This window comes from Rhinopithecus roxellana, chromosome 12 (genome assembly GCF_007565055.1).
Source record: "Rhinopithecus roxellana isolate Shanxi Qingling chromosome 12, ASM756505v1, whole genome shotgun sequence".
Classification (NCBI taxonomy): Eukaryota; Metazoa; Chordata; class Mammalia; order Primates; family Cercopithecidae; genus Rhinopithecus; species Rhinopithecus roxellana.
The window spans coordinates 66458048-66602226 of record NC_044560.1 but is presented as its reverse complement, the minus strand read 5'-3'; the positions used below and the strand labels follow the sequence as shown (position 1 = coordinate 66602226).

The 144179-nt window shown below is 38.2% G+C and overlaps 4 protein-coding genes across 5 annotated transcripts; 2 read left to right on the top strand and 2 right to left on the bottom strand.

The window, feature by feature from the left end:
- Positions 1 to 41943: 41943 nt before the first annotated feature.
- On the top strand, positions 41944 to 86874 carry CTBS (chitobiase). 2 transcript variants are annotated; one of them, XM_010382540.2, is made up of 7 exons: positions 41944 to 42171; positions 45625 to 45763; positions 46184 to 46392; positions 50596 to 50767; positions 52787 to 52884; positions 53206 to 53367; positions 86593 to 86874. In XM_010382540.2, exons 1-7 carry the CDS (start codon positions 41995 to 41997, stop codon positions 86629 to 86631), a joined length of 996 nt encoding a protein of 331 aa, XP_010380842.1. In that variant the 5' UTR covers positions 41944 to 41994; the 3' UTR covers positions 86632 to 86874. The 2 variants fall into 2 exon arrangements, with proteins under 2 accessions (XP_010380842.1, XP_010380841.1); XM_010382539.2 differs by lacking the exon at positions 86593 to 86874 and adding an exon at positions 60568 to 62132.
- On the bottom strand, positions 62597 to 109706 carry SPATA1 (spermatogenesis associated 1). Its single transcript, XM_010382541.1, has 13 exons — positions 109685 to 109706; positions 99861 to 100034; positions 95420 to 95526; positions 93553 to 93670; positions 90286 to 90339; positions 89959 to 90190; positions 82444 to 82558; positions 81654 to 81711; positions 71463 to 71565; positions 70042 to 70167; positions 66753 to 66931; positions 65178 to 65276; positions 62597 to 62686 (listed from the first exon to the last, which is right to left on the bottom strand). Exons 2-13 carry the CDS (start codon positions 99960 to 99962, stop codon positions 62597 to 62599), a joined length of 1383 nt encoding a protein of 460 aa, XP_010380843.1. The 5' UTR covers positions 99963 to 100034; positions 109685 to 109706.
- GNG5 (G protein subunit gamma 5) lies at positions 109529 to 117937 on the top strand. The gene is made up of 3 exons (XM_030942375.1): positions 109529 to 110091; positions 114176 to 114320; positions 117712 to 117937. Exons 1-2 carry the CDS (start codon positions 110011 to 110013, stop codon positions 114299 to 114301), a joined length of 207 nt encoding a protein of 68 aa, XP_030798235.1. The 5' UTR covers positions 109529 to 110010; the 3' UTR covers positions 114302 to 114320; positions 117712 to 117937.
- Positions 117921 to 137492, bottom strand: RPF1 (ribosome production factor 1 homolog). The gene is made up of 9 exons (XM_010382537.2): positions 137240 to 137492; positions 135724 to 135780; positions 133082 to 133162; positions 126472 to 126567; positions 125732 to 125885; positions 120795 to 120877; positions 120205 to 120386; positions 119898 to 120024; positions 117921 to 118829 (listed from the first exon to the last, which is right to left on the bottom strand). Exons 1-9 carry the CDS (start codon positions 137465 to 137467, stop codon positions 118788 to 118790), a joined length of 1050 nt encoding a protein of 349 aa, XP_010380839.1. The 5' UTR covers positions 137468 to 137492; the 3' UTR covers positions 117921 to 118787.
- Between the last annotated feature and the right edge of the window lie 6687 nt (positions 137493 to 144179).

The following is a 144179-nucleotide window of genomic DNA, read 5'->3' as shown; positions in this document are numbered from 1 at the left end:
TTACAGAGTAGAAATAACAACCTCAACCTTAAATATGACTTTCTTTCCAAACTTGAAATTAGTTGGTGTTAAAGTATTTCAACCAGGGAAAGAAAAACCCTTTAGCAGTTTTATATTGTCTTGAAATGGAAATCTTTGATCCAAGTCCTGGATGTCTGGGAACAGCATGCATTTGCAGCCTCAGATTTCTTGAACTGCGATTCTCAAAGAAGCTTCCATCAGGAAAGGACTTTGCAGAAGACTCACGCAACATTGGTGCTTCCATAGGCTTCATCCTTGACTTTGTTCCCTCATTCTTTTCTAGGTCAGGCCATCTCAGACTTGTGGCTGCAGCTGTCACTTAGAGCCGCACACCTCCTAAATTGGTACCTCCAGCTCTGACTTCTCTTCAATGCTCCAGACACGTGTATTTTTCTGCTTGCCAAACATCTTCCACACAACAGGCACTTTAAACTCAACATATTCCAAATCAAACTAATCACGTTCTGCTCGCTATCGGCAGCCTTCTTCACTCTCTTATTCCTTTATTTTGGTTAGTAGCAGTGTCATTTACCAAACTGCTCAAGCCAAAAGCGCTGGTGTCAGCCTAAACTCCACACTTTTCTTTTACCTCCATTGTCTAATGGTCACCAAAGTCTGTCCCCTCCTACCGTAGCATATCTCACCCTTCCATTCTCTTGCTTCCATCCCATTGTCACTGCCCTATTTCAGGCTCTCATCACTTCTCATCTGGACTGGGGCAACTGCCTTTTTTTTCCCATTAAAAAATTTTATTTATAATTGATAATAAGTATACATGTCTGTGGGGTACAATGTAATGTTTCAATACATATATATATATATATATGTAATGTAATGATCAAATCAGAATAGTTGTCCATCACCTCAAACCTTTATCATTTTTTGTGATAACTTTCAAGGTCTTCTTTCCTAGTTATCTTGAAATGTACAATACATTGTGTTTTTTTTTTTGTTTTTTTGTTTTTTTGTTTTTTTTTTTTTGAGACGGAGTCTTGCTCTGTCACCCAGGCTGGAGTGCAGTGGCCGGATCTCAGCTCACTGCAAGCTCGGCCTCCCGGGTTTACACCATTCTCCTGCCTCAGCCTCCCGAGTAGCTGGGACTACAGGCACCCGCCACCACGCCCGGCTGGTTTTTTTGGTATTTTTTTAGTAGAGACGGGGTTTCACCGTGTTAGCCAGGATGGTCTCGATCTCCTGACCTCGTGATCCGCCTGTCTCGGCCTCCCAAAGTGCTAGGATTACAGGCTTGAGCCACTGTGCCTGGCTTACAATACATTGTTAATTAGCTATAGTCACACTACTATGTAGTGGAACTCCACAAATTAGTTTTCCTATCTAACTGTAACTTCGTACCCATTAACCCTGCCCTCCGATTCCCATCCCCTCCGGAACCTTTGGTCACTGTTGTTCTACCCTCTGCTTCAATGAGATCAGCTTTTATAGATTCCACATGTGAGTGAGATCATTTGTCTTTCTGTGCTTGGCTTATTTTACTTAACATGATGTCCTCCAGATTCATCTACGCTGTTGCAAATGACAGGATTTTGTCACTTTTTATGACTGAATAGTATTGCATCTATCTATCTATCTATCTATCTATCTATCTATCTATCTATCTATAGATATATATCTCACATTTTCTTTATCCATTCATGCACTGATACTTAGCTGGATTTCATCTCTTGGTTATTGTGCTAAGCCCTTACTATAGTGCTGCAGTGAACATGGGAGTACCGATACCTCTTTTGACTTACTGATTTCAATTCCTTTGGATATATATCCAGTAGTGGAATTGCTGAATCATATGGCAGTCCTATTTTTCACTTTTTAAGGAACTTCCATATTATTTTCCATAGTGGCTATTTTAATTTACATTTCTACCAATAGCATATGAGTTCTCCTTTCTTCACATCCTCAACAGTAATTGTTATTTTTTCTTTTTTTCTTTTTTTTTTTTTGCCATTCTAACTGGGGTGCAGTGATATCTCATTGTGGTTTTCCTTTGCATTTCCCTGATGATTACTGATGTTGAGTATTTTTTCATATATATATATATATATATATTTCTATGTCTTCTTTTGAGAAATGTCTATTCAGGTCTTACTCCCATTTTTGATTGGATTATATGGGCTTTTTTTTTTTTTTTTTTTTTTTTGCTATTGAGTTGTTTGAATTTCTTACATATTCTGTTTCTTTCTTTTTCTTTTTCTTTTTTTTTTTTTGAGATGGAGTCTTGCTCTTGTCACCCAGGCTGGAGTGCAGTGGTGTGATCTTGACTCAATGCAACCTCCGTCTCCTGGGTTCAAGCAATTCTCCTACCTCAGCCTCCAGAATAGCTGGGATTACAGGTGCCTGCCACCACACCCAGCTAATTTTTGCATTTTTGGTAGAGAGGGGGTTTCACCACGTTGGCCAGGCTAGTCTCGAACTCCTGATCTCATGATCTGCCTGCCTCGGCCTCCCGAAGTGCTGGGATTGAATTTCTTACATATTCTGAATATTAACCCACTAAACCAGTGCATAGTTTGCAGACATTTTTTTCCAGTTCTGTAGGTTGCCTCTTTGTTGACAGTTTCCTTTCCTGTGCAGAAGCTTTACAGTTTAATGTAATCCCATTTGTCTATTTTTGCTTTTGTTGCCTGTGCTTTAGAGGTTCTATCCAAAAAATTCTTGCCCAGATCAATGTCATGAAGCATGTTCCCTATGTTTTACTCTGGTAGTTTTATAGTTTTAGGTCTTCCATTTACATCTTCAATCCATTTTGAGTTGATTTTTGTACATGGTGAGAAATAGGGGTCTAGTTTCATTCTTCTGCGTGTAGATATCCAGCTTCCCCGGCACCATTTATTGAAGAAACAGTCATTTTGGGGTAACTGCTTTCTAACAGGTCTCTGGGGCTTGGTATTACTCCACCAGAACCCTTTCATATAGCTGTCAGAGAGATGGCAGTAAAACAGCTCAGTTTATATCTCTGCTGTTTAAACTTATCTGATGATTCTTCATTGCCAGCAGGATAAAGTCCAAACACCTTGGCTTGTCATATCAAGTCCTTCCCCATCTGGTGCCCATCATCCCAGCTACCTCCTCTGACACTCTCTACCATGCATCCTATGATTGCCCCCCAATTTTACATTCTCTTCATCTTCCTGATTAAAATAATAACAATTGTTGATTACATGTCCTACTCTCTTTTGCCGTTAGATGTGGCCAGGTGACAAAGTTCTGGACAGTGGAATGTAAACAGAAGTATCATGTGAGAGTTTCCAAGAACTTTTTCAGGAGGGAGCAGACACATGTCCTTTGCCTTCCCTTTTTGTTTGCTCCCTTATCCATCCTATAGCCTGGAATACAGACATGATGGCTACCATTGTGGACTATGAACATGAGGATCACACCCAAGGGAAGGAGAAGCAGCAAGCTGGAAGGTGCTATGGAGCAGAACTGCCACAGCCTGACTACCTACCTCTGGAACTTTCTGTGAGAAATGAAATGGGCCCAACAGTCCCATAAACAGTTGTTTTTGGATAAACATAGAAATGGCCCCTTCTGCTGTTAAAGCTTGAAATTTGCATTTGTTTTATCTGAGTTCCCTCCTCAGGAAAGGACCTTCAGGCCTCTCAAAAAGGTATCAGAGAACTGATGCTCACCAGATGCCTCCTTGTCCCTTCCTAGTTCCTGTTTTCTTAAACATTGTTACATGTCTTCCCCGCTATGTAAGCCTCTAGGTTTAGTCAGTCAGGGAGATGGATTTGAGACTGAGCTCTCATACCTTGGCTGCAGCATGTGATTAAAGCCTTCTTCCTTGGCAATACTTACTGTCTCAGTGATTGGCTTTCTGTGCGGCAGGACCTAGACTCAACCCCTGGTGTTTCCATAACAGAAAAAGATCTCTAACTTGGTCAGGCCACTGTTATTCTGAGTATCTGTCCCTTGCTGCTGTGCCTAATCCTAATTGACAAAGAATTTGGTACCAGATCTGGGATGCTACAGGTCACTCCATGCTTACCTTTTCCTTTCTTTATGTTCATAAGAATTCAAGAAGCTAGCCAACCCCACAATCTTTGAATTCTTCACTCTTGCCATGAAGATTTATTACCATAGCCACTTGGCCTTCCAACGTTTTGATTTCCATGGATACTTTTTCTCCCAGGTGACTACAAGTGATAATTTATTTATTTTCGAGATGGAGTTTCACTCTTCTTGCCCAGGCTGGAGTGCAATGGTGCGATCTCGGCTCACTGCAACTTCTGCCTCCTGGGTTCAAGTGATTCTCCTGCCTCAGCCTGCTGAATATCTGGGATTACAGGCACCTGCCACCACTCCTGGCTAATTTTTGTATTTTTAGTAGAGACGGGGTTTCAGTATGTTGGCCAGGCTGGTCTCAAACTCCTGACATCAGGTGATCCACCCTCCTTGGCCTCCCAAAGTGCTGGGATTACAGGCACGAGTTACCATGCCTGGCCTGCAAGTGATAATTTAAATAACTGTTCTGTCACTGCATACCACAGACAGGTAGGCCTTGCAAAGTATATCTGTTTGGCAGAATCACATCCAGAACCATAGCTTCAAGGAATTCTGGAAATGTAGCTTTATTTCTAGATCTGCAGAACAGGCAAAACACTGGGAACAGATGTTGAGTGAGTCGATCCAGAGTGTCTGGCAAATATCCCTCAATCCAGACTCATGAGACAAGTCATTCTTTGCCAGACTTGCTAAGATGGTAAGGCTTCCTTTAAGTCATTTCTGCATTTCCTACTGCCCTGAATCTTATCTTCCTCCCTCCCTCCTTTCTCTGCTTTGTGAGCGTATGCTACTCTTTCAATATCCAAATCCAACATCATCCCTAGCAAAGTAAATCCACCCTAGTTGCTGCTGGCTCTGAGCAGCACTTTGAACAATCTTTGGTTAACATTCTTAGAGGAATCATATTTATTGATTACAGATCTCTCTTTCCTGATAAAATGTACCCTCCTTGAGAGGAGGAATATAAGCAGCTGTCATTGCATCTGACCCTTTCTGCATTTTTATTTGTATTCTCAGTCTGGCAAGGTGGAGTTGCTGAGGCAATTTTGTCGAACTCATGAATATTGATAATGGCTCCAAAGCTGCCTCCTTTCTTAGACCAAAGGGTTAAGAGTATATAGACTCTGGCCATGTCGTGGCTCATGCGTCTAATCTCACTGAAGGAGCCTTGTTGTCTGGGGTAAATACCAAGGTTCTTGGTCTCACAGTCAAGGAAATCAAGGTCATAGACACACACACAGAGTGAGATTGGAGCAGGAGTTTCATAGGCAAAAGGAAAGAACAGCTCTCTGTCACAGAGAGGGGTCCAAGAGTGGGTTGCCAAGTTGTAGTAAAAATATCAGGGCTGGCTGGGCACAGTGGCTCACACCTGTAATCTTAGCACTTTGGGAGGCTGAGGCGGGCGGATCATGAGGTCAAGAGATTGAGACCATCCTGGCCAACATGGTGAAACCCTGTCTCTACTAAAAATACAAAAATTAGCTGGGTATGGTGGCATGTGCCTGTGTCCCAGCTACTAGGAAGGTGGAGGCAGGAGAACTGCTTGAACCTGGGAGGCGGAGGTTGCAGTGAGTCGAGATCGCACCACTGTACTCCAGCCTGGTGACAGAGTAAGACTCTGTCTAAAAAAAAAAAAAAAAAAAAAAAAAGTTACGGTTTTTATAAATGGGCTAGTGAGGAGGGGGTGTCTTATCTTACTGAGGCCCGAAGATTTAGTTGGGACCAGGTGTGCTATGTGCATAGAGCAGAGTTTTCTATCAGCTCTCACCTCATTCCTTGATCACACAGGCAGAGTCAGTCTGTGCTACTTTGTGCTGCTTTGTTTTGCTTATCTGGGAGGGAGAGTTTCTGTGTCTGTTCCCAGACATCTTCCTGCAGCTGCAGGCATCTCCCCACAATCTGCTTTTAGTTTCCCTATCTTAGTGTGCCTAAAGGGGAAGGAATGTGCTTATTAAGGCCCACTGTTTTTACTGGGGTCCATTGTAGGAGTGTGAAGTTTGGTGATTACCCAGGGACTCCCCCTCTTCTACTGTGCCCAAGTTGTTTATCTGTTTTTACAGCCTGATCTTTGTTAGAAGAGAAGTGATTTCTTTGAACTGCATGAGGTCAGAAAGGGAGCTATTTCGGAGCTGCTTTTTGTTAGAAGAAAAGTTTCTGCTGGGGACTCGCTTTACCCTAACTGTCTACCTAAATAAATTCTATCTGTCTCATATAACATATTTCCCCCTCAGGAATGGAATCCCTAACTGCTGTTAGGGGGAATTGGGCAACAGCTTCTTCTGGCTACTTCCCGCTGGAGAGGGACGTGGTCTGGGAACAGCAGCTAGGGCTCCTCCTGGGGTTGATCTAACGGTCCATGGTAGAAGGGTAGTTTCATTTTTGGCTCCATTTGCAGCACCATCTGAAGCTTGATGGTTTCTAGGTGAGAAGAGAAACTTTACAAGGAGGTTTAGAATATAGGGTCCAAATACATGTAAGACTACCATTATTAGTGAGGCACTATAGGCCATAACCATGACAACAGAGTTTGTTTGATACCTGTGAGCCATTTAGATGAGTTGTGCTGTTTTAAGTGGGTGTCTGGGGCTTGCCTTTGTTTAGCTTCTTTGGTCTTACTCCCCCCGCCCCCCGCAAAAGGAAACCTCAGGGTTATAGGTTATCTTGCAGGATTTGTAGGATAAGTGCCCAGAACTAGAACACTGTTGTAGATTTTTATATTACCCATTCCTTTCTGTCTCCTTTAGCCACAGCTGGAGATTGATGGTTGGTTTACAGGAATAAGCATGATTAGTTTAAAATGTTGGCAAGAACTTAAAAACAACTAATGAGAATAGAAGTCAATGACAGATTGTATTAGTCCATTTTCATGCTGCCGATAAAGACATACCTGAGACTGGGCAATTTACAAAAGAAGGAGGTTTAATGGACTTACAGTTCCATGTGGCTAGGAAGGCCTCAAAATCATGGTGGAAGGCAAAAGGCACGTCTTACATGTTGGTGGCAAGAGAGAAATGAGAGCCAAGCAAAACAGGTTTCCGTTTATCAAACCATCAGATCTCATGAGACTTATTTACTACCATGAGAACAGTATGGGAGAAACTGTCCCCATGATTCAGTTATCTTCCACTGGGTCCTTCCCACAATTCTGGGAGTACAATTCAAGATGAGATTTGGGTGGGGACACAAAGCCAAACCATATCACAGATGTACAATAAGTTTGGGACATAATTTCTCTCTCTGCAGTTCTCATTTTTATTAAAAACAACTTATGATAGGACTGAGATGGTTGCAAAATAAACTTTAGTTTTATACTTGGCCTGATTATTTGCAAAAAGTGCAGCGAGAATAATTACCTCTATGTAGGCCTTTTTGATTGGCTTTGATAGAACTCTGTTCCACAAGGAATCTTGGATAGGACCTTTTGAAGCCCAGCCCGGCCATGGGTTTGTACGCTCAAATACCTGTGAGTTGGATAAACTTCTTTCTTCTTGAGGTTCCAGAAGCATGGGGTTTCCAGGCCTGTTAGAAAGTGACATTCTTTACTCACCACAGGTCAGGAATCCTGTACAGAGACTGTGTAGACAAGGTATGAAGCCAGTTTTCCCAAGAGGCTTTGATTGGCTCTGCAAGTCAAAGCTATGCAGCCAAAGCCTTGGTAAAACAACCGGTTTTTCCAATTGTGTTTTGTTGCAAAAGAAAATGGATTCTTGTTGCACTGATGCAAATAACTATATCGTTGTAATTCAAGAATACTTATAACTAGTTTCCAAATTCTAGAGGAACTAGGCAGAGAGAAACAAACATGCTCCAAACCTTGTTTACAGGAGTATAGTTTACTTAGTTCTTAAAGGCTTTTAAGAAAGTTTCTTTGACTCTGAAAAACAAAATAAGGATCACCAGTGTTACAAGCATAAATCAAGAATATTGCTTTAGTTTTCTATTAGTTCGGTCCATCCCATTAACTCTTGGTCTGCTTGTTATTCATAAACATTTCAGCTTTGTATGAGTCCTGTACATTTTCTTTTATCAAAAACCTGCATTTAAGAGCACCTATTAAAGTTCCATAGCCGATTACAAACTATTTTTTTTTAAGAAGATTCAAACAAGACAACAATTGTTTGTAAATGACAAAATGTCCAGGGTGGTTACAGTCAAGAACATGATTGACAAATTTGGTTATTTCTGTGGCTTACAATAACCTAACATAACAACCTTAATTGTGATTAACAGCATGTATTATTCAGACACTAGAACCTTAGACATCCCATAGAGTTTTGGAACATATGTTAATATTATTTCCTAAAATATAACCTGAAGAGTATTAGACATCATTTTGGCAATTCGATGAACCTAAACAAGTTAACTAACCCTGTTTACCCTCTCTTCCGGATGTTCCAGGGGCCCCTGTGCAGAACCAGAACCTAGGGGTTAGGAAAGACAACCTTGAAACTAAAGTTTGATTTTTGGGAAGGCCTGTTAAATATGTTCAACATTTAAAACACTTGATATTATGAAATAGAATTTTTGATTACCATAAGTTTTTTGTTTTGCCAAAATGAGCCAAAAATTTGAAAAAGCAAAAACCATTCATCAGCCCTTTCTTTTTTTTTTTTTTTTTTTTTTTTTTTTGAGACGGAGTCTTGCTCTGCCGCCCAGGCTGGAGTGCAGTGGCCGGATCTCAGCTCACTGCAAGCTCCGCCTCCTGGGTTCACGCCATTCTCCTGTCTCAGCCTCCCCAGTAGCTGGGACTACAGGCGCCCGCCTCGTCGCCCGGCTAGTTTTTTGTATTTTTTAGTAGAGACGGGGTTTCACCATATTAGCCAGGATGGTCTCGATCTCCTGACCTCGTGATCCGCCCGTCTCGGCCTCCCAAAGTGCTGGGATTACAGGCTTGAGCCACCGCGCCCGGCCCCATCAGCCCTTTCTATTACATGAAAATCCTATCCAAGAGAGAATGTTAAATTTCACCCTTGCATTCGTTTGCTATTAATGTTAACCCTGATTTTAAATGAAACTTTATAGACAATCCTATTCAATCTTAATCAGTTTGACCATGAGGTGAGATTTACACAAACCTTTTATGACCCTCTACAAATTTTGCTAAAGATTAGCATTTTAAGAAAAAAACCTTGTGCTTGTATTTTAATCCTTAATTTATAAAACTATATAGTACCCCTTTGAAATTAGTTAGTATGTTCATACAGAGTTTCCTTTGCAAGATTAATTTTCACAATCTTTTTACAATTTGCTTAAACCTTCTGCTTTATTTTATTTAAGATAATCCTTTATTTCTAGGCAAAATGTATATTTCCATGCTTTCCTATCTTTAATTAAAAACAGCTTTTACTATTTTTTCACACGCTTTGCATGCAAATCCATGTTCAGTAGTCTCAATTACATGTCATAATGGTAACTCTTAGCAACTTTTAACTTTGATGTAAAACCTGGTAGGTTGTTTTAATTATGTGCTAGATGTAGATAAAGTTTGACTGCTTTCAGCATAGTTAGGGGCATGGTTACTGTCATATGTTCCCAGGCCTTACCAGTTGTGAAGCAGGCAAGTTGACAATTTTTAAAAGCTAAAAAGGCATTTACAACCTTAAAACATTTATCAAACCTAGTATCTGACCTGCATAATTTAGATCACAGTTTTACACCCTGAAGACATTTGTATTTTACCAACAGTTTCTAAGACTGTTTTTATTTTTGATGATTAAAATTGTGTGAACTGAAAGGTACCACAGCTTTTACTTTTTCTTTAAAAATATTTTATTTAAGTGATTATTTTTCTTAGGCCAATTAATTATAGCTCTTTTCAAATAGACATTACACACATAACACACATATAACCACACAAACAGAAAAAGATCCAGTGGTTATAAAATTTTTCATTTGCTAATTTCCCAATGGATTGTTGGCCTCCTGGTGAGACCCTTTAAGAACAGAGGTAGGAATACAGTTTCCAGGGCCTAATAAACAAGCAAAGCTGGAAGACAAAGATAGATTTTGAGAACTACTTATTCACCTTGAATTCTAGGAGTTCCATGAGGAAAACAGATTTTTCCCAAAATGGGATTTGTGGCACCTTTTCTGTTTTCCCAAGGAGTACCAGGCCACCAGAAGTCATTCTAGGGTCTTTCATGCATGCACCAAGAGTGGTAAGACACAGTGAAAAAAGGAACTCAGTTGACTGAGAAAAAATTCCCTTTTCCAGGAAAACAAGATCTATAAAGAGAAAAACATGAAGACCTTTTAAATATACCCATAGGTTTGATATCTACTTTCGATTAAGCTGAGTGCTCTTTAGGAAAATCCTTTATCATAAACAAAACTTTATAGAGAAGATAAACAGTGATTCTTACCATTTTTCCCCCAGTTTGCACCACTACTTTTTCACAATCATGTTTAGGTTCTCCAGTTTTCTCTGGGTGAAAGTGGCTGGGCTCAGGCAGGGGCAGGTTTTCAACTGGACTGCAGGATCTCTTTAGCAGCAAAGCTTGATATTTGAGGAGGCAATTGTCTGTTAGCCAGAGACTTTCCTTAGAGTACAGTAGTCCTGTTATATTGTGTGGAGTTAAACAGTTAAGTTATTCCCCATTGTTAACCCATTGGCTGTAGAGTTGAACCTCCAGTCTTAGTCAAAACTCCCAGGGCTCCTCCCAAACTTGCTCTTCTGACTTAGGGGAACTACTCTCCACAGACCTGTCTGATATGATTGCTAAGAGGGCTGACTCAGTTGTGCAATGCTTGCAAAAGTCTGGGTTGTCTTGCAAGGCAAAGGAAGCCTGCACATGGAGAACCTTGGACCATTTGCCCTTCCGTCTACAGAAGAGATCTAATTGCTGGATAAAATTAAAGTGAAGGTTCCCTTCAGCTGGCCAGGTCTGTTCATTCCTGAGAGGGTAAAAAGGCCACACCCTTGTGCAAAAGAAAATGAGTCGCTTTTTCTTCAGAGTTTGGGTGTCAAAGGAGTTCAAAATGTACTCCAGCAGAGTGCAAGCCAAAATGGCTTGCTACCCATCCTAGAAAAGAGACAAGAGGAGAGGCATCCCTCAGTCTCCTTGTTCTTTTTGGTGTGACCCAGGGTGGAGGGGACAACAGTGGAAGTGTCTCCCTGACTGTTCCCTTTGGTCCCTGGGTCCCAGCACAGTGTGTGCCTCCTCATGGTTGCCGGCGTGACCCTCAAACCATGGTCCCAGAGTAGCTAAGTTATGGGGATAGTCACACGTACCTATGTGACCTTAGTCCTCTGCCTGATAGTTGCCCTTTGACCTCTCAGACTTGTGTGATCTGTGTGGCTCCTTGACGGATGGGTATCGGGAGAGATTATGTAACAGCTGCATTTAAGCAAGGCCCCTTAATGGAGGGAATGTACTGTACTGAGCTTTATACTCTGCTGTTATGGAACGGACTAGAGAATTTATTTTTAGGTGGTGGTTCCAGTTAGGTTCCAAACAGAAAATCCCCTTTCTATTTAGATGAAATGCTTGTTGCAAGCAGAATAGGTGTCTCAAGAGGATATAAGGGTCAAATGGCAGCCGTCCTGCTAATGGAGAGAGTATTGAGACCAAAATTTGGTTTTGGAGGACATTTTTCTCCTCACTGCTGAAAGCAGAGTTCTCCCGCTCTCAGAGGGACATACGGTTTGATCTCTATTAGAGGGATGTAAAACGGAGAAAAAGTGGAAAGCTAGAGGCTTTTGGCAAAGGGCAGACTAGGTTGCCAATGGAGAGGATTCCTGTTCCACTAGGTGGCGCTGCAAGCTTTGACATACCCGGCAGTAACTTGGCCTCCATATGGACGGAGAGGGAAGTCTGACATGTGGCAGGTTATCCCTATGGCATGCCTCCTAGCAGGAGAAAGTTAATTCGCCTCATAGAGGGACTATCCAGTCTGGCTGGGTAGTGCTGGCTCCTCACATGGGAGAAGAAACAGCCTAGGTGGAGAGAGGGATGTTCATTGGTGGGGAGATAACCTTCTACCCAACCGCAGGAAATGCTACCATTAGGAGTTAGTTTTTCAGATCTGGATCATGAAATCCCCCCGTCAGTAGAAAGTCACAAAAACAGCAATCCCTTGACCTGCATTCCTGGTTGCTAAGGTGGTTGCTAAGCCTGCCTAACTAAATTATTTCTCTGGGCTGTAAAATTCCCGCAGCATTGCATACAGAGAGGGGATGGGAGACATGGTGACCTCGAAAGGAAAGGAGGAAAATGAGATTTGCAATAGGAAAGCTTGGCAATCTTGTGGCCGACACTCAGTCGGGCAGTCGGAGGCTGGTGTTCATCCAGGAGCCTTTGGGCAACACCAGGGTGTAGCCCTGGCCAGAAATCCTCCGTTGCCCCAGGACCTATTCCAGCCCCATGTGATGGCAAAGTTCTCCGTGAAAGGAAACTGGTTTGGACAGAGCCAACATTCCCAGTACCCTGAGGGCACTGGGGCATTGACTAAGTCCTCCCCAGCAAGCTTCACATCTGAGTCTTTAACACTGGCAGCTAGCCCTTGTGACTCATTAATTAGCCAACAGATGCCTGATTTTTTTTTTTTTTTTTTTTTTTTTTTGAGAAGGAGTCTCACTCTGTCACCCAGGCTGGAGTGCAGTGGCCAGATCTCAGCTCACTGCAAACTCCGCCTCCCGGGTTTACGCCATTCTCCTGCCTCAGCCTCCCGAGTAGCTGGGACTACAGGCGCCCGCCACCTCGCCCGGCTAGTTTTTTGTATTTTTTTAGTAGAGACGGGGTTTCACCGTGTTAGCCAGGATGGTCTCGATCTCCTGACCTCGTGATCCGCCCGCCTCGGCCTCCCAAAGTGCTGGGATTACAGGCTTGAGCCACCGCGCCCGGCCGCCTGATTTTTTTTATAGTTCTTTGAGAGAATAACAACTGGGGACGAGAAGCCTTGGAAATGAAAGGAGAGAGTCCACTCCTTTACTCACCGTTCCAATGAATTCACCTTCAAATCCCGGATGGGCCCCCAAAATGAAGCAGCCTGATTGTCTGGGGTAAATACCAAGGTTCTTGGTCTCACGGCCAAGGAAATTGAAGTCGCGGACACACACACACAGAGTGGGATTGGAGCAGGAGTTTAATAGGCAAAAGGAAAGAACAGCTCTTTCACAAAGAGGAATCCTGAGCGGGTTGCCAAGTTGCAGTAAAAATGTCAGGGTTTTTATAAATGGACTAGTGAGGAGGGGTGTCTTATCTTACTGAGGCCCGAAGATTTGGTTGGAACCAGGTGTGCTATGTGCATAGAGTTTTCTATCAGCTCTCACCTTACTCCTCGATCACGTAGGCAGACTCTTAGTCTGTGCTGCTTTGTGCTGCTTTGTTTTGCTTATCTGGGAGGGAGAATTTCTGTGTCTGTTCCCAGACATCTTCCTGCAGCTGCAGGCATCTTCCCCAAGTCCACTTTTAGCTTCCCTATCTTAGTGTGCCTAAAAGGAAAGGAATGTGCTTATTAAGGCCCACTGTTTTTACTGGGGTCCATTTTATAAGTGTGAAGTTTGGTGATTACCTAGGAGACTCCCCACCTCGTTCTGTGCCTGAGTTGTTTATCTGTGTTTATACAGCCTGATCTTTCAAGCTGTTCTTTGTTAGAAGAGAAGTGATTTCTTTGAACTGCATGAGATTAGAAAGGGAGCTATTTCTGAGCTGCTTTTTGTTAGAAGGAAAGTTTTCTGCTGGGACTCACTTTACCCTAACTGTCTACCTAAATAATTTCTTTCTATCTCATACAACACCGCCACTTTGGGAGACAGGGGCAGAGGATCGCTTGAGGCCAGGAGTTTGAGATCAGCCTGAGAAACAAAGTGATACCCCATCTCTGCAAATAATTTGAAGATTAGCCAGGCGTGGTGGCACCTGTGGTCCTACCTGCTTGGGAAACTGAGGCAAGAGGATCACTTGAGCTCAGGAGGTCAAGGCTGCAGTGAACCATGATCATGCCAATGCGCTGTAGCCTGGGCTACAGAGTGAGACCCTGCCTCAAAAAACAAAAAAACAAACAAACAAAAATATAGACCCTGGAGGAAAAAACTGTGTGTGTGAATCTTGGCTGTACTATGTACACCCAGGGGCAACTTGGGTACATTCTGTAACTTCTCGATGCCTTAATTTCCATCTCTTGTTAATTGAGGATAATCAAACCTACAGAATTGTTGGGAAGATTAAATGACACAGTCCCTGAGAAGCATTAGCACAGAACCCAGCACACAGATAGAACTCAATCAGTGACAACTTTTCTAATTGTGGTAGTTGTTGATCATTTGCACACTCTTCACTTTCCCTTTTCTTCCTTCCCCTCTCTGCACTTTGCTTTTTAGTAACATGTCAACTCAGTGAACATTTTCCGAGTCCCAGCACTGTGCCAGGACAAATATGGTCACTACCTTGGGGAGCTTGCTGTCTTTTGAGGAGGCAGACACATAAACCATGAGGACAACAAAGCATGGCACATGAATGACAGACATTTTCACTGGTTTCCATGGATGCAAGGGTGACAGTGGCAGTCACCATAATCAGGAAAGAAAGAGCTGAACAGGAAATGATGTATAGAGGGAATAATCCTTGATTTAACTTTTAAAAAAAGGAGTGGAAGGGAGAAAAGACTTTTATTCAGAGAGAACAGCATGCACAAAGGCAGGGAGATGTCATACACTGGGGCGGAGGGAAGAGTCAGTGGTTCAGCAGAACCTGCCCAGTGGTTCTCAAACTTGAGCCTGCACCTGAAGGCACTGAAAGCCTTGTTAAGAAGCAGATTGCTGTATCCCTCCTCCAGAGTGTCTGATTCATTAAATCTAAGGTAGGGCCTGAAACTTTGCATTTTAAACAAGTTCTCAGGTGATACTCATGTTGCTGGTCCAGGGACCACACTCTGAAACCACTGGAAGGTCAGAGCATAGTGATTGGAATTGGTTAGAGGAAAGTGGTGAGAAGCAGAACTGGGCTTCACACGCTAGCTCACAGGTTTAGAATTTATAATTTAAAAACAATGAGCTGGGCACTGTGGCTCACGCCTATAATCCCAGCACTTTGGGAGGCCAAGGCGGGTGGATCATGAGGTCAGTAGATCGAGACCATCCTGGCCAACATGGTGAAACCCCGTCTCTACTAAAAATACAAAAATTAGCTGGATGTGGGGACATGTGCCTCTAGTCCCAGTTACTTGGGAGGCTGAGGCAGGAGAATTGCTTGAACCTGGGAGGTGGAGGCTGCAGTGAGCTGAGATTGTGCCACTGCACTCCAGCCTGGTGACAGAGTGAGATTCCATCTCAAACAAACAAACAAACAAACAAAAAACAGCAACGAAGTATTTAAGGAGAAAAGCATATGATCAGATCTATGTGGCATAAATTGACTTTTTTTGAGATAGGGTCTTGCTCTGTCACCCAGGCTGAAGTGCAGTGGCATGATCATGGCTCACTGCTGCCTCAACTGCCCCAGACTCAGGTGATCCTCCCACCTCAGCCTCCTGAGTGGCTGGGACTACATGCCAGCACACCTGGCTAATTTTTAGTAGTTTTTGTAGAGGTGGGGTTTCGCCATGTTGCCAAGGCTGGTCTTGAACTCCAGGGCTCAAGCAGTCTACCCGTCTCTGCCTACCAAAGTGTTAGGATTATAGGTGTGAGCTGCCATACCTGGTCCAAACTGAATTCTAAGGGCATAGAGCTTCAGAAGGGAAGACACTTGAGTTGAGTCCAAGTGAGTTTTGGGTGGTCTGTTGGGCACAGAGTGCAGGCTTGTGCTGAGTTCTCAGCCTCTGAGACCAAGCCTTTCCCCCTAAGCTGCTCCTTTTTCCTGATCACAGGATTAAAGCTTCCACCCATGCCCTGCATCTCATGACTTCATTTCCTTGGGACTCACCCTCTTCCAGACATCTTCAGCCTTCAGCGTTTCCCCACAACGCCTCTGCCTCCCACCCCCAAACCCTGCCTCAGCCCCATGCTCTTTCTGTTAGAAATAGTGTTTTTTTAAATTTTTTTTTAGACAGAGTCTCACTCTGTCACCTGGGCTGGAGTGCAGTGGCGCTGTCTCCATTCACTGCAAGCTCTGCTTCCCAGGTTCACGTCATTCTCCTGCCTCAGCCTCCTGAATAGCTGGGACTATAGGCACCCACCACCACACCTGGCTAATTTTTTGTATTTTTTTAGTAGAGATGGGGTTTCACCGTGTTAGCCAGGATGGTCTCGATCTCCTGACCTCGTGATCTGCCCGTCTCAGCCTCCCAAGGGCATAGTTTTAAAGTCAAACCTTCAACACACACAGAGTTCCACGAGTCACACTACCCAGCTACTCCATTTGTGTGCTATTATTGGTATTTTTTTAACCAAAATCTTCTCAATGAGTGGTCAATTGCCTGCCCCATTTCCTCACCGTTGGTTCCTACCCCTTCAGTCTCATTCTGTCCCCAACCCTATAATGAAATAGCAACTTAATTTCACCACCCCTACTACCACCAAAATGTCTTAAGAAAACTCCATATGAAGGGCTCCGGTAAAAATAGTTAATAAATGTTGAAAATACCAGAACAGAATTGAATGATTAGGCCTCCAAGCTTTTATTAACCTTCTATTTCAAAACAGCTTACAGAAGACTCACATGTGATGAGAATATATTATTGTTCCTAACTTTAACTAACATAATCTAATTTGTCTAAAATGAGGCTTAAGTAAAGTATAATTCCTAGAGCTGTATGTTTTAACTTTCCTGGTCTGTTTGTCTGCTCCTTAGAAACAGGATTTATCTACCTTCATATCATGTACTATAATGGAGCATACTATAATGAATTGTCCATTGTTTGTGTCTACATTTAAAAGTTTTTGAGAGACCTGAGATAAAAATGGGGCTTGTCAAGCCCTGGGAGCATAAACAAATCTTATTCTTAAAGAATTCCTCACTCAACCAATCATTCTAAACAAATATAGAACATCCATTGACTATAGTTCAAGCTCTTGGATATATAACAGGAATTGGCCTAATTCTCGAATAGGCCATTTTCCGAGTATTGGTAATAACCAGAGGGCCCACACTTCTGTTTTGTACTTTCACCCTTCTTCTGGACCATTTCTTTCTTTCTTTTTTTCTATTTCTTTTACTTTTTTTTTTTTTTTTTTTTTTTTGAGACAGGGTCTTACTCTGTTACCCAGTGGCACAATCATGGCTCACTGCAGCCTTGACCTCCCGGGCTGAAGTGAATTTCTCACCTCAGACTCTTGAGCAGCTGAGACTACAGGTGTGTGCTACCATGCCTGGCTAATTTTTCTTTTTTGGGGTGTGTGTTTGTAGAGACGAGGTTTTGCTGTGTTGCCCAGGCTGGTCTTGAACTCCTGGCCTCAAGTGATCCACCTTGGTCTCCCAAAGTGCTCGTATAATGGGTACACCTGGCCTCGACCATTTCTAATGCTGCTATAAGTCTTTAGTCGTATACAGTTTTTTCACAAGTGCCTTTCAACAGTAAGGGAGCAGCTGTAATATCTCCAAAATAAATTTCTGACTCAGGCAGGGTGCTTTTTATAACATCTATGAGTCAGAAGAACTAAGTTACAGAAACCAGACAGGGGCCCATTTCTTATCAATAATTTTGCTTGTTTAAATGTTTTGCCTCCACTTTCTCCCTGCTGTGACTGCAAAATCCATAGCTTTCTCAATTGTTTAAATTCTTCCCTAGAAGCAAAACTAATGATTTTCCATGTCTAATCAGTGAGAACAGCGCAAATTCTTCTTCTATCATGATCAGAATCTTCTAGGGTTATGGACTTCTATTTAAAGTGAGTAAATCCTCTTTTAAACACAGATCTGAGTCAAAGATCAGAAAGCCTATGGTCTTAAACGCTCATGCTCTCCTCCTGAATTTTTCAGAGTTAACACGGGGGAAACTCACCCCCAAGTTTGCAGGGAGAGCTAAGCCTATAGAGCATTCCTAAAGGGAGCCCAGAGAGGTCTGGTAAGGTGGAACTTGGGGGAGGGCAGGGAAAGGAGAGGAAGAGGCTGTGTCTCTGCTCACACTCCTCCACACAACTCCATCAATCATCCCAAATCAAAAGAGAAAATTAGCCACATTATTTTATACTTGAGTCAATTCCGTGCAATCCAAGTGTTTATTTTACCAGTTTAGTTGCTCTCTCAAATGCAAAATACTTTGGAAGTCATTTAAAAACTGCCAGAATAGTTCTTCCTGCACACTGGTTTCTGCCAACTCAATTTGAAATTGGCTCTCTCAGTTCTCTTTTTATCATACGCAAGGAACTAGCCAGATCTCTACCTGCAGACGGTAAAATGCTACCCCACGCAACACCAGATTTGCTTTTAAACCAGGTCAGGAGGCTGAGATGAAAACAATGAGGACCACTGGAGCCACTGGGGAGTCTCCAAAAGGGTAATTAGGCTTCTGCCCAGGTCTGGTGGATTTCCCAAAGGCTTGTATTTTTTTCAGAAATGGAGTGGAGGGGAATTGGGGAGAAATTACAGTAAGTTAAGGCCTTAAATGGTCTGGAAAATCTTCAGGTTGGTGTGACATCATGGAAACCTCATCCAGCTCTTTGAAAGTGATCCCAAGGTTTAGCACATTACAGGACTTAACACAAGGCAGATACTTGCTACATATTTATAGGATGAAAGAATAAACGGACTGCTAGAGTAAACTAAAAAAAACAGTTCTTAAACACTAAGGATGTTTTCTTTCAAACGCTTTTGTTTGAAAAATGTCAGCATTTCCCATAATCTTGCTTCTAGTTTTGATCTCCTCAAATGGATGAATATAAATGTTTCTGGCCCCCAAACCGCTATGGTGGCGCCCACCTCTCTGACCCTGTGAAATTGAAATGTACCACAGAAGGCTGGAAACTTTATGCTTCTGAAAAGATGTTGAAAACCATCATCAACATATTCTGTAGTATCCTCCACATGCTGCATGTGACCATCAAGAAAACATAACTAGTCTGTGAACCGCAGGAGGTGCTCCAGGTTTGCTGACACTCCCGTCAGCTACAGGGTAGGATGGTCAGATGACAGAGGGATTGTTCTCTCTCCTTGTTTGCAGTTGGCAATTTTGGAGTTTGCCCACCAGATATGCCATCCAAGAAGACCAAAGGTACAGCAGGATGATTGTGAACAAGACCAGGGACCTCAGCTCTTGAAAAAAAAAAAGGTTGAAACTATGTACATTCTAGGCTATCCTCAGTGGGTTCCCAGTCTAGGGCTCCCAGCTTCTTCCCTGGATCAACACCCAGTGGGCATGGCACTCAATGCCTACTCTTTAATCAGTGGTGTACTGATTTGATCAGTAGTTTTCAAACTATGTCCTGCGTTGTCTGAGATGTTCTACTCAGGAGCCCTGGTGAGGGATGATGTGTGAGAAAAATTCAAGTATCTCCTCTTCTAAATTGAGAAGTCCTAGTCTTTGTCTTAAAATTGATTTTGTATGTTAGGCTTTCCCTTTTTTATTAGATGGTAAATGCTCCATTCTTCAAACAACAATGATAGCTTATGAGGCCAAGAATATGTGTTTTGATTTGTTCCTGAAAATCACTGCATCTAACATGAGGCTCTGCTTCCATAGGCACTTAACACATACTTATGAGACTGCTTTCTCTCAACTTCATTTCCACATGGAAACATTTGGAACTGAGTTTCCATTCCTGTGACTTTCATTGTGGGGAAACAGAAAAGAACTCAGCCCAGATTTTTCATTAAGCATGTTTAACACAATAATAGTGACATGAAACTGAGTGTGAGAGGTTTCTAAACCTGTGACTTTGAGCTCTTTTGTGTAGGAGAAACAAAGTTCGGTTTTGCTTGGCATCATGGGGGAACTGTGATTGCCTGTTTGATATTGTGTGGATAAGCTAAGCTTGCATAAACTATTGAGATGATTCCCTGGCATGGGACATAAAGGAGTCATTTAATTTCATTCCTAAGTGATAGGAAAGCAATAGCCATGCCTCTGATTGGTTTGTACTTACACAGAGAGAAGTCTACAAAAGGGAGAGCTTCACTTATATACGAATGAACTCTGAAGAGCCACTGAAGTGCCCTGATCACTGAAGGTGTAACCTAGCAAGTGACCCAGCCTTCAATGAGCTGCATGAGGTTGCCATTTCCCAATTAAAGTAGGACCCAGGACGGTAGAACATCAAGGATCAGGAGATTTTCATTTTCAGCTCTACCGCTATTAGCTGTGTGACTATGAACAACTCATTTTGCCTCTTTAGGCCTCAGTTGTATCGTTTGTAAAATGGGAGTCATAATAACTCCATCAAAAGGTTATTGCAAGAAATAAATATACCAAAAAGTCTACCTGACATCACAAATGATCAATTTAAGGTCATCAGTCATTTCATTGGAAAAACGTGGTCAAATTGGTTGATTTGTGTCTGTGGCCCAAAGAAATTGTTGCTGAAGTATTCGTTGTTCCTCATGATTATGACTGGAAATTGTCCTCTCCAAGATTCATGTTGAAACTTAATTTCCAATGCAATCCTATTAAGAGGTGGGGCCTTTAGGAGGTGATCCAGTCGTGAGGACTCCTCCCTCATGGATGGGATTAAAGCCCTTAAAGAAGAGCCTTCACACATGGTTTGAACCCTCTTTACCCTTCAGTCTTCTGCCATGTGAGGATGTGGCACGAAGGTGCCATTTGGGAGCAGAAACTGGACCCTCACCAGACACCAGACCTGCCAGAGTTCAAGAGCATTAGAGGCCATGGTAAGGACTTTGTATTTAATTTGGAATGTGATGGAAAGTGGTAAGATTTTTTTTTCTTTTGTTTTGTTTTTGTTATTTGTTTCAGTTTTTTGAGATGAGGTCTCTCTATGTTGCCCAGGCTGGACTGGAACTCCAAGGTTCAAATGATTCTCCTGCCTCAGACTCCTCAGTAGCTGAGACTACAGGGGTGCACACTTGGAAAGTGGTAAGATTTGATTTATGCTTTTGAAAGAAACTTCTGGCTGCTTTGAGGGAATAAGAGGTTCAAACAGGGGGCTATTACAGCCAGCCCAAAGAGAGGTGAGAGTTATTTGGAGTAAAGTAGTACAGGAAGGAGGACCTTGCATGGTTTTTCATCATAAAGTTCAATGCTGTAATCAGGGGCTGTTAATATGAAACCATTTTTCTCATGCTCAACCAGAACATGGGGCTCTATAATGAAAAGGAAAAATTCAAGTAGAAAAATTGGATTCTAATATTCCCTATCATGTCTCTAATTAAATATAATTTTATATGGAAAATTATGTTTCACATAACACAAGTTCGTGGCCGTGGAGGCTGCTATTGTGGCTGCTGCTGCTGTGTCAGAGCTCGAGGTGTCACTGACCTACTGCTGCTTTTGCTGTTGTCTTTGCTTTTGAAACCTTTCATTTTTTGAATCCTAAGAAACCAAAATAATTTTCAAGAATATAATAGGACACAAAATCTTTTCACAGAATTTACAGAAGTGCCACTAACAGTCTGGAAATGTTTCTCTGACAGTTTGTGTATATGAGTGTGGGTGTTTTATTTTTAAAGCTTTGAGAGTATAATCTCTTATTTTGAAGGAAGACACACTCCTCAAAAATAATTGGGTTTTACTTGATATAAGATCAAATCTTCGGGAAAGTTTTTTTTTTTCTTTTTAATTTTAAATTCAGGGGTACATGTGCAGGTTTGTTACATAGGTCAATGTGTGCCATGGTGGTTTGCTGCACAGATCATCCCATCACCTAGGTATCAAGTCGAGCATTCACTAACTATTCTTTCTGATATTCTCCCTTTTATCTTCTCCACCCTCCGACAGGCCCCAGTGTGTGTTTCCCACAATGTGTCCATGTGTTCTCATCATTCAGCTCTTACTTATAAGTGAGAACAGGTGGTATTTGGCTTTCTGTCCCTGCATTAGTTTGCTGAGGATAATGGCTTCCAGCTCTATCCATGTCCCTGCAAAGGACATAATCTCATTTTTTATGGCTACATAGTACTCCATTGTGTATATGTACCATATTTTCTTTATCTAGTCTATCATTGATAGGCATTCAGGTTGATTCCATGTCTTTGCTGTTGTGAATAGTGCTGCAATGAACATATGCATGCATGTGTCTTTATAATAGAATGATTGATATTCCTTTGGGTATATAACCCAGTAATGGGATTGCTGGGTCAAATGGTATTTCTGCCTCTAGGTCTTTGAGGAATTGCCACACTGTCTCCCACAATGGTTGAACTAATTTACACTTCCACCAACAGTGTAAAAGCTTCTTTTTTTCCCACAACCTCACCAGCATCTGTTGTTTTTTCACTTTTTGATAATAGCCATTCTGACTGGTATGAGATGGTATCTCATTGTGGTTTGGATTTGCATTTCTCCATTGATCAGTGATGTTGAGCTTCTTTTCATATGTTTGTTGGGCACATGTATGTCTTCTTTTGAGAAGCATCTGTTCATGTCCCTTGCCCACTTTTTAATGTTTTTTTTTTTTTGTTGTTGTTGTTAATTTATTTAAGTTCCTTGTATACCTTTGTCAGATGGATAGATTGCAAAAATTTTCTCCCATTCTGTAGGCTGTCTGTTCACTTTGATGATAGTTTCTTTTGCTGTGCAGAAGCTCTTTAGTTTAATTGGATCCCATTTGTCAATTTTTGCTTTTGTTGCAATCACTTGTGGAGTCTTCATGATGAAATCTTTGCCCTTGCCTATGCCCTGAATGGTATTGCCTAGATTTTGTTCTAGGGTTGTTCTAAGGTTTTTATAGTTTAGAGTTTTACATTTAAGTCTTTAATCCATCTTGAGTTGATTTTTGTGTATGGTGTAAAGAAGAGGTCTAGTTTCAATTTTCTGCATATGGCTACCCAGTTCTTTCAGCACCATTTATTAAATGGGGAATCCTTTCCCCATTGCTTGTTTTTGTCAAGTTTGTTGAAAATCAGATGGTTATAGGTGTGTGATCTTATTTCTGAATTCTTTATTCTGTTCCACTGGCCTATGTGTCTGTTTTTCTACCAGTGCCATGCTGTTTTGGCTACTGTAGCCTTTGTAGTGTAGTTTGAAGTTGGGTAGTATGATGCCTCCAGCTTTGTTCTTGTCTTGGCTATTCGGGCTCTTTTTTGGTTCCATATACATTTTAAAACAGTTGTTTCTAATTCTGTGAAGAATGTTTAATGGGAATTAAACTACCATTAGCATTGAATATATAAATTGCTTTGGGCAGTATATGGGCATTTTCACAATATTGATTTTTCCTATCCATGAGCATGGAATGTTTTTCCATTGGTTTGTATTACCTCTGATTTCTTTGAGCAGTGGTTTGTATTTCTCCTTGAGGGGGTCCTTTACTTCCCTTGTTAGCTGTATTCCTAGGTATTTTATTCTTTTTGTGGCAATTGTGAATGGGAGTTCATTCATGATTTGGTTCTCCACTTGCCTGCTGTTTGCATATAGAAATGCTAGCAATTTTTGCACATTGATTTTGCATCCTGAGACTTTGCTGAAGTTGCTTATCAGCTTAAGAAGTTTTGGGGCTCAGAAAATGGGGATTTCTAGATATAGGATCATGTCATTTGTAAACAAAGATAGTTTGGCTTCCTCTCTCCTTATTTGAACGGTCTTTCTTTCTTTCTCTTGCCTGATTGTCCTGGCCAGAACTTCCAATACTATGTTGAATAAGAGTGGTGAGAGAGGTCATCCTTGTCTTGTGTCAGTTTTCACGGAGAATACTTCCAGCTTTTGCCCATTCAGTATGATATTGGTTGTAGGTTTCTCATATATAGCTCTTATTATTTTGAGGTATGTTTTTTCAATACTGAGTTTACTGAGAGCTTTTAACACGAAGGGATGTTGAATTTTATCAAAGGCCTTTTCTGCATCTATTGAGATAATCATGTGGGTTTTGTCTTTAGGTCTGTTGATAAATCACATTTATTGATTTGCATATGTTGAACCAACCTTGCATCCTGAGGATGAAAGCTCCTTGATTGTGGTGGCTAAGTTTTTTTTTTTTTTTTTTTAAGACAGGGTCTCACTCTATCACCCAGGCTGGAGTGCAGTGGCGCAATCTTGGCTCACTGTAACCTCTGCCTCCTGGGTTCAAATGATTATCCTGTCTCAACCTCCTGAGTAGCTGGGATTACAGGAGTGTGCCACCACTGAGACAGAGTCTCACTCTACCCCCCAGGCTGGAGTGCAGTGGCACAATCTAGGCTCACTGCTACCTCTGCCTTCCAGGAGCAAGTGATTCTCATGCCTCACCCTCTGATTAGCTGGGACTACAGGCACATGCCATCACACCCAACTTTTTTTTTTTTTTTTGTATTTTTAGTAGAGACAGGGTTTTGTTGTGTTGGCCAGGCTGGTCTCTAACTCCTGGTCTCAAATGATCCACCTGATTCGGCTTCCCAAAGTGCTGGGATTACAGGTATGAGCCACCACACCCAGCCGGCTTAAGCTTTTTGATGTGCTGCTGGATTTGGTTTGTCAGTATTTTATTGAGGACTATTGCATCGATATTCATCAAGGTTACTGACCTAAAGTCTTCTTTTTTTGTTGTATCTCTGCCAGATTTTGGTATCAGGATGATGCTGGCCTCATAGAATGAGTTAGGGAGGAGTCCCTTCTTTTCTATTTTTTTTGGAATAGTTTCAGTAGAAATGGCAACAGCTCTTCTTTGTACCTCTGGTAGAATTCAGGTTTAAATCCATCTGGTCCTGGGCTTTTTTGGGGGCTGATAGGCTACTTATTACTTCTTCTATTTCAGAACTCATTATTGGTCTATCCAGGGATTTGGTTTCTTCATGATTCAGTCTTGGGAGGGTGTATGTCTCCAGCAATTTATTCATTTCTTCTAGATGTTCTAGTTTATGTGCATAGAGGATTTATACAAACAACTCTGATGGCTGTATATTTGTGGGGTCAGTGATGATATCTCCTTTATCATTTCTGATTGTGTTTATTTGAATCTTCTGTTTTTTCTTATTTACTAGTCTAGCTATGTATTTCATTAATTTTTTTTCAAAAATTAATGGATTCATGGATGTTTTGGAAGGGTTTTTCATGTCTTTATCTCCTTCAGTTCACCTCTCATCTTTGTTATTTCTTGTCTTCTGTTAAGCTTTGGGGTTTGTTTGCTTTTGGTCTTTTAGTTGTGATGTTAGGTTGTTAACTTAAAATCTGTCCAGCTTTTTTTTGAGATAGAGTCTTGCTCTGTTGCCCAGGCTGGAGTGCAGTGGCACAATCTCGGCTCACTCAACCTCCACCTCCTGGGTTCAAGCGATTCTCCTGCCTCAGCCTCCCGAGCAGCTGGGACTACAGGCACCTGACACCATGCCTGGCTAATTTTTGTATTTTTAGTAGAGATGGGGTTTTGCCATAATGGCCAGGCTGGTCTCGAACTCCTGACCTTGTGATCTGTCCGCCTCAGCCTCCCAAAGTGCTGGGATTACAGGTGTGAGCCACCGAGCCCAACTGAAATCTGTCTAGTTTTTTTGATATGGGCATTTAGTACAATAAATTTCCCTCTTTACCCTGTTTTAGCTGCATCCCAGAGATTCTGCTATGTTGTATCTTTGTTCTCATTAGTTTCAAAGAATGTCTTGATTTCTGCCTTAATTTCATTATTTACCCGAGTCATTCAGAAGCAGGTTGTTCAGTTTCCATGTAGTTGTGTGGTTTTGAGTGAATTTCTTAATCTTGAGTTCTCATTTTACTGTGAGAACTCAGTCTCTCAGACCAGAGAGACTGTTATGATTTCAGTTCTTTTGCATTTGCTGAGGAGTGTTTTACTTCTGATTATGTGATCAATTTTAGAGTAAGTGCTGTGTGGCAATGAGAATAATGTATATTCTGTTGTTTTTGGGTGGAGAGTGCTATAGATATATACCAGGTCCACTTGATCCAGAGCTGGGTTTAAGTCCTGAATGTCTTTGTTAATTTTCTGTCTCAATGGTCTAATATTGTCAATGGGGTGTTAAAGTTTTCCACTATTATTGTGTGGGAATCCAAGTCTCTTTGAAGGTCTCCAAGAACCTGCTTTATGAATCTGAATGGTCCTGTATTGGGAGCATATATATTTAGGATAATTAGCTCATTTTGTTGCATTGAACTCTTTGCCATTATGTGATGCTCTTCTTTGTCTTTTTTGATCTTTGTTGGTTTAAAATCTCTCTGTCAGAAACTAGGATTGCAACCCCTGCTTCTTCTGATTTCCATTTGCATGGTAAATCTCCCTTCAACTCTTTATTTTGAGCCCATATGTGTCTTTGCATGTGAGATAGGTCTTGAGGACAGCATACCAATGGGTCTTGGTTCTTTATCCAACTTGCCACTCTGTCTTTTAATTGGGGGCATTTAGCCCATTTACACTTAAGATCAGTATTGCTGTGTGTGGATTTGATTCTGTCATCATGATGCTAGCTATTCTGCAGACTTGTTTATGTAGTTGCTTCATAGTGTCACTACTCTGTGTATTTCAGTGTGTTTTTGTGGTGGTTGTAATGGTTTTTCCTTTCCATATTTACTGCTTTCTTCAGGAGCTCTTGCAAGGCGGGTCTGGTGGTAACAAATTCTCTCAGCATTCTCCTTTGCTTATGAAGCTTAGTTTGATCAGATATGAAATTCTGGGTTGGAAATTCTTCTCTTTAAAAATGTTGAATATTGGTTCCCTATCTCTTCTGGCTTGCAGAGTTTGTTAGTCTGATGGGGCTCCGTTTGTAGGTGACCTAGTCTTTCTCTCTGGCTACTCTTAAACATATTTTTCTTTCATTTTGACCTTGGAGAATCCAGTAATTATGTGTCTTGGGGATGATCTTCTTGTGGAATATCTTACTGGGGTTCTCTGAATTTCCTGAACTTGAATGTTGGCCTGTCTTGGTAGGTTGAGGAAGTTCTCCTGGATAATATCCTTAAGTGTTCCAACTTGGTTATTCTTCCCATCTCTTTCAGGTACCCCCATCGATCATAAATTCAGTCTCTTTACATAATATCATATTTCTCAAAGGTTTTCTTCATTCCTTTTCATTCTTTTTTCTCTATTCTTGTCTGCCTGATTTCAGAAAGATAAGCTTCAAGGTCTGAGATTCTTTCACATGCTTGGTCTATTCTGCTATTAATACATTAGATTGCATTGTGAAGTTAGAGTCTTTTTCAGCTCTAACAGTTCAGTTATGTTCCTCTCTAAACTGGCTATTTTGGCTCTCAACTCATGTATTATCATGATTCTTACTTTCTTTACATTGGGTTACATGGCTTTTTAGCTCAGTGAAGTTTGTTATTACCTACCTTCTGAAGCTTACTTCTGTCATTTCCTCCATCTCAGCCTCAGCCCAATTCTGAGCCCTTGCTGGAGAGGTGTTGTGGTCATTTGGAGGAAAGGGGGCACTCTGGCTTTTTGAGATTTCAGTATTTTTCCATTGATTCTTTCTCAACTTTGTGGGCTTATCTACCTTTGATCTTTGAGACTGGTGACCTTTGGATGAGGTTTTTGTGGGGTTTTGTTTTTGTTGTTTTCTGTTTGTTTATCTTTTAACAGTCTGGCCACTTCTGTAGGGCTGCTGTGGTTTGCTGAGGGTCCACTCCAGACCCCAGCTGCCTGGGTTTTTCCAGTATAATAATCACATGAAGAACTCTGAAGGCAGGTAGACTCCTTTTGGAAAGCAAAGGAACTGAGCAAAACCCAGTATTGGAACCATATACAGCATGATTTGCATCATTTGGCCCAGGTTTATTTGATAAAGTCCAGTTGTTCATCCTTGCAAGGTAAGTACCTTACCATACGGTGGTTATTCACAGATTTAAGAGGAAATAGGGCCCATTTAAATTATATATCTAATTAATGAGAACCAAATAACAAAAAATCTCTTTGGTATGGATGGAAAAAATGACATTTTTAATTATTAATAATACTGTTTGTGATCATTATTATACCATTAATAGCAACAGATATGAAGGGCAATGTGACTCTTGTTCCTTGAGTTGCCAATATCTCAAATGCCTACTTTTATGCTAAGAGAGCAAATTAACTTTCCTCAGCAACATTCTTTTGGTGAATATAGCAGGGTCCTTCACCAGTTTATCACTGAATTTATAAAACACATTTCATGTGCTGACAAGATTTCTCCTGAATAGTTCAGGGAAGAATGTGTGCCACTAGTTTACAGGAAACAGATACATCTGTGGACTCCCTGTAATGAAATGGGTGTATAAGTTGTCTTAGATTTTGCAATCTATAAAAATCCCACTTGAGACTTAGGTGCAATGTCAGGTAGGGTCTTAGTGGGTAAGACAGCAATGACTACTGCCCTGGACCTGACCTTGCATCACCTTGACTTCCTCAGTTACCCCAAGTTGTGAGCCTTGGAAGGACTGACTTATGCAAACTGAATCCAGAAATGAATGCATAATCTAGAACACCAATTTCTTTCTATCTTTCTCTTTTCAATAACCAATGAGGTAAGGTAATTTTCCTAGGGCCATATAGCTGTTAAAGACTTAGACCTGGAGTATAATTCGAGTATTTTGATTCTATCCAAAATTAAAGGTACTGAAAGTGCAGTACCAATACCAATGGAATTGTAGGATGATAAAGAGCAATACACTAAGAACCAGAAATGTTATTTGCAGACATGTTAGCTCTCTGTAAAATTAAGTCTGATTAATTGACCTAACCCCTGCCTTATAGGGATGTACGTTTCTGGCTGTGGAAACATGTGGAGCACATTGAAGCCTGGCAGTTCTTTTAGGCCACCATTATACTATTTTGTGCACAGTACTGAAATGCAGTTCTTAATTGCTACTACCATGACTGTCCTCACCACAGTTAGCATCACCATCAACTTCACTATCATCATAGTCTATATGGCAATTAAAGCACAATTCTAATATTTTAAAATGACAGAATACAGGACAGTCCTATTCCTGACTCCCCAGCATCTTGAGCCCTATGGAAGAAAAACTGACATTCCAAGGTGGCTGGTGCATGGATACTCTTATGGGTTGAATTATGTGTCCCCCTGTCCCCCTCCAAATTCATATCTTGAAGTCCTAACCCCCAGTACCTGAGAATGTCACCTTATTTGGAGATATGGTATTTTTTTTTCTTTTTTTTTTTTTGAGATAGAGTCTTGCTCTTGTTGCCCAGGCTGGAGTGCAATGGCGCAATCTTGGCTCACTGCAACCTCCACTTCCCAGGTTTAAGCAATTCTCCTGAATCAGCCTCCCGAGTGGCTGGGATTATAGACACGCACCACCATGCCCAGCTAATTTTTGTATTTTTAGTAGAGACAGAATTTCACCATGTTGGCCAGGCTGGTCTCAAACTCTTGACCTTGTGATCCGCCTGCCTTGACCTCCCAAAGTGGTGGGATTATAGGCGTGAGCCACTGCGCCCAGCTAGAGATATAGATATGGTCTTTATCAAATTAAAATGAAGTCATTAGGGTGGGCTCTATTCCAATGTGACTGGTATCCTTATAGAAGGAAAATTTGGAGACAGACACATATACAGGGAGGATACCAACTGAACATGAAGATGACCGCCTACAAGCCAAAGAGAAGAGGCGTGAAATGGATCCCTCTCTCATAGCCCTCAGAAGAAACTAACTCTGCCAACACCTTGAGTTTGGATTTCTGGCCTCTAAAACTGTGAGGCAATACATTTCTGTTTTATAAGACACCCAGTTTGTAGTACTTTGTTGTGGGAATCCTAGTAAACTAATATAGACACCAAATGAAATATTGTGATTGTCCTCCCAGTGTGTGACCTGTGGCAAAAAGTCATAAAGATGAGCTACATATAGCCTATCAAGAGGCTTCCAGTGGCTTCTCACTTCAGCCAATCCTGGTGTATCAACAAGAAGGCCTGGCCGCCAGGGCAGTCTCAGTCTGTGTTAGTTTCCATTATTTGGCAGCTGCTAAGTGGACACATTTTCAGTGGTCATCCATGCCAACAAAAGCCATTTTGAAGTGTTATGTTTACAGGTTGTCAGCTTGTTTTCTAAACTTCTCTAATGGGAGTACACAAAGACACATGAGTCTTTGCATTCAGGATGGACTGGTTCAAATAAGACATAAGTTCAAGGGATGGATGTACAGTCATTTCTTAAACAAGTTTACTGTATGGGTAAAAGATTAATCTGGTTGAACAATACTTCTTGTCAACTAGACATAGCAAGGGGCTTCATTGATCATGAATTTATAATGAGCCAACAGGAGTATGGCTGCCCAGAAAGCTAAGAAATCATTAATGCACAGAAAGCATTAAAGCATGTCAGCTAATAGGAGGCAGCAATTCTGCTGTATGCTGCATTGACCAGATCATGCCTGACCTGCACTGTACAGATTATCTTTGCACCAGATCCTTAGAACTCATCTAAAAAGGATGTGGGTGAGATGGTTGAGGATGGGATGGTGAAAAGGAAAGTATGATATACCAGGAACAACAGATGGAAATTGATTTATGTAGCCTAGGAAAGGAAAGATTTGGGAAGCAAAGGAGGAGGCAATATTGGCTGTTCATCATCAAATACAGAAAGAGTACCATGTGGAAAGAAGATCATAGTTGTTCTCGGGGTCCCCAAGAGGTTGAGTCAAGACCAATTTGAGTTACTGTAGACAATTTCCAGCTCCAGTTAAAAAAGCTGTTTGTGTAATTATTAGTTCCCTTGAAATAGGCTTGGCTGCTTAGTGGCATGGTGAGCTTATTTTACTGGAAGACCCAAGCAAAAGCTGAAAAGCACTTCTTATAGGGAGGGAAAGGTGGATATAAAGTGAGACTTTGAGAGCTGCTATTCAAAGGTGTGGTGAGGACAGCCCATGGAGATTCTGGAAGCCATCCTGCTCATGCTGCTGACAGAGTGTTAGGCTGTGTCAGAGTGGTGACGTTAATGCACAGAAAGCATTAAGGCATGTCAGCTCAGAGGAAGCAGTAATTACCAGAGTCACCCTAATGGTAACTGTTTTCTCCATCTTAGTAAAACAGACTGTAGGCATAGGCATGTTATCTAACTTAAATTACCATTGATAGATGCAGGAGGCAGCTAAGGAAGGGTACCTGGAGAATCTTCAACCCATACCACAAGTGTTTATATCAGATGCTTTTGTGCAGATGAGGGAATCTGCCCAGGGCCTTGTCTGGGCATGCCCACAATGGACTGGGGGCCCACCTGCACACTGGGAGAGTGGGGTGGAGCTCCCAGGAATGTGTACCTTGTGCAGTGGAGAGGAGTCTGGACTCTTCAGCTCATGTGTGGTGGTCTGGTGTTCAATCTATGAGGTGGGAGCCTGTTTGCAGGACTCCCTCATTTTTGTTGAGAGCTTTCTTTCCTTTTTTTTGTTTTTGAGATGGGAGTCTCACTCTGTCGCTCAGGCTGGAGTGCAGTGGCACAATCTCGGCTCACTGCAACCTCTGCCTCCTGGGTTCAAGTGATTCTACTGCCTCAGCCTCCTGAGTAGCTGGGATTACAGGCGTGCACCACCATGACCGACTAATTTTTGTATTTTTAGTACAGACGGAGTTTCAACATGTTGGTCAGGCTAGTTTCAAACTCCTGACCTCAAGTGATCTGCCCACCTCGGCTTTCCAAAGTGCTGGGATTATAGGCGTAAGCCACCACACCTGGCCGCTGCGAGCTTTCTTTTAATAAATTCCACTCTCTCACCTTTTAATGTGGCCACATGCCTAATTTTTCCTGGTCATGGGACAAGAACCCAGGTTTTAGCTGCATCACCATCTACCAAAAGAGAGCTACTGTATTTACTGAAAATGGCCCTGGGATGCTGTGCACCTCCATGTAAGCTGACAGGTTACTTGCTCAAAAGCAGGGAGGACTGGGGCTCCCAGGCACCTCAGCAGCTTAAGCCTTGCTCTTGCAGCTAGCAAATTGGGACTGTATGGCACAGCTGTTAAGATCCTGGACTTTGGCTGGGCGCGATGATGGCTCACTCCTGTAATCCCAGCACTGTGGGAGGCCAAGGTGGGTGGATCACTTGAGGTCAGGAGTTCAAGACCAGCCTGGCCAACATAGTGAAACCCTATCTCTACTAAAAATACAAAAATTAGCCGGGTGTGGTGGAGGGTGCCTGTAATCCCAGCTACTCAGGAGGCTGAGGCAGGAGAATCACTTGAACTGGGGATGCGGAGGTTGCAGTGAGCCGAGATCGTGCCATTGCACTCCAGCCTGGGTGACAAAAGTGAAACTCCGTCTCAAAACAAAAAACAAAAACAAATTCATGGACTTTGGCACTACATTGCCGCAGTTCAAATCCTAGCTCTAACCTTACTACCCTTATGAAATCTTCTTTTATTTAAGCTCTGGTGCCTGTTCGTTTATAAACTAGAAATGATAATAATGGAAACTGCCTCATGGGTTGTTTTGAGAATAAAATCAGTAAAAGGATGTTATATACTTGGAACAGAGTCCACTGCTCCACATTTTACACTGTACTTTTAATCTCTCTGCCCCCAGCTGACACCTGCATTAGAATACTTATACCACCCAGCCTCTAAAACCATTTCAATATGTGAGAATTCCACCTAGATTCAAATCTGAGGTGTCATCCCAGCAGTCTATAATCAATCCTTGAAACAGAAATCAGATTTTGGATGGAAAACCACTGAAATATTCTGTTCTAACTAAGCTGAGGCAAGTTTCATGCTAAGTTCTACAGCAGGGGTTCTCAAAGGGTGGTCCCTAGATTAGCGGCATCAGCATTGCCTGGAAACCTTTTAGAAATGCAAATTTTTGTGGCCTCACTCTGGTCCTACTATATCAGAGACTGTAAGGGTGGGCCCAGTCATCTGGGTTTGGCAAGCCCTTCAGGAGATTCTAATGCATGCTCAGGTTTGAGAGTATTCTTCATTCAGAACCTGTGGTTCATTGTTTTGCACCAAGAAAATTTAGGATGGGACACACATGAGGAGTTTAGGAGTGGAAGTTTAATATGCAAAAGAAAAAGAAAGGAGAAAGGAAAACAGCTCTCTCTAGTGAGAGAGAGGGGACTTCCCAGAGGAAAGACTGGCTGATAGTGGACGTGCAGGATTTTGCAGTCAGGCTTGAGAAGGCATTGTCTGATTTACATAGGGCTCACAGATTGGTTCAATCAGGTATGATGTTTACATGGTGCACGGGAAGGCTGGTGGGGCCCACCCTAATCTTATTATGCAAATGAACTTTCCCCTTGGCCCCTGCCATCTTGTCTGTTCCTTACTGTCCATATGGCTGGCAGAGAAGGGAGAAGGGAGCGACCATTCTGAACATGACTGGCACAACTGCCGGCATCTATGTCTGCAGCTTGATTTTACAGACTGCTCTTTGTTAGAAAGGAAAATGATTTGGGGCTGCTTTTCATTAAAAGGAAAACCTTACCGAGGACTTCCATACCCTCACTATCTGCCTAAGTAATTTCTTCTTAACTCCTCTATCAAAAGAGACTGGAAAAAAGGCTGCTGTCAGGAAAGCTTGGCAAAGGCAGCAAGCAGGATGCGGCTATAAGAGCCTGTGCAGGCCTTGAAGCCAGTCAGACGGCAGGGTGGAGGCCCCGCTTCACCATTGTGGTCACTTGCTTCTTAAGTAGTCATCCTATGTGCTTAGCTTGATTATCTGCAAAATAGGGTTGATAATCATCCCTGCCTTACATGGCCGTTACTACCAACTAAGAAGGATTTGAGTTAGCATCATAGCAGGTAATGGAGAGGAAAAAGTTAAACAAAACAAAACAAAACAAAACAAAAGCCAAAATCCTCTCTAGGCATTGGGCTTAAGCATATGAAAGAATAGTGATACCAAGAACCACAAAGAAGACTTCAGGATGAGGAAAATAAATCTGGTTTTCTCTCAGAAACTGTATTTCAAACTACACTTTTCAAATATACCAAAAATAGAAATATATTAATTCATTCTTGTTTCTAGTTAACTTAAGTATTATCTTCTCCTAAGAGAGCTAAAGGGAAATCTTTGTTCTGATAATTGGTTCTGGGAAGATAATTTACATCTTTTAGATTTTTATTGGTGTTTAGAGGGATTAAAATAAATGTAAACTCATATTGTAATTAGTACTTTAATTGTTATTTTATGGGGTCTGTGGTGTTTAATTTCCTTAATAGTCACGAAGAGAAAGTTTATTCCTACTGATGTTTAAAGAAGAGCATCTTCAAAGACACAAAGTCACTTTCAAAATGTTCTTTTCTTCTAGGATCCAATGGTGTTGATGGATGGAGTAATCCACAAGCCAGAGGATCTGGTGGAAACATCAGTGCTCACACATTACGTTCCGGAAGGAAAACGCAGTGCTCCACATGAATTTGTAATCCATGCGTTTGGACCTCTGAGCTGTCTTTATTGAAATTTATTTGGTCTTTAAATTTATTTTATTTTTTACTGGAAAATCACAAAACATATTTAACTGGATATTTGATAATGTGAAAATAATGTCATCCCATCAATTTTATGGTTTTCTAACATCCCATTTTGAGATCTGGAAAAGAATGACCTTAAATGTACAAAACCCAATAAATTTTGAATTTCAAAAATCTTTAAATTTTACAAAAAGTAAAAACTTATTAAGCACTTATTGTGTGCCAAGCACTGTACTGAGTCTGGGAGATACTAAGCAAGTGGTTACAAATCACTGTCAGGGTTCTTGCAGGCTCCTGGGATGAGGAGACAGCTGATAGGTGAAAAGATCACCTGGCTTTCCTCACTCCCTGGGCCTCTACCCTAGCAGCTAGGCTTCCTTAACTCTCATGTGTTATGCTCAGTTCTATCCTAGGCAGTGGAACCAATCTTCCCTAGGCAACGTGCATAAGGTCTTGATGTGAACACTTAGGCATAGGATTCAGCCAGTGTTGCTACTCCATTATCAGGTCAGTATTGCCACAGTTTTCACTCTGACCCGCTTTGTTAGCATTCCTGGTACTATTTTCCGTTCCTTAAGCCATTATTTCTGAAATTAATTTTCTGAATTGTTCCTCAGGAGTTGGGATTCCTGACCCCTGTAACCCACTGTCCCAGGGGACTGAATCTCTCACAGCTCCTGTCTGAGGTCCCAGTGCTTTTCATCCTTAAACTTCTCCTTGGTCAAATGCCACTAATTGGCCAGTTGCAGTGGCTCACAATCCAGTGCTTTGGGAGGATGAGGGTGGAGGATTGCTTGAGGCCAGGAGGAATTTGAGACCAGCCTGCGAAACATAGAGACCTCCACCTCTACAAAACAAAACAAAAATTCCACTAACTTTCTACCCCACTGCTACTGGGATGGTCATCTGAGATCTTGGTACTATTTAGACTATATACAAAGGGCTTGATTCTTGCTTGTTTTTTCTTATAGAGCTCATTCTTAGACCACACTGACACCTCTACACTCTGCACTCACGTCCCCATGTAGCAATTTCATTCAGCAGAAATGTTCTTACCCTCTTAGTGGCAGGTAGAGGGATAGGTGCTGGGGATAAAACTGCGTGGAGATCATCTCTGCTCTCAAGCAGTGCACAGGCTAGTGGAGAAGACAGACAACATCATTGTTGCCCTTGATTATTCTTTCCTCCAACCCCCACATCTACCATATCAGCGAATCTTCCCAGCTGTTCCTACAGAAGATATCCTTTATCAGTCAACATATCCAGATGACAACTGCTGCCAGCCTTGTTTGAGCCACCTTGAAATCTCATGGGAACACTGAGAAATAATCAAAATATTTAACAACTGCTAATGGCACAGCATGATGCCAACCAACTGCATCCAGTCAGCAAATGCTGGCCATAAAGAATCCAGGCAACAGTACCAGTATTTGCCAGCTAAATATTAGCCCTGCACCTGCACTCCAATAGCTTATCTGGTTTCTTCCACAAGCTCCTCTATAATCATCTTTCATACACCAGTCAGAGTGATCTTTTAAAAACGTAAATCAGATTAAGCTACTTCCCTGCTTAAAACCTTCCAAAGGTTTTCTTCCCATTTCTCTCAGAAAGGAAAGTGATTAAAAAAATTAAATAAATGTTTAAAAATATATGTAGGTCTTCTTTAATGTCTTTCAGTAAGTTTTAAGATTTTCTCCATAAACATTTGCATGGATAGACATGTCATATTTGTCCCTAAGTTCCATATATATATTTAGCTATTATAAATGGTATCTTTTTAATATTAATTTTATTTCTGTTTGTAGTGCAATTGATTTAAGTTGACTTAATATACAGCGACCTTGCTAAACTCTTATGTCTAGTAATTTATTAAGGATTCTTTTATCTTTTAGGTTTTCTATATAATTATTTTAATCTCTGGTGAATAATAACTGTTTCTTTCTTTTCAATGCTTATGCCTCTTATTTCTTTCACTTGTGTTCACTGGTAAGTACAATACTGATTAGAAGTGGTGATGCTGAGCACCTTGTTCTTGATTTTAAGGGAAATGCTACTATGACATCCCCATTGAGTATGATGTTTACAAAATGATTTGGGTTCTTTTTCTGTTGTTCCTTCTATTCCCAATTTACTAAGAATGTTTTTGGTGAACGAATACTGAATTTTATCTAATGCTTTTTCTGCATTTAAGGGATACCATGTTTCTATGTGTAGCACATACATTCATTCATTTCCATGAAGCAGAGCTGCTGGTTCATAGAGGATGTGTATCTTAAAGTTCAGTAAATAATGCCAAACTATTTTTCAAAATGATTATATTATTTTATACTCTACCATCAGCCATGTATAAAGTTTCTGTTGTTTCACATCCTTGTCAATAGCTGGTACTACCAGTCTTTTTAATTTTAGCCATTCCAGTGAGTATGTAGTGGTATCTAATTGTGGTTTTAGTTCACAGTTCCCAGGTTACCGAGATTAAGCAGCTTTTCATATGTTTATTGAACATACAGATATCCTCTTTTGTAAAGTGTCTGTTCTGATTTCCTAGCCATTTTCCTCTAGATTGTTTACCTTTTTCTTTGAATTTATATGAGTTCTTTATATATTCTTCACCTCAGTCCATTGTTGGTTATATATTTTACAAATAATACCTTGTTCCATACTGTGGCTTTTTACTCTCGTGTTTTTTGATAAATAGTTCTTAAATATTGAGTAGCCAGATGCATTGATTTTTTCCCTTTGTAGTTAATAGTTTTGGGGCTTCATTTAAGGTTTTATTCTCTAGAGATCATGAAAATATTCTCTATATTACTTTCTAATAACTTTGTTGCTTTGCCTTTTACATTTAGGTCTAGAAATCACCTAGAGTTGTTTGTATATGGTGTGAGGGAGAGGTCAAGTTTCAGGTTTTTTCCATATTAATATCCAATTGTCATATTATCTTTTTTCTGCTGCTCTGTGGTGATTCCTTTGTCACTAATCAAGTGTATACACATGGATCTATTGTGAATTCTCTACTCTGTGCCATTGGTTCATTTGTTTATCCTTGCACCAATAGTGAGTGGAATTTATTACTTAATCTTTTTAAGTCTTGAGAACATGTAGAAGACTTCTCACCTTGTTCTTGAGCACTGTCACAATTATTTTTATATTTTCTTATAAATTTTAGAATCAGCTTGTCGAATTCCACCAAAACTAAACAGCAAAAAGAAAAGCAAAACAAAACAACAGCCCTCCTCCCCCAACAAATATTTCATGTTTTATTTGCTTTTATCTGCTAACATTTCAATAATGTTTTATACTTTATAAAACATATACTTTTCTATGTACAGGTCTTGCATTCTTGCACATATTTATTCCTAAATTTTTTATATTTTATGTAGCTATTACAAATTTGTTATTTGCTCTACGGCATGCTACCATGACTCAATGGATCAACTAGATGGACATACAGTGTTAGAATTGTGAATTTTTTTTTTTTTTTTTTTTTTTGAGATGGAGTCTTGCTTTGTCACCCAGGCTGGAGTGCAGTGGCACGATCTCGGCTCACAGCAACCTCCACCTCCCGGTTCAAGCAATTCTCCTGCATCAGCCTCCTGAGCAGCTGGGATTACAGGCGCGCACCACCACACCCAGCTAATTTTTGTATTTTTAGTAGAGACAGGGTTTTGCCGTATTGGCCAGGCTGGTCACGAACTCCTGACCTTGTGATCCACCCACCTCTGCCTCCCAAAGTGCTGGGATTACAGGCGTGAGCCACCGCGTCCAGCCCACGTGAATGGTTTTAATAAAATATTTAATTAGATATGGTCAAGTCGTCAAAAGCAAACATTTCTGCTTTGCTTAAAAATGTTATAACACAGGGTTGGGCACAGTGGCTCATGCCTGTAATTTCAGCACTTTGGGAGGCCAAGAGAGAAGGGCTCCTTGAGCACAGGAGTTCCAGACCAGCCTGAGCAACATAGCAAAACTGCGCCTCTACTAAAATAAATAAATAAATAAATAAATAAATAAATAAATAAATAAAGCCAGGCATGGTGGCATGTGCCTGTAGTCCTAGCTACTCAGGAGGCTGAAGTGTGAGGATTGCTGGATCCCAGGAGATGGAGGCTGCTGTGAACTTGAACAAATCACTGCATTCTAGCCTGGGTGACAGAGACCCTGCCTGGAGAAAAAAAAGTGGTAACACAAAACTTGCACATGAATGTTTATAGCAGCTTTATTCATAATTATCAAAACTTGAAAGCAATCAAGATGTCCTTCAGTAGGGGAATGGATATTGACATCAGGGATTTTCTGGACAAATCATACACCCAGATCACCCTGCAGTGAAATTCAAAGTTAAAAGCACCAGCTATCCACTTGGAGCTTCCTCTCTTTGTACTTTTTAATTTTTACTTTTAATCATGGACAGCAACCAAGAAAATTCAATAATGTAGAAGGAAGGGACCCAGACAACAGACAAAGGAATATGGAGGAAGCAGATGCTTCAGGAATGGATTAACTGCAGTATGCCCAAACAATAAAGTATTACTCAGTGCTAAAAAGAAATGAGCAATCAAGCCTGAAGGGACATGGAGGAACCATGAATGCATATTACTAAGTGAAGGAAGCCAATCTGAAAAGCTATATACTGTAAGATTCCAACTATGTGACATTCTGGAAAAGGCAAAACTATGGAGACAGTGTAAAAATCTTGGATGCCAGTGGTTAGCAAGGAGAGAGGAATGAATAGGAAGAGCACAGATAATTTTGAGGGCAGTGAAACTATTCTGTATGATACTATAATGCTGGATACACATCACTATACATTTGTCACATCCATAGAATGTACAGCACCAATATAGAATTCAATACAAATATGTAGGCATTCCTCATTTGGGTAGTATGCAGAAAAGAATTCCTGTAACAGGCCTAACACTGCTATCTTTAGAAAGGCCTGCTTCCTAAAGGTTGGCCTGTAGGTGGATTTGGGAGCGTTCCTGCTGTTCCCTGAGTCTCTAATGAGCTTCCATGGCAGACAACCCTTCACAAATGTTGTTGCAACGTGATGCTTGTGCTTGGCTTCTTCCTGTCTTTTTCCTGTGCACCTTTTCCCTTTGCTGCTTTTGCTTCATATTCTTCTGCTGTAATAAATCTTAACTGTGAGTACAACTGAGTCCTATGAGTTCTTTTAGTGTATCACTGAACCAGGGGGTGATCTTAGGGATCCCCAACACAGGTAGATATGTGTTTTCTTCTGCGTCACAGAATACAGTCTGATTCTATGAGGGAGAAAGAAGGCTGTTTTCCTTGAAAACTTGATTCAGTGCAACCACTCATATTAAAAACATACAGTTATATTTCAGTATCATAAGGGATTGGATCCAGGACTCCCAGATACCAAAATCCATGGATGCTCAAGTTCCTTATATACAATGGCATAATCTATGCACATCCTCCTGTACTTTAAATAATCTCTAGATTAATTATAATAATACGATGTAATGCTATGTTGACAGTACTCTTACTGTATTTTTATTTGTATTTTTAAAAAATTGTATTATTTGTTATTTTTAAATATTGTTATCTGACATTGGTTAAAACCATAGATGTGGAACCTCTGGTTATGGAGGTTCAATTGTACCCTTTTTTTTTTTTTGAAACAGGATCTTGTTTTGTCACCCAGGCTGGAGTGCAGTGGCATGATCATAGTTCTCTTCAGCCTCAATCTCCTGGCTTCAAGCAATCCTCTCATCTCAGTCTTGCAAACAGCTGGGACTACAAGCTTTTACACCACACTGGCACACAGGGCTAATTTTTTGCTTTTTATTTTTTGTAGAGATAGGGTCTATGTTCCCCATGCTCAAACTCCTGCCCTTAAGTGATCCTCCTGCCTTGGCCTGCCAAAGTTATGCGATTGCAGGTGTGAGCCACAGTGCCTGGCCCAGCTTTTCATTCTGAAAACGCGTGTTCTTCAGTCCTGGAGCCTTGATAATTACTTATTTCTTTTATTTTCTTTTTTTATTTTTTGAGACAGTCTCACTCTGTTGCTAAAGCTAAAATGCAGTGGTGTGATCTCTGCAATCTCCACCTCTCAGGTTCAAGCGATTCTACTGCCTCAGCCTCCCAAGTAGCTGGGATTACAGGTGCCTGCCACCGTGCCCAGATAATTTTTGTATTTTTAGTAGAGACGCGGTTTCACAATGTGGGCCAGGCTGGTCTCGAACTCCTGACCTCAAGTGATCCTCCCACCTCAGCCTCCAAAGTGCTGGGATTACAAGCATGAACCACTGCACCCAGCCCAAATTACTTATTTCTTCTTATTTGTACTACGCTGCTTCTCAAGCACCCTTAAGAATTATTTATTTTATCCCCTCTGTACTGCGTTTTCCAATTTTCTTATCTTTCAGAGATTTGCTCTACGTTCTTCAATGTTATCTTCTACTAATAGTTTTTTCACTTTTTTATTTCCAATAACTTAAAAAAAATCCCCTACCCCTTTTATCGCACCCTGTTGTGGCTTCATCTTATTTTTCTGGGGCTATTATGGGAATTTTTAAAAGTGTTCTCCCTTCAGCATCTGCTTTCTCCATATTCCTTTGTCTGTTGTTTGGGTCCCTTCCTTCTACATTATTGAATTTTCTTGGTTGCTGTCCATGATTAAAAGTAAAAATTAAAAAGTACAAAGAGAGGAAGTTCCAAGTAGATAGCTGGTGCTTTTAACTTTGAATTTCACTGTAGGGTGATCTGGGTGTATGATTTGTCCAGAAAATCCCTGATGTCAATCTTTGCTCAGCCTCTTAGGTTAATCAGATTCTGATCAGCCTAGCGAGGGGTTTCAGTTTTCAGTAGGCAAAAAGCCACTTATTCTCTGTTTTAGGTGGATTACCCAGTCAGCAGAGAATTTATCCCCTCCAGGGAATTCAGCCGGGGTGGGAGCCCGTGGGTGGGAAAGAGGGGCAGCTGCCCAGAGGCATGAAGCCGGAAAAGGGATCTAGCGATCAGAGTCCTTGAGCAGCCTTCGACTAATCGCCCCCTTTTCCGATTTACCTCTCATACTCATACTTGCGCTCTCTAGCTTCCAACATTTTGTTGCTGTTATCTCTTTGTCTTTGTGTGTTTAGGTTGTTACTTGATTTTTAACAGTAGTAGACAAAATTAGATGCTTGAATTCAAACTACGATCTTAAGACCTGATATCCGTAAGTAAAAATTTTTGGTATTCCAGCTTTTGAGTAGCAAAATAAAAACTAAAAGTCTTTTGGCCACTCCAACCATGTTACTCAGTAGGCCCTTCCAAAGACACCCACTTCTCCATTTTGGGGATCCCCTTGTACCTTCAGACTCCACAAGGAGTACTCGACCAACACGACAAAACGAGATGCAGACTATTGGGGGGACTATAAACGGTAGGGCTGATACCCATTTGAGTCCACGAACGGCCCTCTCGGCGCCGCAGACACTGGTTGTCCCCGGAGACGCTCCAGCAGCCACCTAACTTCACCCACCCGCAGCGCCCCGAGACGCTCGACGCCCGACCTCCCCGCCCGCCCCGGAGCCCCGCCCCTCCTCATCCTTCCCCGCCCCTCCCTGCCCTGAGGCGCAGCAGGCCCCGCCCACCCAGGCGGTAGGAACACACTGCGGCCCCATCGACCTGCTGCCATGTCCCGACTGCAGCTTCGACGCTGGCGCCTCCTCTCTAGCCCGCCGCGCGGCATCCGGGGTCTAGCGCTGCTGGCGCTGCTGGCGCTGCTGGCGCTGTCGCTCGCGGCCGGGACCGACTGCCCATGCCCGGAGCCCGAGCTCTGCCGTCCGATTCTCCACCATCCAGATTTCGAGGTCAGCGCCTTCTTCTGCTCCTCTAGGTCTGGGCCTCAGGGCACGAAGAAAAGTTAGAGTAGAACCGAACCCTAAGGAGAGGTGCCGTGGGCGCCGAAACCAACTTTGACCACTCAATGAGGGCCTTCCTGTTTACGGATCCTTCAATTTATAGATGAGGAAGCTCGGGCTCAGAGAAGTTGAGTAACTCCTCACAGGCCTCACAGCCTGTAAGTGCCTGCGTAGGCAGGCGAGTGTTCAAACCAGATTTGCCTCCTAAGGCAAGCTCCTTTCATTCCCCTGCTGTGCCTCTGCCGAGGTACTCTGCGTGTAAAAAGCAAACAAGGTAGAATAATCCATTTCTCAGTTTCCAAGAGAATGAGGATTTCGTTTGAAAGAATCTCAGCACTCCAACAGTACATTAGAATGCAGAGTATTTTACTTACCTTTAGTTTTCTATACCTGCTAGCCCTTTCCTTTAAAGTACCTCAAAACCACCCAAGAAGAGTGGTAAAAAATAGTTTTCAGTACATTTTCCTTTTATCCGCATAACAATTTATAACGCTTCTGGCAACTTTAATCAAACACCTTCTGGTGCAATATTAAAACCACCTGACTGCCCACTTCGATGACTGAAAGCAGGAATTGGATGACATCAGGAAGGTCCAAAGGTTTAATCCAAAGAACGATTCTTTTGTAGAAGTAGCATGATTCCTAGTTCTTAATCTAGTCCATTAGCCTGAGGCAGGGACACTTAGATGCCAGTAAAAAAAGTGACATGACTTAGGAGAAGAAATAAAAATGGTGAAAGTGTTTACGAAGAACCTGCCTAGTGTGGAAACCTAACATCTTATTAAAAGAAAGATTTCAGACAAAGTAGGATACCCTTGTTTATTTGAGCGAAGAACAACTTATGAATCGGCAGTACTTAAACCAGAAGGGATTCAGAGAGGTCTGCTTTAGTAGCATGGGTTTTTATAGGCTGAACAGGGAAGCAAAGGAAAATAATTACTTGGTTGGCTATGACTGTTTGCCTTATTTAGCTATGACTTGGTGGAGAATTCCTAGTTAGAGGTTAGTTGGCAGTTTCTGATAGGTTAAGCTTAAGTTTCCTTTCATTATTGACATTGGGCTGGAGTTTGCTTAAGCAGGAAATCCAAGGCAGTTGGAGCTGTTTCAGCATAATGGCCTCCCAATTAAAATGTTTTAAACAATCTGAGGCCCAGCGCGGTGGCAGAGGCAGTGAGGACAGTAGCTGTAAAAGTTAAACCAGACTTTTTCTTAATTTTCTCAATCTCTTTTTGAGATTGAGAAGCACTTTATGAGGCCAAGGTGGGTGGATCACTTGAGGTCAGGAATTTGAGAACAGTCTGGCCAACATGGTGAAACCCCGTCTCTACCAAAAATACAAAAATTAGCTGGGCATGGTGGTGGGCACATGTAATCCAAGCTACTCAGGAGGCTGAGGCAGGAGAATCCGTTTGAACCTGGGAGGCAGAGCGGGAGGTGGAAGGTTGCAGTGAGCCAAGATCACGCCACTGCACTCCAGCCTGGGCGACAGCAAGATTATGTCTCAAAAAAAAAAAAAAAAAAAAAAAAAAAAAAAAACTGAAAGATTTATTGTAGTACCCAGTACTTAGTGGGTTAGGCACTTTGAAAACCAACTATTCAAAGAAGCAAAATTATGCTTATTTGTATGTTCATGGTAAATGGTCTTTACTGGCGTTTTCTGTGTTTTTCAAACACAAAAACTAGACTACATGGCATTTTCCCCTTATATTTTCAATTAGTTCACCCAGCTTTTTTTTTTTTAAGGATATCTATTATATCACAGGCTCTTAGTATTTTTTAAACAAATAGAATCTTAGTTATCAGAACTAAAATAGAAGTTTTGATAGAAATGTGATTCTGAAAACAATGGGCCACTTAATTTCACATTATGAAGTTTTATTATTTCAGTGGGAAATTGCTTAGCAGAAAAGATGAGTTATGTGTAGTTAATTCTGAAAAGTTAAAAAAAAAAAAGAGGTTGAGAAAATTAAGAAATGCCTGGTTTAACTTTTACAGCTACTGTCCCCACTGCCTCTGCCTCATTCTTTCCCCTCACAAGGACCCAGTGATCTCTTTTGTAATACAAATCCCCTGAATTAAAACTCTAATTGATTCCCACTGATCCCAAGATAAAATACAACCTCTTCAATGGTCTTGGAAGCCCTACTTAATCTTTCTGTACCGACCTTAAGGGTTTTATCCAGTTCCACATACTTGCAGGATTTCTGTGCTCTACCTACATTGACCTTTTTCAGTTCCAGAATCTCAGAATTCTCCTGAGGTGTGGCGACCTTTGGGCTTTCTCTTTCCTCAGTTGAGAATGCAATCTTTTGTCCATAGGTACATCTCTTCCATCATTCTGCTGATTTCAGCCCTCTACGAAAGCATGTAGTCCTCAGAAAAGTTTTCCTGCTCCATCTGGCTAGCAGGTCCCCTTTATATGCTGGCATGGCCCCCTGCAACCTCTACAGTCCTTAATACCGTTGTAATTAATTAACTCCTTACTGGACCTGGTCTCTCTCATTAATCTTTATGTCCTTAGAGCCTAGCAAAATACTCACCTTGTACCTTATTGGAAATTCAATAAATACTTGTCAAATCAATGAATTCATACCTTGGAATAAAATAAAAATAATCAGTGAGGCTTTCATGCTTCTTAAATTAATTGTAGGAAGAAAATATCAGAGAAACACAACATGAGCTGCCTTAGAATTTGACCTAAGTACTATTCTAAGAAGCTAGCTTCACCAAACAAACAAACAGTAAATGTAGTATTTATGGCTCCATCCGCAGTAACCAGAAACTTGAGTATTATCAAATTTCTCTCCTTTGATCACTCATTCGATTAGTCACAAAGTCCTGTCAATTTTGCCTCCTTAGGATCTTCCAGATCTGTTTACTTAACTCCACTGCTCCACAATTTTAGTTGGGGTCTCCATCATCTCTTACTTGGATTCCTCCAACAGCTTCCACATTCTGCCTCCACTTTTGGTCTCTCTTTAATCCATTTTCCACTGCAGCTGAAAATGCAGGATAAACAAGGTAGTACTAACTTCTCAATAGAGCCTTATGAAGCCTTTCATGATTTAACCCGTGCCTATCACTCTGGTCCTTCACTAATGCTCTCTCCCCAAATTCTAGACGTCGACCATACTAAATATTTAGTTACGCAACCACCACGCTGTCTCTGCCTCCAGGCCTTGGCACTTGCCATTATTCCTTCCTGGCCCATCCTTCCCCTCTTTCCCAGCCTGGCTAATTACCCCTGCCACCAATTATATTGGGACTCCTGTGTCTTATTTACTATTGTACTCTCACTGCCACCATAGTGTTTGGTGTATGGTGGTGTTTGATGAATGGTATTTTGGATGGTCAGCATAATAGTCTTGGTTTAAATGATGGTGCTTATCCTTTTTCTGGCAGGTCTTTGTGTTTGATGTTGGACAGAAAATTTGGAAATCCTATGACTGGTCACAGATTACAACTGTGGCAACATTTGGAAAATATGACTCAGAACTTATGTGCTACGCTCATTCAAAAGGAGCCAGAGTAGTACTTAAAGGTACGCTGTTACCAGATCTATGTGTCCAGCAATTGGGAAATTTATCTGTATCACTTGCTATAGTCCCGGCTTTCCAAAAAACTCCTTTTATGTTTATCTGTTTTTGTTAGAATCCTATAATCTTAGATACTGTGTAATTCATTTCACAAATACAGACCTTTTTAAACGAATTAAACCACTGTATGGTTTTGAGCAAAATGTAATTGGCAAATTAGCATGATGACCACAATTTCTGCTTTTAACTTGAGAACAATTTTACTAATGATTTATAATGGTTATTTTGGAGATTGGTGAGTAATGGCTTTCTGTTACTTTGGTAAATTCTTTCTCTATTTGGAAAACTTCAATTAGGGGCTTAGTCTTCCAAAATAATGAAATGTTTTTGCATACATGTTCAAAAGATATATACTTCTTCCACAGGAGATGTATCCTTAAAGGATATCATTGATCCTGCTTTCAGAGCATCCTGGATAGCTCAAAAAGTTAATTTGGCCAAAACACAATATATGGATGGAATTAATATCGATATAGAGCAAGAAGTTAATTGTTTATCACCTGAATATGATGCATTAACTGCTTTAGTCAAAGAAACTACAGACACTTTCCATCGTGAAATTGAGGGATCACAGGTAAAAATTCATTTATTCTTTGGAAACCTCATATTTTCCATATCAGAATATACTCATGAAGGTAAAACTAATATAATCTTAGTTTTATAGTAATGCAATGGGAGTTTCAGCACTTATTTCTTAAAAATTTTTCTGGAGCCTTTGATGTTCTTATTTAAGGAATTTAAAAGCACTATTCTCTATTTACATCAAAATACAACACTGGGATTACCCTACTACTTGCCTTATAGCACAGTTAGAAGTGTTAGACAATGGGAGAACAAAAATCAAGGGGGGGCCTAACCAGCTTTTACCAATGCAGGACAGAAACAACCCAGGAGTAGAGGTAATTCTGGAGAAGTGTATCACTTGCTGCACAGTCTCTGAATTACTTGCACCCAAGGCCCAGTAAAGCTTAAAGGACTAACTACACAGAAGTGTGACAGCTATGACAATAGGCAGTGTGCTTCCCCACTGCCATAATGAACATGATTAAAGCAGAAGGTAACAACACAAGAAATCTTGCCAGACAACAGATGGGTAACAGAGGATAATGTGAACCCACATTAGTGATCCTCAAACCTAGCCACATATCAAGATAACCATAGATCTTAAGAAAAAGTAAACGTGTGTTTACTTTTACACACACATGCGCACTTTGAACTTACTCCCAGAAATGATTTTTCAAAAGGTTTTGGGTAATCCCAGAGTCCACAATTTTAAAAAAGTTTCATTGGTGATTATAGTTAAGAAGTAATAGGCTAGACAGTGAGTTTTTTTGAAGACAGGGTGCAGCTCCTTGATATCTAACAGAATGCTTAAAAATTTATTCAGTATAGAGCATTATGAGTATTATAAACCAGTGATTCCTGTCTCAGAATTACCTGAGAGTGCTTGTTTAAAATATCCTAAGTGTATTAGTTTGTTCTCACATTGCTATAAAGAAATACCTGAGGTCGGGCACGGTGGCTCACGCCTTTAATCCCAGCACTTTGGGAGGCCGAGGTGGGCGGATTACGAGGTCAGGAGATCGAGACCATGGTGAAACCCTGTCTCTACTAAAAAAAATACAAAAAATTAGCCGGGCGTGGCGGCGGGCACCTGTAGTCCCAGCTACTCGGGAGACTGAGGCAAGAGAATGGAGTGAATCCGGGAGGCGGAGTTTGCAGTGAGCCAAGATCGCGCCACTGCACTCCAGCCTGGGTGACAGAGCGAGACTCCGTCTCAAAAAAAAAAAAAAAAAAGAAATACCTGAGACTGGGTAATTTATAAAGACAGTAGCTTTAATTGGCTCACGGTTCTGCAGGCTATACAGGAAGCATGATGCTGACATCTGCTTGGCTTCTCGGAGGCCTCAGGAAAACTTACAGTCACGGTGGAAGGCAAAGTGGGATCAGCGCTTCAAATGGCCAGAGAAGGAGCAAGAGAGAGAGTGGGGAGGTGCCACATACTTTTAAACAATCAGATCTTGTGAGAACTCTATCACGTGAACAGCACTGGAGGGGGAAATCTGCCCCTGTAATCCAGTCACCTCCTATCAGGCCCTACTCCAACACTGGGGATTACAATTCAACATGAGATTTGGGCAGGGACACAGATCCAAACCATATCACTGAGATTGACTCAGTAGGTCTGGGATAGAGCTTAGAGAACTGTATTTTTGCAAAGTGTTCTAGGTGATTCTGGTAGAGTTGATCATCATGAATTTGAGAATTACAGGTAAAATAATTTGAGAATTACTGGTAAAATAATAAGCAATATGAGGACTGACATTTCTATGGTTTTATGCAAATAGGGAAGATTTGTCAGTATGGAATTCAACTTGTCAGGAGAGTACAATGTAGATTAAGAATAGCAGATGCCTGGCATATAGGCCACCATACCCCTTCTCCTCCTCACACATTTTGGCTTCAGAAACATTTCCTTCATTCTCTAGATAGTCATTACTAATAGGTTAGAATTGATGTGTGGAATATATGGAAAACAACCTATTTGACAATCCTGGTTAAGCTGTAGTGAAAGAGCAGAGAGGAAGAGATTGAGCAAAATCCTTGCAGTAGGAATATCTCTTTCCATCTCTTGAGAGGTGAGGAGAACAATTTGGGCTACATGTCAAGTTCATGTTAGGTGACTTAGTGGGAGGGACAGTTGCAAAGGTAGGCCAGATTGTGGAAGATCCAGAATGTCAGGTTGAGGACTGTGCATTTTATTCTGTGTGTAATGGGTTATGTGTGTAAAATAGTGTTTGGGGAAATTATTCTGTAGGAGTATGTAAAACTAGAAGAAGAAGGAAGACCAGTAAGGACTACTAACAGAACAATACAGTATCAAGGGATTTAGTTTGATTTGGATGATGACATAATCCTAAATCAGCAAGTGTACAATAAACACATATTAAATAAATTAATTAATGGAAAGGAAGGGGCAGAACAACTGTGAAAGGCCACCCAAAGGAAGACGTGAGGTTAGATTTTGGAAGTAAGGGAAGAAAGAATCAGACAGTGGCCCCAGAGTTTTTAAACTGGTAACCAACAAAAAATGACTAGAGAATCTAGAGGTGGAATTAGTTTTGGGGATAATATAATAACTTTAGTTTACAGAATTGTGGTCGCAGAATTAAAGAGCTAGAAATAAATGCCTTGAAGAGTTCTTTCTATACCCTCATTTTTATAGGCGGGAAAAATGCAGATGCTTTAAGTGACTTAGCAATGATATAGACCTAATTATAACAGAGCTGACAGTAGCACCCAAGTCTTTTGCTTTCTTGTCTAATATAATAATAGTACCTTCTCAAAAATATGAGATTAACTGTGAGAGAAAATGCTGGTGAAAATACTCTTACAAAATGGATTTGAAATTTACTTGCTTAGATGTAGTCATTTATTTTTCTCTATTACTATAATATACCTTTCATTTGGTAATAGGAGGCAGTGATAAAATAGGATCCAATATGTAAAAATTTTACTTCATAACTTATTTTGCTGGAAAACTATTGCGCAAAGCTTATAATTGTAAAGTGCTAATACTCAGGGAATTATAAAGATAACTTTGAGGAAGTCCTAAAAAGAGTTTTGCTAGAATAAATTGTTCAAAGTATAAAAATGTTACCTAAAGTATCTCAGTTTTAAAAATAATCAGTGTTTACTGAGTGCCTAATTAAGGGGGGAAAACAACTTTTAATGAAGTTTTAGAACATTTGTACATATATAAAATAAGGCTAATTAATCCTTCATTAAGGCAATAAACATAAAGAGACATATTCTTGTTGAAGGCTGGCTCACTATTCAAAATGAAAGATAAAGCTGGGTGCGGTGGCTCACGCCTGTAAGCACTTTGGGAGGCTGAGGCTGGCAGATCAGCTGAGGTTAGGAGTTTGAGACCAGCCTGGGCAACATGGCAAAACCCTGTCTCTACTAAAAATACAAAAAAATTAGCTGGGCGTGGTGGCACATGCCTGTAATCCCAGCTATTTGGGAGGCTGAGGCAGGAGAATCACTTGAACCCAGGAGGCACAGGTTGCAGTGAGCCGAGATCGCACCACTGCACTCCACCCTGGGCAACACAGCGAGACTCCATTTCAAAAAAGAAAAGAAAAAAAAATGAAAGATAATATATTACTCAACATTTATTTGAATATTTCTATAAAATAAGATCATTTAAATGATTTGTTCAACATTTTGACTTGATTAATCTATACCTGTGGCCATAAGACACCATTATTGTCTAACTAATATTGGGCCAAACCTACCATATAAGGTGATTATGAATCACGGGCTGAAACTTGCAACCCAGTCAGGTTGTGCCAAGAGGTGACATATTTAACCTGTACAATATTTTAAAAACTTTTGTATTTGAATTCTTTTAGTGTGCCTTTACTCTCTAATTGCTCAGGGGCATCACCATATCCTGTTGTCATTATACCTGCTTCTTTTAATCAGCTGAGGTACCAGCCTAGCATTTGAAGACATTTTGAGTTTGAAGGCCATCTTCTATATAGTGTCCTGCTCCTGTATGTCCAAATATATGTCTGACTCAGTCAAGTGTAAGCAAAAAATATTTCTTAGAATGGTTCAAGTTCTATGTGTGTCAAACCCTACATTCATATACTGTAAGCAGTTCTTTTTCCTTGTGTAGTATAAGGTAAAAATATATATAAGTTTAAAAATCTGACATAATATGCATATTTGATCATGTTACATAAAATAGTAAGATTTTTTTACACAGGTAACCTTTGATGTAGCTTGGTCTCCAAAGAACATAGACAGAAGATGCTATAATTATACTGGAATCGCAGATGCTTGTGACTTCCTCTTTGTGATGTCTTATGATGAACAAAGTCAGATCTGGTCAGAATGTATTGCAGCAGCCAATGCTCCCTATAATCAGACATTAACTGGTAAGCCTCTAAACATGATTATTTATTAATAATATTAGTAATATTCTAGAAATTAAAATATTAAGTTGTTTTCAGTATTTCTAAGTCATTTGTATATGTTTTTCAATTGTAAAGCTTGCTTCAAACATTTAAAAATCACTTAATTGAAAACTTTAAAGTTTACAAAAAGTTTTAACGTTTTGATTTTCACTTAATTCTGCTAACAATCTTGTGGTATAGTATATTTCTAGATGAGATAAAAAGAATTAACTGCTCATGATTGCATAACTATTAAGTATTATATAGTTGGGGCTTAATCAGGTATTCTCATTTCTGGTCCAGTATTCTTGTCATGAAATCACATGTTTATCTAGAATTTGACAGGATATTTTTGTTGAAATAACCAGTGTTATATAACAGCAAAGATAGTTATGGTTGGGTACCTTCATTGCATGATTAAATAGGATAGGCATTAACTTCTTTTAGTATCTGTAATAAATTAAAAATTATATTCCTATTATAATTGGAGTACTTTTGACCTGTCATTCATATGATGTAGTCTTTGCATTATCCTCTTCAAAGTTTGGATTGGTTTGTATTCCATCAGTCAACTAAATAAAAGATTGCTTGCTCTTTTGTTAATTTTAATTTTAATTTTTTTGATGCAGGGTCTCACTCCATCACCCAAGCTGGAGTGCAGTGGCACGATCAGGGCTCACTGCAGCCTCAACCTCCCGAGCTCAGCCTTAGCCTCCTGAGTAGCTGGGACTATGGGTGCATGCCACTATGCCCAGCTAATATTTTCATTTTTCTCTTTTTTGAGACAGAGTCTTACTTTGTTGCCCATGCTGGAGTGCAGTGGCACTATGATGGCCCACTGTAACCTGGACCTCTTGGGCTCAAGTGACCTCCCCAAGCTCAGCCCCCTGAGTAGCCTCACCATACAGGCATGCACCACCATGCCCAGCTAATTTAAAAAAGATTTTTTTTAAGGAGATGGGGTCATACTCTGTTGCCCAGGCTGGCCTCAAGTAATCCTCCCACCTTAGCCTCCCAAAGTGCTTCAATTACAGGCATGAACCATTGTGCCTAGACACATACTTATTTAAAGTTGAAAAATAAGTTATTCTGTTAAAATTATGAAGTAATTATTAATTGAGGGTTCCCAAACTGTGTTTCAGGAAAGATATGATAATTATCTTCTATCAATAAAACGTTCAAGCCTTGGGAGGCTGAGGTGGGAAGATCACATGAGGCCAGGAGTTCAGACCAGCCTGAGCAACATAGTGATACTTTGTATCATAAATAAATCAATGAACAAACTAAATAAACCAATATGTTTGTGAACTGATGCATACCCCCCCCCGTTTTTGGTTATTTAATAGTACATAATAACATTAAAGGCTCTAAAATGTAATACAGTTATTTACCTCAACATTCTAGATAATCTGTGAATATGTCTTGGTGGAAAAACATGTTTTGCAGCATTGGGCAACAAAAGGACTGATAGTTCTAGGGATTTGTTCATTTTTCTCTTTGTTTCTTCCAACTATAGATGACACATTTCTTATCCCCAGCTATCATTCATGCTTATAGAATATTTGCAAAACATGGAACACTTGTACTTTCTAAGAAACTCTGAGACCATCACTGCTAGAAAGTTAAGATTTATAAAACTTTGTTGAAACTTTAGAATCTAGAGTATCAAGTACATCATGTCTTAGCAATTAATAGATACAATTAGCATACTTTCCTGAAATGTGTCATTATTCTTAGAATAAGATTTTGTGAATATTTTATTTTAATATGATCTTAATGGTTTTGAATGTTTTCTCTTATTCAAAGAGAAATGGTTTAGAAAGCAAGATATAGAATTTATGGTTGTTAAGGGATGTTTTATAACATCATATTAAACATTATTAGTGCTTTTTATAAATGTGCTTGTTTTTACAAACAGATTCTGAATGGTTGCATAGCTTGTATGAACACATTGACATATGAAGAGAAACAAATACGCTTTTTCTCTCCCTGCTTGACTAGGATATAATGACTACATCAAGATGAACATTAATCCTAAGAAACTTGTAATGGGTGTTCCCTGGTATGGTTATGATTATACCTGCCTGAATCTGTCTGAGGTAGGAACAGGTCATTTGTTACATAATTTTTGTTCTCTATTATATTTTTTAGAGTCTCTCTGTTTTCATTAGAAATATATAAACTTTAGAATTTCTGAAATATAGTTTGAGATAAAAAGTATTTATTTTTACTTCTATGAAAGCTTATGATTATCATACATTTTCATTTAATAATGAAATTTATTTTAACCTTTATTCTGTATAGTCAGGTTGTCTATTTATGGTATATGTTTTATTTCTGAATAATTTATATATTTTTGATTTGGCTTTTAAGAATTCCATACTTGATAATCTGTAACATGAGTACTTTTGCATTTCTAGGATCATGTTTGTACCATTGCAAAAGTCCCTTTCCGGGGGGCTCCTTGTAGTGATGCTGCAGGACGTCAGGTGCCCTACAAAATGATCATGAAGCAAATAAATAGTTCTATTTCTGGAAACCAATGGGATAAAGATCAGCAGGCTCCTTATTATAACTATAAAGTAAGATTTTTCATAAATTATGAGCATTTATTCTATTAGTTTTTATAATTATTTTCATAATTAGATGTTTGATATCAAGAATTTCTGTCAGTTTTCTTTTAGGGTATAACATGCAGACTGCTGTTTACATGAGTAAACTTGTCTTTGAATTTGTAATCAGGAACTTTAGTTCCCTGGTGAGCAATTGGAGTTTTGCTAATAGTGAATCTACTCTGCTTGGGCCACTTGTCATTTAGATGATGCCATGAAAATGTGCATATCACAAACAGGATTTCTGTAATAGTTGACAATTATGTTAGGATGACTGCTGATTTTGAAAGGGTTTTGGGCCAAAATAGGTTACTATCTCTGAAAGCCTCCATTTCAAAGTGGCCTACAGATTCTGATGAGACTCTTAACATAGGAGGGAATGAGGGTGAAAACAGAAGAGGTGTCATAATCGACTTTACAATGGAAAAACTATCATTTTCAATTTATTTTATAATTAAATTATAAGCAATGTCAAAAATTACAAAAATATTACATAAAGGAAATCGGAAGAAATACACCAAATAATTAGCAATTCTGTCAAGTAGTGTTTAATAGGAATTGCTATACCAAAGTGTCAAAGAAAAGTTACAGTTTTCATAATGTATCATTAGCATTATAAAGCTTCTTCCACGGCTCAAAAATCTAAGTACAAATCCTCTTTGAATTTATTTCGGATTATGTTACTTTAAAAGGAGTACTAAAATGATAGAAGTGAATTTCAGCAAGGATTTATATTCTTAACTAATGGTCTGGTACCCATTTATAAAAAATGACTGCAAACACACTACATGTCATAAATTATAATTGACATACATGTGTATTCCTGTATATCAACTATACAGAGAGCTTTAGTGTAGAGCTTTCTAAAGTTTGGAGCTGAAGGTATATACCTATTAGTGAAACTACAGTGTATTGTAATCTTACTTTTCCTAAATGGTATTTATATTAGTCTGTTCTGGGAACTGTTAATATTACACACACAGATGCACCTGTGTGCAAAATATACACACGTGTGCCATGGCCAAATATATTTAGAAAAACACTATATACTGTAAGCCCCTCTTGGAGATTTATAACAATCATTATATTAATGGATTTGAGAAGTGCTGTAATATATAAGGCAGTTTAATTGTTTGACATAGAATCTTGTTTCACAGCATTCTTAGAAACATGCAGTTCTTAGAAACAGTGTTTCATGGATATATAGTTTGTTAAAAGTTAAGGTAACAAATTACATATACAGGCATACCTTAGAGATATTGCAGGGTCAGTTCTAGACCACCACAATAAAGTAAATATAGCAATAAAGCAAGTGACATGAATGTTTAGTTTCCCCATGCATGTAAAAGTTATGTTTACACTATACTGTAGTCTGTTAAGTGTGTAATAGCATTATGTCTAAAAAACGTATATACCTTAATTTAAAAATACTTTATTGCTAAAAAATGATAATGATCATCTGAGCCTTTAGCAAGTTATAACCTGCTTGCTGGAGGAGTGTCTTGCCTTGACATTGATGGCTGCTGACTGATCAGGGTGGTGCTTGCTGAAGGCTGGGGTGGCTGTGGCAATTTCTTAAAATAAGACAACAGTGAAGTTTGCCATATCAATTGACTCTTCCTTTCACGAAAGATTTCTCTGTAGAACGTGATGCTATTTGATTGCATTTTACCCACAGTAGAACTTCTTTCAAAATTGGAGTGAACCCTATCAAACCCTGCTGCTGCTTTATTAATAAGTTTATGGAATATTCTAAATCCTCTGCTGTTATTTGAACAATGTTCACAGCATTCTACTAGGAATAGATTCCATTCTCAAGAAACCACTTTCTTTGCATATTCATAAGAAGTAGCTCCTCATCTATTCCAATTTTATCATGAGGTTGTAGCAATTTAGTCACATATTTAGGATTCACCTGCAATTCTAGCTCTCTTGCTGTTTCCATTACCTCTGCAGTTACTTCCTTCACTGAAGCCATGAACCCCTCAATGTCAGCCATGAGGGTTATAACCCACTTCTTCCAAACTCCTGTTAATATGGATATTTTGACCTCCTCCCATACATGAATCATGAATGTTCTTAATGGCATCTAGAATGGTGAATCCTTTCCAGAAAGCTTTCAGTTTACTTTGGCCAGATCCATGAAAGGAGTTACTGTCTGGCAGCTACAGCCTTACAAAATCTATTTCTTAATTAATAAAAGTTGAATTACTCCTTGTTCCATGGGCTGCAGAATGGATGTTGTGTTAGCACGCATGAAAATAACATTCATCTTGTATTCTCCATCAGAGCTCTTGGGTGACCAAGTGCATTGTCAATGAGCAGTAATATTTTGAAAGATATCTCTTTTTTTCTGAGTAGTACATCTCAACAGCAGACTTGCATATTCAGTAAACAGATGTGCTGTGAGCCAGGCTGTGTTATTTCATTTATAGATCACAGGCAGAGTCAATTTAGCATAATTCTTAAATGCCCTAGGTTTTTGGAATGGTAAATGAACACTGGCTTCAACTTAAAGTTACCACCCTCATTAGTCCCTAACAAGACAGTCAGCCTGTACTTGGAGCTTTCAAGCCAGGTATTGACTTCTCCTGTCTAGCTAGGAAAGTCTTAAATGGCATCATCTTCCAATATAAGATTTATTTGAAGAAAGAGATCTCTGCCTTTTAAAATGTGTTTGATCATAATTTTACACGACATGAGAGTCTTCAGAATGAAAACCCAAAGATGCAGGAAAAACTGTCCATTTTTGTGCATAGGTTCAACGAAGTATGGACAGGTGTGTAGAATTGTGATCAGAATAAAGGGCATGAGCTAATGCAAACGGACTGAGTGGGAAAACTCAGCAAGGTCTGTCTGTTCAGATTTTTCTTGGCCTCTCTCTGCGAAGGATTTCTTCTCATGGGTATAGGGTAGGACCGCTCTGGAATGAGGGTCTTAATTTCTTTATGGCCAGCTATTACACAGAAAGGTGGTGGTGGGAAAGGTTAGAGTAACAGTTTTAGACTTTATGGCTGGCTTTGGGGAAAAGAGACTCTGGTTTCTTTGACTCATTTTAGGGAAGAGGGATTCTAGTTTCTTTTTTTCTTTCTTTGTTTTTGGTTTTTTTTTTTTTTTTTTTTTGAGACAGAGTCTTGCTTTGTCACCCAGGCTGGAGTGCAGTGGCACCATCTGGGTTCACTGCACCCTCTGCCTCCTGGGTTCAAGCAACTCTACTCCTCAGCTTCCCACATAGCTGGGATTACAGGTACTCGCCACCATGCCAGGCTAATTTTTATATTTTTAGTAGAGACGGGTTTCACTATGTAGGCCAGGCTGGTCTCAAACTCCTGACCTCAAGTGATCCGCCTGCTTTGACCTCTCAAAGGCATGGGATTACACATATGGGCTACCACACCGGCTAACACATTGTTTAAGGTCTTAGAATTCAGGAAACATTTTGGTGAGCCTTGAAGGCCATTTAATGTCACTTTAGAAAACGATCTAGTTATAACTGTTTTCTTCCTCTTCTTTATTCCTTGCAAAATTCCCATTGTAAGGTTATTAGTCTAATTTCAATATTGTTATTAAGTCTCTTTTTTTTTTTCTTTTTTTGAGATGGAGTATCGCTCCGTCACCCAGGCTGGAGTGCAGTGGCGCGATCTCAGCTCACTGCAACCTCCACTCACTGCAACCTCTGCTTCCCGGGTTTAAGCGATTCTCGTGCCTCAGCCTCCCAAGTAGCTGGGATTACAGGGATGCCCTACCAAGCCCGGCTAATTTTTTGTATTTTTAGTAGAGACAGGGTTTCACCATGTTGGCCAGGCTGGTCTCAAACTCCTGACTTCAAGTGTTCCTCCCACGTTGGCCTTCCAAAGTGTTGGCATTACAGGTGTGAGCTATCATGCCCAGCCAAATATTGTTATTAAGTCTTATATGGGCAGTTCATGGTGCCCACAAACAATCACAATAGTAGCATCAAAGACCACTGATTGCAGATCACCATAACAGATATAATAATAAAAAGTTTGGAATATTTTAAGAATTGCCAAAATGTGACACAGAGACACAAAATGAGCACTTGCTGTTGGAAAAATGGCACCGACAGACTTGTTCAACAGAGTTGCCATAAGCTTTCAATTTGCAAAAAATTTAGTATCTGCAAAGCACAACAAAACAAAGTACAATAAAATGAAGTATGCCTGTAATTTAAAAATATTTAACATAAAATCTTAGGACAGTATATATTACCATATACTGTTTCTTTGTAATCCTGATCTTAGTAATCTGTGGCTTGTTTTTTCCTTAATGAATGTGCAAATGCAGGAACACATTCTTTTTTTTTTTTTTTTTTTTTTCAGATGAGGTTTTGCTCTGTCACCCAGGATGGAGTGCAGTGGCACAATCATGGCTCACTGCAGCCTTGACCTCCCAGGCTCAAGCAATCCTTCTGCCTCAGCCTACCAAATAGCTAGGACCGTAGGCATGTGCCATCATGCCTGGCTGATTTTTTTACTTTTTGTAGAGACGGGGTCTTTCTGTATTGCCCAGGCTGGTCTTGAACTCCTGGCCTCAAGTGATTCTCCTGACTTGGCCTCCCAAAATGCTGGGATTACAGGTGTGAGCCACTACACTTGGCCTCTTTTTTTTTTTTTTTTTAATTAAAAAAAAGTTTAATGGCAGGTAAAAATTATCTATATTTATGGCATACAAAATGATGTTTTGCTATATCTATAGATTGTGAAATGGCTAAATCAAGTTATTTAACGTTTGTATTACCTCACATACCTTTTAAATGGTAAGAAACACTTAAAATCCATTCTCTTAGGAATTTTCAACATAATACATTGTTATTAACTATAGTCACCATGGGATACAGTAGATCTCTTATATTTATTGTTCTTGTCTAATTGAAAATTTGTGTCCTTTGAAACATCTATTCTTCCCAACCCCAGCCTCTGGTACCACCTTTTTACCCTGTTTCCATGAAGAAATACATTCTTTAAGGTCTTAGAATTCAGGAAACATTTTGGTGAGCATTGAAGGCCATTTAATGCTACTTTAGAAAAAAAATCTAGTTATAACTGTTTCCTTCCTCTTTTTTTTTTTTTTTTTGCGATGGAGTCTTGCTGTTTTGCCCAGACTGGAGTGCTGTAGCTTGATCTCAGCTCACTGCAAGCTCCGCCTCCCAGGTTCACGACATTCTCCTGCCTCAGCCTCCCAAGTAGCTGGGACTACAGGTGCCCGTCACCACACCCGACTAATTTTTTTGTATTTTTTTTTTAATAGAGATGGGGTTTCACAGTGTTAGCCAGGATGGAGGATGGTCACGATCTCCTGACCTCGTGATCTGCCCGCCTCGGCCTCCCAAAGGGCTGGGATTACAGGTGTGAGCTACTGCGCCCGGCCCTTCTTTTTTATTAATTGCAAAATTCTATAGCAACATTAATCAAGTTTCTGTTTTGTTTGAAGAGAATCATTCTATTGGGCTGTTTCAGCAATAGTAGCTCATCTTGGACTCAATATTCTGGAAAGCAAATATGCCTTAACCATGCATAAATTAGTCTTACATGTGCTTAGTTTTTGCCCTTTGATCCTTCACAATTTTGAGACATTTGAATTTCTTAATAATATCAAAAAGGCTCAAAGTACTAGCTAGAATGATGGCAAAATTCAAAGGTGTATGTCTTTGTGTTTGCCCCTGAATCTTCAACAATCTGTCATATTTAAGTACAAGTTCTACAAGTTGCTTTTAAATAATGAATCACAGCTATTAGTAGAGCATGCATGGCTTTGTCTAGTTCTAAAAATGTTAAAGAATGGAATATAAGATATAGACTGAGATATGCTTGATTACAGTTAGTCTACTATATTTAAATATACTGCAGTGTATTCATTTACCAGGTGAATTATTTTCCTTCAAAGTGGTTTCTTTTTTTTTTGCTCTGTCTCCAGGCTGGAGTTCAGTGGCGCGTTCTCAGCTCACTGCAACCTCCATCTCCCGGGTTCAAGCAATTCTTCTGCCTCAGCCTCCAGAGTAGCTGGGACTACAGGCATGCACCACAAAGCCTGGCTAATTTTTTTGTATTTTTAGTAGAGACGGAGTTTCACCATGTTGGCCAGGATGGTCTCGATCTTTCGACCTCATGAGCTGCCTGCCTCGGCCTCCCCAAGTGCTGGTATTACAGGTGTGAGCCACCGCGCCTGGCCCCAAAGTAGTCTTCTTTCTCATCCTTTTTTTTTTTTTAAATTATACTTTATGTTCTTAAGAGATGATTCTAATTCCAGGACAGATGTTGTAAATATTACTGGCATTAATTCAGAAATGTCTTTAAGGAGTTTCCTAGTTCTCACTCATAGGTGGGAACTGAACAATGAGATCACTTGGACGCGGGAAGGGGAACATCACACACTGGGGCCTATCATGGGGAGGGGGGAGGAGGGAGGGATTGCATTGGGGAGTTATACATGATATAAATGATGAATTGATGGGTGCTGACGAGTTGGTGGGTGCAGCACACCAACATGGCATAAGTATACATATGTAACAAACCTGCACGTTATGCACATGTACCCTAGAACTTAAAGTATAATAAAAAAAAAAAAAAAAAGAATTGAAAAAAAAAATAAGTAAATTATTTTTAGTCACAGGTCTTTCTATTTTTTATCTTCTATCTTTTTCACCTTCCTTTGCACTTTGTCCTAGATCTCCTTTCCCTTTTCCTTTGTCTCTTATCCAATAGCTCATGTGCCTCCTGAGAGAGACTGTGTTAGTACTTAAATAGAGGTATTTGATTCTGGGCAGAAGGACTTTTTAGGGTGGAAGGTGAGCATAAGACCAGAATCTAATTTATGGCTCATAATCAGGTGTGTGTTAAGTCACCAATGAAGTGCAGACCTAACAGACTCTTAGAATGAATCCTTAGGACCTAGAAAAGGATGTACTTTTCTCCTCCATTGCCACATTACCTTTTGATCTGGCTGATTCATCATAAACAAAATCTTCTGTAGAGCTCCTAGCTAGGCACACTTCTAGCAACTACAGAGAATACAAAAAAGCACATAAGCTGGTTGTAGAGGACCACAGCATTTCCCTCTTACTGTACTGTATACTTCTTTTATTTTTCCCTTTCCTATGGTGCTGAATTGTACTAAACACTTTAAAATCTCCATTTTAATTTATTTATATAGGATCCTGCTGGCCACTTTCATCAAGTATGGTATGATAACCCTCAGAGTATTTCTTTAAAGGCAACATATATACAAAACTATGGCTTACGGGGCATTGGCATGTGGAATGCAAACTGTCTTGACTACTCTGGAGATGCTGTAGCCAAACAGCAAACTGAAGAAATGTGGGAAGTCTTAAAGCCAAAGCTGTTACAGAGATGAACATCTTTTGTCAAACCATTAAGATTTAGAAAAATGATCTGTATAAATAGATCTAGTTTCTTGCATTTTTGTTATGTTGCTATATACTTTTGTTATTGGTATACTAAAAAAAGAATAAAGAAATGTTGATTGTTTGAATTTGAAAAATACATACGAATGTCCTTAATATCCAGGAACATAAAGGCAAGAAACAAGTCAACTTACCTGTTAAGTATTCCTCTATTAGATGTTTCAACACTATAATTTAATTGGGAAAAATTGCTTTCAGAATTTGATTATGCCATATTTCCCTTCATTATAGTAAAATATATGCTTATGAATCAATGCTGATTTTTAAAATATGTATAATCTGAAGTGGAAATTGTTTGCTTAGAGTTTTTAAAAGCCTAGTCTTTGAAAAGCAGTTTGTGCTATACTTTTCCCCCAACCCTCCAATAAATCTTAAATTTAAAACCTACAATTTAGTGTCTCCTCTTTAGGTTCATCAAACTGATGAAAATAATTTTTCTGCTTCCTGACCCCATATAGTATTTATGTTCTCTGAGGTATTTGAACTAAACCTTTGGACAGTGAGTGAGAATTAAAAAGAATCCAGAAGATTAAATGTATTCACAAAATACAACAATATAACAGTAATATTTTGAATTGGTAAGTTAGAACTACCTAATATTTTCCAACTACATTATTTTTATGAGGTTCATCCGTAAAATTTTTATAATAGGAATAACTTGCAGTTGAACTTGATTCTATTCACTGTCACACTTCACACTTCTAATTATTCATATTCCTTCATTTATGAACATGTATAATTTATTTCTTGGCTAGCTTTCTTTACAAGGTTAAATTTTTCTTTCTACATCTGCAATGTGTCTTTTTTATTTTTATTTTTTGTAGAGACAGGGTCTCCAACTCCTGGGCTCAAGCACTCATCCTGCCTTGGCTTCCCAAAGAACTGGGATTACAGGCATGAGCTGCATTGTACTTTTAGTGATCTAAAGACAATGATTAGCTTCTCAACTAGTTCTCTTTCTAAAAGATCAATTTTATACAAATAACTTTTCTAAATGTAATAAAGTCTGTTTTCTTTCTCCAGGGAATTAACAACGTTGTGCTGCCCTTATTAGTTCCTAATTACAGATTAAAAATCTGTATATTTGAACTCTAGATTTACATAAATCCTGGCTTCCCTGTACATTTTCCCCCTGTAAATTGGAATAAATGATGATTGAACCATCTGTTATGAGAATAGTACATTTCCTATTTACACAATTGTTTGTGATAGAGTAAAATCAACCATTTTCATACTGTATGTTGGACCACTATTGTCTTCGTATTTCTAAAATAAATGAACTAAAAAATTTAAATTCTTAGATGCTTCTCTCTATCATAGCTCAGAATGCAAGTTCAATACCCCCTATTCTTTTGTATTTCCAGATTTCTTTTAATTAAGATATAGTGAACAAATTAAGTTAAATGAAGTCTGTATTTTCATGCAAATATATTAGTATTGATTAATACACATTTATTCTTTGCAAATAGATTTTATAGTTATATTAGCTCTTACATTTTAAGATTATTAAAAATGAAAATTGTAAAATTAGCACTGTAAAATAATATGCAAAATAATTGGAATGTTAAAAATAACCAGTCATCATTTCACTTTATATTGCATCTAATATTTCCTGAAACATTTTATAACACCCACATGGAAAATGCAGAAAGAGAAACCTTGTGCTTTATATAAAACATTGCCAAGGAGAATAATGGTTAAACAAATCTGTTCAAATAAATATTTAAATTTTTTGATAAAAGTTTTAAATTAACATACCTAATTGAGATTGTAGAGATGTATGATTTTTTTTTTCTGTGCCAGTTCAGTTTTCAATGTTCGTAAATCTGAAACTGCTTGTTTTCTCATCTATAAAAAGAACTACTTTTCAAAAATGAACTTCATCATACCCTTCTAAAAGTACATCATAATTGTCATGTAAATAGGGTTTTTGTAACTGCTTTAACTGTCTTCTCTCATTTGGCTTCAGTGGTTTGACTTCCACTGGATTACTACAGTAAATGTGTAGATTATGAATACTGTTTAATAAGCATGCTTATCTACTGACTAGATATGCTATAAGATAACCTTGTTTATGAGTATATAGGGACAAGACAATTGAACTGTTCTAAAAACTAGAGAAAGAATTTTATGTTTTGCTTAAACTTCAAAACCTGTTGTTCTCAATGTGTAAAGAAAATAGTGAAAACAACAAGAAAACAAAATACAAAAACGCTTAATTTCTAGCTCTTAGGAACTGAAGAAATATTTAAGAAATATAGTGTTTACTCTGTGGCAAGCACTCTTTTAAGTGTATTAGTCTTCTTTTTTCCAAAAATTTTACAGAATCAGATACTTATTAGTATTTATCCCCATTTTACAGTTGAAATGGAGGCCTTTAGAGGATAAGTAACTTGCTCAAGATAAAAAACTAGTAAGTGAAGTGGGTACAGCCAGGATTCAAACTCAGACCACCTGGTACCAGAGCCCTTACTATTCTAAGTGTTGTCTGTGGACAGCAGCATTAGCATCAATTGGGAGCTCGTTAGGTAGGAAGAATCTCAGGCTGCACCCAGACCTACCGAGTCAGATCCTGCATTTTTAAACAGGATCCTCAGATGATATCATATTAAACTTTGAGAAGCACTACTTATGCTATACTATCTTGAATAAATATGGTTGCAAGAGACTCAGGCTAGGTTTTTTTTTTTTTGTCCCTTAGTTCTGAATCTTATAGGTAGGGCTGTTTTAGGGAGCTCATTCAGAAATCAATAAAACTTCTTATATAATGTCTGCTATGTGTCAATCAGGCACTATGGTTAAATATAGGATTTTTTCCCCCAGCCTATAAGCTGAAAACTTTGTTCTCTTTTTTTTCTCTTATTCCACTTGTCTTTACTGTTTTTGTATGAACAATTCTAATTTGGGTTCAAACCATGAGTGATATCTGTAATGTTAAAATATACAAAGATTATAAGTAATGCACATGCTTTCCAGAAGAAAATGGCATGAGGGGAGTCATAATCCAAGCCTCTGGGGGCATTTTAATTACTCCTTCCTACCTACCAAATTATTCTTGTGCACAAGTTTACATATTAGCTTTATCTCCATATATTGAATAGACACAGTTTTCCTTCATTGAACAAATTATTTTTTAATGCAAATTTAACTGATATTTTGTTAAAAATTATTCTCTGCTCTTTTCCTTTTCTATTTTAAGTTTTAAGCTTCTCAGTGCCAAACCAGGGCTTATTTAGCCTCGAGAATGCTGCTTGTAAAAAGAATCTAGAACTGCTCTGTCCAGTATAGTAGAAGCCAGTTGCCATATGTAACTACTAAACTTAAATAAAATTTAAAATTCAGTTCCTCAGTCACACAAACTACATTTCAAGTGCTCAATATCAGTAGGTGCTAGCGGCTACCAATCTGACAGTGCAGGCATAGAACATTTCTATCATCATATAAGTGCTATTGGACAGTGCTAATTCTATTTTTTTTATTTTAAAATCTTATTTATTTATTTTTATTTTTATTTGAAACCCAGGACAGTACTGATTTTCTTTTTTCTCTTTTAAAATTGTTTAAAAAGAGCTAATTCTAGAATGGAGTCATTATCCTGTGTCATAAAGCTGTTTCTGATAGAGAAATGAGAGCATGCATATAATTATCATTCTCATTTTTCTGCCTTGCTATGGGTACTTGTGTGAAAATGTATAATCTTCTTCTGTTTTCTGTTCAACAAAAAAGCTTTTTAATACATCAGTACTTCACAGATAATTTATATGAGGTAATTAGTTGTACACAATTCTCACCAAATAAAGCATGCCCAGAAGCCTCTACTAAGCATCTGTTATACAAAAGGTCCCACGGGAGAAACAAAGTTAACTAAGGCATAGTTTCTGCCCAGAAGGAAACTTAACATCTAGTAGAAGTCACATTATTCATATTTAAATAATATAATACATATGAAAATAACCAGAAAAAATTAAAGGATTACCCATGAAAAATTAAATGTCAGTTCAGAGAAGAGCTCAGTGGTTTATCAGACTTAATAATTCTAATACGGGAAAACTACTGAAAATTTTTTTTGAGAATATATTGACTCACAGGTTCCTTTTCCTTTAATTCTTCCTAGTAAAATTTTATTAAATTTTACTTTGGCCTTATTATATCATGCATCTTTTCACAGGATTTAGTTTTTCTTCTTGCATTGTTTTTCACCCATGCTCTTTATTGTTAAGATAACAATTTTAAGACAATCAATCCTTGCTACCCTTATTGACACCCAAAGTCAAAACACCAAAATATTTTATTTCAAGATAAACGTTATAATAATTTGATTAGGAAAAATGTAAATTACCTTAACTTCTACTATGAGTTTCATTTTGTCAGTATCCAGTTTTCTCTTAAGTTGGTCAATTGCATGCTGTACCTCAGTGATCTGGATTATCAGGTAATTCTGTGTGCATAGATAGACATTTATTTAGTATAACATATAAACATTTTTATTTTTAACTGCCTTGGGAATATAAACTATGAAATGATAAATATCAAAAGAGTAAATCATGAAAATAACCTATTCCATAAAGTAAACTAAATTGCTTTGGAGAAATTACTATTTGTTTCTGTTGATTTATCGAATTTTAGGGAACACTTTCTCTATAGTTACCATTAAATTAGCACCATAAAAACCAACAACTATTACTATGAAAGGAATACTATGAAAGGAATATCTTAGATATTAGTAAGACTTTAGAAATTGGGATAATGCTTTATCAGCTGAATCAGATTAGAATTATTTTAAAATACTTAATAATATGATACTATATTTTATATGCAAGAACTCATTTAATACAAGAAAACCTATTTAAAATAAGAAGACTTTTTGGTTTTTGTCCAGAAAAGTTTATGAGTTATAGTGGTCCTCTCTAAAGAAGTTATTTAAGAGTTTTAAACTGGCTTTGTGAAAAAATTCTTATATTGAACTGATAAAACAGTAAGATAAAGTATAAGCTATGCTAAAAAAAAAGTACTAACTACTATGGACAAACCATTACTTGAGCCTATTTGGATTTTATATTAAATTCATTTAAAATAGTAAACTTTTAATATTTCATCTTGTCTAAAGTTAAATCCTTACTTTTAATAATAGTTAACATATTTTAAAATCACTTTTGGATAAGTGGGATTGATCTAACCCAAATCAAATTGTTAAATGCCCTCTTGAATTTTTTTGTCTGTTGTTTAATTATATGGTGGAATTAATAATAAAATAAACTTCATATCTCTGATTCAAGGCTGTCTCAAAAAAAAGAACCGAACAAAATTTCATAATTTCTTTAAGTTCCTGTGTGTTATAAGTCCTCCCGCCGCCACCACCAAATACAGGATTATAGCAGATGCTGTTTGTCCCCTGCCCTAATTCATCAGGTATTCGCCTCTTTCCCATAGTGTCAGGAACCCTGTCTCAGATACAGAGGTAAATCCTAATTACTCTAAGTCAGTCAGCATATAGCATTCCTTGGCAACTATTTTTCATCCAGGGTAGGCCTAGTTGATCCCTTACCTAGGATAAAGGGAAAGATTTATATATTCCATGATTCAGAGAGAGGTTTCTCCCTTGTTTGGGGATATAAAGCCCTACTTGCCATTGACCACTCTATTGCTACCATTGGAAAAAGCAGTCTTACAATGAAAGTAACACTGAAAATAATAGGTAGGAAATATCAGGCCCCCTTAAAGGCAACATTAAGCTGCTGACTGTATCTCCTCAGCAATCCTCCTCCTATTACATAAGGTCATGAGTTTTTTTTTATTGTTTTAAGCAAGTTTAAGTCAAAGTCAGCCCAATGCATCTTGTGATATTACTAGCACTTATAAAGCATGTGTTTTGAACAGAACTCCTCTAATTGAAGGGGGACACATTTAGTAATACCTTGGAGTCTGTGATGTTTGCCAGATTCTTTGGTCTCATCTTGATCTCCCTGGCTTCAAGTTGCATGAGCAGTTTTTTATAGTAGAGTTCCAAATCTTCTCGAAGTTTTGTTAAAACCTCCTCCATTGATGCTGTGACTTTCTTTGTTTCCAAGTATTTTTTCTTCCAACCGTCATAGGCTGTATATATATATATATAAAAAAAAAGCAAAGGCTTTCATTTGAGTATTAAAGGATTCAACTTTTCATCCTGGAAAGGACCCTAGAGCTAATGTCAATTTAAACCATTTTTCTCTTTCTCTCCTCTTCTCCTTTCTTTATATACTGAGGTCATTAGACCTGAGGAAGAAATGTTTTTTGGATAATAAGAGAACTTGCATAGAAATATAGTAAAAAATATATATATATAAAATAGTAATATACATTGCTATAAAAGTAATACATCTAAAAGTAATACATTTAATAGTAATATATATTATAAAAACAATATATATACTTGTTATATATAGTAATATACAACATATATATAAAAAACAATATAACATATACATATAACATATATAACTATAAAAGTAATATGTATATGTTACTTTTTCCCATGATTATGGAAAACTAATCCAAAATTAATCATTAGAAATTAAACACTACCAGTTAAACAAATTGCATTGACACCAATGAGATTCTAAATACAAACTTAATAGGAACACAAAGTATATGCCAGTATACCAGAATCTGTTTAGTTTCTTTCTTTTAGATTATCATAGAAACAAAAATCTCAAATTTAAAAATTCTACTTTATAAGGTGATTTAATTAAAATTATATAGCTATATGGAACTTTAGCTCAAGATTTTGGCTATTTTTCTCATGCTCTATTATCCAATCCCTTAGGAACTTCTACCAGTATTACTGCCAAAATAGTTCTAGCATCTAGCACATTCCACCTTCTTCAATGCTACATCCTTAGTCAATATCATCTTTTACCAAGAAATCTGCATGCTCTTTCTAACTGGTCTGCTTTCATTCTTGCCCCTGTACAGGGTATTCTATACAGTAGTCATTCTGAGCTTTCTAAAATGTTTTTAAAAATCATATAAATCCCTAGCTCAAAATCCTCTAGTGGCTTCCTACCTTGCTTACAATAAAATCCAAAATCTTTGATTTGGCCCATCTATTCCTTGCTGACCTTTCTGATTTCATCCCCCTCTACATTTCTCCTTACATAGTGTTTCAGCAGCACTGGTCTTATTTCAGGCCCTTAATATACCACAAGGTCATTGTTATTTCTTGATCTTGATATTTAGTGTTCCCTTTGTGCCTGCCTCCCTGTTAATCAAATCTTAATCTTCTCAGAGATACTTTCTCTGAAAATTCTACCTAAAGCATCTCTTCCCTGTCTCATCACTCTTTATTATGCTCTTTTTAATTGAATTCTCAGCTCTGATCAAAGCTAATATTGTCTTACTTATTTGTTTATTGTCTGTCTCTTTCCATAGGGAAGCAAGATCCTTATGGTCATGGCCATGTCTGTCTTGTTCACTGCTGTATCCCCAGCATTTAAAACAGTGCCCGGCATGTAGTAGGCTCAATAAATATTTTATGGCCAATACATACCTTTTATCCTGAAATATTTTTGTTGAAATAGGAAGTGATGGATCATTCCCATTTCATAAACAGAAAAGGTGAGGCACAAAGAGGGGAAATAACTTGTCTAAAAGACAGATTTGGTGTTACAATCCTGGTCCTGTGATTTTCAGTCCATTGTTCAAATCTGTCTGATAAAATTGCTTGTTTAACACTACAACAAGGCTGACTCTTTGCTACCACTTTCAGGATAACACATTGTAAGGCAGAATCTTGAGAAATATCTCCTGACACTGTCTATAACCTTCAGTCAGTTCTAGTGTTGAAACAATTTTGCTGTAAATTGAGAATCCTAAAACCACTTAATTCCTAAGATACCTTTTATCCTTACAATCCTCAAACACAACCCAAAACGGAGGCCTCTCAAATCATTTAGCAACTCTCAAGCCACCATCATGTACTGTCTTCATCCTGCCTCATCAGTCCACCAGTCCTAACAACACTGTTTCTAATTGTACTGCAAGAAAACTTACTTAACTTCCCTCATTCACTGACTTTTAAAAGCAAGGCAGACACACACACATACCAAAAAATTAAGTACAGAAGAGTCCAAGGGACTCAAAGTAGTCTTCTACAGTAAGTAATATATAAGGTGCTCTTGAATGACTAATAGCAAATAGGCAGGTAAACTGGGAAGAGGGTACCTCAAGGTAAGAGGAGAAGTAGATGGCAGAGGGAAAAGCATGGCCAAAGACCTAGAGCCAAGAAGCATACTTTGGATCCTAGCATATCCAACACTTTTCCTGGAAGCCTCTCTTGATCTCTTCCATCTAATTTAGGTGTTCTTCCTTTATATTCCTATCCATAGAACTTTGTAATTCCTTTATCATAGTGGCTGAGATCACGCCACTGCACTCTAGCCTGGACAACAGAGTCAGGTAAAATAAAATAAAATTCATATAATTTAACTTTTTTATTGTAGTAGAACATATTACATAACTATATATATATTTTTTTTGGGGGGGGCAGAGTCTTGCTCTGTCACCCAGGCTGGAGTGCAGTGGCACAATCTCAGCTCACTGCAACTTCCGCCTCCGTGTTCAAGCATTCTCCTACTTTAGCCTCTGCAATCACTGGAACTACAGGTGCCCACCACCACACTCGGCTAGGCTAATTTTTGTATTTTTGGTAGAGACGGAGTTTCGCCATGCTGGCCAGGCTGGTCTCGAACTTCTGACCTCAAATGATCCGCCTGCCTCGGCCTCCCAAAGTTCTGGGATTACAGGCATGAGCCACTGCACTGGCAAGGATGTATCATTAATGCTTAACTTGCTTATCATTTCCCCACTGGACTGTAAGATCTATGTGGTCAGGGACAAGATTGTGTCTGTCTTAATAGTGTTTCCTAAGCCCTTAGAATAGTGGCCAGATTCAACAGGGATTTGGTAAATGAATAGAAGAATTAATAAACAAGTAAATGAGTTTCAGTTATGAAAATATTTGTTTTAATTTTAAAACCCTATGTAAAGCATTTATTGTATAGAGTTGAATAATAATTTCATGTTTTCTATATTGAACTTAATCATGTACCACTTAAACTAAAATAGTAAAACAGTAAATATTAATTATAACTATTTATTCTAAAAGGATTAATTCTGTAAAACTTAAGTTTTCTTTATAGTGATAAAAGGTATGTAATAAACTTTACCATGATATCGTTTTAATTTGCTTTGTTCAAACAGCTTTTCAACTGTTTTTACTAGTTCTTCTCTATTTCTTTCCAGATACCTTCTTTCTTCCTTTACTTGTTTCATTTGTTTGATAATCTTCTCTCCTAAAGAGATTATAACTCATATTTGTCAATGTCTCAAAGCTGAAAGATGGCTCATATCCTAAAATATGGAGTGTAAAACTTAAAAATGTCTAAAGCAGCAAGAATAAATTTTATCCCAAACTGTTTTTCTTGCTACAGTATAGCATTTACCATGTGGAAAATGCAAAGGAGTCATTTCAGTTTCCAAGAGTGATATATAAGGGGATTTATAAAATAGTGTGTTTTATACTGCATTTCATATGTGTGTAGAAACTAGGTAAAGCTCAAGCAGTTATGCTGATATGCTTTGGTTTAACTCTTTTGGTAAATGTATCCGGGATTCAAAATTATTGTACTTAAATTGTACATAGAAAACATATATATATATATATATTTTTTTTGACATGGAGTCTCACTTTGTTGCCCAGGCTGGAGTGTAGTGGTATGATATCGGCTTACTCCAACTTCCACCTCCTGGGTTCAAGCAATTCTCCTGCCTCAGCCTTCTGAGTAGCTGGGACTACAGGCACCTGCCACCACACCTAATTTTTTTTGTATTTTTAGTAGAGATGGGGTTTCACCATGTTGGCCAGGCTGGTCTCGAACTCCTGACCTTGTGATCTACCCACCTCAGCCTCCCAAAGTGCTGGGATTATAGGCATGAGCCACCATGCTTGGCCAGAATATATATTTTAAAATGAAATAATGTTGGTGACTAAACATATGTAGTAATAAATATAAAATTCCTGGGCCAGGTGCTGTGGCTCATGCCTATAATCCCAGCATTTTGGGAGGCCAAGGCGGGTGGATCACTTGAGGCCAGGAGTTTGAGACCACCCTGGCCAACATAGTGAAACCCCGTCTCTACTAAAAATGCAAAAATTAGCCTAGCCAGGTGTGGTGGTGGGCACCTGTAGTCCCAGTGACCACAGAGGCAAAGGCAGGAGAATGCTTGAACCTGGAGGCGGAAGGTGCAGTGAGCCGAGATTGCGCCACTGCACTCTAGCCTGGGCAACACAGTCAAACTCTGTCTAAAAATAAAAAATAAAAATAAAAATAAAATTCCTATAATTTAACTTTTTTATTGTAGTAGAACATATTACATAACAAAATTTACCATTTAAACTATTTTTAAATGTACAGTTCAGTTGCATTAAGTACATTCACATTGTTGTGAAACCATCACCACCACCACCCCATCTCCAGAACTTATCTTCTCAAACCGAAACTCTATACCCATTAAACAATAACTCCCCATTAACATTATTTACTTTACCTCACAGAATCATCTGTACTTATGATTGCACTGTACTTACTTTCAGTTGGTAATAAAGAGATATCAATTATTCTTGAAGAAAGAACAGGTTGACAATGAAGTGAAGGGTGATCTGGTAGGGTGATGTACTCTTTTTCACCTATCTGTAAGCAAACATGAAATGAGTAAGATCGGCTGGACTGTCACATTCTTTTTTCACTTGCCCATTGGTATTTGATAATGCATTCTTTTTATGTAGTGGTGATGAACTCCAAATTTTGTATTTATAGTTACAGATTCTCTCCCATGTTCCAGTCTCTGTATTCTATTACTTGGACATTATATACAAGTACTTCAAACTTAAAATTAAAAAAAAATCTGTTATTTTTCTTTCTAAACATGATTTCCTTCCAAGATTTCTGGTCTCAGTTACCTGTTATGATAACTTTAAATATTTTCTAAGATGGCTACTGATACTGTTTTCATCTTGAGTCAATTTTGATTATATTTGCTTAGAAAATAGGTAGTTCTGTCACATGTCAAATTTTAGCAGATAATTTTACATTTTATTCTAATATATCTTATCTCCTCTGTGTTTGTGTTTCTATTGCCTCCATCTTTCCTAATTTTTGTGTTTCTACCTGATATGATTTGGATCTGTGTACCCATCTAAATATCATGTCGAATTATAATCCCCAAGTGTTGGAAGTGGGGCCTGGTGGTAGGTAATTGTATCATGGGGGCAGATTTCCCCATTGATACTGTTCTCCTGATAGTGAATTTGTTCTCATGAGATCTTGTTCTCGTGAGAGCTGATCATTTACAAAGTGTGTGGCACCTCCCCCACCCCTTCCTCCTGCTCTAGCCTTGCTCCCCCTTTGCCTTCCACCATGACTGAAAGCTCCCTGAGGCCTCCCCAGAAACAGATGATGCCATGCTTCCTGTACAAGCCTGCAGAACCATGAGCCAATTAAACCTCTTTTCTTTATAAATTACCCAGTCTCATGTTTTTTTTTTTTTTTATAGCAGTGCGAGAACAGTCTAATATCTACCCTTTTCTGATAAATTACCTCAAGTCTTACCATGTTGATGTTTGTCCCACTATCACTTTATTGATCTTGAATTGTTTTCAGTTATGCTTCTGTACCTCATTAGTTTTCACTTTTATCTTCATCAAGCTCTCACTTCTACTTTGTTTGTCTTACAGTTAGTCCCCATTATCTGTAGTTTCACTTTCTGTGCTTTCAGTTACCCACAGTACAGTACAATAAGATATTTTTAGAGAGAGAGAGACCACAGTCACGTAACTTTTATAATAGTATATTGTTATAATTGTTCTATTTTATTATTATTGTTTTTGTTATTGTTTACTGTGCCTACTTTATAAATTAAACTTTGTCATAGGTATATATGTATAGGAAAAATACAGTATATATAGTATATATAGGGTTGAGTTCTATCTGTGTTTTCAGGCATCCACGGGGGGTCTTGGAATGATAGATAAAGGGCAGAGTACTGCATTATTTTTCTAGCTTATTTATTTTGTTATGTTGTAGAGTTGAGATCACACAGGATAATGGCAGCCACCTATATCAGAATTGCTCCACAAATCTTCCAAACTACCATAAAAAGAAGCCAAGTAAAACCACCCAAATTTATGCCTACAACATAACTTGGGCACAGAATCCTTTACCTATAAGTGAGGAAATAAAGACTACTAGATCAGAGTGTGGTCAGGAGCCCACATCTGAGCAGAGAGTCAGATGTGGACTATGTGTCAGCACTGTACATAAATAATAGGAAATACCAATCACAAATTAGCCTGGAAAGAGAGGGCTCTACCTGAAGTGGAAAAATAGCCAAAAACAAAACAAAACAAAGAAAACCTGGTAGATTCTATGAGGCATTCAAAAGAAAGGATTTGAAAAACACAGGGAGTCAGAGGCAGTAATCATGGAAGACATAGCTTCTGGGAGAGAAGAAAATGCTTTGGAAGGGAGATATGTCCTTGGGAGCCAGTTTGGTAAGAAAAAATAAGAAAATAGCCAAGACAAGAGCTCCACTGAACTAAGCTAGTGGAAAAGAATCCAAAGAAAACACACCCATTTCCCCAAAAGGCCCCATTTACATAAAAAAAAGAAACATAAATAGCTGCATTTCTAGGGTGGCCAAGGCAGGCGGATCACCTGAGGTCAGGAGTTCGAGACCAGCCTGGCCAATATGGTGAAACCCCATCTCTACAAAAATACAAAAATGAACCGGGCATGGTGGTGGGTGCCTGTAATCCCAGCTACTCGGGAGGCTGAGGCAGAAGAGTCACTTGAACCTGGGAGGCAGATGTTGCAGGGAGCTGAGATCATGCCATTGCACTCTAGCCTGGGCAAGAGAGTGAGACTCCATCTCAAAAAAATTAAAATTAAAATTAAAAAAATAATAATAACTGCATTTCACTACAGTAACAGAAGAGGGTGCTCCTGATTTAAGAAATACAGTAAGCCACCAAAACACCACTCACTCGCTGTTCCTCTGTAAGAACACCTGTTATTACTGATAATGGAAAAATCCAATGCAAATAAACATGAACATCTGTAGAATAATCTAGCACTCACACAGTTACTTATGAAGAAAACCTCAAAACTGAGCAGTAAATCAAAACAAACACAACCATGAAGCAGAGAAAAACTTAACAATGCTCCCAACATAGATTACAAATAATTAACTAAGCATTTGCAGATATTAATGAACACTATAAAACAGAAATTTTAAAATTTGTAATAAAAATGGAAAACAATAGGAAGGTGTGAAATGAAAATTGACCAAACTCAAGAAATAAAGAAAAAGAAATTGTCTCAGAAATGAATAAATTAGCAGGTGTCCAAGATGGAACATATATGACCAAATATATAGTAAGAAAAACACAGAATAGAAGTAAAAGGAGCCAAGAAAGTGAAACATAAGGAAAAGAGTAAAATGGATCAGAATGAAAGTGGCAGATACAAAGGTAAAAAAGATCTAAGATAAGACTAATTGTTGCCCCGAAAGAGAAACAAAACAAAACAATGAAACAGATCTATTTAAATTATAATTTTAGAAAACATCCTTGAAATAAAACAATGTCTGATTTCTGATTTTCATATTGAAAGGCCCCACTGTGTACCTAGAAAAATCTGACCTACAATTCTCAACTGAGATATAGCCTGCTAAAACTATTACACATTAAAGGAATTCTCTGACCTTCCAGGCAAAAATACTCAAGTCAGTTTACAAAGAAAAGAAAATCAAGTTGGCATCACACTTCTAAATAGTAACATATAAAGCAAGACATCAGTAGTGCAACATTTACAAGAAACTCAAGGGAAATAAGCCAAGGATTTTATAGCCATTCAAGCTATCCTTCAAGTAGTAAAGTATGAAGGCTCTAGAGCAGGCATTAGCACACTTTTTTTGTAAAGGGCCAGAGAGTAAATAAATATGTGTGGGCCACATATGGTTTCTGTCATATATTCCTCTTTTTTTCAACTCTTTAAAAACATAAAACACATTCCTAGCTCACAGGCCTTACTAAGCATGATGCAGACTTTAGTCTGCCCATCCTTGCTTTAGAGAAAGTTTTAAATGTGCAAGAACTAAGGGAATATTGTGCTCAGGATCTTTTCCTAGTACAGGTTGAGTTTCATCCAACCAAGAAATCACTGAAAAATCTTCTGCAAAATAATTGGCAGTTAAGTGTTGAACATATTTAATTATAGTTCTGAGACTAAAACAAAAGTGAGGGGATAGGACTAAGTGAACAGTACAAAAATGTTGTATTGTTTGACAAAGTAGAAATAACACAAACTGAAAATAAACGAGAAGAAAAGGGAGGGAAAAAGGTGAAAGTAGAACAAGTTTTCTGATTGCCTCAAATATAACAAGGAGGAGTCAGAGCATAATTTTAGAGGTACCAAATCAAAAGCAGAAGTATCAATTTTTAAAAAAGGAAAAAAGAGGGGCCAAAAATACTAGCATAAGTGTATTACTATAAAGGTAAATATTAAAACAAAAATACAAATCTTTCTAAATACCAGGACAAAAAAAAAAAAAAACAAATAAATAGTAGAAGACACATAGTAAATATAAAATAAAATGACAAATCTGAGATTAAACATGTCATATTAATTATATAAATGGACATAACTCATCTAACTAAATAAAAAAGACTTTCAGACTAGCTTACAAAGCAAAACCCAACTCTAGACTATACATAAGCGATTTATCTAAAACAAAGTGTCTCAGAAAGGCAGATAAAAACGAGGGGAGTCGAGAATGGAGAATATCAAATAAATGCAAACAAAAAGAAAGCAGAGTATTTTGATATGCAGTAAGGAAGAATTCAGGCCAAAAAGGCATTAAATGAGCTGAAGAAAGATGCTTCATAATGCAAAAGTAATAATATTCACATAAGAACAACTTTGTGCCAAGTAATATATACAAACACATAAAGCAGAAACCACAGGAGGTATAAGCATAAACAGTAACACAGTAATAAAAGGAGATTCTAACATACCACTCTCAGTCCAAGACATAGAGAATGTGGAAAAAATTAAGAATTTGGAATACTTAATGTATTCAGCAAGGTAAATCATAGACAAGCCACAAAGTAGAGGGAGATATTTGCAACACACATAAACATCAACGGACTATCTTCTAGAGCATATTAAAAACTCCTACTAACCAGAAATAAATGGCAGACAACCCAATAGAAATACTTAAAACAAGTAATCCCCCCACAAAATGGTTATCAAAATGGGATCCATAAAATATAAGGGTAACCAGGGAAAATAAAAAATTCAAACCACAGTTAAATAGCATTAAGCATCCACCAGAGTGCAAAACATTTTAAAATGTGAAGACAGTATGTATTATTGAGGATGTAGAGTAACAGGAAATGTCCTGGATTCCTAGTGGCAGTGTAAATTTGTATAATCATTTTGGAATATATTTTGGCATTATTTAAGTTACAGATAGGCATTTTCCAGCAATTCTATACACAAGTATATATTCCTCTCTTGTGTGTGCTCTTTATAATAGGTAAAATTTGGAAACAATAAAAGTATCCAGCACAATATAACAACAATTATTTGCTGAAGATGGTATGCCTTTGCTCCCAAATCCAAGGGCTTAGAGCTGTGATTCTCTTATGAGGGCTTGTACAGACTCCATTCAGTATTCCAATCTACTATACATCAAGCATCATTGGATAATCTGGACAGACATTAAACCACTAGTGGGCTGGGTGCAGTGGCTCATGCCTCTAATCCCAACACTTTGGGGGGCCGAGGAGGGCTGATTGCTTGAGTCCAGGAGTTGGAGACCAGCCTGGGCAACAAGGAGAAACCCCAACTCTACAAAAAATACAAAAATTAGCTGGGTGTGGTGGCATGTGCCTGTAGTCTCAGCTACTCAGGAGGCTGAAGTGGGAGGATGGATTGAGTCTGGGAGGTCAAGGCTGCAGTGAGCTGTGAGCGCTCCACTGCATTCCAGCCTGGGCGACAGAATGAGACCCTGTATCAAAACAAAACCAAAACCAAAAACCCCACAAGTGGCAGCATTACTTGCAATCCCTCTGGGATCAACTTACAAGCCTTCTCTTGTTTAGGTTCCACTCAAAGGTTGGTAGGCTTCTGATTCTCTTGGTTTAAAAAAAAATAGAGCGGCACATCCAAATGCAGTAAATCTCTCTACAAATTCCAAAAAAGGTCCATAAAGTGCTTTTTCTCATTCTCAATGGTAGCTGGGGCAAGGGGATACCTCAATATGTCGCAGACCATGGAGCTCCCAGAAATTTATCTGAATTGATCGACTCCTGAATTTTCTTGCAGCTTATCTCCTACCCCCTAAGAAACATATGTCTTACCTAAGGTATCTAGATTATTTGGTATTTCCTGTTAATCAGGTCCAAGGGGGTCATGGTATGGTCAAGTTGCCTATAAACTAAATTATTACAAGGAGCCAGAATTGACACAGCCCTTAGGCAAAACAGTGAAGGTCTACTGCTGTTCCTATTTGTTACTTTTGGTTTTCTCTGCTAATTGGGATGAAGAAAAAACATTTTCCAGATTAAGAATGGCATAATAGGAGCATCAGGCTGTAATAAGTTGTTCTAATAAAGAGATGATGTAAAGAGTAGCAGCTACAATTGTTACACCTGACACTAAGGCCCATTAATCTTCTGCACAGACCAACTAGGTGAGTTTAATGTGGCTATGATAGGAATCACCTTTTCTGCCATTTTCAAGTTTTGATCATGGCACAAAACTCACAGTTCCTCCAGGAGGTTGGTAATGCTTTGGTTTACTATTTTGGTAGGGAATAGGCCATTCCATCATATTTACTTGGCCCTCTCTACTATAACATTCCTTATTGCCCATGCTGCAAGCATCAGGGAGGCATTATGAGGATGCTGACATTTGCTGAGTAAGTCCTTCAAAGTATGCATTCATGAATTAAGGAAATGACTACAGGGAGAATTTGCAAAGTCATTCAGCACACCAGAATACTGATTTAGCCAAAACTTCACTTATTATCTGACCCCTCTAAACCTCCATCCTATTGGTGGAACACAGAGTTATTCAGGTCCCTAAGGATCAGAATCACATCAAAGCCATTGCCATGAATCCTGAAAAGTAAGGGTACCTCCCTTTCCCCATTGTAGTCATCTGGGTAAACAACCTCTCATCCCCTTAAGGAAGGTAAAGGAAATTTAGGAAGGTAAGGAAATTTAGTCCATACTTGTGGCTGAGTGACAGGGTTTTTCCTCAAGGATACCTGGCCTCCCCTTCACTCAATAAGTTCTGGGTATGTAAACTGGCTAAGGTCTAGTAATTTAATAAGAGGATGTGAATATTCATGTGGTTATTCAAGGCAGATGTCTATTTATGAAGACTAAAAATAACTTTTGGTTATACAGATCAATAGCTTACTGGTACGCTTATCCACTTCAGTCTCAGGAACATCATGATTAGTCTTAGGGACACCTTGGCAATTAACTATTGTCAAGGATTTCTTAATCATACATCCTTATGATCACTCTGGTACTGTTTTCTCTTATATAGTAAAATGCTGTAAATTGGCTTCTATCAGGGATACTGTCATCTCTAAAGAAATCAAGTAGGCCAGGCGTGGTGGGTCATGCCTGTAATTTCAGCACTTTGGGAGGCCGATGCAGGTGGATCATGAGGTCAGGGGTCCAAGACCAGCCTGGCCAAGATGGTGAAACCCTGTCTCTACTAAAACTACAAAAATTAGCTGGGCGCAGTAGAAGGTGCCTATAATCCCAGCTACTTGGGAGGCTGAGGCAGGAGAATCTCTTTAACCTGGGCGGTGGAGGTTACAGTGAGCTGAGATGGCATCACTGCACTCTAGCCTGGGCAACAGAGTGAGACTCCGTCTCCAAAAAAAACAAAAAAAACAAAAACAAAAGAAATCAAGTATAGTCTTGTCTTCACTTCATGTGACACAAAACAGCCACTGTAAGGTTTTTTTAAAAGAATTCTGGGGTTGCCTTTCCAATATATTTCCCCAGTGTCTGGTTAAAGAAGTAAGTGGATATAAATCTTCTCTTAACATTTTTATTTCCCAAAGTCTTTAGATTTCTTGCTCTACTTTTTAACAAGAAATTCCTGGCATTCTAAATTTACTCAGTATGAACCACCATATTGTCCAGGTTTCTGTCAGCCTCACTCAATTTAGCAAAATGTTTTTTACCACTCACAGTTGCTGGAGCTAGCACATTAAATCCAGAATCTCTGATAAGTGTATCCATATTATTAAACTTGAGCCAATTTAAAGTTACATTCTTTCATTCCTGCTCTGAATCTATTCCCAATAATATTTTTCTAAGTTTCTACTAGCACAAATTAACAAAATATTGCAGTTCTTTTGCAATAATCAGTCTGAGATTCTCATTTGTAAAAGTTTTTGGCCCATATCACACTTTCTGTACCAAATACTGAATCATTTCAGTGCAGGTTTAAGCAGGAAGAAATGTAATAAAGGAAATCAAGTGTATCAGAAACACTGGAGGAGCAGGTTCTAGGTCTGGTCTCCTAAAATGATGTTTCCATTAGTGAAGTTACCATTGCTGAGGCCATCACCAGAACTACGCTGAAAGCAAGAAGCCATCATTGTTATTGCCATTACAGCTTCTCACACTCAGAAAGCTGGAGGAAAAAACACTTAATTCATGACAAAAATAGAAAGAAAGAGTAAAACTGTTGTTATTCACAGATGACATGAATATGTATGTAGAAAGTTCTGAAGAATCCACAAAAAAAAACCTGACAGAATTAATTGAATTTAGCAAAATCTCAATAGACAAGTTCAATGTATAAAAATCAATTACATTTCTATAAATTAGCAACAATTAGAAAATAAAAATTGTAAAATACCATTCTATAGAAGCTTCAAAAATACCAAATACCTAAAAATAAATGTATTAAAAGATCTAAGAGCAATACACTAAAACCACAGACACTGCTGAAAGAAACTAGTGACATAAATAGAGAAATATACTGTGTTCATAGATTAGAAGATTCAGTACATTTAGGATATAAGTTTTCCTCCCAAATTGATTGACAGATTCACAGTGATTTCACTCAAAATTCCAGTAGTCTTGTGGTAAGAAATTGACAAGCTGATTCTAAAATTTATACGAAAACACAAAGAATCTAGAATCACCAAAATGATCTTGAAAAAAAATTAACTTGGAAATCTTACACTATCTGATAACAATAACTACTATAAAGCCTCAGTAATGAAGATAATGTGGTATTGGCATAAGGATAAAAAAAAATCATTGAGCAGAAAGGGAGGCTAGAAGTTGTCCTAGATCTTATAGAGTCAACTGAGTTTTGAATAATGCAATAGGAAAAATAAAGTCTTAACAAATGGTGTAGGAAGTGGGTATCTGAGGATCTCAACTGAACCACAATCCCAACCTAATTCTGCACATAAAATTTTGAGATTAGTGGTTCTCTTCAAATTACCTCTGTTTAACAAAAATTATCACTGAGAGTGCAAGGGGAAGGAGGTCTTGATTCTTTGAGGAGAAAGTATGACAGAGGTGTCTAGAAGAATAGTAATGGACTAAGAAAATGTAGTATATTTGTTGGCAGAATTAAAGACTCATTTGAAGTTTGTGGTTTATTAACTATGGTTGGAATTTTGTCCACTGAGTATGAAAGACATAACCATGGAAACATTAATGTAACTTTCTGTTTTAATTTTCTCATCTGAAAATAAGGATAACAGTACCTCCACAAATAGTTGTTGAATTAAATGAATTAACATACATAAAGCATTTAGAACAGTGATTGGCTCAATAAATGCTATCTAATTGGTTGTTGCTATGTTATTAGTAGTATTATTTAGGTACGTAGTTATTAAAATGGTTAAGACTATGAACTCTGAAGCCAGTCTACACTATTTAGGATCTAAGCCCAGCTCTAGTACTTACTAACTATATGTATGACCTGGGAAAGCCATGGAACCTTTCTGTGCCTCAGTTTCCTCATCTGCAAAACGGAAATGATAACTATAACCTATCTCATGGAGTTTCCTTTATGGGGATTAAATGAGTCAGTATGTGTAAAATACTTAGAATAGTGCCTGGTAGTTGATACTCATTGATAGCTATTATTAAAATTAGTATTGTTATTCTTAAGACTGTCCTAAATTCATCCTGCAAATATCTGCAAAATTCTCCTAGTCTTTCCATCATTTCTTGAGAATAAACTGGTGATGTGAATAGTGTTCATTAACTCATTTAACCCAGCGCAATTCAAATTAGGTAACATACCCAAGATCACACAGCTAGTAACTATAACATAAACAATTTACTACTATACTGCTTCTTAACACATTATATAATTCCGTTCTAAAGAGACAAGTTAATCAAGTACAGGTATTAATATATTAAATTACAAATTAGCTCTGAAAGCTGCTAGTTAAGTGCAGTTTGATGTACCTTTAAAACTAGTAATAAAATTTGAGAAGATAATCCAAAAAGGTATTGGTGGATAACTTTTCTCCCTTCTCATTTGGGCATATTGTTACCTTATTTATAAAAACAGAAAAATTGAACTACTATTGATAATATTAGAAGTATGTTCCTGGAAAACTTAGACATTTTAATCTGCAGATTCACTTTAATCTTAGTAAAAATATTATAATGTTGCAATACCATATTTAAACAAAAAATTTAAAATAGTACCTGATTGTCCTGTCTTCTACTGATAGCTGTATCATCTTCATTTTCCCAAAGACACTGACTTAAAGGAAATGACAGGTTTGAAAGTCATTAAAACATGATCCCATGAATATTAGCTTTTCATATTTTATGTATTTTATTTTATGTTCTGTAAACACAAATATTGAAAATTTTCAAAGTCAGCCTGAGACCATTATCATATGTTCTTTCAGACTCATTGGTAATCCATGTAAAGCTACAATTTAGTATGAGTAATAAAATCATATTTCACTATATTATAACTAAATTCCAGTTCAATATCTACAGCAAGATAAAATTACTTGAAATTTTAGAAACATATTTGTTTATTGTTCTTTTGTGAATAACTGTTTATAAAAACCCTTATCTTAATTTCAAAAGACTGTGTAAAACTCTTGTCTAACTACTACAATTTTGAATGAAATGATACCAGTGTGAAAATCAAGCATATTGTTTACGTATAACCAAGAACTTGAGAGGCAGGATAATTAGTTCTAATGAAGGGAAACAAAGAAATTTTTCTGTCATCAAGTTGTCCCAATGATAAAAGTATTACAATAGAAATAAATTTAAGCTATGAATCATCCCTCATTATCTTGGAGAGGAATGTTAGCAAAAAAACAGTAAAGATCTGAATCAAGATAATTTTAATTAAAATATCACTAATTTCACTCATATCTTTAAGTAAAAGTCTTTATAACAGTACTCTGAATACCTTACTCTTTTTCTTATTGTTTAGATTATGGCATGTGGAATCAGCATTTATACTAATTACCTTTTTTTGGTGCCAAAGCAATCATTATTTGAATCTTCCAATGATCTTGGCAAGTCAGAATTTCTAATTTTATTTTTTGCAATCTGGCTTTTTTCTGCAGTGGCTTTTCCCCCAGCTGATGTTGATGGTCATCCATGGCAAATAAAGTTCAGAATGTTAAGAAAATACTAAAATAAACTTTTGTTTTTATACATATACATTATAATCTTATCGTAGATTTCAGAATCCCCATGTACTTTCCTATAGGGATACAAGTCAACAGTTTCCAAAGTGAATTTCATGAAATATTAGTTTATGTGAAAAGGAAATTATTTGGTTAATTCAGCTTGGGAAATGTTGAATTAAGCAACATCAAACAGCAACACAATCCCCTACACACACATTCACTCCGATTGAAGGGTTTGTCTGTCTCCGTGTACAATTAAGTCTTCAAGAGGGGGTAGGTAAGATGGGGGTTTCCTGAAATTTAATTGTCTTTTTTTTTTGAGATAGAGACTTGCTCTGTCGCCCAGGCTGGAGTGCAGTGGTGCAATCTCGGTTCACTGCAGCCTCTGCCTCCCAGGTCCAAGTGATTCTCCTGTCTCAGCCTCCCAAGTAGCTGGGATTACAGGCATGTGCCACCACGCCCAGCGAATTTTTGTATTTTTAGTATAGACAGGGTTTCACCAGGTTGGCAAGGCTCATCTTGAACTCCTGACCTCAGGTGATATGCCCACCTTGGCCTCCCGAAGTGCTGAAATTACAGGCATGAGCCACTGCGTTCGGCCTTAATTGTCTTTACAAACAATTTGCCAAAGCAGTTTTTGAAACAGTGTTCTGAGGAACCTTCTCTGGAAAATGCTGGTATAAATACAGAACATAAAATGTCATTTTTATTTCACATACATTTTCATTGATAAAATCTCCCTTCATTTTAACAGCATTTCTTAATATAGAAAAACTACACAATCCATCTTTGAAATATTAACACTAATGTTTTACATGGTCTATATAAACAAAAGATCCATGAACCTGGCAGTATTAATGCAGATTTTTTTCCCTTGGAGAAATCAATTTTTTTTATTCAGAAAAAAATAAGTGAGCCAAATTAATATTTGAAAGTCATTTTACAAGGGTTGTTGCTGGGCATGGTGGCTCATGCCTGTAAACCCAGCACTGTGGGAGGCTGGGCAGGAGGGTATCTCGAGCCCAGTAGTTCAAGACCAGCCTGAGCAACATCTCTACAAAAATTTAAAAAACTCTACAAAAATAAATTAGCCAGGCATGGTGATGCATGCCTGTGTTCCCAGCTACTTGGGAGACTGGAGTGGGAGGATGTCTTGATCCTGGAAGGTCGAGGCTACAGTGAGCCATGATCACACTGCTGCTCTCCAACCTGGACATCAGAGCAAGATCCTGTCTCAAACAAAAACAAAACAAACAAACAAACAAAAAAGACTTGCCACAATATTGTGCGACCTGGAGCCCATATTGGTTTTTGTTTGGCTGCTACAATTTATTACCCACCTGGCATTGAAATTGTCACTTAAGAACAACAAACGGAGGCTGGGTGTGGCAGCTTACGTCTGTAATTCCAGGACTTTAGGAGGCCGAGGTGGGTAGATCACTTGAGGTCAGGAGTTCAAGATCAGCCTGGCCAACATGGTAAAACCCTATCTCTACTAAAAATACAAAAATTAGCCAAGTGTGGTGGCATGCACTTGTAATCCCAGCTACTTGGGAGGCTGAAGCAGGAGAATAGCTTGAATCCAGGAAGCAGACACTGCAGTGAGCCGAGATTGTGCCACTGCTCTCCAGCCTGGGCTGGAAAGAGACCCTGTCTCAAACAAAAAACAAAACAAAACAAAACAAAACAAAATGAAACAAAAAAACATAAAAGATCTATATAATACAAAATGAATAAAAAATGGACGTACCAAATGTGTAAAAGCTAATAGTAAACTACAACTCTCCCTACCCATCCATGAAAAGAAACAATAATGTAGACCTCAGTGTTTTGAGAACTCCAGCAAATATATGTTTAAAATATGATAGAGTCACAGAAAAGGGAGTGATAACTGTGAAACTAAGTTTTGAACTATGAGCTGTTTGGTGGCAAAGAAGGGAGCAGGAGGAATTTAAGCAAAGAATATGGTATGTACAAGGAGCAGAATACTAATAATGTGTGGAGCATTTTTATCCACAATGAAAAGTTCAGTATGACTCTAGCACAGTGTTATAAAGCATGGGCTTCAGTCAGACACACAAGAGCTCAAGTCCTGGCATGGCCATAACATGTATGACTTTAGGTAAGTTATTTCTCTAACTTCTCTTTCCTTATCTCTAAAATGGCATAATGCACGGAAAGCACCTAGCACACTGTCCAATCCTGAGAAGTTTCTTGACTTTAAGTTCTGATTTATATCCCATTGTCATTTTCTTAGTCCCTAAGTCTATTTTCCATCTTGTCACCTAAGTTGTTTTTCTAGAACTAAAATCCAATCATGCCACTCAGTTAAAAACTTCAGATTGCTTCCCATTACCTACTAAACTCTTTAGCTTTGCAAGCAAGGCTCTTCTGGCTCAAGTTGCTACCTACCTCTCCAGAAGTACCAGTTCATAGTACTTCTCTCCCTCCCTTTCCTAATCTCATACTATTATAACAGTAGTATTACTACTACTAATAATAGATAAAAATTACTGAACTAACCCCAACATTAAGTAAATCCTGAAAGCTTCATTCATATCACGATCTATGAGAAGGAGGCCTTCTGGAGATAGGCACTAAACAATCTCCATGGCCATACACTGTAGCCCTGGGTTTGAAGAGTTCTCTATGCCATCTTAAGAAGGTTAGGCTTGGCCAGGCGTGGTGGCTCAGGCCTGTAATCCTAGCACTTTGGCAGGCCGAGATGGGCGGACTGCCTGTCCCAGGCCAGCGGATTGCCTGAGCTCAGGAGTTCAAGACCGGCCTGGTCAACATGGTGAAACCCTGTCTCTACTAAAATACAAAAATATCAGCCAGGCGTGGCGGCGTGTGCCTGTAGTCCCAGCTATTCAGGAGGCTGAGGCAGGAGAATCGCTTGAACCCAGGAGGCAGAAGTTGCGGTGAGGCGAGATTGTGCCACTGCACTCAAGTTGGGGGGACAGAGCGAGGCTCCGTCTCCAAAAAAAAAAAAGAAGTTTAGGCTTCAGTCAGGCGCAGTGGTTCACGCCTGTAATCCTAACACTTTGGGAGGCTGAGGCGGGCGGATCACCTGAGGTCAGGAGTTTGAGACCAGCCTAGCCAACGTGGAGAAATCCCGTCTCTACTAAACATACAAAAATTAGCTGGGTGTGGTGGCAGGCACCTGTAATCCCAGCTATCAAGAGGCTGAGGCAGGAGAATTGCCGGAACCCGGGAGGCGGAGGTTGCAGTTAGCCAAGATCGCGCCACTGCACTCCAGCCTGGCAACAGAGCGAGACTCCCTCTTAAAACAAAAACAAAAACATATTACCTACATTCTCCCCAAACTTTATTATTTATTATAAATTTCTTCTCTAAAATGTCATGTTTCTGAAGGGATAGCATCTGTTATCATTTTTGTACCATTACAGTCACTGTCTAAGAACACAGTAATTGATTACATATTTACTCATTGCTATGTTAAGACAGTTATTAATTTTCAACAAATATTTATTCAGGACTGTGGTCTAGGCACTGTGTTTGACTCTGAGTAAGTAGCAATAAATCCTTGTCCTCAAAGAGTTTATACTATTTATAAAAATTTTTAAAAACTGGATTTCTTTCCAACAAAATGACAAACCACAGAGGAAATAAAAGTTCAAACCAAAACTATTGAAAAAATTATTTATATTTGTTTGTGTGGCGATTTACAGATACAAAGCAGTTTCACATATGATATCCAATTTTGAACCTCACAATAAAGAATAATAATACTGAATGGGAAATCACCCTGTCAGATATATAAAAAATATTAATGTCAGTACTAGTTCAGAAGATGGATAAAGTCTGAAAGTGGTCTTGTATGTATAAGAATATAGATATGAATATATATATATATTTATATATATAGTGTGGTAAAGGTGCCATTTGAAATCAGATATTTTGGGATAACTGGAAATGCATTTGGAAGAAATCTATACTACCTCATTCTTTATTTTTTCCAGAATGTGGAGCAGAGAAACAAGAAGACAGAAAATATATGACATAATGGCAAGATTATGGTTCAACAGGAACTTTTAGACATTGCTGCTGGGTACTATCGCTTTGGAAAACACATGGATGTTTAGTGAAGTTGAACATGTACATGAACATTAACAACAAACAATGCCAATTCTCTTGCACATGCACATTTAGGACTTGTGTACAAAAATGTACATAACAGGATATTTGTAATAGTCCCAAGCTGCAAACAAACCAAATGTTCATCAGCCATAGAATAGACAAATTGTAATGTAAATAAATTGTATGAATATAAAATGGAATAGCACAACAATGAAAATAAATAGTGTTACATGTGACGGTATGGTTGACTCTTACAATGTTGAGTTTCTCTTACTCAAGTTCAAAATGATATACATAAATAAAATTCAAAACAGACATAACTGAACTATATTATCAAGGGATATATATCTCAGTTGTAAAACTACAAGGAATTCCTATGATCAAAAGAATCATAGAGTAAAAAGATAAACCACAAATTAAAGTTAAGAAAATAATTCAAAATAAGTACTACCACCAGAGATAAAGAGAAACATTACATGAAATAGGGGTCAATTTATCAAGAAGACATAATAATGCTAAATATGCATGCACCTAATAACAGAGCTTCAAAATACAGAAAGCAAAAGAAAAACAAGAAAACGATTACCACAAATATCAAAGTAGTAGTTATCTCTACTGGAGAAGGAAGAAGTATGACCAGAGAAAAACACACAAGGTTGGAAGGTCTAGGAACAATGACAATACTACATTACCTTAGAAACAGCAGTTAAACTTCTAAAAATAATAATAGGACAAATGCACGAAACTGCATTTAGAAAAGTGTTGCTCTGGCCTGGAGCAGTGGCTCACGCCTGTAATCCTAACACTTTGAGAGGCCACGGTGGGTGGATTACCTGAGGTCAGGAGTTTGAGACCACCCTGGCCAAGATGGTGAAACCCCATCTCTACTAAAAATGCAAAAATTAGCTGGACATGTTGGTGTGCACCTGTAGTCCCATGTATTAGGGAGGCTAAGGCAGAAAATTTGCTTGAACCTGGGAGTGAGAGCTTGCAGCAAGCCGAGACTGTGCCACTGCACTCCAGCCTAGGCAAAGAGCGAGACTCCATCTCAAAAAGAAAAAAAAGCCGGGCACGGTGGCTCAAGCCTGTAATCCCAGCACTTTGGGAGGCCGAGACGGGCGGATCACGAGGTCAGGAGATCGAGACCATCCTGGCTAACACGGTGAAACCCTGTCTCTACTAAAAAAATACAAAAAACTAGCCGGGCGCGGTGGTGGGCGCCTGTAGTCCCAGCTACTTGGGAGGCTCAGGCAGGAGAATGGCGTAAACCCGGGAGGCAGAGCTTGCAGTGAGCTAAGATCCGGCCACTGCACTCCAGCCCGGGCAATAGAGCGAGACTCCGTCTCAAAAAAAAAAAAAAAAAAAAAAAAAAAAAAAAAAAAAAGAAAAAAAAATGTTGCTTTGCACTATACATGATAACAGAAACATTAATAAAGGGTTGGGGAAGTAAATTATGACATAGGGAATTCTATGATGACATAGATCTATATTTATTGATATGAAATGTTTATATTTTAAAATAAAAAAGGCTTTAAGAGTCTATGTGTCTTCATTTTTGAAAAATAAAAACATTATTTATATACAAGAACTAAAAAATAACTGGAAGAATATACATCAGAATTCTAAGTAGTAGTAATCTCTGAGTAGTAAAATTATTGTCAGTCTTTATTTTCTTCTTTACATTTATTAGTAAAAGTATACTTTATACTTATTTTCTTCCTTATACTTACTGATGTTTCTAGAACTTTTAAAATTGAACTGTCCTCTCATTTAAAGCATATAAATAAAGTTGACTATAGTCTAAGAATCAGTAGGAAAAAAATTAGTTTAACTTTTAACTTTTTTACCATATTACATTAAAAAATAAACTGTGAAGGAAAAGCAGATATACTAAACATTTACAAATGAAATGCATCCCCCAGATGTTGACTAAAGACATCTATTAAAGCTGTACAATATAGTAGTTCTTAATCAGTTACATTTCTTGTATTCTAAATTTATGCTAAACCCAACAATGTTCCAAAGTTAGTACTTGCTTTCATCTTAGGCGCATTTAATATTTACTGTTTATTACTTGACACCAGTTAGATGCTCAGTGAGTTTAATTTTAATTTTAATTTTTCTTTTTTTGAGACAGAGTCTCGCTCTGTCACCCAGGCTGGAGTGTAGTGACGCTATCTCGGCTCACTGCAAGCTCCGCCTCCTGGGTTCACGCCATTCTCCTGCCTCAGCCTCCTCAGTAGCTGGTACTACAGGCACCTGCCACCATGCCGGGCAAATTTTTTGTATTTTTAGTAGAGACGGGGTTTCACAATGTTATCCAGGATGGTCTCGATCTCCTGACCTCGTGATCTGCCCGCCTCGGCCTCCCAAAGTGCTGGGATTACAGGAGTGAGCCACCACGCCCAGCCTGAGTTTAATTTTTATGTAAACATTTTAAATTACCTACCTTTTTTTTTTTTTGAGACAGGGTCTCTTTCTGTCACCCAGGCTGGAGGCTGATAGTGCGATCTCAGCTCACTGCAACCTCCCCCTCCCTGGCTTAAGCAATCCTCCCACCTCAGTCTCCTGAGTAACTGGGACTACAGGCATGTGCCACCAGACCTGGCTAACTTTTCAATTTTTATAGAGACAGGGTCTTGCCATGTTGCCCAAGCTGGTCTCAAACTCCTGGGCTCAAGTGATCCACCTACCTTGGCCTCCTAAAGTGCTTATTACAGGTATAAGCCACCACTCCTGGCCCCTATCACTTTTGAAGAATCAAATTATTAGTAATTATTAGTAAATTGATAGGTGTAATCAGATAAAAATTTTAACATTATTTGAAATACATGTTCCCCAACATTAAAGTTTTGTTTTTGTCGTTGTGTTGGTTTGATACTGTTTTCCTGACCCTTCTGGTCTCTGAGTCATATCAAAGTTTTACGCAGTCATCTTTCCTTTCTCTTCCCCTGTAGCTTTACTTTTATCTAAAACTACTTTATTAAAAAAGAAGTAAAGGTGGTAATGTTCATTTAAGTGCTGTAACTATTTTGATTTTGTTTTTATTTTAACATAGTACTTAAATTGTTTTCTTTTCCTCCCATCTGGCAAAATTATTTTTTTAGAAATCCCCAAGTGGAATTGTAGCTTTCTTTTTATACTGCCTATATTTGTAAGGCTAGGTTTGCTCAGGGTTTGCTTACAGACTTACTGCTAAAATGTACTATAATAGCCTCTTTCTTTTTCCCATTCCAATTTAAAATCACCTTCTTCCTGATTCTTGTTAGGAAGCTCTTTCAAAGTGTTTTCTAACAAACTGGGATCTCTTCCAAGTTCCTCCTTGAACAAAGTTACACTAATTGGTCTGTGGATTGTTCCATCAGCCTCATTAACACCATTATTAGTCTGCCGCTCATCTAAAATAACTGTTGATGATGGTGAATAAACATTTCCTAAATGGTCCATTATAGGAAGCAAATATAATTCTGGTTGAAGAGCCTAAAACATATAGGAAATTTTAAAAGTTAGTTTGTAATTAAAAGCAGTGCTGTAAGTTAAAAATTAGCATAAGTTTAAAATGTCACATTACATACATATGGAGGAGCAAATGATTTGAGTTTCAGTTCTGATTCCTGCTTTTCCTTCACCTAGAAGTAAGTAATGAGAAAAAATTAAAACTGTTGCTACATTTTTTTCAATTATTTTAACCTCTACTTTTTTTGCAGAAGGCATGTATTTGTGGCAAATATAAAAATCAAATTTAAAAGCTAGTAACTACTGCTAGATTCTAGAAATGAAGAATATAATGTTACTTTTATTCACTGTATCAAACATAAGTTCTATGTCATTTATTAATAATAACTATGCCTATCACTTACATGGACTTACTATGTCCCTGGCACTATTCTAAGTGCTTGACACTTAGTAAAGATTGTATACCTAGGAAATTTCCAGGTTGGGATTCAAAACCAGGTCATCTGACCCTAGAATCCAACTTAGTAAACTTTATTTTATTTCCTACATATTCAACCCATAGAGTTCATTTGTTATTTATTTATTTATTTATTTATTTATTTAACAAATATTGGGGGACTGGGTGTGGTGGCTCACGCCTGTAATCCCAGCACTTTGGGAGGCCAAGGAGGGCAGATCACTTGAGGTCAGGAGTTCGAGGCCAGCCTGGCCAACATGGGGAAACCCCATCTCTACTAAAAATACAAAAATCATCCAGGTGTGGTGGCTCCCCCAATTACTCGGGAAGCTGAGGCAGAAGAATCGCTTGAACCTGGGAGGTGGAGGCTGCAGTGAGCTGAGAGTGCACCACTGCACTCCAGACTGGGCAACAGAGGGAAACTCTGTCTCAAAAACAAAACAAAACACAAATATTGAGGGCATACTATCTGTCAGGCAGTGTTCTACATGGTATGGATACAATGATAAATAAGGCAAAATCTCTGCTTTCATGGAGCTTATGGTCTACTTGGGAAAGCAGATATTAAATAATTAAATAAACCCAGTTTAGGATGGTGATACATGTTTTATGAAAAGAAAATAGAGTGATGTAATAAAGAGTAACTTGAAGAAACAATGTCTGAAAACTAGTTGGTCAGGGAAGGCCTTTCAGAAAAGATAATACTTGAGCTAAGTCCTGAATTATGAAAAGAAACAGCCAGCTATCTGAAAATCAGGGAGAAATGATTTCTAGGCAAGTGCAACGACCAAAAATCAGAAATGAGTCTGCTATATTTGAGAACCAAAGGAATATTTTCATAGCTGAAGTATGAAACCAAGGAGAAAATGGTCATAGATGAAATTTGAGAGGCAGCTTGTTCCTTAGGCCCTCATTATCTCTTGCCTGAACCACTGTACAACTTTCTTACTGAAATTCTTGCCTCCTCACTTCAATCCATCCTTCTCAGTGAGGCCCAATTAATTTTACTGAAGACTCTGATCATGTCACTCTTAGTCAAAAACTCTGTGGTTTCAAGAAAAAATCCAAACTACAAATCTGGCATTTGAGAACTTCAACAAACGACTTTATAACTTGCACCCCACTATTTCCTTTCATGTAGTCAATGCTCCACTAAAAACAGTGCCATTTATTATTTCTGAGTTGTCTGCATTTCTACTTCTGTGCTTATCCTATTTGCTCTGTTCAGAAAGCTTTTCTCACCCTTCATCTTTGCAAGAACAAATATTTTTCTTTTAGGATCCAAATTGAAATATTGCTTCTTCCTCAAAGTTTTCTACCTCCCCCTTCCCCTGCTGGAAGTAATCTCCTTTTCTTCTGAATATATAAAATATGATATTTTATTTATTTATTTTATGTATTTTAATCTTCATCACTACACTGAGCACTCTGAGGGCAAGATCTGGATCTAGTTCTTTTCTAGTTTTGTATATAGAAAAACATTAATAAATATTTGTTTAAAATAATAAAATATTACAAGGATTTTAGAAATTGACCTCAATTACTTAGAAAGTCCCTTCCAATCTGGGATTCTATGATTGATATTTTGTACATATACGTATCATGAAAAAGAACAAAAAATTATGAGAATTGTTACTTTTCTTCCCTGTTTGAGGAAAGCTAACTTACTGATCAGTAAATTAATATTAATATGCCAAAAGTTATACTAAATAGAATTCTGATGACCAAAACCTCTTCAAATTTAGCTACTGATCCCAAGAATCTCACACAGCAAATTATAGTAGTACTTTGGAAGAAAATGCCTATTTTTTCCATTATCATTCATGATTTAATTTGTTAAGTGAACATTTAAACACCTCTAGTGCAAAGCACCTTGTTAGGCACTGGTTATAAATACAATGGTGAATAAAATGAAGTCCCTCCCCACAAGGAACTATAATCTAATGGTAGAGTTAGATGTTAAGCAAATATTCACATAAACACATAATAATGATATAATCTGTTAATGAGAGTGAAATAAGAATATGCTGCATTTTAAAGAGTTTAAATATAGAAAATCTTAAGGAAATAAAATTTATATAAATATGAGAGACCAGAAACTTTGAGATCTGATGGCTTGTTAGATTTGAAACTTAAGCTAGGAATACTTTCTACTTATTCTGCCCACTAAGTCATAGAAACTACAAATAAGAGTGTTCAGTAAATAATAGTTGACACTAGTCAGGGATGGTGGCTCACACTTGTAATCCCAGCACTTTGGGAAGCTGAGGCAGGCAGATCACCTGAAGTCAGGAGTTCGAGACCAGCCTGCCCAACATGGTGAAACTCTGTCTCTACTAAAAATACAAAATTTAGCTGGGTGTGGTGTCACGCGCCTGTACTCCCAGCTACTCGGGAGGCAGGAGAATTGCTTGAACCTGGGAGGTGGAGGTTGCAATGAACCAAGATTGCACTACAGCACTCTAGCCAGGGCAACAGAGCAAGACTCCATCTAAAAAAATAAAAAAATAATAAAAAAAAAAGTTGACACCAAAAAAATATGTTGGAGCCATATCATTTCCACATTAAATGAGTCTAGTTGTGGCGCAAGCAATGAGAACCCCATTTTTTTCCCCAGAACTCAAGTACTTGCTTAAAACACTTAAAAACTTTCATTTAAATTTAAGAACTTATATGATCACATTTTAAATTGGTATTTCTCTGCTTTGCAAGGAAATTCACACACACAAAACCCATCATTTTCATGCCCAATAACATGCCTATGCAACCTATCTTTGTTGATCTGTATGTTTAATGATATTTCCATTTCATTTTGATTGACATTACATATCTAATAATATCTTAAGAAGCTGAGTTGATAAGCATTTAAGAAATATAATTTGAGAAGGTATGGTCTTTCTCAATAAGAAAGAAAAAAAAGAAAACTTACCACAGCTAAATTATTTCCAATGCATTTCAGAAATAAAAATTTTTCTGCAATAGCATCTTCACCCAGGAATTCACCAAGATGCTCCCTCAGGGCACGTAAAGTAAGTTGAGGAGATACTCTGAAATATCATAAAATTGCCTTATAATATAAAATGAAATAGATTTTGGATATACTAATGATTCAATAAGTTTAGTCAGCTATCTCAAACACAAAGGTTGATTTAATGTGTCAGATATAGCTTAACATATTATGTTTCTACACTGCTGGTATTTTGTAGGTCTTCCATAAATATCTCTTAAAATAAATAATTAGAAGTCTGCCTTTAAAATTATGCAAATAAACATTGTTTATAAATGTTTTGTACTGAAAAAGAAAATGACTGTCTCTTTGCTAATCTACTTCCAAATTTTATTGTTAAAATTTGCTGTGGAATAGATGTACTTTTATATATACATTAATGAATGATTTAGCCACAGATATTTATTTTGGAAGTTTGGTAGCAGTAGCTAGTGCTTAAAAATTTTTTTAATAATCTAACACTGTCAGATTCCACATCTTTGTTTATTAGGGATACTTTGCTCCTGAATACCTAAAATTTAAAGCCATCACTTATGCTATCATCTGAGCTCTTATTTTTCTAGGACCTTATGAGAAATATTAGATAATTCATTCAATCAACATATATTTGTTGAGCATCTATTATGTGTCAGACATTGTTCCAAGGGATGGGAATATGGCAGTCAACAAAACAAAAATCTCTGCCCTTATGGACTTTATAATCCAGTGGTGGGATAGAAAAATTAATGAAGTAAATAAGTAAAAAAATGTAATCTATAAGACACTACTAAGTACTACAGAGAAAAATAAGGCAGGGAAGGGAGAAAGGGACTGTACAAATGATTTAAAATACAATGATTAGAGAATATCCACACAAAAAGGTAATATGTGAGTAAAGACCTGAAGGAAATGGGAGAGCATATGGTTAGGGCAGAAAACTCATTCTAGACAAAAGGAACAGAAAGTAGAAGGGTCCTGGGGTAGGGCTATGTGTTACAGAACAGAAAGGAGGCTGATGTGGTTGAAGAAAGTGATGATGAAGATTAGGAAGAGAGGTGTGCTAAAGGGGTAACAACAGGCAGTTAGATCACATAGTGTTATGTGTCTTTTTGTGAATGTGAAAATACACATCTACATACATATAAACACATGTTCTTTGTTTATATTTTTAAACAGTTTAGAGAAAGAGGCATTGTAGATATATTGCTTTAACTATTATTCTCAGATCTTCAGATCTTCAGCAGTCCTTCCTTCCTTCCTTCCTTCCTTCCTTCCTTCCTTCCTTCCTTCCTTCCTTCCTTCCTTCCTTCCTTCCTTCCTTCCTTTCTTCCTTCCTCTTTCTCTCTCCCTCTTTCTCTTTCCCTCTTTCCCTCTCTCTCTCTCTTTTTTTTTTTTTGGCAGAGTCTCACTCTGTTGCCCAGACCGGAGTGCAGTGGTGCAATCATGGCTCACTGCAGCCTTGACTTCTGGGCCTCAAAGCAATCCTCCCACTTTAGCCTCTTGAGTAGTTTAGCAGATTTTTAATTTTAGATAACTTCTCTCTTAATTCACTTTGTGTATGACCATAATAATACACAGGTTATATACTGTTTTCTGGGTGGTAGTATTATGGCCAAGTGAGCTATTCTTACAGAACTAATTTAACTGTTACATAGCACTACATATTGATAGTATTAAGTCAGGAAATGGATCTATCACGTGGACAAAATATTTTTCACTTATACTTTTTAAATTTCCAAAAAGCATTTTTCTCTGAAGAAAGAAAGATTCTTCTTTCAGGCATATTGTTACATGACTACACAACACTTGCCTTAGAAATCCAGCTGAAATGAATTTGTTAACAACTTCTGTTGAAATGGTATTTAGCTTATAGTTCCATGATCCTTCAGGGACATAAAAAACATGAAGTTCCACCAACTGAATAAATTGAGAAGAACATCGGTTAAAATACTTTTAAAGTGAAAAAAAATCAACTGATGTTCTATAGAATTAAGTTTAATAAACACAACAGAAAAAAATGGAATACATATATCCCTATGAACAAACAAAAAACAAAATGAACTAAAAATTTGTTCTTAAGTTGGCCACTTGGCATTTGGAGTACATTTTCCCTTGGCAACAATGTTATAGATGTGGCTATGAGATTATCTCAACATCTTTGGCATATGGTGCTTTTTCTGTGGTCTGCAGTAAGAATCCTAGGGCACCAAGACTAGTTTTCTTAACATCAACCTTTACCTCACCTCACTTGCCACCTACTCAGTTCCACTGGGTGAACTTGTGGAATCTTTATCCTTTGTATATTTTCTCCCTATTACAGTTCTGATGATTGCTAGCCCTCAGCAATTCCCCAGAATTCCAGGAAGAACCTATTCCTGACCAATGAGAAAGGAACGATTGTTCTTACTTTGGGCATGTCTGTGTGTCTGTGCTTCTATGTAAGTATCCACTTTTCCACTGATGTTTTGTTATGACCTTGATTAGAGTCCTTCTATTTAAAAAAAATTCATATAACCACAACAGAAACAGAACGATTGCAAATGTAGTCTTATCTTTTAATCAAATTAAGTTTGATACTCCCTGCATATTAAAAGTCAAAGCATTTCAATGAATATTCTTGAATGCAATATTAAATATCTGAGAAACCTTTAAAAGTTTGAATATGGCCTACTGTTTTTCTTTTTTTTTCTTTTTTTTTTTGATTTTTACTTTTGCTTTGTGGCCTACTGTTAATATTAGTAATTTTATAGGAGATAAAAATGGTTCTTGAGCATAAGGTTTTCTTCAAGTTGTTTTTATAAATCAAGAAAATTACTTCTATGCTTTTGATGATGAAATATTAACTAAAAATTTAAAATGTTTGTATAGATCTGATAGTGAAGTTTTCTGTATGTTGCATTTTGAACACTAGAGCACTTAAAAGATTATCCCCTCACTATACTATTGAATATTTGCAAAACCTTAAGAATTTGAAGTAAATATGACCTTATCTTTATATAAATATATTAATATTTTACAGGGGGAAACTCTCTCGAACTAAATATTTATATACATGTTTCTTAAAAAATACATTTTAATGTTTTTTTCCAGAACAATAAAGTAGTTGAAAAAATATTTTAAAATTTTAAAGTACATATTAAATCTGACAATATTATTTTAAGGTTAAATATTCTATTTACACTCACACCCTGATTTATTATAATCTTACTTTCCTGGCTTTAATGGAAGCTGCTCATCAATAATATTTTCATTAAAACCATTAGCTATTTTAAAAATACATTACAAGGTGTATATATATATATACACATATATATATGGGGGCATATACTTTTTCTTTTGCCCCAGGTTTCAAAATGATTAGGGATGGCACTGTTGGATTCTGTCTCTTATTTAAAATATTGGTATCTTGTTCATCATGGATTTTTTTTGCATTAATTTTACTAAAACAATTTTTTGGTAGCCCCTTAAATTTTTCATCTATGGCAAGTACCTCATTTGCCTCAGACTAGTCCTGGCTTTGTGAGAAATACAGCCAATAAACAATAAATACTGCCTTCTAAGAAGTAAAATTTAAAAAAAGTTTTTTAAATTAAAAAAACAATAAACACAAAACACTAATAGATAATATAGATATTATAAAGTGGTAGCTACTAGGAAAAAATAAGTAGGGCGGGGTAAAGAAGAATGGGAAGATATGGGATGGAGAAGTTTTCAGTTTTAAATAGTCAGGATAGGTCTCATGGAAGAGGTGATATCGGAGTAAAGACCTAAGGGAAAAGAAGGAATTAGCCAAGTGAAGATCTAGATGGAAAGAGTTTCAGAAAGAGATAAAATAAAGGTATTAAGGTGAGAGCATATCAGTATGATTGAAGCAGAGAGAGTAGGGGAGAGAGTAGTAGAAGATAAGTTCAGAAAAATAAGGAGGTAGAGGGGAAACATATAGCGCCTTCTGAGCCATTTTCACCTACAAAATGGGAAGCTAATGCATAGTTTTAAGAGAAACATTAAGATCTGACATATATTTTTATTTAATAGGAAAAATTTTAAACATACATATAAATAGAGTAATTCTCTCTCTCCGAATAAAATATTCAAAGTAAATCAGACATCGCAACACTATATCCCTAAATTATTTGGCATCCATATTCTAAAAATAAGAACCTCTGTAACATAATCACAGTTTCATTTTCACATCTAAAAAATTAAAATTCCTTAATGTCAATTAATATCCAGTCCGTATTTAAATTTTCCCAATTGTCCTTGAAATATTTTCTTAACCTGGAATTCAAACAAAGATCACACAATGCATTTGGTTGTTATGTCTTTTAAAACTTTCATCTTGAAGAGCTCCCAAACCTATTTTTTGCTTTTTATTTTTAACATGGCATTGACTTTTTAAAAGATACTGAGCCAGTTGTCTTATAGAATGTTCTACATTCTGAATATACTTCATTATCTCTAAGGTGTCATTTAACTTGTTTCTCCAACCTCTCTTATCTCCTGTAAACAGTTAACTATACAGCCTTCAAGTGACACAGGGGCAATAATATTTTATAACTGGTGTCCTGTATTTTATATTGCATTATATCAGGATATACATAATGCTTTACTTAATTAGTTGAGTGATGGGGATCATAGCTAGAACAGACTATAAGAGGCAAGAAAAGGGAACTTGTTATGAAGCTACTGGAATAATTAGAGTGTGAGACAATGGTGACTCATGTGCTAGCAGTAAAGGTTATTAAAAAGCAGTCAGATTTTGTATGTATTTAAAAGTTAGAGTCAATCAATTGGAAGTGGAGTTTAAGAGTCAAGTAGAAGAGTCAGAGTCAATCTATTGGAAGTGGAGTTTGAAAGAAGAGTCAAGGAGAAGACTCAAGTATGCAAGAAGAATCAAGTATGACTCCAAGGCATTTGGCCTCAGATACTGAAAGGATAGATTTAACCTTTCAGTATCTGAAATGGCAAAAGTCATGGGTAGTGCAAGTTTTAGGGAAGGGAAAAAAAATCCAGTTTCAGACATATTAAGATGAGATATCTATTGGCCATCCAAGTGGAGATGTCAGTTAGTCAGCTGAATATAGGCCTATGTGAATCTGGAATTTGGGAAAGAGGACTGAGATAAGGCTATAAATTTGGAAATCCTTGGCATAAAGTTGGTATTTAAATCTATTAGACTAGATGAGATCACCAAGGAATGAGTGTAGGCAGAGAAGAGAACAAAGAGCTGAACCCTGATGTATTTCAAAATTAAGAGGTCACTAAGAAGATGAAGGCCCAGTAAAGATGACTGAGAATGAACAACCAGGGAGGTAAGAAGAAAACAAACATAAAAGAGCTGAACCTTGATGTATTCACAAATTAAGAGGTCAGGAGGAAGATGAAGGCCCAGTAAAGATGACTGAGAATGAACAACCAGGGAGGTAAGAAGAAAACAAACATAATATGTATGCTAGAAGCCTAGTGAAGCCTATGTCAAGGAAGAGAAAGTGATTAATGGTGTCAGCTGTTATGCACACATAGATCAAGAATGTTTAGGATCAGAATTAACCAACAGATTTAGTAATGAAAGGGTGAATTTAATGAGAACAGTTTTGGTGGAATAATGGAGATGAAATCTTGATTGCACTTGGTTTAAGAGAAAATAGAGAGAAGGTATTGGGGGTCTAAGATGGTATGACATACTTGTTTAGAAGAGTGAAAGAGTGAATTAATGAGTCGCAGATAGTAAGACTGCCCACCAGAAAAGATTCCATTTGAAATTCATGGTCATGAATTTAAAGTGAGAATGGTACTTATGATGGTATACATTTTTTTGTCTAGCCATGTTCAGCTGCTCAGGTGTAGGTACAGAACAGGTGGAGAAAAGCATTAACCACGTTTGTTGTTTTGCCAAGCAGCACAATGAAGTGACAGAGGGGCAAGGAGTCAAAAGTATGTGCAAAGGAGTGATCATGACTGCTCTATGGAACTTAAGCTAGATATGGAGGGTACCACCTTCAACCATACAATTGAGAAATAGTAAAAAAGGTGATAGAATCAATGCATTGGGGATCCCAATATGGTTGGGGTAGAGGAAGTGAGTTAGCGACACGAGAAGTATAACCAGGCAATGGGATATATGAAGTTGGGATCATGGTGGAGTCAATATCTAATACTTTATATAATTTATGTTTTTGCTTTTATAAAACTTTTCAAAAACAATGATAAGCAAGTCTTTCTTATATTTTAGTATAAAAAGATTTTCTTACCTCTGATGAGGAAGGTCGACTTGGATTGAGCGACATATTTACTAATGTCTGAATGGGATAATTATCAATTGGAATTTTGTTTCTTTTTTTATCTTTCTTCATTTGAGTGGTATTAAATAAAAATTGTAATAGTTTTTTTTTGGCTTAAGATAGCATTCCACTCATTTCTGGTCTCTGATTTGTTCAAGAAATAAAAAGGAAAACACAAAAACATTAAATAAACTAAAAATGAAAACTTAGAAATATATATAATCTTTATTATTCTAACTCTAAAGGACATATTACTAGTAAATAGGACTGTGTAATGAAATGAGTATAAATCTATACAACTAAGTAACGTGACAAATTACATTATAATGGACTTGTGACCAGGACATACTTTACTATTCTAAATAATTCATCTTTTCTTGGTCAAAAATTAAGGTTAAATAGATAGCATTTTACATGAAGTAGAAATACACATTTGGAAGTAGAAAGACAGAATTTATGATACTTGGTTAGGATCAACGACAAATTCTAAGCATGCCTAAAGTTTTAATTAGCCTTTGGGCTAGTTAAAATGGCTATAGAATGATGAAAACTGTTTTACCATATACATTTCTTCCTGGGTTTTGATGCCTCAATAATAAAAAACATGAACAATCATTCCAGATGAAAATGCCAGTCTTTATATATATCAGGCTTCATTTGTGTATTATTTCCTGTGTTTTTCCTCAGGATTTATGGCAGTTTACAAGAATGTATGATACAATTAAAAATATATAATGTATATAAGAAAAAATAAAAAATAAGGTAGCTGAATTATTACTCTAAAAGGAATTATCAAAGCAGGATAATCCTTAAGGATACACTAATCATATCAACACAAGAGCTGAAGCTTTTCCAGATTTCAAAGCATTGCTCTTCCTTGATTTATGTTAAAATAAGGATTTATCTCCAACAAAACTTAAAATTCCTCTGATCTGGTACTGATTGTAGCTCTACAAAACCCTAACAAATACCACTAATTGTTTTAATGGTATCAAAATTAAAAGATTATCTCCTGAAATATAGCATCTCCTTAAATTAGTTTTACATATTACTTTCCATATTTCTTATAATAATTAAAACTTAGAATGTGATTTGTCATTTTGACCATGTCAAACGCTATTTTAAGTACACATTAGTACTTTAAGAAAGTATTTATATATCTATACAAAAACTCTGTATGCCACTGTATTAATATTAGCCTCTATTATGAACCTAAGTGAAAGATGACTCAGATACATATATGGTCACTTCATTATTAGATAATAATTAGTTAATAATCTATAATAATTATAGTATAAAGACATTCATTGATTCACTGGTATGCAAGTTAGTAGGCTAAAAGTTTTAATTTGTTACATATTAAAATTTGATATTTTAATTCAGAATAATTTTTTTTTCTTTTTTTTTGAGACAGAGTCTTCCTGTGTCACCCAGGCTGGAGTGCAGTGGCGCACTCTTGGCTCACTGCAGCCTCTGCCTCCCAGGTTCAAGTGATTCTCCTGCCTCAGCTTCCCAAGTAGCTGAGATGACAGTCGTGTGCCACCACTTCCAGTTAATTTTTGCATTTTTAATAGAGACAGGTTTTCACCATGTTGGCCAGGCAGGTCTCGAACTCCTGATCTCAAGTGATCTGCCCGTCTCGGCCTCCGGAAGTGCTGGGATTACGGGCATGAGCCACCAATGTGCCCATCCCAGAACAAATTTTTAATTAAACAAACTCAAGATAGATCAGTCAAGACCTGCTTTATTGTTGTCCTGAGGTAAACCTATACAGGACCCCACTATACATGTTGAGTATCCATAATTTTAAAATCTGAAATCTGGAATGCTCCAAAATCTGAAACTTTTTGAATGATGACATAATGCTCCAAAGAAATGCTCATTGGAGCATTTTGGACTTTGGATTAGGATTGTTTAACCGACATAATGCAAATATCCCAAAATTTGAAAAAATCTGAAATCTGAAACATTTCTGACACCAAACGTTTTGGATAAGGGATACTCAACCTATAGTATCCCTTCTAAAGTAATGGCAAAGAAGCCATGTTTGGGATTTTAAGAACTCCCTTTATCATTTCTGATGTGACCAATGCTGGAGACCAAATCCTGGGCTGACCAGAAACAAACAAAATGTTCTGCTGTAAAAAGATGAGCCCTTGGGAATTAGACCTGGGAAAAGAGCTCAAGATTCAAGCGTTAGTAGACATTACTAAGACGAATATAGAAAAGAGAGCCGGGTGTGGTGGCTCATGCCTATAATCCCAGCACTTTGGGAGGCCAAGAGGGGCGGATTGCCTGAGGTCAGGAATTTGAGACCAGTCTGGCCAACATGGTGAAACCCTGTCTCTACTAAAAATACAAAAAAAAAAAAAAAAAAAAAATTAGCTGGGCGTGGTGGCATGCGCCTGTAATCCCATCTACTCCAGAGGCTGAGGCAGGGGAATTGCTTGACCCAGGGAAGGTTGCAGTGAGCCAAGATCGTGCCATTGCACTCTAACCTGGGCGACAGAGTGACTCCATCTCAAAAAAAAAAAAAAGAATACAGAAAAGTCATGAGGCAGTATCATAGTATCACAGCCATGAGGCAAGCCTATGTTACGGGAAAGCTATACTTATCTATAAAGAGATAGAAAAAGATAAAGCATAGAAAAAATGACTGAGTTAACTGGTAGTGAGAAGCAAACTGAGGAAGTAACATAGCTGATTCATGTTTATAACTAAGCACTAGAGAGGAATCAAGAAGTCTTGGGGCTGAAGTATCTAGCCTTGGATCTACTTCCAGTTTGGCTTATTAGCGTGACAGTTTCTGTTTCGGGATTTACAAGGGATATGTGCCTCCACTGCTGCTCTATGTTGATCTTTACAATAATCTCCTCATTGCTTGTGCTAACTTGAGTAAGCCTTTGCTATTGAAACTACGAGAGGCTAATTAAAACTTTAGGCATGCTTGGCTGGCGCGGTGGCTCACGCCTGTAATCCCAGTACTTTGGGAGGCCGAAGCAGGCAGATCACCTGTGGTCGGGAGTTCGAGACCAGCCTGACCAACATGGAGAAACCCCATCTCTACTAAAAATACAAAATTAGCTGAGCGTGGTGGCGCATGTCTGTAATCTCAGCTACTCCAGAGACTGAGGCAGGAGAATCGCTTGAACCCGGGAGACAGAGGTTGCATGAGTCGAGATTGCACCATTGCACTCTAGCCTGGGCAACAAGAGCGAAACTCCGTAACAACAAAACAAAACAAAACCAAAAAAACTTTAGTCATGCTTAGAATTTGTAGTTGATCCTAACCAAATCATATACTAAATCCTAACATATAATATGTGGGATTTTCACATTTGTTACCTGTTACTAATTAGCTAATGAACAAAATGATGCCAACAATTCAAATGAAAGGAGACTGGTATCTCAATAACCGAAAATAAAGTGACTATTAAGTTCCTGTCTAATCTTTCATTTACTGCAGTAATTTTGCTTTACAACTCTACTGCCAGGAATGGAAAATCAATTTTATCTTGCATGCTAATTCCCATCAACTGGTACTGACTATCTAGAAGTGAATTACTAAGTAGGATCCCAAGGCTACATCTCAGAATTACCATAGTCAACTATGGGTTTGAGAAGGAGTAACTCTTGGTGGATGTATAACCTATCTGCCATCTCTGATCTAGTCCCTCCTTTCAAAATATCTACCCATCGTGTTTTCTCTGCACTTTTCCAAAATGATTTTCAGTGTCAGTAGCAGAGCTGAAAATCAAGGTTAAGAACTTCTGATACTTATTCAGTTTCTAGAAATAAGGATTCTAGTAATTTTTATTTCCTGTTTGATAATACGGCATACAAAGATTGCTCGACGTACTTTAGAAAATCCTAAATGCTGACATGGGCTATGTTTAAATATATCAATAAAGTAGAATCTCACACAAGGTAATCAGATTGATTGGGAGCCAGAAAAGCAGATTTCTGGTCCCTCATAACCTATAAAACCATTCACTGGTCGGAATGTCAGTTTCTTAGTGGTAAGTGACTTGAACTCTTCAAAATCCTTTGCAGCTCTAAAATGTTTTGATTACTTGATTGCTCAGGGAATGCAACAAGTGAAAGGGAAACTTACATTCTGGAATAAAAAAATCAGAATACAGTTAACTTTATGACAGATGATGGGAGTATTTTTTCACATAATTCCTGATTCTTAAATCACCAAGGCATGAAGTCTATCTGATCAGGATAGATTCAGGTTATGTATATGTCCTGGGAGTTCTGCTTTATTTGGTTCCTGGTTAAGCTGTAAATAAAATTCTAATCAATTTAAAGGGTAACCTGTCTTAGGTAAATAGATTAAAATGCCTGAAATGAGGCTGGGTGCGGTGGCTCATGCCTATAATCCGAGGGCTTTGGGAGGCTGAGGCGGGTGGATCACCTGAGGTCAGGAGTTTGAGACCAGCCTGACCCACATGGTGAACTCCGTCTCTAGTAAAAACACAAAATTAGTTGGGCATGGTGGCGCATGCCTGTAATCTCAGCTACTCGGGAGGCTGAGGCAGGAAACTTGCTTGAACCCAGGAGGCAGAGGTTGCGGTGAAGCTGAAACGCCATTGCACTCTAGCCTAGGCAACAACAGCAAAACTCCATCTCGGAAAAAAAAAAAAAAGAAAAAACAAAAAAAGCCTGAAATGCCTGAGGGCACTCCAGAATCCACAAGCATTTATAGTAGTTAGACTTGTGGAACCAATTGAGGAATGAGGTTTGTTTTCTAGACAGGTCCTAGTGTAGACAAAATGGCATTCTTGTCTTGATTTGAAACCTTCTCAGGATATATAAGGACATTTTAGAGTGGGGGAGGGTCTCCCAGAGAGTAACAGAATGATATAGGGTTAGAATCTATGTTGGAAAAGGAATTATAGTTAGGTTTCTTTTACTTTGTAATTTTTATGGGCATGTAGTAGGTGTATATATTTATGAGTACACGAAATATTTTGATACAGGCATACAACGTGTGAAAATCACATCAGGGTAAACAGGGTATCTATGACCTCAAGCATTTATCCTTTCTTTGTGTTACAAAAAATCAAATTATACTCTTATTTTAAAATGTATAATTATTGTTAACTATAATCACCCTTTTGTGCTATCAAATACTAGATTTTATTCACTTTATCTAACTTAATATTTCTGTACCCATTAACCATCTCCAGTTCCCAACCTACTACTCTTCCCAGCCTCTGGTAACCATCATTCTACTATCTCCATGAGTTCAATTGTTTTATGTTTTACTGCCAAATAAGTGAGAATATGTGAAGTTTGTGTTTCTGCACCTGGTTTTTTCACTTAACATAATGACCTCCAGTTCTATCCATGTGGTTGCAAATGAGATAATCTCATTCTTTTTTATGGCAGAATGGTACTCCATTGTTTATTTGTACCACATTTTCTTTACTCATTCATCTGTTGATAGACACTTAGGCTGCTTTTAAATCTTGGCTATTGTGAATAGTGCTGCAGTAAACAAGGGAGTGCAGATACCTCGATATACTGGTTTCTTTTCTTTTGGGTCTATAGCTAGCGGTGGGATTCCTGGGACATACTGAAGCTCTATTTTTAGTTTTTTTGAGAAACCTCCAAGTTGGTCTCCATAGTGGTGGTACTAATTTACATTCTCACCAACAGTGTACAAGGGTTCCCTTTTCTCCATATCCTCACCAGCATTTGTTATTGTCTATCTTTTGCATAAAAGCCACTTTGAGGAGAGATGATATTTCATTGTAGTTTTGATTTGCATTTCTCCTGATGATCAGTGATGTTGGAACACCTTTTCATATACCTGTTCGCCATTTGTAAGTCTTCTTTTGAAAAGTGTTTATTCAGCATTTTTGCCCATTTTTAAAGTGGATTATTAGATTTTTTTTCCTATATAGTTGAGCTCCTTATATATTCTGGTTATAAATCCTTTATCAGATGAATAGTTTGCAAATATTTCTTCCCATTCTGTGACTTGTCTCTTCACTTTGCTGATTGTTTCCTTTGTAGTGCAGAAGGTTTTCATTTTTATTTTTTATTTTTCTGAGACAGGGCTTCTCTGTTGCCCATGCTGGAATGCAGCGGCATGATCATAGCTCACTGCAGCCTTGACCTCTGCGGGTTACCAAGTAGCTGGGATCACAGGTACATGCCACCATGCCCAGCTACTTTTTGTATTTTTGTAAAGATGCGGTTTTGGCTTTGCCATGTTGCCCAGGCTGTTATCAAACTCCTGGGTTCAAGCAACCCACCTGTTTCAGCCTCTCAAAGTGCTGGGATTACAAGCATAAGCCACCATGCCTGGTCCTGTGCAGGTTTTTAACTTGATGTAATCCCATTTGTTCATTTTTGCTTTGGTTGCCTGTGCTTGTAGGGCATTATTCAAAAAATCTTTACCCAATCCAATGTACTGGAAAGTTTCTCCAATGTTTTCTTTTCCTTTTTTGAGAGCTGGAGTCTCACTCTGTCGCCCAGGCTGGAGTGCAATGGCATGATCTCAGCTTACTGCAATCTCTGCCTCCTGGATTCAAGTGATTCTCTTGCCTCAGCTTCCCAAGTAGCTGCGACTACAGGCGTGCGCCACTCTGCCCAGCTAATTTTTGTATTCTTAGTAGAGACAGGGTTTCACTATATGTTGGTCAGGCTGGCCTGAAACTCCTGACCTCAAGTGATCCATCTGCCTTGGCCTCCCAAAGTGCTGGGATTACAGGTGTGAGCCACCATGCCCCACCCCCAATGTTTTCTTATAGTAGTTTCATGGTTTGAGGTCTTAGATTTAAGTCTTTAACCCATTTTGATTTGATTTTGGTATATGAGGAGAGAGATCCAGTTTCATTCTTCTAATATGGATATTCAGTTTTCCCAGCACCATTTATTGAAGGGACTGTCCTTTCTCCAATGTATGTTCTTGACACCTTTGTAAAAAACGAGTTCATTGCAGGTGAATGAATTTGTTTCTGGGTTCTCTAGTCTGTTCTACTAGTCTGTGTGTCTGTTTTTATGCCAGTTACCATGCTGTTTTGGTTACTATAGCTCTGTTGTGTAATTTGAGGTCAGGTAACATGATTCCTCCATTTTTATTTTTTGCTCAGGGTAACTTTGGTGACTCTGGGTCTTTTACGGTTCTGTGTAAGTTTTACGATTTTTAAAAATACTTCTGTGAAGAATGTCATGGGTATTTTGATAGAGATTGCATTGAATCTGTAGATTGCTTTGGGTATTAGAGACATTTTAACTATATTGAATCTTCCAATACATGAACATGGAGTATTTATGGTTTTCATTGTAGAGATCTTTAACTTCCTTGGTTACTTCCTAAGTATTTTATTTGCAGCTACTGTATATATTTTTTTCTCCAAACTTCAATTTCCTTAGCCATTATAAAAACAGTATAAGCTCATTCTTTCAGAAAGAAGTCAGAATTGTGAAATCCCCCTTTGAAGAGATTCAGTTTTTAGTTAAACTACAAAGTAAGGCATGTGAATCTTATTTATTCAAATTCTGAATTTAGACCTAGTGAACTAAAGAACTTAGGGTATTAATTGAATAAGGTGAAGATCTCAGGTAAATTTAAACTGACAGTGCTCTGCTGACAAAACATAAAATGACAGATTACTTGGTTGTCTTTTCTTGCCATTTATTTCTACAAGAATCTTCTTGGTGACAAATTGTTTTTACAACAGGCCAGTCTTCAACCAACTGAACGGTGAGCATCTATGTCTGTACAGTTAGTAACATGTTTGAAATGTTTTAGATCATTGCGGAAGGTCAAAGGACATCTCCTAAACAAAAATTTAAGAGATACAGATAGTTCATAAACTATATTTACTGGTAATCACTTCAGATGCAACTGAACTTAAAGTTATCTCAATGGTTTTTTTTTTTTTTTTTTTTTTTTTTTGAGACGGAGTCTCGCTCTGTCGCCAGGCTGGAGTGCAGTGGCGCCATGTCGGCTCACTGCAACCTCTGCCTCCCAGGTTCAAGCGATTCTCCTGCATCAAGCCTCCTGGGTAGCTGGGACTACAGGCGTGTGTCACCACGCCCGGCTAATTTTAGTATTTTTTAGTAGAGACGAGGTTTCACCACGCCGGCCAGGATGGTCTCGATCTCCATCTCGTGATCCGCCTGCCTCCGCCTGCTAAAGTGCTGGGATTACAGGCGTGAGCCACCGCACCCGGCCTCAATGGTTTTTTTTTTCTTTTGTATCCTAAATAGAATCTTTAAACACACGCTACAAACAATAATATCTAGTGTTTGAGACAGCAGTCCAGTCTGTGGTTTCCCAATGCAGCAGTTAATAAAAAAGCAATAAATTTTTTTTTTCTGAAACTGTTTTGGCCTAAAACACTTTATTCCTCAACCAGTCTCCCTCACAGAAGTAATTATTGGACCATATATTCCCTAAAATCTCTTCCAGCATTAACATTCCACGGTTCTAAGAGTTCAGTGATATATTTTACAACTACTGTAAAATAGATCATTCTTTAATAAAGATACTTGTGTTTAATCTTACAAACCTGTAAAGTGTGAATGACGTTTTAGCATTACACAGTCAACAAAGCACCAAAGGTAAAATAATTATAACACCTTTTGGGAAAAGACAATATTTATTGAGATAGCTTTCATATTCTTTTTATATATAATGTCATTTCATTCTGAAAAACAACTCTACGAAGCTTTATAATTTATTTTGAAATAAGGAAAAAAAGCCTCAGTAATTTAAGTAGCTTGCCCAAGAATACCATAAGTAGCAGAGCCAGAATTCAAACCCTGGTTTTAACCCCAATCATTAATTACATCCGTACGAATTAAGTAAGATGCTAAACTTACACGATGTACATTTTTGCAAACTGATATAAACTGTTGAGCAAGTAATTTAGATTTTGTTGACCAGAGCAATTACATATGCTTCTCTAATAAAAAATTTGAAATCCATTAATGATGAAATTATTCACATTAATGGAAAACATCAGCGCATTCGGGGACTGACTACCCCAAAAGAAATAGGAAACATCTGCCCTTAGTGCTGTGACATCACACACACATTTCCATGGATGAAGGAAAGACACACTGACTGGCTGGCTGAGCCTATTTTGTTTGGTTAGATCCTACCCTCTCTCCTAAAAACTCCTTTGGGACTCAATTTCAAGCAGGAGGTAATAAATTACAACGGAAATACTAAAACACAAACTTTCCGGACACCAAAACAAGTTTTATTTTAAAAAGTACAATAAGCGTTAATTCTCCAGAGTAAATGGGTAACAGAGTAGACAGGTGTAATCTTCAGCAAGCACCTTGGCTTCTTCACAATCTCCTTCAGAAAAAACCAATTCAAGAGCTAAGAAGCCAGTAAAGTCAAACCTCGAGAAGGTCCTTTCTCCAGCGAATCAGCGCCCCTGTTCCCCGCCCGCCCGGCTCCGCTGGGTAGGCGACAGCGACCTCCGCACCTTCCCTCCGCCTCGTGTCAGCCAGACTGGGGGTTGGGGGTGGAACTGAGAATGCCTGTTGGCCAAACTCGGGTCACAAAGAGACACGCCTGTACGGCGTGGCGGGGGTGTGCGGGTGACTCACGCCGGGTGCACAGTAGCTCCTACGCCTCGGCGGGCATCTCCCCTCACTTCCCTCAACCCCTCCCACAAACTCTGGGAGGAAAACTGAGACCTCCTGGTCACCCGCCGCCGGACCTTTTAGAAACTCCCACAGCTCCGACTTCCCTCACTGGCCCTCTTCAGACCCCCTCTTAGGTCTTAGCGGCTAACGATGAGCTGTCTCCTTACCTCTCCCTAATCGGTCCCTCTGGAGAGGAAAGGAGAACTTAAGAGTCCAGGCGCGCTCGCCTCCCCAGCAGCCGCGCCCACCGACTGCTCCGCCCCTTCTCCTCCCCCTCCTCCAGGCTCGCGCTCCTGGCCTGGTGAGGAGCCGGAACAGAGGGTGGGAAAGGCGCGCATGCGCATCGAGGGTGGAGTCGCTGAGCACAGAACCGGAAACTTAGAGACAAAGTTCGGAGCCCCGCCCCCGCCGCGCGCTGCTTAGTTGTCTGGCCCCGCCGACCCACGGCCCACGACCCACCGACCCACGAATCGGCCCGGCCGTCGTGTGCAGCATGTCTGGCTCCTCCAGCGTTGCCGCTATGAAGAAAGTGGTTCAACAGCTCCGGCTGGAGGCCGGGCTCAACCGCGTCAAAGTGAGCTGGGGCGGGCGGCCGAGGCGGGAGGAAGGCGGCGGCTGCAGCAGCGGCGGGTGGGATCCGGCGGCCCAGCTGGCGGGGGCGGGCGGGACACGCGCCGGCCCTCGCTTCCCCTGGAGAGGACGCGCGCTCGGTGGCGGCGATCGGGGAGCGGCCAGCTTTAGAGAAGGCGCCGCGTGGGTCTAGGCTGTGTTTTGGAGGGACGATTAGTTCGCCCTTCCGCCCCAGGACTTTCCGAGGAGGGCTGGCCTCTGGGCTGAACCGTGGCCCACATTCCGGTCCTCCTCCCTCTCTACCTCCCTTGGCCGACTTGTCGGCTGGTCTCGCCAACAAGCTGCGCCTCCGCGCGCCGTCCGCACCCTTCCTTTCCCACTTCGCCAGCCTGCTGTTTCTCATCGGACAGGGTATTTTCCGACTTTTGATTCAGAGCAGACTTTTCTCCCCCCGTTTTATCTTTCCCAAACCTACTTCCTTTAGTATTAAATTCTTACCTTCAACTTCTCTTGTCCATTGAACACATACTTTTAAGCGAATTATTGCATAACTTAAACTATGGATTAAAGCAGCATTTTTCGAAACGATCCTGGAGTGTGAAGTTCCGGTTAGTGCCCCGTACAACCTCAAACAAAGCGTGCCTTTCATACCTATGGCACAGTTTGCTCGTATTTGACCTTGGGGATATCGACTGGTCCGCATGCCCGAGAAAATGATTATTGTGGGTAATGATTGGTCTTATTTTGGCGTCTGGTTAGTATTGGCCTTGTCTTGGGGTACTTTGGAAGAAAAAGCGTTTTGTCTGTGTTGATAGAACAACTTGACATTCAAGTGCTATTCTAAGTATTTCCTGATATTTACAGTCCTGAATGGATTGGCTTCTTTCTGGTACAATAGGTCAGGCTACATGTGAAACACTTCTGCAGTTAAAAAAAGAAACAAGAATGTAAATCATGTGCCCTGTTAAAAGCAGCCAGTTCCTAAGATGATTTGATTTTATACTCACCAGGCTAGTCTTTACTACTTCCTGAAATGTTTTGTGGAGTGAGAGAGGTAGGGTCTCTAAGCTTTCTTAACTGGAAATGTCAGAGACCTAGCTTACTCAGTTGTGGTCACCTCAGAAGGGAAGGGAAATTCTCATTCGTCTTGTTGTAGGATCCCCCTGAGAGAGGGTCTCCCATTTAGCTTTGTTAACTAGAAATGTGAAGGACCTGCTTACTCAGTTGTGGTCAACTCAGAAGGGAAGAGAAATTCTCATTCGTCTTGGTGTGGGATCCCCCTCACTTAGAGTCCTTGAAGTGCTGTAGACCTCACTGCAATTTGGAATCTATTTCTCTACTCTCCCAATTCTTACCTCATCACAGTGGTTTCTAGTGAGTCTTGGCTGGATTTGGCTCTGAAATTCGAAATCATTTATTTATTAACCATTATATATCATTCAGGTATGCCTTCATCACAGATAGGATGGACCAAGAAAGAAAAAATGGGGCTGGATAGTGAAAGCAATAAATTGTACATACTTAGTCTCCAAAGAAAATGACATGAGGTCCTCAAACTAAAATACTCCAAGAACTTTACCTTGAAAACCCTAGCTGCTACTCCCCTAATCCCCCCAAGCCGATCCTACCTAAATCTTCAGTAGCCTTCTGGTTCTGGTCGGGATCATTAAAGGCACCAGAAATGATTTGGTTTTGGAGTTACTGCCTGATGTTAAGGCTGTAGCAAGAAGGGGAGCATCCCCTTTGGGACTTTTAAATGAGCTTTTCTTTAGACATGTTGCTAAATGTGGTTTAACATTGTGTATCTATTTTATCAATGACTGGGCTAGGTGATTTTTTGTGAGATTTTTAAACTAGTACAATCTTTTAACCTTTATGTTTGAGCACAGTTGATAGAACTTATCATAAGTGCTTCACAAACTGTCATAGGTAGGTCAGGACATTTTTGAGAGTGAAAAGGGGCACCTAATAATTAGGCCAGGATTACAGGGTTTCAACCTCTGGATGGTGATTGTTACAGTGCCTTGGGTGCTAGCAGCTTGTTCCAGTTTTAGAGTCTTTGTCTCAGCTTTCCTCACTGTTTGGAATGCTGTTTCTCACTGATGGTTATTTGGTTGGATTTCTTGTCATTGAGATCTCAGCTTCAATGTCACCTCAGACACCTTCCCTTAAGTGGGCACCCGGTCACTATCTAAACGATTACTCATTTTACTACAGAGCACCTTGTCTGTCATTTTCTCTGAACTGTCAGCTCCATAACAACAGGGCTCTCTCTGGCTGTTATGTATTCTCAGTGCCTGTAAGTATATGCAGCACATAGTGGTGCTTGGAACTTGTGAAAGGGAGTTACATTGGACCCCACCTACACTTTAAAAATTAACAGGTACTCTTTATGCTTCCTTCTGGTTAATATGAATGAAAACACTAAACATTGTTACAATATTTGTTGAAAAAGGACACCACTGTTCCCCTACTTTAGCTACACTTCTTTTGGAAGGGAGGGGATGAGGGGGTTTAGTCATTTGTAAAAATACTTCTTTTACATAGGAGCTATTAAACCTATGGAACTCATTACCCTGGACTGTTGTATAAGCCAGACACACAAATAGATTTGATAAGCATTTAGATTCATCTTAGGATGATGAATTATTTTATCAGGTTGGAGGTACAGCTGTAATCTGCAGGGGTTCTTGGTATAGAGAGCATTTGTGATGCTATTAATTCCCTAAGGTCACATATCCAGCTGGATGGACTGGACACCTGCTCCCAGCCTCCTTGTGGTAAAGACTGAGAATAAAATAAATGAGTATTTCTCCCACTTCTTAAATCTCAGCTCAAGACTTCAGATATTAGATGCATTTCGGGCATGTTTTATTCATGTTCCACGTCTGAACAGTTCAGTTCATTGTTTTGGTGTTCGTGTACCATCAACTATTTTAATGTTATTAAACTGGACAGTGACAGATTTCTGCCCAGTGTCATGTGACTGAAAGGCTGATAGCAAACTTCAATTTAACAGTTTTTCTGAGCAGCCTGCCTTTAAGAAACTATTGACTTAAATATGGTTTAAGTGTTAATATACATATACAGAGCCACCCAAACAGGACTTAAGGAACTTCTATGGCTTTATGGTTATTTTGTTTATATCCTACATCACCTTAGCAGAATATATAGAAATAGTAGATGTCTAAGTGAAAGAATGCATGCCTCTTTTAATTTGTTTTAGTTTAAATGCAACAGTATAAGGGTCTGATAAATTTGAGGATCAGTATACTGAATGCATTCTTATAGTGTTTGCGTTTCTAAATTATGTGCTATCCCACATTATGTTCATTCACAGTAGCCTTTTTCCAGTTAATACTGCTTTCAAGACAAAATAATAGTTTGCTAGAATGTTATTGCTTTTTGTTGAACCTTTAATTTTTTTTTAAGAAACAAGATGTTAAGTACCCTCAGGTTTGCACTTGAACAGCCTATTATTAATAAGATGTGCTGTGCTTTGCAAAAATAAACATAATTCTACTGTTTGTACTCAGTCATCTGATTCTTCTAGTAACCAAACAAAAGAAAACATACTTTAAATCAGTCTTATTTACAAGCATTGGTTTTAAGTATTAAGAGTTCACTAGGCTGGGTGCGGTGGCTCACACCTGTAATCTTGCACCTTGGGAGGCCAACGCGGGCAGATCACAAGGTCAAGAGATCGAGACCATCCTGGCCAACATGGTGAAACCCCGTCTCTACTACAAATACAAAAATTAGCTGGGCGTGGTGATGCGTGCCTGTAGTCCCAGCTACTCAGGAAGCTGAGGCAGGAGAATCACTTGAACCCAGGAGGGGGCGGTTGCAGTGAGCCGAGATCGCACCACTGCACTCCAGCCTGGCGACAGAGCGAGACTCCGTCTCAAAAAAAAAAAAAAAAAAAGAGCTCACTATATGACTTAAGTCTTCAATTATTATATAGTATCTTCTTTTGAAGCAAGAGAAGTACTGTTTTATTGGAAGTACAGTATTTCCAAAGATTGAGAAAACCTTCATTAAAATGTTTTCACCATCTGGCGCTTCCCTCCCCTCTTTGTTATGTATAGGTTTCCCAGGCAGCTGCAGACTTGAAACAATTCTGTCTGCAGAATGCTCAACATGACCCTCTGCTGACTGGAGTATCTTCAAGTACAAATCCCTTCAGGCCTCAGAAAGTCTGTTCCTTTTTGTAGTAAAATGAATCTTTCAAAGGTAAGTTTCCTTAAATTAAAACCAAAACCCACATTGTAGGAATAACTAGTCTTCTCTTTCTTTGCAGCACTTAAAAGATCATCCCATGCCCTTTCCTTTGGCCCTCCATTTCCAGTATTTTTCTGTTTTGCAAGGAAAGTAAGGATTCATGAAACTTGCTGACTTAGTAGTCATGAAGGCTAATCGTTTCTATTTTACTATAAGAAGGTTAAATAGAGGATTTAATAACCATAAAGAGGGTATAGGAGAGTTACTACAAAATCCCACTGCTGTAACAAGCCATCTGTCACTTTTTAGAGCATCGGCCTAATGGCATATGCATCTTGGGAGTCCCCAAGTACTAGTTTTCTTTTTGTGTACCTGGCAAATATTTAGACAGTTTTTTAAAAAACTGCATTGTTTATGGGGATAACTTAAAGTACTACCAGCTGATTTGGATTAACTCTTTGATGTTGTTGCTCTGACTAAACCCAGCTGTAGAGCAGTATAGCAAAGACTGGGAATTGGAAATGCAAGAGAAAATCAGATGTAATTGAGTAAGCCAGTGTGGTAAAGGCGTTTGGACTGAGGTAGAACAGGCTTTATGTTTTGTTCTCATTTGTTGGATTAAAGATGAAACATGAAGGAAATGCAGTATATGAGTTCTTGGTGGCAAACAGACAGTGGACTGAATTTCAGAGAATTAAAAACTAAAGACCCTGCTGGCTTTATTAAAGCATGCTTCAGTACATTAATTTGTGCTTTCCAGATCAAATGCCATGTGTACAAATGTATGTTAGTCTAAGAGACGTGACCAAAAACGTTTTGGATCATTTAAAATGTAACTGAAGGGTGCTGCATTTTATAAATTCTTAGTACTTTAGTTAGGGAATGTACTCAATATTGACCTATGAGAGGCAAACTAATAGTACTTTTTAAAAAAAGGTTTTGTATATGGCACACACCCCTTACTAACATTCTGACTCTCCAAAGCCCAGGAAGCTGCTTCCTAAAATACCTTGTTACATAGTTGTGCCCTCCTTAATTAAGCTTTGTAGACCTGGTAGTGTCCAGGAAGTCTGTATAAGTACATGTTTCCAGTAAATACAATGATTGGTTAAGATGTTTTAAGTTTTTTGAAGTACCAGGGGGAAAAAAAGTCCTTTGAAAACAGGTGTCATGTGCACAAAAATGCACATGAAGAAGTAATTCACTTTCATATTTAACTGTTTATTATCATATTCTTTGTTTCTGGTACTATTCATTTAATTCTTCATGGTAGTTTTTGGAAGTTTCATATTTTTATGGTTTATTAATGATTTTTTTTAACCTCAGTTCTTGTATTCACTTTACAGAGTGGTTTATTTTCATTTGAATAAAATACTGGGCAGCTGTTAATAGTTGTATTAGTTTGTTCATAGCAATCTACAGATAAGTGTTTAAATGAATTGCTCAATTTTAAAAATATGGCTGGGGTGAGAACCCAGAATGTAAAATAATGTCTATTAATCCCAGCAGTATAAGAAAACAGCTTGGTGGATATTAAGATTTGAAGCAATTTGGGCTAGGAGAATAATAATTGGGCATCAAAGCATTGCTTCTCCAGCTTGAATATATGCAAATCACTTTGTTAAAATGCAAATTCAAATTCAGAAGGTCTGAAGTGAGTCCCTACAACTTGCATTTCTTACAACTGCCCACTTACACTGATGCTGATAGTACTAGACCTACATTGAGTGGCATGAATGTAAAGAATCTACATTGGAGTTATGTGTATAAATATAGTTTTATCGCTGGAGTGCAATGGGGCAGTCTCAGCTCACTGCAGTCTCTGCTTCCCGGGTTCAAGTGCTCCTGCCTCAGCTTCCTGAGTAACTGGGATTACAGGTGCACACCACCACACCCAGCTGATTTTTGTATTTTTAGTAGAGACAGGGTTTCTCCATGTTGGTCAGGCTGGTCTCAAACTCCTGACCTCAGGTGATCCGCCCGCCTCAGCCTCCCAAAATGCTGGGATTACAGACATGAGCCACTGTGCCCAGCCCTGTATTTCCTTTTAAGAGGAATTTTTTTTTTTTTTTTTTTTTTTTGAGATTCCAGCTTTTAAAATTTTTCCTTCTTTACACACAACAAAATAGAAGAAATAATACGGGATTAAAAACTTAGTAGAACATGTATACACAAAAAATGCAGATAAGACGACAGGCTTATTGACAGTGAGGAAACACATGTAAAATTAAGGTAGTTTTTGTATGAAACATTTTATGTGTGCCATGAAAATGTTTTAAATAAAAAATTTGAAGGATCAGTATTTGCTTTTTCATTCTGCCTTTTTTAAATGGTGAATTTCTTATTTCATTAAATATTCTTTGTAAACAAGATCTTTAATGGTTGTACTGTGATTGAATTATACTTCCTTGAATATTTAAGTTTCCAAAATTTGAGGTTACAGTGAGGTGAAGATTTTGGTGAACAACTATATATATATACTTCGTACCTCTATTAAATTTCTAGAAGTAAAATTAGTCAAGGAGTGAACATTTAACATTTTTACAATGTTGTACTTGATATCCCCTGCCAATATAATACTTTGGCCTTCCTTCCACTAGAAACATGAGAATGCTTTTTCCTTGAGCCCTAAGTCTTGTTTATTACTATTTTAGGTGAGATTAAACATTTTTCATAGCATTCTGTTAATGCCTCTTAAACATTTTTGTTACAAAATATCTCAGATTAACACTTTTGTACCTTTCCATATCAATAAAGTTAGTATGCTCATGTTTTAATTTTTTAGTGCACTTTTTAAAATTTAATATTCTTTCATTTTTAAAATTTTTTAGTTTATACTCTTTTAACTGAAATATTTTATGGTTAGAAAACATAACTTATTTTTTAAGGCATAACTTATAGCTTTGTGTTCCATCATATGTAGAAACCTTCGTTTATCCATTCTCTTATGGAGTTATATTTAGGTGTTTCAGTTCTTTGCGGTTAAAATACTAATACAGTCAATATCCTTGTACATGTTTCTCTATTTCTGGGTTTATCTAGGTAACTAGAAGTGTGGTTGCATCTTCTACTTCACTAGATACTGCCAAACTGCCCTGCTAAATACTCTGCTCATTTTTCTAAGGATGTTTGGATTTTTCTTGATTTGAGAGCTTTATTAACCTTTTTTTATTATATACAGAATGTATTTTGGCAGTAATCTTAGCAAGTTAATCTGTAAGTCTGTTTATAAAACAGGAATGACTTACACATCAGAGTGGTTGTGAAAATTAAGGGAAAGATTTTACTGGTTACTGCACCATGGGCATTTCCCATCCTGTTTCTCTTAGGTTATTCATGAAAAAAATTAAAAACTATATTCTTTGATACTTTACCCTAACTCACCTTTTTTTTCCTATCTTAGGTTTCCCAAACCACTCCTTATGATCCAGTGAATATTCAAGAGAGCTACATTTGAAGCCTGTACAAAAGCTTATCCCTGTAACACATGTGCCATAATATACAAACTTCTACTTTTGTCAGTCCTTAACATCTACCTCTCTGAATTTTCATGAATTTCTGTTTCACAAGGGTAATTGTTTTATATACACTGGCGGCAGCATACAATAAAACTTAGTATGAAAGTTTTATTTTGCATTATTATTGGTATTAAATACATGGTATATTAATCTGTTCTGAACACCTGAAGGGGTTAAGTTTGTACAGTTTGTTCCACCTACTCTTCTTACATGACTTTATGCCATACATCTGGCAAGACTGCTAGGGAATTAAAGGTAAACCGCAAACCTTTATTCTTGTAAGGTCAGGAGGAGGCTATTAAGTTCTACAAGGTTTCCATGCATGAATTACTTATAGGGTTAACTTTGTTTCAGTGCCTGAATGGAGTACTACAGCACCATGTAATGAGGTAAAAAAGAGCTCCCCCTAACCTGGCCACAAAAAACCAAACACCTCAAAATCAGGAGCAAAGATTAGCTTCAGTAATTTGCAACTTTGCTTTAAACCCTGGTAGATCATTTTGCTTTAAATTTTTTACCCTTCTGAAGGCTTAAGAGAATGTTAAAACCTCCAGAAACCTGGCCTCCATTTAAGTTATTAAAACTGTGCCAGACACTGGGAATCCAAGATTAATCTGGTGTAAAAATCAAGGGTTAGCCAATATTTACCAACCATTTTATTCCTCTCATGTGTTCTATGCAAATAGGAAAGTTAATCTGAATCTTGATTCCAACTTAATTATTCAGTTACGCAAAAACAAGATAACTAAATTTAAGAAAACCTAAGCCATCAAAATAACTTTTATTTGTATTTTCTACATAAACACACAGTGGCAATTCATGGCATTTGGTAATCTGTCCAAACGTGAGAGGCTTATGAAATCAACTAATGCCATTTTGAAGACAGTATTCTGTCAAAAATAAATTACCCAAGTTCAAGATAGGCCTGTTCAGCAAAATCCAATATTATTCTCTCAGTATTTTATAAATGGAATTTTCTTCTACTTGTATCCATTTCCCGGGGCTGAAAGTGGAAAGTGGGGGAGTGGAAGAAGAAAAGAAAACAAAAATATAATTAACAATTCAGGTAAAATAGTAAAAGTTAACGTCCCTAGAACTTTATAGGTAACGCACTGAAAAACTGGGTTTGTGTGAGACCCTGAATAGTCAGTCTTCGGTCTAATATAAAAGATGTTGGCAGTTACTTTGTGTGTGTGTGTGTGATTTTAAAATAAAATGTTACTAAGTGAAGTACTGCTTATACTAGATAGAAAAGGATGTTTTAGACCACGTGCGGTCGCTTACACCTGTAATCCCAGCACTTTGGGAGGCTGAGGCGGGCGGATCAGGAGATCAAGACCATCCTGGCTAACACGGTGAAACCGTCTCTACTAAAAATACAAAAAATTAGCCAGTGTGGTGGTGCACGCTTGTAATCCCAGCTACTCGGGAGGCTGAGGCAGGAGAATAGCTTGAACCCAGGAGGCAGAGGTTGCAGTGAGCAGAGATGGTGCCCCTGCACTCCAGCCTGGGTAACAGAGCTGAGACTCCATCTCACAACAAAAACAAAAACCAAAAAAGGATGTTTTAAAACATTGAAAGTTTTCATTGTTTTCATTTATGATTTAAGATGATGATCTCCAAACGTCTAAGAAAACTATCAGTAGTTCTCAAGAAACATGTAATAGAGTCACATATAACACAGGCTTATAAGCAGATTGCTGCTGGGCCCCACCCCCTAAGTTGCTGATCCAGTAGGTCTGCGGGCCAAAGAATTTTCATTCCTAACAGGTTCGTAGGTAATGGTGTTGGTACCACTTTGAGAACCACTAATGTTTATACTTCAGATGAACCACGGTTAATCATCAAACCCAGATATTGTAGCTTTTTTTCTTTTCAGGGGTATATGTGCAGGATGTGCAGGTTTGTTACATAGCTAAACATGTGCCATAGTGGTTTGCTGCACAGATCATTTTCATCACCTAGGTATTAAGCCCAGCATCCATTAGCTATTCCTGATGCTCTCTCTCCTCCCACCCTCTTATCTCATACTTTAAAAATAACTTAGTTTTTTTAAACAATAAGCACATACCTTATGGACCCATTCATACTCTCCATATTTAGAATCAAAGGTTCCTTTCTGAAGAGACCTTAATTTTATGGTAAAACGTGGTCCAAGTTCCTGAATTCCCACTTTCTTTTCACTCCTGAATATGTATCTTCAAAGAGAAAAAGAGTTAAATTAATCTGAATGAGCTATTGTTTAACATTATTACAGGGTTCAAAAGATAATTCATTTTATCTTGTATGATACTTGCTACAATATATTGGAAAATTAGTTCATGTTGAAAATATATTTCATGATTGAAGTCAAAGTTCAACAAGTTTACCTTCCTCACCTGTGAAATCTGAAGAATATATAATCCCGTTGATTGTGGAATGTGGCAACCTGCCTTCCAATAAATTGAGGATTATGAGGGAAAAGAGATGCAAACATACGTCCAATTGAATGACCCAGCCGTGTTGTAAAATTATTCAGAATTATTTCAGGTATGTGTTCTGTGGGGTCCTTGCCTCTTCTCTAGAAAAATAATGAAAAATAAATAATTGGTGATACCTCCCAATGCAATTTCAAATATCAAAATTTACATGACAAATTTGCAAAATTTATCGTTTTTTAGTGACAAACTACCACAGATGGCTTACCAAACCCATGAAATAAGACGTATCTAAAATTATTTTAATATGCAGTGAATGCAACAACAAAAAATATCCTATTAGAAAATCAACGTGCTTCATAGTAATGAAGACTATTGCCTGCCGGCTGTAACTTAACCACAGTCTCCCAGGAAAACTGATAGATAAAAACTGCTGTAATCGGGAGAAAAAATGCCATTATTAAAATAAATTAGAGCTATTAAGATAACAGCATCTACTAATCAAATACTGTGAAGAGATCAATGCCAATCAAGGAATGTATAAAACTTACCTTAATTTCTTTACGAAGACGAACACTGCTCATTTTGAAATGAGCAGTTGGGCCATTTGGCAAGTGACTCAAAATAAGTCCATCTGTTCATAAAAGTTAAGAGAAACACATTGAACTCTGTAATCTCAACCTAATTGTTTAAATAACTGGTCCTCTACATCCAAAGGTCCCTAAAATCTGTACCCAAGTGAACAGGCAGATGTACGTATTCCTCTGAAGTGACATTTTCCTACCATATCAAAAGCTCAAAATCAGTCAAAATCTTCCAAGAAAATAGACTATGGTAGTCCTTTTTTTCTCTTTTTACAATATAATAGTTAATCATCACCCTCAATAGGTTATGTTAAGGTACCCTAAAGTAGGTCAAAAAAAGCTCTTTAACTGACCACTACTCTTAGGAGTAAAATAGGATGGGATTCTACAATCATGTAACACTGCAAATACAGTGTTTTACCTCCATGTTCTGAAGATGTATAACCCCAAAATGTCACTTTTACACATTTGTATGGTCAGAATATGCTGTCAACTTTGAATAACATCCCAAGAGACCAGACTCCTAAACTTTCCTCTATGAAATTAAGGTTATTAGTATTTTGCAAGAGATCAGCCCTTACTTAGGATTACTGTACCACAAATTATAATCAACTAACCAATTAATAGCCATTCACTGACTGTCATTTCCCATAAATTGAGAATTATGCTAGACACGCTAAACTACAAATGAAATGTAAGATCACCTACCTACAACCAGCAGGACTAGCAGCCCAAGGACTCTAGAAGTTCTGGGTGCTGCAAACTAAGGTTGCTACCTATATAATGTTCTTCAAGTTTTTGTGGCACAACCTGACCTTCACTTGAAACACCTTTACTTTTCATGAGTAATTCTTGGCTATTGCTTAATGGCATTACAAGCAGGCATATTAATGGCAATGGACAGGGCTTTCACTTTGTATTACGCTTTTCTAGTTTAGAAGAAATTTTCAAACACATTTCATCTGATTTAACAACTTAAATAGGCCAGAATCAGATGGTTTCAAGTCTATCTGCATATAATATGTATCTTTCTAAGCAGATGTTGCCATCTTTTTACAATGGCATCAACACTCATTCCTCCAGATTAGAAGCTATGGTATCTTCAACTTCTCCCTCTCCCACCAAATCTTAACTGCTTTAACCTTCAGAATTTCCTCACTTAGCATCCTCTTTACCCTTACTGTCGTAGTGAGGTCCTCGAGATTTTCCACCTAGATTATTAAAGTAGTATTGTGGTTGGTCTGACCTTTTTCCTCACCATCTCAAGTACATCTCCTAATGCAGATTGTAAAATCAAGTCTGGACTTAGGCCTTGGTTCTGTAAGTAACCAGCTATGGGACTTAGCTGTTTCATTGTATCTATACCATAGTTTCTCATGTGCTAAGTGAAAAACAAACTAGATACCTTCACAGTCTTGACAGCTGTAGCTAATTTCATACTACTCTCATCACAGACTCATCTACAGAAAGAAGACATTGGTATGAGATTCATAATGTGGCCACAAATTACCTTTTCAACCTATTTACCCTATGCCCACACCAAGCTGTTTCCTAACTGGTAGGCACTCGCAGTCTTATGTACTATATATGTTAATCCTAGCATGCACTTTTTGCTTCTGCTAATTTGAATACCTGCAACATTTTACTCATCTATTATGGTCTACTTCAAATGTCACCTTTTTATGCAGTCAGAATTAAGATCTAAATCTTTTCAGTTCTTACTGCTACCACAGCATTCATCACTTATTTGAGTTACAGTCAGGAAAACACCTTTCTTCCCAACTAATCTGCTAACACTTAGTTAGGGATGGGAATTTTTTTCTTTTTTTTTGAGACAGTCTCACTCTGCAGTCCAGGCTGAAGTGCAATGGCACGACCATGGGTCACTGCAGCCTCAACCTATCCGGCTCAAGCAATCTTCCCACCTCAGCCTCCCGAGTAAATGGGACTACAGGCATGCCATCATGCCCATCTAATTTTTGTAGAGACAAGGTTTTGTCATCTTGCCCAGGCTGGTCTCAAGCGATACACCTGCCTTAACCTCCCAAAGTGCTGAGACTGCAGGCAGATTTTTCAGCAAACGTTTGAATTCTATCATTTTAAAAGATTCACCACAGGTTAAACTTCATGAAATACAGCCAAAAGTATTTATTAAGGGGTCTAGGAAATATAAGTCATTTTTTCCAACCCCCAAATCAAGGCTTAAATCCTTTCTAGAACATTCCCACTAAATTGTGGTCTGTGTCAAAAGCAAAGTACAAAATCCAAACTTACCAGTTTCTAAATAACTTCTTTTCCTGTGTACTTGCATTGTACAAGAGGCTTTATTTACATTACTGCTAATCCCTAACACAAATCACACAAAACAGGAGTCATCATGCCTATTTCAGTAATGAGGAAAAGAGGCTGAAGAGGGTCAAGTAAATTAGCCTAAGTAAATCAGACCAAGGCAACTGCACATCTCAACTAGGGTGGGACTGCACCTAGCTTAAGCCCTTGGCTGACAGCTGCTCACATTTGGAAATGTACAGAGGCATTTTGTTTGTCAGGATGACTGAGGTGTTACTGGTATTTAGAATCCAAAGGCCAGGAATGCAAACCATCTTACAAGCTGCCAAGAGTGTAGCACAAATAATTACCCTACCTCAAATGCCAGTAGTTCCCCATTTAGAAATAATGAATACAGGATGTAGGTCTGTAAAGATAAAGTTTACATGCTTCTCACTATACCACATGTTTACTAAAATGACTACCACATGGCACTACCAGACACCATGCTTTATAATGTGATCTTTGTGGGAACTCTAAAGATAGTTATTATTTCCTACATTTAAAAAATGAGGAAATTGAGTGGCTAAGAAACTTGACTAAAATCACAAAACTAGCAAATAATGCAATCTGTATTTGATAAAACAGCTGCCCTGACTCAAAGCCACTAGTAGGTTTCTACAGTTTAGACCGCTGATGTTCTATTTTAGAATAAGTCAAAAAAGTATATCCCTTTACTTCCACCATTCAGCACTACTCTTTCATACAGTAGCCCCTCCAATGTCTTTAGAAAGATGCCATGTTCCTAGAATCTACTTTCCCACAGGCTAAATACTGTTTTTTCAACTTTTCCGCCATGTGTCATCATTAGGAGTTGTGATTTTTATTCCTGAACCCATGCTAAGTCTCCAGGAATCACCACTATATTTTTTTTTGACAGTCTTGCCCTGTCACCCAGGCTGGAGTGCAGTGGGCACCATCTCGGCTCATGGCAACCTTTGCCTCCCGGGTTCAAGTAATTCTAGTGCCTCAGCCTCCCAAGTAGCTAGGATTACTGGCATGTGCCACCACACCCAGCTAATTTTCGTATTTTTAGTAGAGATGCGATTTTGCCATGTTGGCCAGGCTGGTCTCAAACTCCTGACCTCAAGCAATCTGCTGGCCTAGGCCTCCCAAAGTGCTGGGACTACAGGTGTGAGCCACCACGTCCAGCCAGAAAATGTAAACTTTTTAAAGGCAATAGATGATATAGGTGAAATCTGTGTGACTATGTAAAACACCCTGGCTAAAATAAGGATAGAACATTTATTGAATTGATGAATGCTTGCTTCTTAGCAGGGTTACTAGCGGCCTCAAAGTGATGACAGTTGTTTTTTAACTGCCAAAAATAAAAAGAGGAAAACAGACCTTACCACTTTGTGGAGGCAGTTTAAAAAAAAAAAAGAGGTAGCAACTACCTTAAAAACAAATTTTTTCTGGAGTAGTTAAGTATTCAAGAGATTTCAGATACTTTGATACATTAATCCGGTAAACCAAACTACAATATGGCCAACAAAACACATTACAAAGCTTGTTATAGTTTATTTTAGTTTCTGGAAAGCTACTAGAACAAGTGGATAAAGTAAGTTATATTGAAAACAATAAAAATCATAAAAGTTAGATTTTTAAAAAACAGCCTTTTAAGTCCCTAATTTAAAAACAACAGTGTTCACTGATATTAGAAATAAAATGTTATTCTGGCACCACAGAAAATCTTGTCCCTATTTTTTTTTTTTGTAAATTCTTTATAATTTTATTTTAATGAAATTAAAAATCATAAAGATGACTCATTCAATTGGTCATCTTTAAAGCTACTGAACTCACAGCCATCATTCAATAAATAAATAAAACAATAGCAACAATAACAACAAACCTACATATCCTTTATGAAGTCTCTTATCTCAATAGGAAGAAATACCTTGGGTTCAGGTGACACATTCATCTCAGATCTGAGACTCACAGAAAAATTTAGACGAACAAACACATAACATGGGCCCAAGTCTCTACCTCAAAAACTTAATCCTGTGACACCACCTCTGGCAACATAAAATCTAGCCATAACAAACCATATGCAGATCTCCAACTAGGTCAGCCCTTTCCTCCCTCTCTTTCCAAATGGTTGTCCCTCTGCACTGAGCGCTTTTCTCTGCCTCATTCCCCTGCTTCACCCTCATCCATCTAGATCCAGCTTCAGCATCTATTTCTACAGGAAGTCCTTCCTCCCAGGGCAGACTTTGTACCAATCACAGGGTCCCCACTCTATCCTGCATTTCTCTGTTTAACTGTACCATCCACACTATATTTTCTCAGTTTACATATCCATTTACTCCACCTATGAATTTCCTGAAGGTTGTCTCTTGTTTTATCTCTGCATCTTTTACTAAGGGTTAAAATAATCTCTTGGCTGTAGCATGTGCCTGATAAATGGTGAATACAAAGGAAAAATCAGTTTATAGATTCTTGGAAAGAGATATAATTTTCTGATAAAAAAATTATTTTCTGAAAGTTATAGGCAATATTTCCTTATTCTTTTAAATATATTTTTAAGGGGGTTGAGGGAGAGGACAGGAAAACCTCCTTTAAAAAAAAAAGGATACTTGGGGTTTTACGATCTTCATTAATAACAATCAGGTCTGTGAACTCTCTTGCGATGCACTGAGGAATAATTTTTTTCAGAGCCAGTCCTCTTCTGTAATAAACATGTGAGTTTGGTATAACCGTGGAGAGCTGTTCACAGAGTCGTACTGTTCTCTGCAAAACAAAATAACAAAAATTTTGAATAGTTTTTGAAAAAGAATAAAAATCTTATGTGGTACATAAGGAAAGAAATAATGATTATTATGATTAATAGAAAGCAACACTGAGGAAAGCATGAAACTGGAACAGAGTGTCTCCTCTTTTATCAAAGGCTGATCATCCTAAAGCAGTGGTTCTCAATTAGGGGCAATTCTGCTCCATCAGGGGACGCATTTGGCAATATCTGGAGACATTTTTGATGGTTATGACTGGTGGTAGTGGTAGTGGTGTGTGGTTGCTACTGGCACCTAATGCATAGAGGCCAGGGAAGCTGGTAAACATCCTGTAATGAACAGGATGGCTCACGATAACAAAGAATTCTCCAGCTAAAATGCTAACAACGCTGAGGTTGAGAAATCCTATCCTGAAGAATCGTATTTAGTAAACCTACATCATATCACCACTGCTACGTTTTATTTACTTATTCACAGGCATTCTTTAAGGTGGTTAACTAAAGGTTTAACTCTTCTGAACAGAGTACTTTAAATAGAACTAATAAGAAAATTAAGAATTCAAGAACTAAATTAATCAATGTGTTTACCCCATGAGGTCTATCTGATGTTGTGATGAGAATCTTGGGAGAAGTCTGTTTGTTGAAGTAAGAAGCAAATTCATCTGTAGATTCATCATAAGCAACCTGAGAACAGAGAAGAAGGATAATTTTACATCAAACAAATACTCTACTGGACCAGAATTCTAAAAGTAGCTTCAGCAGGACTGCTGAACACTGAGTACCTAGCTGATAAGGGATTTAAAGACAGACCAGGAAGGACTGACATTAATGGACACAGGAAGAGGATGGAGTGGATTTCTCCTGTGTAAAATACAAGTATAAAACTGAATAAAATTGTCAGAAATCACTTCAGGGCAGAAAATGAGATATGTTTACTCTTGAACTACTTTCATTTCCGTCATCAACTTGGTTGGTGAAAATAATCACAGGGAAAAAAAAAAAAAAAAAAAACAAGCAAAAAAACTAATGAAATTACAAGAAGACAAATCTTCCATTAAGAGACACTCAGATTTAAACAATAATGAGAGTAGTACCTTTTAAAATTTGTGGAATATACCCAAGTGGTACTCTGAAAGTCTTATGGCTATACCTGCTCACATTAGAAAATATACATATTGAGCAAATCAATAAATACAGAATCAACTCAAAGGAAGCAGAAGAAAGTAATAAAGATAAAAGGAGATATAAATGAATCAGAAAACAAAGATTCAATAGGATCAAAGAAGAAAGTACTTAGAAAAGACTAAGAGAATAGATATCTTGGTAAAAACTGATTTAAAAAAGAAAAAGCCAAAATAAAATAATATGAGGAATGAAAAGTGGACATTACTGTAGTCTGACTCACGAACATAGATATAATTAATTCTAAGCAAAAAATAAACCCAATTTAGTTATGATGCTTAATGCAATAAAAGAGAAGAGCCACATAATCACCTCAATATTTGCAAAGAAAACATCTAATAACATTCTACATTCATTCATGATAAACAAGACAAAAAATAGCCTAAGAATAAATAAAATTTACTTAACCTTTAACTCTTAATAATCTATCTTTAGTGACACAAATATTAATGATGATGCATTGGAAGTATTCTTTTGAAAATCAGGAATGTGGCAAAGATGGCACTATTGATTTTTCTATTTATTTGACATTAAGCTAGAAGTTCTAGAAGGCACAAAAGTGGGAGAAAAACAGGTCAAAATAAGAAAACTGTCATTTGCAGAAATGATTATCTAAAACAGAAAAATGAAAACAATATCCCAACAAATTAGAAATGAATTTAGGTAGGCTACTGGTTAGAAGATCACTACTCAAAAATCCACTGTATTTTTATAAATTGGCAACCAAAACAATTTTCAAAGACATGCAGTTTACACCAACAAAAACTGTAAGATACCCAGGAATAGCTCTAGGAAGATTTATGGGTCAACTTGCATGAAGAGAACTATGAAATTCATGAAATACGTTTCACTATTCAAAGAAGACTTAAGAAATATATATTATATATATACATATGTATCCCCAATTTGGAGGATATATGTATCCCCAAATTGATCTGATTTTTGTGCCATTTATAATTTATATGGAGGAGCAAAGGCCTAGGAAAAGCCAAAACACATCTGAAGAGAGGGGATTTAGGGGCAGGAGTGAAAGCAGCATCTTGCCCTTACAGATATTAAGACTTATTATGAAGCTAATTAAGAAAGTAATGATGCAGTGACAAACTGGCCAAGCAAATAGCCCAGAAAATGACCAAGCATATATAGATATTTGATATATAACTTGGCATTACAATTCATTGTGGGGAAAGGCTGCACTACTTCAAAAATGGTATTGGATAAACTGTATGTATGTGTGTATATATATATATATATATATACACACACATACACACACACATATATGCTGCGCAAAAGGACAGGCTGGGGTGAAAGACAGCAAGGAAAGTAACTGGTTTCCATTCTCACACCAAACAGAAAACAATTCCTAACAATTAAGTAAATAAACATGAGAGACAACTCTTTATTTTAGAAAGAAAGAAAAAGTAACTTAGGATCACAGGAAAGAGAACAGTTTCTTAAATATGACATAAAAAGCTTTAAATGCTAAAAATTTCAAAAATTCAACTATATCAAGAACTTCTGGTCGTCGTCCTCAAAAGACACCATAGAAAATAAAAAGAGAATCCATGAATTGGAAGATGCCTTTAATACGTATAAAGGATTGGTATCCAAATAGAGAAGTTCCACAAATGATCAAAATACACTACATGATAGAAAACTGGGCAAAAGACATGTTTTATCTCTAAAGAAAACAACTTATATTAAACAATGCTCAACTATCACAAGAACAGAAAACCAAACACCGCATGTTCTCACTCATAGGTGGGAACTGAACAATGAGATCACTTGGACTCGGGAAGGGGAACATCACACACCGGGGCCTATGACGGGGAGTGGGGAGGGGGGAGGGATTGCATTGGGAGTTATACCCGATGTAAATGACGAGTTGATGGGTGCTGACGAGTTGATGGGTGCAGCACACCAACATGGCACAAGTATACATATGTAACAAACCTGCACGTTATGCACATGTACCCTAGAACTTAAAGTATAATAAAAAAAAAAAAAAAGAAAAAAAAAGAAAACAAGGAAATACAAATTCAAACCTCAATGAGACAGCCTTTTATCATTAGTCTGAACATACCAGGAACTGGTTAGAATGTGGATGAGCAGGAACACTACTACTCTTGTACCACAAAAGTATAAAATGATACAACCACTACTTTGAAAAATATTTTGGTACAATCATGTAAAGTTAAACATTTACATATTCTCATGAGTCAAAATTATCCTACTGTAGGTAAATATTCTAGGGAAACCTTTATGTATACATACCCTCTATATGCCTGTTATCCTCAAATTTATTTCCAGTCAAGACCTCTTCCCCGAATTCCAAGCTTATATCACAACTACCTGCTTGACATCTCTTCTAAAAACTCTTAAGAGTCCTGAACTCTTGATTTCCCCTTAAATCTCCTTCAGTCAGTCTTCCACATCTAGTCAATGACCATTTCATCCTTCTAATTTGCTCAGTCTAAAACCTTAATACCATCTTTGAATCCTCGATTTCTCTGAAATTCCACATCTAATTTGTCAGGCAATTGAAGCAGCTCTGATTTCAAAATATACCCAGGGGAAAAAATATTTAGAATCAGATCAATTCTCACCACTTTCATTGTAACCACCCTGGCCCAGGTCATGATGAAAGCCCATCATTTCTTTCCCGGATTTGTTTAGTAGCTTCCTAATTATTCTACGTACCTCTCTAGTTATATTCTCAGTAAAGCAGCTAACTACTTTAAAAAATTAAGTCTGATCACATCATTCTTCTATTCAACCCATCCAATGGCTCCTCATTTCACTAAGTATAAAACCAAAGTCCTCATACTGGCCAACAAAGGCACTGATCTGGTCTTTCCTCTTCATCATACTTTCCTAGGACCTCTTCTACAATCCTCTCCCTTTGTTTGCTTAATTTCAGCCACAATGGCCTTCTTGTTATTCTTAAAAAGCATACTTGATACACGTCTGCCTTGGAGCTTGTGTATTCTCTCTGTGCTTGGTTGTTCTCTCTGGGGTTCCTTTTGCCCAAGGATGCTAAATTTCCTCACATCCTTCAAGTCTTTGCTAAAAGGTCAATTTCTCAATAAAGCCTACCCTGACTATCCTGTATAAAAAATCACTACACAGTAGAAAAATGGGCAAGAGACACAATCAATTGATCAAAGGGAAAAAAATATGAAAAGATATTCAACCTCATTCAAAATGAGAACTGCAAATTAAAACTATAGTGATATACAATTTCTCACTTATCAAACTGGAAAAACTGATTTACAGTGAGTGTAAGTTGAGGAGTAACATTCAAGTATCTCCTCCCCAAATACTTACTAATTATCATACAAAGGGAAAAACATTAAATTCAGAGTGAAGAAACCTGGCAGGCACCACTTTAACCAAATGATCAAGGTAAACATAACCAGTAGGAGAAAATCATCAAGTGACTCTTGATAAGAAGTACTGAAAAAGGACTTAACATAACATTCATGGCAGAGGGTCGAGCCTCCCTATTAAAAACCCAAAACCTGAAATATTCCAAAATTCAAAACTTTTTGATAAAGCACCAACATGGCACCACAAGTGGGAAATTCCACACCTGACCTCATGTGATGGGGTCACAGTCGAAAGTTTGTTTCATGCACAGAATCATTAAAAATATTGTATAAAAGTTACCTTTAGGCCGGACGGGGTGGCTCATGCCTGTAATCCTAACACTTTGGGAGGCCAACGTGGGAGGATCACCTGAGCTCAGTTCAAGACCAGCCTGGGCAACATGGTGAAACCCTATCTCTACTAAAATACAAAAAATTAGCCGGGCATGGTGGCATGAGCCTGTAGTCCCAGCTATTCTGGAGGCAGAATTGCTTGAACCAGGGAGGCAGAGGTTGCAGTGAGCAGAGACTGTGCCCTGCACTCCAGCCTGGGCAACAGAGCAAGACTCCATCACCAAAAATAAAAAAAGTTACCTTGAGGCTATGTGTATAAGATGTACACAAAACATAAATAAATGCTCTGTTCAGACTTGGGTCCAATCATCAAGATACCTCATTATCTATCACAAATATTCCAAAATCTGAAATCCAAAAAGAATTCTGGTCCGGCCGGGTGTTGTGGCTCATGCCTGTAATCCCAGCACTTTGGGAGGCTGAGGCGGGTGGATCATGAGGTTAGGAGTTTGAGACCGGCCTGGCCGATATGGTGAAATCCTGTCTCTACTAAAAATACAAAAATTAGCTGGGTGCCCGTAATCCTAGCTATTTGGGAGGCTGAGGCAGGAGAATTGCTTGAACCTGCGAGGCAGAGGTTGCAGTGAGCTGAGATCGTGCCACTGCACTTCAGCCTGGGTAACAGAGCAAATCTCCATCTCGGAGAAAAAAAAATCAAAAAAGACTTCTGGTCCCAAGCATTTCAGGCAAGGGACACTCAACCTGTATTTCTGTCAAAACTACATAAACTGAATATAATCAGAAGAAATCCCAGGCAAACTCATATTAAGGTACATTCTACAGAATATCTGGTCTGTACTACTCAAAAAATCTCAATGTCACAAAAAGCAAACGACTGAGGAACTGTTCTAAATTTAAGGAAATTAAAGGTAATTACAATGGAATGTATGACCTGGGACTTTTCTTTTGCTAGAAAGGACATTATTGGAACAGCTAGTGACATATGAGTAAGATCTATAGAACAGATAATAATGTATACCAGTGTTAACTGTCTGATTTTGCTAACTGTGCTAATAAAAAACAAAATGAGATATGTATAGGAATAAAGGGGCACCATGTCTGCCACCTACTCTCATTTAAGAGGGAATATTTAGGAAGTCTGGGTGAAGGGTATGTACAAATTCCTACTTTTCTATGAAGTCTGAAATATCAAAATAAATTAAAATGCATATACCTTACTTACATAAAATTGCAAACTCTTTCCACTCCAGGTAGTCCTGAATCTCCTTTATCCTGTTTTCCTTTAGTAACCTATCATTGGCTAACATATGTCTAACTTATTTATTTCATTATGTTGACTGTTCGTCTCCCTTCCTAGAATGTAAGCTCTGGGTGGGTAGAAGTTGTGTGTGTGTAAGTATTCTGTGTACTGATGGATCTCAAATCCCTAAAACGGATCCCAATACAGTGCAAGTGAATCCATAAACATTTGCTGAAGGAAGGACAGAAATCAGTGAATGACTGTACCAGGAGATATGTGAAAGAACGTTGATAGCAGCACTGTTGCAAAGCAAACAGACATTCCAAACCAAGTTTCCTTTACGAAACTTTTAAAAAAATAGTTTTAAAATCTTGCTTCTTTTACTGCACTGTTGCAAACTATCTAAGGAGAATGTGCAAAGTTAAAGATTATCTTGAAACTAAGATTTATGAAAATACAAAAAATAGCATCAAATGTTATTCTTAGGTATCAAAATGTCTAACAAATACTACAAAAGTCTATGGTACGAGGAATTCTTTTAAAACTACCAGGCCAGGCGCAGTGGCTGACGCCTGTAATCCCAGCACTTTTGGAGGCCAAGATGGGTGGATCACCTGTGGTCAGGAGTTCGAGACCAGCCTGGCCAACATGGTGAAACCCCATCTGTACTAAAAATACAAAAATTAGCCAGGCGTGGTGGCAGGTGCCTGTAATCCCATCTACTCAGGAGGTTAAGGCAGAGGGTGCAGTGAGCCGAGATCACATCACTGCCCTGTCTCAACAAAATAAAAAACAAAAACAAAAAAACCCATCCAAAATACTAGTCAGGGATTATATAACAAATGTGAAAGTTTACCTAGACATAAAATAGATTACTAGAAAGTAAATATTTACTTAATTTGTCTATAGCATTATTGGGAAATCAATTATGAAATAATCTACACCAAATAATAAGATAATATGCCAGCATTTTAGCTGAACCAGTCCATTATACAACTTCGCCAGCCAGCACTTTAAATATCAATATAAAAATATATAATTTATCAATTATGTGTGATCATTCAAACTAATTTAAGACTTCTAACATTACCTCTTCATCATTAGGGTCTACCGTGGTTTCATCATACACTCGCTGGTTGTCAATGGTCTTGGGTACAGGCTTTGGTGGAGCCTAAGTAAAAGAGAAAGGATTACATTTTAGAAGGATTTTACATTAATTATATTATGGTTGGGGAAAAACAACAGAAAGCTACAAATAATCCCAAACTCAATCTGTTCCTCAGATCAATTCACTTCTACTGCTACATCAATCCTAATAACAATATTGAATAAGAGTTTTTTTGTTTTTTTTTTTAACAATCCGGGCAGAGCCACACACATACTAGAAAAATGGCCAACACTGAATGAAATGGCTTAAAACTGTGCAGAAAGAACAAGGAGAAGAAATAGGGATCGAGATAATTATCTACTAGGGGAAAACATATCAAACAGGAGAAAAATAAAAGAAAAAAATAGGCCGGGCGCAGTGGCTCACACCTGTAATCCCAGCACTCTGGGAGGCTGAGGCGGGCGGATCACCAGGTCAGGAGACTGAGACCATCCTGGCTAACACGGTGAAACCCCGTCTCTACTAAAAATACAAAAAATTAGCCGGGCGTAGTGGTGGGCCCCTGTAGTCCCAGCTACTCGAGAGGTTGAGGCAGGAGAATGGTATGAACCCGGGAGACGGGGCTTGCAGTGAGCCGAGATCGTGCCACTGCACTCCAGCACTCCAGCCTGGGCGACAGGGCAAGACTCCACCTCAAACAAAAAAAAAAAAAAAAAAAAAAAAGGAAAGGCCGGGCGCGGTGGCTCAAGCCTGTAATCCCAGCACGTTGGGAGGCCGAGACGGGTGGATGACGAGGTCAGGAGATCGAGACCATCCTGGCTAAAACGGTGAAACCCCGTCTCTACTAAAAAAAATACAAAAAAACTAGCCGGGCGATGTGGCGGGCGCCTGTAGTCCCAGTTACTCGGGAGGCTGAGGCAGGAGAATGGCGTAAACCCGGGAGGCGGAGCTTGCAGTGAGCTGAGATCCGGCCACTGCACTCCAGCCCGGGCTACAGAGCGAGACTCCGTCTCAAAAAAAAAAAAAAAAAAAAAAAGGAAAAAAATAACAAACTGACATCTGTACATGACTGTTCCAATACTTTCAGGAAGCTACTCAGAAATATTTAATAAAAGTCTAGTTGTTATTCCGTTGACCTAGTAATTTTACTTTGGGGTATTTATGTTCAGGAATGTAAATGGGGGAAAAATTTATACAAAGAAATATGTAGTATCCCTATTTATAATGAAAATAAGCAGCAAACAGGGCAAATGTTCAACATCAAGGTAATGACTAAACATACTACAGTACAACAACATTATGGAATACTGTTAGGATCAGCAATCATGCATACTCAGCTTAGACCAAGAAATGGTGTAAATGAACTGTTAAGAAGTAGAGCACAGAATTGTAAGAGTACATTAAAACTAATTTAAAATATATGTACACTAGCAGAGCTATGAAGAAAATATAAACTGAAACTATTTAGCATTTATTACTCTATGAAACAAATATTACATTTTAATTATTTTTTTAAAGGAGGCAGTTTTAAGAAGTCATCTTTCATCTCTAAAAGCAAGAACGGTGGTATTTTCAAATGGTGATCATAACATTAATTTGCTGTAATAGACTGATTACTAAAGAGTTAAAAAGAGACTAACATGCTTGACATACTAGGATACTGTAGGTCAAAACTGTCTACTATTGATAATTTTCTATGGTTTAACCTAATACTATTCAAAGAATGCATGAAATAGTAGAGTGTTTAGTTTGTATACAGTCTTTACATTTTTTTCCCTTCCTCAAACACCCTTATTTGGTAACTTACTTGATATCTTAAGAAATGGGAGGTGAGACATGAATGTTTTCAAAATTTTGCAAAAATAAATCATAACCTAAGAGTAACTATAAATACACTGAAAATAAAAATAACTTAGCTATGCAATAATGTATGAGTATTTAGTAGTCTAAAAATTTTTTTCAATAAAGATTTCAATTCTTATGAGTACCACAAATATAGCCAAATTCTTTCTTGATGCATTATCCATTATTTTCTTTGCCATAATCCTCACCCTCCTCTCACTCCCCATTCTCACTTTTCACAGGTTCATATCCTCTGTACCACCTCTAAAGCTTAACACATCCTTATCACCCTACTCCAGAAGAGGCTCTGTCCTGCCTTTCCCCAGCCTTGCCTGACCAAAAACCTTTGCTTCACATCACAAGAGCCAAGCTCCAGGCCTAACCTGAGGAGCTTCCCCATTCCCAAAGTCAGGGAGAGGTGCTGACCTCTCAAACACATGCAAAACACCACCACTGTGTTACTGTATAGGTACACAAACATACATAGTAAAGGTAAAAGAAATGCATGGAAAAAATAATCAAAAAGTTCACGAGTGGTTATCTTTGGAGGGAAAAGCAATTATGAAGAAGCAGACAGGGGGCTTCCTTGCAAAAAAAATTTGCTAATGCATTATTTCTTAAGCTGGGTAAATGATACAAAGGGGTTTATTATATTACTTTTGTATTTCTTCATACATACGAAATATGTAACAATAAATTTTAGAAGAAAATAATTCAACTTAAATATCAGGAAGGATTCCCTAATATAAGACAGAAAGCAAACAGCTAAGAATTTTATTTACCTTATCGCCAAGAGCCTCTCTTTCTTTTTTAAGTTTTTTCTTAGCTGCCAACTTTTCCTAAAGGGTGAAAAAAAAAAGAACAATATTGAGAAACAACCAGTTATATCACAAACACATACTCAAACTACAAATTACTAATGCTATGAATACTCGAACTGGGCGATCTTTGTAATCTATTGAAATAAGCATCTGGACATGGATTTTTCTACCTAAATTACTACTGTAAGCCAAATGAGCTGGCCAATTAATAAGATTTCTTTAACAAAGGCCTTGATTCTTTTAAAAAAATCTAAACTGGCAAGTTTGAACATTTAAAATTTGACTAGCTTAATCTTTTTCCATAAAGTCTCAAATTAATTAAAGTACAAAATGTGGTTTCCGTTGTGTTTTGTTTTGCCTAACTGGTTGCATCCTAAAGACCACCACGGTTATGCTGTTTGCTTCTCTTGAAAAGCACTAAAAATAGGAATGGGAGATGAGTTTTTAGGTTGTTTTCCATAAAACCATCACCAATTATATACATATTTTATAATCAAAACATACTTTTAAAATTTAGTAAGAGCTTGCAAGGTGGATTAAGATTATCTGTATTTGTATTGTCAATCTATATATTCTCCTGGAGATTTCTAGATAGAAGGGTTGACAAAATAAAAAATATTCTTTTCTTTCCAGCACCTACTGATCCTCAATCCACCAGGTTTCAGATTAGAAATCATAGCTCCAGTAAATCTTTTAGGACATCCCTCCCCAATACGTGCATACCAGAATGAGTTAAATGCCCCTTGTATGTACTCAAACAGCACCTTGACACTGAACTAATGAGTAAGAACCAGTCCCGGGCCTCAGAAGGGCCAGTTAGAGGAGGCAGACACGTAATAAGAATATTGTGTGAACTTCCATGATGTGCAAGAATAACCAAACGTTTTCTTCCAATTGCAGTTTAACCAGAAATGGGCACTGTGACCTTGGCAAGCCGTTTAAACCTCTTTACGTTTCAGTTTGTTTACCTACCAGAAACGTATAAGGATAAGCCTTAAAGAACAAATACAATTACCAGAAACTTTACAGTACTAATTGCGGTAAAGAGCTGCTGCAGGAGTCAGAGAAGCAATATTTTGGATTTTGGATTTATTACGTATTGCCTCCATTTCAGATTCTGCAAATTAACCAACGCTGCCTAGACGGGCCAAAGGGCTGAGACTTTTGCCTTCTGGGCCAGGAGGGCGTAGTTTTCACTACTAAGCCAACAGGCCTTCCAACTTTCCTTGTGAATCCAGCATCCTAGGAAACAGCCTATCAAGAAAATCTTCCACCCTGACGCTCAGGCAAAAGGCTGAACCGAGAGTCTCCAAACCACGACGAGGGGACCAGAACACGTGGGCCGCGGCACCACCCTTCCTACCGAGCCACAGAACACACTTTGAGACCAGCAGACAAACACATGTGTGCGCTCCGCGACCCCTCTAAGCGTCAGGAACATCGCGCAGGCGCCCGGCAGCTCCCGCCCCTCGCTTACCTTCCGCTGTTGTTGTTTCCACCGCGTGAACATTAAGTGTCGCCGCTGTTTGTTTTTAATCTCAGAAATGCTAAAGCCTGGCGGAAAAGCAGCCGCTTTCGGGGGTTGGACCCCGCTTTCCGTCGCCCCATCCCCAGCGCCTGCAGCCTCCTGAATTTCCTCAGCAGTGGCTTTCCGTTTCAGGCTTTTCTTCCAGCTGCTGCTGCTCTTTTCCCCTGCTTTCGCCATGGTGTCGGCTCCTTTGCTTCCGTACGGAAACGGAAATAGCCTTCTCCTGTGAACCCGTACCTTTTACTTCCGGGGTCGCAAAGTATTTAAAACTGTAGACGGCTTTTGTGAGTTTTAGCCATTTAAGAAAATAGTAAAGATGAGGCTTGAGGAAACTTTAGGCAGTTTGCTCAGCTGTATAAAGAGTGAGATGATGAGTTTGGGCACTCCTTGCGCATCAATGTGCCCAGCCCTCAAAATAATGGAATAATAACAACAAAAACCATGCCGGGATTAGTTTACGTTTTACGTGAGGGAAACCTAAAATGAGCACACAAATAATTATGGTGAGCTACAGAGTAAGACGTGGTATGGAAAAAAAAAAGAACAGGATAAAAGAAGATGAAGAGACATTCGTCTTTTTGAGATGGAGCCTTGCTTTGACACCCAGACTGGAGTGCAGTGGCACGATCGCCAATCACTGGCAACCCCTCCTGAGTAGCTGGGACTACAGACATGTGCCACCACGCCCAGCAAATTTTTGTATTTTTGCAGAGATGAAGTTTCACTATGTTGGCCAGGCTGGTCTTGTACTCTTGATTTCAGGTGATTGGTCCGCCCTGGACTTTCAAAGTACGTTGTAATTTTAAATAGGATTCTCAGAGTAGGCTTCGTTGAAAACGTTATATTGAGCCAAAATTTGAAGGAAGTAATGGGATAAACTAGTTATCTGAGGGAAGAGCTGTTAATCTGAGAAAAGCTGGTTATCAAGGAGAAAAGCTGTCCTGGCAAAGCAAACAGCCAGCTCCAATGCTCCTAGTCAGTAGCAAGCCAGGAAAGGCAAGAAGGGTTGAGATTGGACAGGTGGTGTAGTTTTCTAAGGACTTTGGCGTTTATTTTATATGAGATGCAGATCTCTTATAGAATTTTGAAGTAAAGAATGGTATGATCTTAACATCTTAAAAGAATCAGGCTGTTGCAGTGGCCCATGCCTGTAATTTTAGCACTTTGGGAGGCCAAGGAAGGAGGATTGCTTGAGCCCAGGAGTTCAAGACCAGCTTGGGCAACACTGTGAGACCCCAAATATATATATATTTGGGCATGGTGTACATCTGTGGTCCCAGCTACGTAGGAGGCTGAGGCAGTAGGATCCATTGAACCTGGAAGGCTAGGTTGCAATGAGCCATGTTGGTGCCACTGCACTCCAACCTGGGTGAGAGGGTGAGACCCTCTCAAAAAAATAAATAAAAATAAAGTAAAAGCATCATTCAGAATCTTCTTTTGAGAAGAGCCTATGCAGGGATGGGGTGTGTGGAAGAAAGGAAGAAATGATAGTGGCCTGAACCAGGGTAAGTCTTGTGTAGGTGGTTGAGAAGTTATTTTGCTGTATGGTAAACTTACTGATGGAACTGAATGGAGGACATGAAAGAGTAAAAGGTGACTCCAAGACTTTTGACTTGAGTGATTCAAAGGATGGAGTTACCATCAGGTGAAATGAGGGAAAGTTCAGGTGGAACAAATCTGAGAGGTAAGATCAAGATTTCAGTTCTCAGTGTTAACTTTGAGATACTTTTTAGTGATCTGATTGGTGTTGTCAACTAGTTAGTTGGAATGTATGATTCTGAAGCAGGAGAGAGAGGTGTGGGTTGAAGATCAAAATTTGGGAGTCATTGGCACACAGATAGTATTTCAAACCATTAGAATGAGTATAGATAGAAAACTGAAAAAAGAAGATCAAGGACTGAACCCTGGAGGAGTTGTGCGTGAAGAGATGGAAAGAAAAGGAGGACCCGGCAAAGAAGAAGGAGAAGAGAAAATCAAGAGAGTAGAATGTCATGGAAGGCAAGTGAAGAAAGTGTTTTCCTAGTGGTTAAATTTGCTGTATTCTTCATTTCAATTTTATGAAATGCTTACCAAATAGCAACAAAAAAATCCCTTTCAATTTACTCCTAAGAGTGAGTTTTCCAGAATCTGCCTTAATTTCAAATTTTATGTACCAGTATCTATATTTAGTGTTTTGAGAATCCAATATGTTTTTGTCCATATTTCATTTTTCACCCATTCAAGTTCTGTTTAACAATAGCAGATTATTAAAAGCATCAAAACTGTGTCTTCCAGAACGCAAGCCCCATCCAAACCTGCTATTAGACCACAAGTTGAAAATTGTTGTTAAAAAACTTAAAATCATTATGTTTAGATCCAAAATTGGATTTAAGTTATATAATACAAAAAAAAAATAGTGTTGAGTTCTAAAATCACTGACATGTAGATTTGGCTGCAGTAAATCATAAAATTTCACTGGACATGGTGGCTCAAGCCTGTAATCCCAGCACTTTGGGAGGCTGAGGTGGGTGGATCACTTCAGGCCAGGAGTTCAAGACCGGCCTGGCCAACATGGTGAAACCCCATCTCTACTAAAAATACAAAAATTAGCTGGGTGTGGTGGCGGGCACCTGTAATCCCAGCTACTCAGGAGGCTGAGACAGGAGAATCGCTTGAACCTGGAAGGTGGAGGTTGCAGTGAGTTGAGATGGTGCCATTGCACTCCAGCCTGGGCGACAGAGTGAGACTCCATCTCAAAAAAAAAAAAAAAAAGAAAAAAGAGAAAAACCAAAACCATAAAATTTTGTATACAGTTTATTTAAAGGGGGGTAATCCAGTCAAAAAGGAAGAGGAGGCCTGGGGCTGTGGCTCATGCCTGTAATCCCAACACTTTGATAGGCCAAGGTGGGAGAATAGCTTAAACCCAGGAGTTCAAGATTGCAGTGAGCTGTGATTGCATCACTGCACTCCGGCCTGGGTGACAGAAGGACCCTGTCTTAAAAATAAAGAAAGAAAAGAGCAAGAGGAAGGGGAGAAGAAGAAGGAGGGGATAAGTAAATCTCTATCCTGGAAACACAGACTGAAAATATATTTTGAAAGTCTCTTCTAACCATAACATTTATCTCCCTACATACAATATTTCCTTTTCTCATAAGAACACAAAACAATTCCAAAATAGATTTAGATAACAGTGTTAAATTTATTTAGAAGCACCATACAAATGAGATCATTAACTCCTTAACTTAGACTTCCTTTTTTTCTTCATGCCGTATTTATAATAACAATTGTATGAGTTGAATGAAAGGATTTCTATAATCAGAATAAGTCCTTATTCTTAAGGCACAAAAACTTTGATTAATTAAACAAATATGTATTAAATGCTGCTCTGTAAATGAATAGAGTGGGTTGTGTTCAGATCTTGACTCAATCACTTAGATGCTATAAAATCTCAGTTAAATCATAAAATGTCTGTGGGTCTCAATTTATCTATAAACTGGGGCTAATTATACTGCCACATAGGAAGTATAGAGAGGAGTAAATGTAGTGTATATTAAAGAACCAGACACACTCAATAAATGCTAACTATTTTTCTTTTTTCACACCATTTATTGATGTCAGAGACTGTTCTAACTAGTGTGGAAGAAAAAGACATCATATTTGCCATTTAGTAGTGTACAATTTTAGAAGATGAGACACAACAATAGAGATCACTGTAGAGTGCTTTACAATGTTCATTTCAGCCATTTGCTTTCTCTCACCAATTCTTTCATTGCCCATTATTTTCCAGGCCCACTTCCAATAGAGTATATGTTATTTTAAAATAAAGCACTTATTTTTAATACTTAATAAGTATTTTTTGCCTATTTGTTTTGATTCTGACATTTGGGGCATGCTGGAATACAACTCTTAGGCACCAGGTGAGTTCAGTGATCCAAACCAAGATTCTTTTCAGAAAATTTGACCTATTGTTTTACAATATGACTTACACTCTTTACATCACAGAAACTATTCCAAAGGCACAAAATATGAATCCATTGCATCAGAATAAGGAATAACCAGTTTGGAGGTTGGCAAATCTTTTGTTTACAATGTGGTATAGTGCTTTGACAAACATAAATTAAATTAAAGCTTCCTGACTTGAATTATGCCCTACACTCTACTGGTGGAAATAACAGAACTATTATAGAACTAATCTCTCATCTGTGGATGCTTCACTAGTACCCAAGAGTTGTTGTTGGCATTTAAAGTACTTATCCTAAGAAGTTCTGAGAGTTCTTTTTTTTGTTTATTGTATTCTTTAAAGTTATCTTAATGACTAACAAGGTTTGTTTCCTAGGGTTTACTGACCCAGGAAGTATGTTGAAATGTTATTACAGGGATTCATAGTGTCAATTAGATTTTCACAATGTCAGCTCTCCTTTAACATAGACACACAGACTGTCAGAACAGAATAGAGAGCCCAGAAAGAAACCCTAGAGTCAACTAATCTTCAACAAGGGTGCCAGGAATACACAATGGAGAAAAGATAGTCTCTTCAATAAACAGTGTTGGGAAAACTGGCAATCCACATGCAAAAGAATGAAATTGGACCTTTTTCTTACACAATAAACAAAAACAAACTCAAAATGGATTACAGAATTAAACATAAGACCTGAAACTATAAAGGTTCCAGAAGAAAACGTAGAGAAAAAGCTCCTTGACGTTGATCTTGACAATAGTTTTCTGGATATGATACCAAAAGCACAAGTAATAAAAGCAAAAATAACTAAATGGGACTATTTCAAACCAAAAACTTCTGCAGAGCAAAGGAAAAACTATCAACAAAAAAAGCAACCGCTGGGATGGGAGAAAATATTTGCAAATCATATTATCTGATAAGGGGTACATATCCAAAATATATAAGGAACTCATATAATTCAATAACAAAAAACCAAATACAGTAGTCTCCTGTTAGCCATGGTTTCCTAAGTTGCCATCAGTCAACTACAGTCGAAAGTATTAAATGGGAAATTCTGGAATTAAAGAATTTATTTTTTAAAACAGAGTCTCTCCCTTTTACCCAGGCTGGAGTGCAGTGGCGTGATCTCAGCTCACTGCAACCTCTGCCTCCCAGGTTCAAGCGATTCTCCTGCCTCATCCTCCCAAGTAGCTGGGATTACAGGTGTGTGCCACTACACCTGGCTAATTTTTGTATTTTTACTGGAGGTGGGGTTTCACCATGTTAGCCAGACTGATCTCGAACTCCTGACTTCGTGATCTACCCACCTCGGTCTCCCAAAGTGCCGGGATTACAGGCGCGAGCCACTGCGCCCAGCCATAAACAATTTATAAGTTTTAAATTTTGCACCATTTTGAGTAGTATGATGAAATATCATGCCATCCTGCCCTGCCTGACGAAATAGCCATTTCGGTTTTTAAATGGACTGGCATAGTGTGTATAGGGTTGAATACCATCTGCAGTTTCAGATCAAGTGTAAGTCTTGGTAAAGTGTCCCCCTCAGGTAGGAGGCGACTGTTATAATCTGACTAAAAAGCAGGCAAACTACCTGAAAAGATATTTTCCCCAAACAGACATGCAGATGGCCACCAGACACATGAAAAGGTGCTCAGCATCACTATCATTAAGGAAATGCAATCAAAACCACAGTGAGTTATCACCTTACACGTGTTATGGATGGCTATTATTAAAACAAAAGGTAACAAGTATTGGCGAGGATGTGAAGAAAAGGGAGCACTGGTACACTGTTGGTGGGAATGAAAACTGGTATAGCCATTATGGAAAACAGTATGGAGGTTTCTCAAAAAATTAAAAATGAAACTACCGTATTATCCCGTAATTCTACTTCTGGATATTTATCCAAAGGAATTGAAATCTGGATCTTAAAGAGATAACTGCACTCTCATTTATTGCAGCATTATTCACAATAGCCAAGATTTCAGAACAACCTAAGTGTCCATCAATGGATGAATTGACAAACAAAATGTGGTATGTACATTCAATGGAACATTATTCAGCCTTAAAAAGAAGGAGGCCCTGCCCTTTGGGACAACATGGATGGACCTGGAGCACATTATGCTGAGTGAAATAAGTCAGATACAGAAAGACAAATATTGTATGATTTTACTTCTGTGTGGACTTAAAAAAGTCAAACTCGTAGGAGCAGAAAGTAGACTGGCGGTTTAGTAGTAGAGGTTGAGGGGAGAGAAAAATGGGGATATTTTGAGCAAGGATGTGGATTCTCCATTACAAGATGAGTAAGTTCCAGGGATCTAATTATAGCATGATGACTATAGTTAAAAATGCTGTACTGTAAACTTGTAATTGGCTAAGAAGGTAGAAGCACTCTGTTTTTTTTTTCTTTTTCCGAGATGGAGTCTCGCTCTGTCACCCAGGCTGGAGTGCAGTGGCCTGATCTTGGCTCATCACAACCTCTGCCTCCCAGGTTCAAGTGATTCTCCTGCCTCAGCCTCCCTAGTAGCTGACATTACAGGCATATGCCACCATGTCTGGCTCATTTTTGTATTTTTTTAGTAGAAATGGGGTTTCACCATGTTGGCCAGGCTGGTCTCAAACTCCTGATCACCTGATCCTCTCACCTGGGCCTCCCTAAGTGCTGGGATTACAGGCGTGAGTCACTGAGCCTGGCCAAGAAGGTAGAAGCATTCTTAATGTAGGGGGATAAAAAAGTAGCTGTGTGAGGTGATGGATATGTTAATTAGCTTGATTATGATGGTTATTTCACTATATATGTATATTAAATCATCAAGGTGTATATATAAAACCTTCAGTATATACAATTTAAAAAATTGAAGTTGACTGGGCACGGCGGTTCATGCTTGGCCAGCGTGGTGAAACCCCGTCTCTACTAAAAATACAAAAATTAGCTAATCAGGAGTCTGAGGCACCAGA

Bases quoted from the DNA above. Each gene is read 5' to 3' on its own strand.
- SPATA1 (XM_010382541.1), bottom strand. From the start codon at position 99,962: ATGAAGAAAGATAAAAAAAGAAACAAAATTCCAATTGATAATTATCCC. The intron at 82,559-89,958 runs GTGATTTTAAAT...CATCAACATCAG, and splicing joins TAACAAGAATCAGGAAGAAG to CTGGGGGAAAAGCCACTGCA. The intron at 71,566-81,653 runs GTACTATTTTAA...GTTTGCTTACAG, and splicing joins GTAGAAGACAGGACAATCAG to ATAGGTGAAAAAGAGTACAT.
- RPF1 (XM_010382537.2), bottom strand. From the start codon at position 137,467: ATGGCGAAAGCAGGGGAAAAGAGCAGCAGCAGCTGGAAGAAAAGCCTG. The intron at 135,781-137,239 runs GTAAGCGAGGGG...TTCACCCTTTAG, and splicing joins GGAAACAACAACAGCGGAAG to GAAAAGTTGGCAGCTAAGAA. The intron at 120,878-125,731 runs GTATCCTTTTTT...TTTTATGAACAG, and splicing joins TGAAGATCGTAAAACCCCAA to ATGGACTTATTTTGAGTCAC.
- GNG5 (XM_030942375.1), top strand. From the start codon at position 110,011: ATGTCTGGCTCCTCCAGCGTTGCCGCTATGAAGAAAGTGGTTCAACAG. The intron at 110,092-114,175 runs GTGAGCTGGGGC...TGTTATGTATAG, and splicing joins CCGGGCTCAACCGCGTCAAA to GTTTCCCAGGCAGCTGCAGA.
- CTBS (XM_010382539.2), top strand. From the start codon at position 41,995: ATGTCCCGACTGCAGCTTCGACGCTGGCGCCTCCTCTCTAGCCCGCCG. The intron at 45,764-46,183 runs GTACGCTGTTAC...CTTCTTCCACAG, and splicing joins AGCCAGAGTAGTACTTAAAG to GAGATGTATCCTTAAAGGAT. The intron at 50,768-52,786 runs GTAAGCCTCTAA...CTGCTTGACTAG, and splicing joins CTATAATCAGACATTAACTG to GATATAATGACTACATCAAG.